Source organism: Myotis lucifugus, unplaced genomic scaffold, assembly GCF_000147115.1.
Source record: "Myotis lucifugus unplaced genomic scaffold, Myoluc2.0 scaffold_0, whole genome shotgun sequence".
In the NCBI taxonomy this organism is placed as follows: Eukaryota; Metazoa; Chordata; class Mammalia; order Chiroptera; family Vespertilionidae; genus Myotis; species Myotis lucifugus.
The window spans coordinates 26,044,163-26,188,341 of record NW_005871048.1 but is presented as its reverse complement, the minus strand read 5'-3'; positions in this window follow the sequence as shown (position 1 = coordinate 26,188,341).

Sequence of the window (144,179 nt, the reverse complement as noted above, 5' to 3'; positions counted from 1 at the left end):
ATTGCTTTAGGGACTTTATAAGAAAATATATGTACTGGCTAAATAACCTTCTTAACCTTTATATTTGTTTTGTATTTGGGGTCTACTGGAGTAAAATTCATCTGAAGAAAGCATTAGTCTGTGGAAGTTTGAAAGCTATTATCAGTACCCTCTGCAGATAGCATAGGCTCACCACTGGGCAACTATAAGAGCAGATTTGGCCTCTTCCCTCTGCAGTTCTAGGCTGTCTGTGGTCTCCAGGAAGCAATTCAACTGAAATGAGCCATCTACTCCATCCCTGTTGTTATGCTTACCAGTCCAGGGACAGCACCAGATACCTACACGAAGGAAAAGCTTCTTAGGCCTTCCTTTTTTATTTGGCTTCAAGATAACCAATTCAGCTTGTAGATTTTATTGTATAAAATGAAGTGTCTTGAGCCTGTGTACCTCTTACTCATGCCAGTGCTTACCGGGTTAGATTCAAATACAATGTACAGCACAGTGCTATTTAGATTTGCAGTAATTTTATTTTCTATAACTGATCTCCTGTTCTATAGCTCTCATTTCTGCTAAGGTAGATTTTTGTTTTAATCCTTAATTTTACCAGTTAAGACCAACTTTCTTTTACAGTGTAAAATGGTTTCCTGCTAAATGTTTACTCATCCCAATAACTAAACTTTCCATTAGGAATACATCCTGTCAGACAATTGGCCCCATTTCTAACTTTTTCTTCTCAAGAGAGTATTGTGTATAGGGGAAACTCAAGTATCTTCATGGAGGTGGTGCAGGAGGCCTCTCTGTTCCTCTGGATTCCTGTTGGACTCCTTTGCAGTGAAATTTCTCCTAATTACTGGGAATCCTATTATAGGGTACATGGAGGTATGGACTGCTCTTTCTTTTGGTCACTGTCCTAGTATTCATCACTATTGTTCAACAACACTTGCCTGTAGTTTTGCAGTTCCTTCAAACTGATCTTTATGCCAATACCGTAATGTTTTGATTACAGTAGCTCTGTAAGTAATCTGAAATCAGGGAGTGTAATGCCTCCAGCTTTGTTCTTCTTTCTTATTATTGTTTTTGGCTATGCAGAATCTTTTGTGGTTACATATAAATTTTAGGTTTGCTTTTTCTATTTCTGTGAAAAAGTCATTGGAATTTTGATAGGGATTTTGTTGAATCTTTAGATTGCATTGGGAAGAAAAGACATTTTAATAATATTAATTTTTCTAATCCATGAGCACAGAATATCTTTTCTTTGTGTCTTCTTTAATTTGTTTCATTAATGTCATAGTTTTTAGTGTGCAGGTCTTTCACCTTCTTGGTTAAATTATTTTCCTAGGTATTTTATTCTTTTGTTACAATTGCAAATGGAATTGTTTTCTTAGTATCTCTTTTTGATAGTTCATTATTAGTGTATACAAACACAACAGATTTTTATATATTGATTTTTGTATACTGCAACTTTATTGAATTGATTAATGGTGACATTTTTTTGGTAGCATCTTTTAGAGTTTTCCCATACATAGTATCATGTCATCTGCAAATAGTGACAGTTTTACTTCTTCCTTTCCAATTTGGATGCTTTTTTTTCCTTGCAATTACTCTGGCTAGGACTTCCAATATTCTGTTGAATAAAAGTGGCAGGAGTATGCATGCTTGTCTTGTTCCTGATCTAGAGGGAAAGCTTTCAGCTCTTCACCATTGAGTCTGATGTTAGCTGTGGGCTCATCACATATGGCTTTTATTATGTCAATCTATGTTTACTCTGTACCTTTTGTTGAATTTTTACCATAAGTGGATGTTGAATTTCATCAAGTGTTTTTCTGCATCTATTGAGATGATGTTATTTTTATCCTTCATTTTGTTAAGGTGGTGTGTCTGCAGTTGTTGAACCATCCATACATTCCTGGAATAAATCCCACTTGTTCGTGGTATGTGAGTCTTTAAATGCATTGTTGAATTGGGTTTGTTAAGATTTTGTTGAGGATTTTTGCATAAATGTTCATCAGGGATATTAGCCTGTAATATTCTTTTGGCATCCTTATCTGGTTTTGATATCAGGGTAATACTGACCCCATAAACTGAATTTGGAAGTATTCCTCCTCTTCTACTCTTGGAAGAGATGGAGAAGGATTGACATTAATTCTTTGAATGTTTGGTAGAATTAACCAGTGAAGCCATCTGGTCCTGGACTTTTGTTTGTTGGGAAGTTTTTTTTATTATTAATTCAATCTCCTTACTAGTAATCAGTCTGTTCAGATTTTCTATTTCTTCCTGAGTCAGTCTTGGCAATTTCTATGTTTCTAGGAATTTATCCATTTCTTATAGGTTGTCCAATTTGTTGTCATGTAATTGTTTATAGTAATTGTTCAAAGAAAGAAGATGGCACCCGTCAGCCTTTGTCCCTGAGAGTACTCAAGCATGCCCCTAGATTTGCAGTAAGTTAGATGCCTTCCCATCAGGCTAGTACTTTAAGATTAACATTGAGCCTCTCATAGAAAGTATGGGTGATATTGACTGCTTCTGCGCCTGACCCTGAGGAGAATGAGTTTGGAACTCTGAGCCCTTTAGGAGTCATCTTTCAGATCACTAGGCTCCTTGGACATGAGCGCTGTTCGTTTTCAAAGCTACATATTTTGGGGGCTCATCACTCCGGTGCAGATCTTAAAAGTTGGGATGCCCAATGTAGGATTCAAACACTTTGCTCCTCAAAGAGAATCTGGAGTTTTGAGTTCCATTCTCATTGCAGGTCATAGCATAAGGGGTAGCGTTTTTTGGCAAGATGGGTTTCAGCCCATCAGCTTCATTGTTTTTTTTTCTCATTTGCATGACCACTCATTTGCATGTAGTGATCACTCAGGTAGTTTTTACATTTTTTTTTCCCCCTCAAAGGAAATTGCTCTACTGTAGCTATAGTTTCAACGTGTTTGTGGGAGGAGGTTAAGTAGATCTCCCTATATCATATCTTGGAACAGAACCACCCTGTGTCTTTATTTAAAATTTGGGCCAGTTTTTTTCTACAACTCATTTATGTATTATCTCAACTAGGGCTCTCAATACAGACCTCAGTGAGACCTTAATTCCCTTGAGAGAGAATTCAATTATCTACTTATGGAGAGCCTGGCATAGAGCCTGGCTTATCATAGCTGCTTAATAAATTGCACCAAATACTAACTCCCAACTGTTCTTATTTCTAGTCTACTCTATTTCCACTTCCCTACATGGTTCCCCCCATATAGGATATTTCAGGGCCCAAATTCCAACTTGTGGTGATCAGACTCCAGGGTGGCTCCCATCATCTTTACCTCTTGATTCACACTATTGTGTGATTAATCCCTCCCTCCTAAGCCCTGGTGGGATGAGTGACTTGCTTTTACTAGTAACCACTAGAATTTGGAAAAGGTGATTAAATATGCATGGTTACATGCATTTGATTATGTTACATACTAGAGGCCTGGTGCATGAATTCATGCACGGGTGGGGTCCCTCAGCCTGGCTGGCAATCAGGGCCGATTGGGGGGACCAGCCAGCCAGGGGGAGGGGCTGCAGGAGGTTGGCCGGCCGGGGGGAGGGACCATGGAAGGTTGGCCCACTGGGGCGGGGGGGAAGGGACCGTGGGAGGGTGACCGGCCACAGGATGTTGGCTGGGCGAGGGAGGTTGCCTGTGGGAGCGCACTGACCACCAGGGGGCAGCTCCTGCATTGAGTGTCTGCCCCCTGGTGGTCAGTGCGCTTCATAGCAACCAGTCGTTCGGTTGCTTAGGCTTTTATACATATAGATGGTTGTAATATTGATTGTGCAAGGAGACTCTCCCTCCCTTGCTGACCTTAAGAAAGCCAGAAGCCATATTGGGGAAACTCAGATGAAAGGAAACTGAGGCCCCAAGTCTTAAAACCTGCTAAGTAAGGAATGTTATCAATAACTATGTGAGCTTAAAAGGGGATCCTCCCCGAATTGAGCCTTAGATGAGACCACTACTAGCTGACATTTCCATTGTAATCTTGTGAGATCCCAAGCAGAGATCCATGCTTAACGATGTCCAGACACTTGACACACAGAGACTATGAGATAATAAATGTATGTTGTTTTAAGCTGCCAAATGTGGTACTATTGTTATGCAGCAATAAGTAATTAGCACAGATTTTTACTCATGCAAGTAATTATTACAATATTTTGAGAGGGAAAAGGTTTTACAATGTTTTGGATTCTTTAAATTCTGGAGAAACAAGAGTGTACTGCTTTACTGATGGTGCTGTTGAAAATATATCTCAAAGGCAAGGCAGATAGTTTTTGTTTTGTTTTTTATCATTATGTGGACTATGCTGGTCTCAGTTCCTATTAAAACCTAAGAGCTTTCAGGCATCATGTTAGGAATGTTTATTTGTGGAGATTCCACCTACAGCAGTGTTTCTTGTTCAGTTGGGTAAAACATAACATAAAATCTTAATCTTAAGTGTATAGTTCAGTAGTGTTGTTTATTCACATTGTTGTGAAACAGATTTCCAGAACTTTTTCATCTTGTAAAAATGAGAAAGTCTACCTATACCCATTATACTACTCTTTTTCCATCACCATAGCCCCAAGTAACCACCATTTTACTTTGTTTCTATAAATTTGATTACATTAGATATGTCATAGAAGTGGAATCGTATACTATTTGTGTTTTTTGTGACCGTCTTATTTCACTTAGATAATGTCTTCAAAATTCACTCGTGTAACATATGACAGGATTTTGTTCTTTTTAAAGGGTGAATATAGCTTTTTAACATTTTTATTATGAAACATTTCAAGTATAACAAAAAGCATAAAAGATCTTAAAGATTTTTTTGTAGTAAGATATACTAATTACAAATGATCTGAAGTTCTCTATGACTCACAATTTTATCTGAAGTGGAATTAATAGGACATTTTGAGTAAGCTTGTATTGGTAGACAAAATAGTTTTTCCTATTTCTTGTTTGGTAGTTCTATAACAGTGTTAAATCTGAAACATACATTTCCATCTACATTTTATTAAAAATTAATTCATACTGTTTACACATAGTAATTGCTAAACCAATAATAAAATAGATACCTCTTTATAATTACAAAAATACAGTTAAGAAGAATAGTGAGGAAGATAATATTTTACAGGGAGATAATATTTTTGTAGTAAGCATATGGTGAGTTATGAAGTATTTATTTCTGTTGTTAACACATACAAATGCAAAATTATTGTGAGAAAGGAAACTGTTTTTGAAATACCACTTCTTATCATACTTTAAGAAACGTATCAAGTATGGAGTCAAAATGATCTGATAAATTAGTAACTTGTCATTTAACATTTCCAGTTATAAAGTTTATTGCACTTATGACTACAGTAATTTCACTGAGCAAGTATAGAAGAGAATTCAACTGCCAGCTCTTCTCTCTTTTCTATTTTCCTCTCCTTCCAACTCATCCCATTCTCCTCTTGCTATACTTCTTTGAAAAGGGAGTCATAGAGAAATGTCTACATATATTTTGTAAAAATTACAGAAATGTAAGAACATCAGAAAACATGATATTCAATGTCATATGGTCTAAAATAGTTTGTGATATAAAGCTTCTCCCAGATGGCCTGTAGATTGCTCAATAGTCTAAATGTCTTCATTCAATAGCCGTCTTTAAAACAACTGTGTTTATTAACTGTCAACTAGATGAATGACTTTGTAGTAGGTATTTGGGGAGACTATTGTATAAAAGGAGACTTCATGTTATACTGTAAGGCCTTTAAAGTTTTTAGAATCTAATATCAGGCACTGATAGGAAGGTTATGGTGCGTATAACTTGACTTGGCATATAGGGTGCTAGAACACATTGTTTCCTTAGTGTGTGTAATGTAATGGGAACAAAAAGTAACAGAAACCATAGATAAGGAACTGTTGAGTGAAGATGGCTGGAGTCAGTGTTGAACATAATTTTATGAGAACAATGGTTTCTGGTTGGGAAAAAAGGCAAGCATGTGGCTTGAGCCAAGAAGATGGCTGGCAGTTGCCTGAACATGGAGCCATTGGGTATAGGATCTGAAAGCACGTGATTGGAACTGATATTTAAAAAGTCACTATATGCAGAGATGTGAATAAAGCTATACTTCAGGAGAGTGCTTTTTGTGGCTATGATTAAGATAAACTGGATGAGGAAGAGGCTATTGGAAAGAAGTCTGGTAAGACCTGGATTTGGAATACAACTACAAAATTAGATTGAAATTTTCAGATGACTCTCAGGGGCCCATGTGACTCCATACAACTTAACATCCAAATGTTGTATTTAAAAATCTTTAGGGGAAGGATTTTCAAACATTTTGTCTGTTGTCATAGATACTTCAAGACTGAAAGAAGAAAAATAATTCAAAGGGAACACGAGATGGCAGCAGTTATTATCATCTAAAGAGAAAGATTGAGGAAAGAAAAACATTTGAAATTATTTTTAAAATAAAAAATGTGGAGCAATTTATTCTTTATGTGCTATATTCCTTTTCACTTCTGAGATTACTCAGTCATTGGTTTCATGCTTCACAGCACATCTGAGGTTCATCCTGACTGTAGTAAAAATCCTACTCCATTATATGTGATTATTTCCTAAAATAAAGCTGTTGCTGTTTTCTGCAGATTATTCTTCCTCCTTGGTATCTGAGGCAGAAGAGTTCTGGATGTTGCAAATTCGTTTTAAATGTTCCAACATTACTTTTTCTTCCTCTTCTAGTTTTTCATCCTTTCTCATTTCCCACCTAAAAGAAAAATCACATCTTAGTATTTTTGTAATGTCCAAACTACAATCAACACTCAATTATTCAAGACTTAAAAATGTTCATTCACTGGTTTATTGAGGCGCCTGTTTCTCCTTGTTTATTCTTTTACCGACTGTCTCTTGGGCAACACAATTAATTCATTGGCACTGATTAGCAGAGTGGGCCAGGAGAATGGGAGAGGAAACTAGTCAAACCAGCTCTACTCCAGGGTATAGTTTTAAAGCATTGTTTTAAATGAGGTTTCTGTATTTCTAGAATGTATACGGCTTACCAGGATATACATGCCTATAAATAAAATCTAGAATTAGACATTAAGAAGCAAATACTTTTCCCACACTGATCAACCTATCAATAGATTTAAATCGCAGAGGTTTATCAGGAAGACTTTAGCAGCAAGAAGAATATGAAACTAAACTGAATATGCCTTAAAGGGAGGTCAGTCTACTCCTAGAAATAAGATCAAATTTGAAGTAATCAAGACAAATCACCCAACAAAAGAAGCAAATGGTTAGCAAGGTTCCACAGATTATTTGTTAAAGGGAAAAAAAGAAAGAAATTAAAGACTTTCTAATTTTGTATGGTTGGGAAATATAGGACAAAATGTTAAGAATATGGAACTAAGTATGTATATAATCTTGCAAAGTAAATGTTATCACAATAACCCAAATACAGTTAACCCTTCCTTCCCCTTCTTCTTCTCTCATATATGAAGGCCCAGGACTGGTCAGGGCGTACTTATCTGTATATATTTCCTTTCTCTTTTCCTCCTATTTCTACCTAAGCCATCCACCATGATATGCTATCACAAAAGGATTTTAAAAGCAATGTTGATACATCCTAAAAGACCCTCTGCTGTAAGGTCTTCAAGGGCATAGGATTTCTTGTTCTAATTAAATCTACTGGGGTGATGTTAGCTAATAACATTATATAATTTTCAATTGTACAATTCTATAATACATCATCTGTATATTGATTGCATTGTATACTCACCATCCATAGTCTAGTCTCCCTCTGTCACCATATATTTGACCCCTTTACCCTCCTTATCCTCCCTGCAGCCCCCTTTTTCCTACAGTTTTCTGAGTCTAAGAGTTTGTTGCTTTCTTTTTATAACCTACATATGATTGAAATCATATGATTCTTGTCATTTTCCAACTGTCTTATTTCACTTAGCATGATATTTTCATGGTCCATCCATGTTGTCACAAATGGCCATTTTTCATCCTTTCTTATGGCTGAGTAGTATTTCATTGTATATATGTACTACATCTTCTTTATCTAGTCATTCATCGAAAGACACTTTGGTTGTTTCTATGTCTTGGCTACTGTAAATATTGCTGCAGTGAACACAGGGTACACATATCTTTACAAATAAATGTTTTTTAAATTTTCATGTAGATACCCAGAAGAGGGACTGCTGGGTCATATAGTAGCTATATTCTTAAATTTTTAGGAGCTTCCATACTGTTTTCCATAGTGGCTGTACAGGTTTACATTCCTACCAGCAATGTAAGAGGGTTCCCTTTTCTCCACATCCTCTCCAACACTCATTTCTTGTCTTATTGATAATAGACATTCTAACAGGTGTGGTTTTGATCTACATTTCCTGTAAAACTAGCAAAGTTGAGAATCTTTTCATATATCTGATGGCCATTTGTATGTCTGTTGAGGTCCCCTGCCCATTTTTTAATAGAATAGTTTGTTTTTGTTGAGTTATATGAATTGTTTATATATTTTGGATTTCAATATGTCCCTTATCAGAGGTATTGTTTGCAAATATATTCTCCCACTTGGTTGATTGCCTTTTGTGTTGTTGATGGTTTGTTTTGCTGTGCAGAAGTTTTTTAGTTTGATGTAGTCCTATTCATTTATTTTTGCTTTTATTTCCCTTGCCTTTGAGGTCCACTTCACAAAAGCCTCTCTGAGACCAAGTCCCATACATTTAGTATCTTTGTTTTTGTCTGTATATTTTATCATTTTAGGTCTTATATTTAAGTCTTTAATCTACTCTGAGTTAATTTTTGTATATGGTGTCAAATAGCAGTCTAGTTTCATTCTTTTGCGTGTGGCTTTTCAGTTTTCCCAACACAATTTATTGAAGAGGCTTTCCTTTCTCCATTGTACGTTTTTGGCTCCTTTGTCTAAAATGAGTTGCCCATATTCATGTGAGTTTATTTCCAGCTCTCAATTCTGTTCCATTGGTCTCTGTGTCTGTTTTTCTGCCATCACCATACTGTTTTCATTACTGTAGCTTTGTGGGATAATTTGAAGTCAGGGTGAGTGATACCTTTGTTCTTTTTTCTCGAGGGTCTTTTTTGGTTCCATATAAACTTGAGGATTTTTATTCTATTTCTTTGAAAAATGCCATTGAAATTTTGATGGGGATTGCATTAAATCTGTATATTGCTTTAAGTAATATGACCATTTTAACTATGTTGATTCTTCTAATCAATGAGTACAGAGTATCTTTCCATTTCCTTTTGTCTTCTTCAATTTCTTTCAACAATGTCTTGTAGTTTTCAGTATATAGATCCTTAATTTTCTTTAAGTTTATTTCTAGGTGTTTTATTCTTTATGTTACACTTACAAATGGAATTGTTTTCTTCATTTCTTTGTCTGACAATTCATTGTTAATATATAGGAATGCAATGGATTTTTATACACTAATTTTGTATCCTGCAACTTTACTGTATTTGTTTCTAATAGTTTTTTGGCAGAGTCCCTCTATTTTATTATAGTAGAACTTTTGAGTAACAAACAGCCTGTCATGCACGAGGAAAGCATATCAAGTTGTTTTTGTGGTTTGGTTTGAGTGGTGAAAAGAAAGCATGGGCATTGTATTTTCATAGAAAACTCCTGTAGGATCCTGTTCCCACACAGGTTTCCTTGTTGAAGGGCTAGGTTCAATATGCCCTTGGCCAACCCTGGGAGGTGGGATACATAAGGGAGAAGGAAAAAGGAAAGAGTGGAGAGAAAGGGGGGATTTTTCTGAGAGACCAGACCTGGGTTTAATTTACATTTCTTCTTTATCCTCTGCCTGGGATTCTCCTCATCTCCTAGCACCAACTTTGGCTGAATCTAAAAACTGCTATTTCTGGCCGTCTTCCTTTCTCCATATGTTCCCATGTAATCAGAGTTAAGTTATTGATCATATTGGTTTTAACAACTTAAAGGGTAGAGACTTTTCACCACTACACTGTTCAAAGCCATGTTACAAGGGGGAGTACTCCCCAAATCTGTATTTTGGGATTTAATATTTAACCCACAAGGTTACCTAATATTGCTTTCATGGAATTTTAAAGAATTGTTCCTACCCATTTTATATTGGTGAACCTGAGCATCATTAATTTGCATGTTAAATTGAACTCCTTTCAAGAAGGAAAATAAATAATAAAAATACTTACCTAGTACTAACTTTGTGTTAAGCATTGTGTTAAACACTTGACTGTCAATCCTTAAATCCTTACTACAAAATGTTATCCCTCTTCTACAGAGGAGTGAACTGAAGCACAGAATGTTAATGTCACGTCCCCAGGTATCTTTGATTTGAAATAAGGGAGTCAACTCTGGAGTCTGGTCTTGTAAATGCCACACTAACCATGGTTTTAAAACCATTTTACAGGTATCATTAATTACTGTTAACAATAGTTTAAATATTTCATTTCCTGAAAAGAACTTTCTAAAATTCATATACTCTAAAGAAATCCAAATGTGGTAAATTGGGTATGCTTTTTTCTCTCATGTAAAGGTACTAATATTGTACTGAGTAAATGAATTATTTTCTGAATGTCAACAAAATATGTAATATGCACATAAATATTTTGATCATTGTCTCTATGTGTGAAAACTGAAAACACAGTTTTTCTGCTTCATTAAAAATCTGTATAATTAATGTAAAATAAATGAATATATAATAGAATCAAAGCTTCATGACAATTACAGGCACTTCACAGTATAATTGAGCTGTTAGTGATTAATGATGTTAGGCAAAGTTACTTACCTACCACAAATTTCTTACATATCCTTTGTGCTTATTCATAAAAAATCATTTTATAAGACAATAAGAAATTATAACAAAGATAGGAGAAACTAAGTATTAAACTACATTTCCCCTAATATTTTACTTTTAGTGATTAGAAGCATTAGGGGTTTGAAATGTATGTTTATCACAAGCATTGCTATTTTTCACATCTCTAAGTTCTTAAGAAAAATTTATCTCTAATTCCATTGTAGTTTTAGATTTTGTTAACACAATTAAAGAACAATTATATAAAAAAAAACTATTGGAAGAGAAAATAATCTAACAATTGTTAAACACGATGGACTGGGCAATCTATTTAAAATTTCTATCCCTAGTTTCCTCTATATATTTAAAATCTATAGTGGAAGCATGTCCCTACAGAAACCAGGAAATGTCAGAACCAGCACATTCAAGTTCTGCCTAAATCAGCTTTATGAAGTAATTATATTTTTGTTTTTTCCTGACTTAGATAACCTGTTCCCTTTCACTATTGCTAAATTCCCCACCTGCCTACTGTTGAAAAAGAACTGTACCCTGACCCCTACTCCTACTGGTGGCAGTGAATATGTTGTGTCTCAGTGATGAGCAGCAAAATCTCACAAGACCCCCCAACTCATCTGTACCTTAATCTTAACTATCTCTGGAATGTGTTCCAACTGTATGGCTCCTGCATGGGTAGATGTGGGAGCTTGGACCACCCTTGATTAGGGTGTCTCTTTTCCTATCCTAACACAACAGGGGACCCTAAAGCCTTGGCTGAGCTACTCTAACAGAAGTAGCAGGCACAGCTTTGCTCACCAGCACTCCTCAGATTGGCGTGTGTGTTCTCAGCCTTGGTGGGTCTTCCTGGATTTACATACACATACAGCCTGATCTTCTGTATGTCTGTGAATAGTAGGTGATCTTATGGGGCTCTTACATGTAGCAGACCATGGCTAAGAGCTTTCTATTTCTGCTCATGTCAATGTGCAGTGGTGGATTTAGGATCTTTAAAATGAGACCTGGTGGGGTACAAAATAAAAACAGTCACTGATCAATGAGTAACTGTTCTCACGATCAGTTTGACAGAATGTTTTATTTTGAGGGGCTTTGTGGCTACTGTGTGTCAGAGCCAACTAGGAGAGTCATGCCTGGGGAGTGGGTAAGCATAAGGTATGTTCTTGGTAGTATGGATACAGGCTGTCACAGAAGCAAGTCCTGGGGCTCCTTACTGTAAGAAAGAGCAGTCAACAGCGGACAGGAGGAGGAAGGCCAGAATCGGGAGTGTGAGGAGTTCTCTGAGGCATTTATTGTGCCTTCTACTAGGAAAAGTATCTAAAATTTCTGAACTCAACAGTATCCTGAATAAGAACATAGGCCCTGGAGTGACTCTATCTTTGGGTTGAATCACCTTCGGGCAAATTTCTTAACCTCTCTGTGCCTCAGGATTCTCATCTATAAAATGGCATCAGAATTGTTTGATAGGAACCCAGCCATGCTCATTGTTTATGTATTGCCTGTGACTGATCACACTCTGTAATGTAAGAGTTTAGTAGTTGTGGCTAAGACCCACTGAGACTGAGTGTCCCACACAGCCTAAAATATGTACTGTTTGGACTTTTACAGAGAATCTTTGCTGCATGCTCTTGTAGAATGGTTGTTCTTTTTTTTTTCTTTTTCTTTATTGATTAAGGTATTACATGTGTCCTTATCCCCCCATTGTCCTCCCCCTCCTCGTGCCCTCACACCCCTAGTGTCTGTGTCCATTGGTTATGCTTAAATGCATGCATACAAGTCCTTTGGTTGATCTCTTCCCCTTCCCTCCACCCTCCCCTGCCTGCCTTCTGAGGTTTGACCATCTGATGGATGCTTCTCTGTCTCTGGATCTGTTTTTGTTCATCAGTTTATGTTGTTCATTATATTCCATAAATGAGTGAGATCATGTGATATTTATCTTTCTCTGACTGGCTTATTTCGCTTAGCATAATGCTCTCCAGTTCCATCCATGTTGTTGCAAATGGTAGGAGTTCCTTCCTTTTTACAGCAGTGTAGTATTCCATTGTGTGGATGGTACCACAGTTTTCTAGTCCACTCATCTGTTGATGGGCACTTAGGCTGTTTCCAAATCTTAGCTGCTATGAACATAGGGGTGCATATATCCTTTCTAATTGGTGTTTCTAGTTTCTTGGGATATATTTCTAGAAGTTCTTTGCAGTGGCTGCACCAGTCTGCATTCCCACCAGCAGTGCACGAGGGTTCCTTTTTCTCTGCATCCTCGCCAGCACTTGTCAGAATGGCTGTTCTTAACCAAGGGTGACACCGCCTCCTTACAGGGAAATATGGAGGGTATTACTGCTTAACACCATCTTGAGAGTGCTTCTGGGACCCAAGACAGAGATGGCAAACATCTTTAATATGCAACAACGCCAAACAACAAAGAGTTGTCTCCCCAAATGTTAATAGCATCCCTGTTGAGAAGCATGTGCTCTAGAATCTCCAAAATAAAATTGAGTCATCCCTATCTAGTTTGTGATTTTAATTGAAATGGTTTTAGTATTTCGCTGCTTAGAATATGGTTTGCTAAAGAGCGGAGGTTAGAAGCCAGGTGCTGGATTTGAATCCCTTTTAAAAGGTGTGGCTGTGGAAAAGCCAGATACTGCACCTCGGTTTCCTTACCAATAAAATGTGAACAGTAAAGTGTCTGCTTTATAGACTTGCTAGCGGGATGAAATGACTGTGTATACATAAAACATAAAATAGTGCACGGTTTGCCCTAACCGGTTTGGCTCAGTGGATAGAGCGTCGGCCTTCGGACTGAAGGGTCCCAGGTTTGATTCCGATCAAGGGCATGTACCTTGGCTGCGGGCACATTCCCAGTGGGGAGTGTGCAGGAGGCACCTGATTGATGTTTCTCTCTCACCGATGTTTCTAACTCTCTATCCCTCTCTGTAAAAAAAAAATCAATAAAATAAAATAAAAATAGTGCATGGCTCACAGCAAACACTCAATGAGTGATAACTTATTGTCATGATTATTTGGCATATTGGTTAAAGTTACCAGTAGCAGAAATCCCGATTCTGGTGGAGTAAACCAATAGGGAGTTATTTTTCTCATATAACAAGAAATCCAGAGGTGCCAGCATGGGTTACATAGCAAGGCTGACGTCTCTGTGAATCTAATGGTTCCAAGATGGTTATTGGGACTTCGGCATCATGTCCTTGTTTTGAGGCAGGAAAATGGAGAAAGGGGCACACAGGCTGCACCTGTCCTACTTATTAGGGAAGTAAAACCGTTTGCAGAATCCGGACAGCCTTTAACTGTGTGATATTGGGCAAGTTTCTTAACCTCTCTGTACCTCAGTTTTCTCATATGTAGAATAGGGGGTGTTAACAGTATATGTCTAATGCATTATTGTAAAGACTAGGTAAGCTCTGAATTCATGAAATGTTGATAATTATGAGACTCAAGTTACTTGTATTAACTGGCTTCCCCAGAGCTCCTGCCTTGATTTTCCTTCTCCTGCTCTGTGCCCTTCACATCGTTTTATCTGACAAATTTTCTTATAAATTATGTGGGTAAAATGAAAATGCTAATTATTATGCATTTCTATGATCATGTTGTCATTCCCTCTTTTCTTTCTTTCATTTCACAACAGTTCATTCTGTTCAGCCTAGCATGGCCACGACTACTTTTATTTTCCCACAATCCCTTCATTGTAGTTTTCAAATACATTGTATAATGATGGCATTCAATCATATTATTGGCATTTCTCCTGATACACCAATAAACATATAAAATGTAACTTGAAATAAGTGTCCTGATTTAATGTTATTATTAAACATTTATGTAGTACTTTATATTTACAGAGTGCTTTACAATTATTTATTAGTTAATTGTACTGTTAAACAACATTAACCATCTGGCCAAATTAATGATTTCAAATTGTCCTACCAGTTGGTAGCTGAGAAGTGAAAAATGAAGTCATATTGGATTTTATTCTCTTCCAACAAACCTTTTTGTCCTTCTCTCCTCCTCTGCACAACAACACAGACTGGCTTCAAAGGAAAATTCAAATCAGAGGGGAAAAGGATGTCTCTGTTCTCTTTTCTCTGTTGTCCTATAAATGTGGGATTTCCTCAGAACTCAGTCCTAGACCATCTTTTCTTCTCCCTTGGTAAGCCTCACATGTACACACACAGTCAGCTGTTGTCTCTCCATCTGTAATTCATCTCTCTCCCAGGCTGTAATTCAGTATCTTTAAACTTCATTTTTGTCCCAGGTTTTCTAAATGCAACATTTTGATTGTCATTTTCACTTCCACTCCAATTATATTCATCATTTATATACCCCCCCCCACACACACACACACATACTCTAACACAGTGTCTTCCTTGTGAAGTAGTCTGAGGTAGTTTTAGGGAATAATTCTTGTTCTTAAGTCATTGGAAAGGTAGCAACATTAATGACAGAAAGAACCCTGATTTTTTGAGCAATAAAGCCATTATTAAATTCTATGGTACAATTGCAAACTATAGAATTTGATGTTCTTCTTTAAAAATTTCTATAGGAAGGTGATGCTGAATCACACTTAGTCCCAAAGGACAAACTTTAAGAAGGAGACAGGTACAAGGCTATCCTACATTCCTGGGTATTATGATTCATGAATAGTTATGAGAAATTGATTATAAACCGCAAAATCAGCTTTGAATGTAATCACCTTGAATATAAATGGCACTATTTTTTGTAGCTATTCCTTTTTTATCCACATAAACCACAGAATTAGAGAGTTGTGTCTTCCTCTGGAAGCAGGTCTTTACAATTCATACTTTCCCTCTTTCTGATATGTTCTCCAGATGATGCCAGTCCACAACCACTTTTGCCTAATGTTTTCAAAGCTAAGTTTTCAGAAATGTATATAGTCCAGTCCATCTCCTATAGCATACATTTAGTGGAGATGGAGAAATCAACATTATTCATTTCATGTAACCTAGATAATTTATTTATTGCTTAGCTTTATCTTCTCTAAAATAGAATAATTAAAAATTTCCTTGTACACTGCAATTTTTTTTATTGTTGATTGTATTACAGATGTCTCCCATTTTCCCCTCCTTTGCCCCCCTCCACTCAGCCCCTGCCCCACCCTAGGCCTTCTCCACACTTACTGTCTGTGTTCATGAGCTATGCATATATGTTCTTTGGTTAATCTCTTCCCCTCCTTCCACTCCTTTCCCCTCTAAGATCTGTCATTCTGTTCCACATATCCATGTCTCTGGACCTGTTTTGTTCATCAGTTTATTTTATTCATTAGATTCCACATATAAGTGAGAACATATGATATTTGCTTTTCTTTGACTGGTTTATTTCCCTTAGCACAATATTCTCCAGGTCCATATGTGCTGTCACAAAGGGTAAGAGCTCCTTCTTTTTAACAGTGCAATTTTTAACACTTTAAAAGTTTTGCTTTTCTTTGAACTTGGTATTGAATCTCAATAGTTAAATAAGAGGGGTCCTACATGAGAGTTACAAGGCTTTATACCATTTTCTGTAGGGGCATTTAGGAATGAATGGATTTGATAAGGAAGCAAAGAGAGCTTTATAAACTTATTTATGACTTAATTAAGTTATTCCCTCAAGCTAATTAAGGTATGCTAGTTTGGGGAGAATTCAGTAGAAAATAGAAAAGCATTAAGAAAATTTATCCACAAAGAAAGGTCAAGAACACTTAGTAATATCATTGATTTTTACTGCTTACTTTCATATTTAAAGACAGATTAAAAAAATGTTATTATAGAGGTTTCCATGAAATGTAAAGGACCTTCCATTTTTATTGAATACTATAAATGGTGGTCACATCTTTGTCTTGGGAAGTTATACAACATAGGTTTTTCTTAAAATAACCAAGTGAGTTATTCCAAGTCCTCACAAATTGTTTTCACCTAATTTAACACTTTAATATCCAGAAAATAAGGTTTATTTTACAAAAATATATCACTGTTAATATAGTATACAACTTAGAACCTCTGCCACCCAATATTATACCTACATTATATATATTCAATATATAACAAATAGAAATAAATAGAATAGATATAAGTATATAGAGAAACATATAGAAATAAATATAGTATGTCTATTAAAATCCATGCCTAGACTATTAAATATCAATACTCACCATAATGAATTAGCAGTTTGGTTCCTTGTTTCAACCAAGAATCTACACTAATAATAGACAAACATGGTAATTGACTGTACCTTCACTATGCCCATCATTGGCTGATCAGAGCGATATGCAAATTAACCACCAACAAAGATGGTGGCTAATTTGCATACTGCAGGCAGGGAGGGACAGCTCGAGCCGCCATCCAAGCCCCCATGTGCAACCTAGGGGCGGGGGCCCATTCCTGTGTGCGACCCGGGGGCGGGCAGGGGCTCAGGCGAGGCGATCGGCATTGCTTGCCTTTGCCTGAGCCTCGCCCACCTACCGGGGACACAGGACCCACTGAGAGAGAGAGAGAGAAAGAGAGAGAGAGAGAGAGAGAGAGGCGGAATTTGGCACCCCTCATCCCTCCCTGATCGACCACTGCGATTCCAAGTCAGTGAGGGCTGCCTTCAGGCCGCAGCTCCAGGTCCCTCACCCCCACCCCAGGCCTGAGAGCACAGTGCTGGGCAGGGAACCCAGGGGTTCGGGAATGCAGTGCGAGGGGCAGGCACGATGTGGGGGGGGGGCTGTGTTTACACCATCAAGTTACCCACTTCTGCCCTGGCCTGTGCATCCCTCATCCTTCCCCTCAGAGGCCCAGCTCCTGCCTACATGCTTGCTGGGCAGGCCCAACTGCACCGGGGAGTGAGCCATGGCAATCGGGATGGCCACTTCCTGGGATGGGACGGCCGGACCACGGCGATTCATGAGGGCGATGAAGCCCGTGGGGCATGCGCAGCCTTCGGGCTGCGGGGGTAGCCGGCCAAGCCGAGTCTGGCTTCAGTGGGGCCAGTGGGAGCCCGAGGCCACCCCAACCCCCACAGGTCCTGGGCGGACAGTGGCTCAGTGGAGAGCAGTGTCTCCATGCATGGTGCCCAGGGGTGGCTGTGAGCTGCTGCAACCCTGCCCCATGCTTCAGGGAGGGGGAGAAGGCTTGCAGCCACCAGCACCCTAGGCTGCACCGCCTGTGCCTCAGCCTGCCAGGTTGGCAGGGTCCAGAGCAGGTGAGCTGCTCCCTTCCCCCAGTGGTAGAACAGGGAGGAGAGCGCTGGGTGCAGGGAGGGGACCTCAGCTGGGATCCTCCTGGTGTGGGGAAGGGGCCCAGCCTGGGCCCGGTGGGGAGCTTAGGAAGTCTGGCTAAGCAGGCGCTGGTTCATACCAACTCTTACTCTGCCATCTTCCTCCAGCTCTTCAAGCCAGCCCCCCTGCCCCACCTGCCCGGGGGAACAGGCTCTGGGTGACCTCCCTGAGCTCAGACTGTGGACCCAGAGACCTCAAGGAAGAGTGCCCAGTCGGGCCCGGGCAGGGGCCGGTGCAGAACTACCAGGGCAGAGTTGCTTCGGTATCTCGGTGTAGTTTGCAACTGACCCAAGGAGGAAACCCGAGAGGGGAAAGGCCGGGAAGCACGAATTGCCAGCACTTTAGCCACTTGAAAACAGCTCCACTTGGAATGTGAGGCGGTTGTATGTTCAGCTGAGAAGTGAGGGGGCTGAACTCCACCGTCGCTGGGCTCCTGTCAATCTGAGGCCCAAGCGTCCACCACGACAAGGAAAGAACAGAGTGAGGGGCCCGGAGGAAGGGAGGACAATTGAAGAAAACCGTGTCTAGACTTTCCCCAGCCCTCTCCTTCTTTCTGCTGCCTACAAGAGCCCCAGGCCCGGCCACAGTTCTGTCTCCACTTTTTAGTCCCCTATTCTCCAGCCACAGAGGAAAGAAATAAGGAAGGAGTCTGTGCTGCCTTCAGAAAGTATCTATATACCTGATTGGCCAGTTGCCTTCCACAGAGGGTGGCCAGACTGCGGCTTAGGCCCGCTCCCCACGGGGACACCAGTAGGACATCCTGTGAGGGCTCCCAGACTGTTAGGGGGGCAGGCTGGACTGAGGGATGCCCCCAGAGTGCACAAATTTTTGTGCACCGGGCCTCTAGTTTGTTACATAATTATGATAACTAGCTATATTTTCAGTTTATACAGCTATTTCTGCAGGAATTTAAATGAATGTTCTTTTGTAAGGTAGTAGATTTCTTTTGCTACTGCTAATGGATTGTTTCCAAGCTCAGGAACAAGCAGCAAAACCCTTAATTTGAATTTATAGCCTTCAGAGACAATCTGTAATACAGCTTAACTGTCCTAACCAATTTATTTTAATTAATATGATTTGTTCTATATATTTAAGTAGGAGAATTATATACTGACAAATGGGACAACCAAGAATGCTAACAGTAACATTTTAAATAGTTATGGCTTAGGGAAAACATAAACGGAAGCATAGCCATCAGTAGTAATGGAAGCTGAACTTTTCTGTTACTAGTTAATCATCCATATCTCCATAGAGAATTCATTTCCACCAGTGGATTTTTAAAATTGTAAGAGTTTAGATATAACACCAAGGTCATGCTATTTGGCCAGCTTTTAGTGCTGATGTAGAAGAAATGCCCTTTGCTGAGAGAAGTGTTACGACTGCTAGAACCACATTGCTGATTTTTCTCAGAGTAATGTATAATTTAATGAATCAAAAGAAAAAAATGTCTTTTTTTTCTAGTTAAATCTGGTATACCTGGAAATGTTCATGGACTGTGCTTTGTAGAAATGTTCATGGACTATGCTCTGTCTATTCCATTTATTAAACTATTATGTTAAAAGGTATTTAAGCTGTGTCAAGCAACACTATTCTTGCACTAAAAATGAGAAAAGTTCTCTTTTCATAAAGAAGGAAAAGATTATGTATTTATAACTCTAAAATTTCCAAAAAATTGAGTGCTTTTTTATTAGACTGTGTAAGTTGATGCCAACACAAGCAACAGTCTTGTTTTGGCAACAGTGGTTGGCATAAGGCCCTAACCATTTATAGGGATAATAATCTGAATGAAAGCTCCATTTTTAAACACGTGGTCCAACGGCTAAAGAGCCTGTTTGCAACCTCTGTTACCAATAGCAACATTGTGTTTAGAAAAGGATTTGAAATACATACTTGGCTCATATTTTGTTTGAAATTAGCTAAGAATTTATAAAGATTAAAACTGTTCTAGAGTCCAGAGCTCTACATGGTTATGGGGCCATTACTCTTCATTAAGTCACTGCCTATATGTTCATATTCATATAGATTCCAAAGTTCTTTCATTCATTCAGTAATCAAAGTATTTACCGAATGCCTACTATACTATGAGGCTTTGGAGTGTATAATAATAGCTAATACTTATTTAATGATCTCCATGTTCCAGGCACTCGCTATTCTAAGTACTTTGCATACATTAGTTCATTTGGCCCACATAACACCTTTATGAGATGGGTTAACTATCATTACAGCTACAGACCAGGCGTTACCCCAGGTCACACAGCTGATTAGTGGTGGAGCCAGGATTCTAACACAAGCAGCTAGCTCCAGAGTTAAATGCACTTACCCATATAGTGCATCTACTGCAACATATGCCTCTCTCTGTCTGTCTTCTGTAACAATAAGTCAAATGTGAGCTGCTCTCCTGGAGCTCACAGTTTAATAACACTTTTTATCCACTCCGCATATGTCAGAAAATTAATTGATGGGGAAAAAAACCAGCCCATGTGCCAGGCCATAATTTCATATGGTTTGAGTATGTGTCAGACCCACTTGAGTTGCAATGCTTTGACAATGGTGGCAGATTAGAGCCTTTCAAAATAACTGGCATTGCCTCAGCTCCTGGGGATGAAAGGATTGCCTCCTCACTCCCTTTCTTCACTCCTGGGGAACTAGTAAGAAGTATAGCTTTCTCTAATGTCATGCTGGCATCAAGGGGGCTGAGTGGCATGATAAACAAGACCTTTACCCTCATAGAGCTTTCATTCAAATGGACATCAAAGTTATTTCCAGAAAAGCTTTTCATCTCATGGCCCTTTCAGGAAGTTCTGGTGCCCTCATCAATAGCTACACAAAATGTGGAGCACATCACATGCTCAGAGTTGGTCACTCCTTCCAAGATTCTTGTCTTGATCACTTTTTGCTATTTCAGCTTAGGATATTTAACACGAAATCTCCACTGCAATGTGGGGCTCCTATAGATGAATTTTAAGTTTTAATAATTTATCGTTTTAACTTTTGAGAGTAGTTCTCTATATATTAAAAAACAAACACTTTTCAACCGAAGTGAGTCCAGGTGTGGCAAAATGCATAAAAGTAACACCAAGTCCAAGATAAATTGAAACTCTAAGCACATTTTACTTGCATTCCTTCCTTGTTTCTAATTTAATGAATGTTTCCCAGAATGGAGTTTGCAAATCAAAGTTTATATATAAAATGCTTACTTATTCCCTTTTGAGTTCTGTGTCAATTGTGTACATTTCATAAATATAAACATAAGATGTATTTGCCAAGGAATTACATTTGTTGATGTGGCAGCCTCATGGCTTAAAGTATAAAAAATTCATACCTTGTCAATTATGAATTGCATTTCCCCATTTGTATAGAATATGGAATTTGTTTGAGTACTAGCTAAAAATGTACGTGATACTATTTCAGATATGAGTATTGCAAAAAAAAAAAATCCTCACCCTCTTCCTGCCTTAAGAGGTCAGACAACATCTAAAAACTATAATCCTTTTAAATAATAAAAAAACTTTGTCCTTTGCTCATTTATTCAGCTTTTTCTTACTCCATCCAATTACCAACCCTATCAGTCCATTTCCTTTGATATATCTTTTAAGCCGATGAGTGTCATAATAGGAACACAGCATGAATACTCTTTTAATGCTTATGGCTTTTTTTTTTTCCAAAATTGAAACATCTTCCTTGCTAAGCAGATTTTATACACTGATTAACTCCCACAGCTATCACCCTTGATGCCCTCTCCCTATTTCATTACCATTTGGGGGATGAACACATCATTTGAATGGTATTTATCTTGATAGACAGTGGGGGTGGGGGGAAGCCTTGCCCCCAAAGCTATGCCGTGTTTCTAGCCCTAGGTTAGGAGGCATCTTCTAAAAGCAGCACTTTCACTAAGTGGGACCCAACTCAGATCATTGGTATTTTCTCTGAGAAAATACCTATGTATGCTGTCAATTTAATTAATAACTTTCCCTTTGCTCTGGCTTCCCAATTATCTCACCCATTATCCCTCATACCCTAAAATCATATCATTCTCTGGCGAATAGATTATTTCTCCAAACATCCTTGTCTCTTTGCTTTCAGATAATTGTCTGTGACCCTTTTCCCCCCTTCAACTGTTTATAGTCATTTTAACATCTGTCATCACAGTTTAGGTGTGATTGTGTCTAATAATGTTTTCTTTTTGCAGAGGGTTCACTATAGCTATTGCTGTATACAGAAAATTCTGACTGACATTTCCAGAGCTTTTTGGAGCCAGAGTAAGTCAAATACAGTGGGGCCTTGACTTACGAGTTTAATTCGTTCCGAGACCGAGCTTGTTAAGGAGCTCGTTAACTCAAATTACTCTATCAACTCAATGCAAAAAATCGGCCGAGAGGCAGCTGGTATCTCAAAAAACTCGTTAGTCGGGACACTCGTAAGTCAAGGCCCCACTGTACTCTGTTACCTCTTTCAACGACTTCCAGGTGAATAATGCAGCACAGCTGCCTGATTTCTTGAGAGAAGGCGTCACTAACTTATGAGAGCCATCTTCCTTACCTTCATAGCCCTACAGCACTGTCTTTTATTCCTCTCTTCTGAGTTTATCTTTGTAATATAAAGTTTAATTTCAAATGTACTAGTACCAGTTGACTGACATTAACTTTAATTTCCAAAAGGAGTCCATTTATTGATCAATTTAAACAACTTCCTTCTGTATGTAGCTACTAGTATACAAATTAAAGGTTGAATGGTGTATTTTTAAAAAAATATATGTTTTTATTGATTTTGGAGAGAAGAAGGGAGAGGGAGAGAAACATCAATGATGAGAGAGAATCATTGATCAGCTGCCTTCTGCATGCCCCACACTGGGGACAGAGCCCACAACCCGGGCATGTGCCCTGGTTGGGAGTTGAACCACGACCTCCTGGTTCATGGGTCAACGCTTAATCACTGAGCTACACTGGCCAGGTGAATGTCCTATTATTTTTAGGGAAAAGCTGGGAAGCATTTAAAAACTAAACAGGTGACATTGAGATATTTAGTATACAAAATCATTCCAATTATTGCTATCCTGTTCAGCTATCTTATTTACCATAACCTATGAATTTGTCCAAAATGTAGCAAGTCAAATTCAGTTATAGGCAGTAAACTTTCACAAGTTATCCTCATCGTTGTCCAAATTTTTGTGATGAGCTCCTGCTATTGCATTATAATTCTGATTTCCACATCAAATTTATTAAATTTTCTTTACTGTTAAAATCTATCTTGGTCCAACAATATGCAGTAAAACCAATAATGTCTATTGATGTTTAATGTATCTAATTTTGTTGTAAATTCACTTACAAAAAATAAAAACAAACAAAAACACAAGATCTTTGCCAGCTCTTTCATTTACAAGCAGTATTGTATACTCAAGAGGATCTTACCTAACAATTCAGAATTATCATTAGAAAATATAAAAAGCCTGTCATAAGCCAGTTCTTCTTTACTATTAGCTAGAGGATGAACTCTGCCCAGAGAACACTTTGGGAATATAGTACATTAATGACCCAACGGAATACACACTTCACCATCAAAAAGCACTGAGTTTGAAAAATTGCTTTTTCTAACTCTAACCCTGCATATACAACATAAACAGATTCATTATTGCTGAGACATGCTGCATCTCTAATTTCATTTTCACAAAACTTCCACACATCTCCATAAAATCCAGATTAGTTCTCTAATAAATAACTATGGCATTACCATTACTAGTGTTCATAGGAAGTCCCTATTTAAAAGCACAACAGGGAAATTACTACGCAGTGGCCCCACCCCCAGCAAACACATAGAAACACAAACACACACCCATAGATAATAAAACATTGGGAAATGATAAGAATCATCAAGAAAATGCTTTATCTTCAGCTGTGGTTCAGCTATTCAGCCAACTTTAACCAATGTTATATCATCCCATTATTTTAAAAAAATGTAAAAAAAATAGGGCATAGAGGGGATAAATGGTGATGGAAAAAATAAAAAAAATGTAAGAAAATATTAGCAATCAAATAATACAAGGAAAAATGTCAAACTATGAAAGTAAACTATCAGTCAATGAAATATTGTGTGTTATTAACCTTAAATTCTGTATTACATAGAAAGCAGAAAAGAGTTCAGATAAAAGGTTCAGATTGCAGACTGGGAAATATTTTGAGTTAACCTGCTCCTACATTCTCTGGATCTCTTTTCTGTTTTATTTATTATTATTTTTTTTAATAACTAGAATTCCATTCCACATTCATTTGCTACTAACCTGGAATTGACTGTGGGATCTGAAAATTGAATTGATGAAGTATAACCAACCTCTTTATGGAGAAAAATCCTTTCTAAAATCCCCCAAACTTCCCTCAGCTTTAATAATCTTGTGTTGTGTTGTGGAATCCATTAATATTAGAGAGGGAAAGTGAAGAAAGATAGTAATGTAGGACTCTGGGCACTTACACTTTAAACCATGAGCCATAATGGGGTCAAATGGATGGTTATTATTATGTGCTAGGCAATAATTAACTAATCTAGACTCCTTTCAAAAATACTATGCTACTTAACAAATGAGTCTTAGAAGCTATACAAACTTCATAAAACAGATTGAATCAAATATTGGTATATCAAAATAAATATTTTTGGAATGTCTACTATGAGTCAGGCAATATATTAAGCATGGGGATAACACATTGAATATGACAATTATTGCTCCTTCTTTTATGAAACTTCTATCTGTGGCAAACACAAAGTAATCCAATTGAATGAATTAATGAATGGCAGTATTACAAAAGTCAATATTCAGGTCCTTTATACTTCAATAATTACAGCTTTCTATATATGGATCCTGCATATTTTGGTTATGGTTATTACTAGGAATTTTATGATGTGTATGTTGTTATTATTTAGAGAATTTTTTCTACTATCTCATCTATTTCTTATTGGGATATTGATATTTTTTCTTGTGTTTCATAGCCTTAATGATTTCTGCTTAAGAGGATTTTATGTGGCATTTTTGAGTTTTCTAAGAATACTCTGCAATTACTAAAATTTTACTCTTCAGCAGTCAGTCCATTACTTCTGACTTGTGTCTTACTACACTAGCCAGAAATTCTAAAATAATTTGAATAAGACGATCAGGAATTCCATCCCCTCTTGATTTTAGTAAGAGCTCTGTTTTTTGTTTTGTTTTTTAAATCTTTATTGTTCAGATTATTACAGATGTCCTTCTCCCCCCCCCCCCAGCTCCCCTCCACCTGGTTCCCACCCCACCTCAGGCCCTCGCCACCCCACTGTCCGCGTCCATAAGTACTGCATACATGCATATAAGTTCTTTGTCCAATCTTTCCACACACCCCCACGCCCCCTTCCTCCCGAGAATTGTCAGTCTGCTCCCTTTCCATGCCCCTGATTCTATTACATTCACCAGTTCATTCTGTTCATCAGATTTTTTATTCATTTGATTTTTAGATTCACTTGTTGATAGATATGTATTTGTTGTCACTTTGTTGTTCTTAATTTTTTATGTTTACCTTTTTCTTCTTCTTCCTCTTTTTAAAGAATACCCTTCAGCATTTCATATAATACTGGTTTGGTTGTGATGAACTCTTTTAGCTTTTTCTTGTCTGTGAAGCTCTTTATCTGACCTTCAATTCTAAATGATAGCTTTGCTGGGTAGAGTAATCTTGTTTGTAGGTTCTTGCTATTCATCACTTTGAATATTTCTTGCCACTCCCTTCTGGCCTGCATAGTTTCTGTTGAGAAATCAGCTGACAGTCGTATGGGTACTCCCTTGTAGGTAACTGTTTTTCTCTTGCTGCTTTTAAGATTCTCTCTTTGTCTTTTGCCCTTGGCATTTTAATTATGATGTGCCTTGATGTGGTCCTCTTTGGTTCCTCTTGTTTGAGGTTCTATGCGCTTCCTGGACTTGCAAGTCTATTTCTTTTACCAGGTAGGGGAAGTTTTCTGTCATTATTTCTTCAAATAGGTTTTCAATATCTTGCTCTCTCTCTTCTTCTGGTACCCCCATAATTTGGATGTTGGTACACTTGAAATTGTCCCAGAGGCTCCTTACACTATCTTCATATTTTTGGATTCATTTTTCCTTTTGCTTTTCCGGTTGGGTGTTTTTTGCTTCCTCATATTTCAAATCTTTGACTTGATGCTTGGTATCCTCTAGTCTACTGTTGAATCTCTGTATATTATTCTTTATTTAAGTCAGTGTTTAATTTCTGACTGGTCCTTTTCCATTTTCTTGGCATTCTCACTGCGATCCTTGAAGGTCTCACTAAATTTCTCAGAGGTTTCTAGAAGATTTTTGAGTAACCTTGTAACTGTGGTTTTGACCTCTATATCCAGTATTTTGCTTTCTTCCATTTCTTTCATTTGTGACATGTTTCTTTGTCTCCGTATTTTGGCTGCTTCCTTGTGTTTGTTTCTATGTATTAGGTAGCTGCTAAGTCTCCTTGAGTTGATAGAGTGGCCGTGTGTGGTAGGTGTCCTATAGGGCCCAGTGGCTTGGCCTCCCCAGTCACCTGAGGTGGACACTTCTTGGTGCACCCCTTTGTGGGCTGTGTGCACAGTCTTATTGTAGTTAAGGCTTGTTGCTGTTGGTATCACTGGGAGGAATTGACCTCCAGGCCAATTGGCTCTGAGGACCAGCTGTGTCTACAATGGGAGAGCTGCTGTGCAGGAGATACCCTTATGGGGCAGGACTTGCTTCAGTGGGGCTTTGGTGCTCACTGAGTCTGCCCCTTGAGTGTGTCACTTATGGATGTGAAGAGCTGTAATCTGGTATGGTCTCGCACTGACCACTGGGTACACTGGCTCTTGGAGCTCCAAGGAGGTGCAAAGTCAGCCACTGCCTGGGGCCACCCAGGAGGAGCTACAGAGAGATCTGCAGATTCATCCTCTTTGTATTGGGTTTGGAAGAGCCCAGACAAGGCCCAGCTGTGAAGCAAAACAGGCTGGTGAGGGCATTGGGCCTTTTATTGATAGCTTTGGGGCTCCCTGACCCAGCTAAAGTTTGTTTGACAGGTTTTAGGCTGAGAAAGGAGAAGGCCATTCATATGCAAAAGACGCTGTGCACAGCTTTGGTGGGGCTGTAAATTGGGTAGGGCGGGGTCTCAGGGAATCTCCAGGGCAGAGCAAACAGCAATGGCTGCCAGTCAGCCCTGCACCGGGATGGTCCCAGCACAGAAACAATGACCATTTCGAGTACCTCCATCTGGAAGAAAGCTACCCCCGCGTTCCTGCCCCGATGCCAGACAGTCCAGTTTCTCCCGGTATGTGTCTGAGTCTCACAGAGTCTCGGCTGGCACTGGAGCTCAGAGTAAGCGGTAGCTTGTATCTCCCTCCCGATTAAAAAGCAGCACACCCGTGTGCCGGACCAGCCCGTTCCATGCCTCCGCACCTCCTACCAGTCTCAATGTGCTTTCTTCTTTACCTTTCTAGTTGTAGTACTACCATTCGGCCAGCTTTCCCGTGGTTCTGGACTATAGTTATGTATTTTAGTTGTAATTTTGATGTGGATGTGGGAGGCAGCAAGTACAGGTGTTTACCTATGCTACCATCTTGGTTCTCTCTCAGAGCTCTGGTTTTATAATTAATATTATATGATGTGATCTGTCTTCTTAGATACATTTTTTTAAAGAGAAGCAGTATCCTTTCTTCATTTATTTTCCTTAAGATTTTGTTTATTAGGAATGGATTTTTTCATGTTCTTAATTACTATTTCTCTCTCAGTTGGCTAGAGTATGACTTTATGTAAGTTCTTTCAAGAAGGGCATTTGGTGCTATAATCTTTAAGTTTTTGAGTAATTAAGACTCTGTTGCCATCACACACAAACACCTAGGAGGGCATATACGTCTTAGATTGCAAGTTTTCTCCTTAACATGGAATAGACAGGTGGGAATGCAAAATTGCACAGCCACTTTGGAAAGTGTTTTTGCAGTTTATTAAAAAGTTAAATATATGTCTATCATATAACCTAGCCATCCCACTCCTAGGTGTCTTCCTAAGAGAAATGGAAATTTACATTCACACAAAATCCTGTAAATACAAATTTATGGCAGCTTTGTTCACAATAGCTCCAAACTGTAAACAACCCAGATGTCCTTAAACCATTTCATACTATGGAATAACACTCATCCATAATAAGGAACAAACTGTTGGTTCACACAACAACTTGAGTGCATTTTAAATGCATTTTCCTAAGTAAAAGAAGACAGAATCAAGTTGCTATATGTTGTGTGATTCCATTTTACGTGGCACTCTTAAAAAAGATCAGTGACATGCCCTAACCGGTTTGGCTCAGTGAATCGAGCATCAACCTGCGGACTCAAGGGTCCCAGGTTCGATTCCGATCAAGGGCATGTACCTTAGTTGCGGGCACATCCCCAGTAGGGGGTGTGCAGGAGGCAGCTGATTGATGTTTCTCTCTCATTGATGTTTCTAACTCTCTATCCCTCTCCCTTCCTCTTTGTAAAAAAAAAAAAAAAAAAAAAGATCAGTGACAGCCAGTGGTTGGAGTCGAAGGAGAGATTATTGATAAAGGGATAACTCTTGTTTTGGGGGATGATGAAATTGTTCTGTAGGAAACTATAGTGGTGGACACATGACTCTGTACATTTGTTAAAACACATTAAACTGTAAAGCACAGAAAATGAATTTTATTGTATGAAAACAACAATACAATCAACTAGGATGCGGGGGGAAAGAGGGTTGGAAAGCAGAATGTGACAAGGGAATCTAACTATATTACAAACGAATCACATAATGACACTGAAGGGGATGGGAGAGACAAGAGCTGAGCTATGAAACTCTGGAAAGCTATGTTTTGACTGAATACTTTAAGGCTAACAACAAAAAAACAAACAAACCAGCTGTTCACTGTCACTGTTCTCTAGTTGGTAATTTATTCCTCACAGAGAAAAGGATTAGGAAATCTAAAACTACTTTTTTAGATTTAAATTTTTTTAAAAAAGATTTTAAAGGTATTTTGGATGCTTTTAAAGATATTTTATGTATGTTTATATACTAGGGTTGACTTAACAAGTAAATTTAGAAAATGGAAGTCAGGCTTCTCACTGTCAGAGAAAGAAATTACAAATAAGAGAAAGTCTAGAATGAGCTCTGTTGTGTTGGATTAAAATTGGAGATATCAGTATGAAAGTAGCCCAGTAGCAATAAGCACAGCCAGCATCTAAATCTTGGTTTCTAAATTTCATTCCCAAATGAAAGAAGCATGACTCTGCAAAAATAGCTGGTTCTAGGGCTGGGGCAAGGAAAATACAAATGAGCCTAAAGCATCAGAAAATAAGGAGGTAAAAAAAAAAAAGGTGGGAGCATATCAAATGGGCATAAGGGACATCCTGGAAAAGTTGCCAGGTGCCAAAGTTGGAACATGCATGACAAAATATGTAACAATAGCACTGCTTTATAACAAAATAATAAATAAACATCCTAATCCATACTAATATAAATAAATAACTTAATAAATAAGGGAGAAGTGACTTTTCTTAAATAACAATTCCAATTTAATAAATATGAGGGAATGAGGGAAACAGGTTAATTAAAATACCATGACAATAATTTCCACACAAGGAATGCTAAAATTAGTGGGTGCAAGTTGATTAAAAAATAGGATATTTGCACAAGATCAAAGAACTCCTCCAAAATATTTGGTAATTATAAAGGGAAATAGTAACAACAGTAGAGAATCCTAGCAAACACCAGCTTAACCAAGTGACCAAGCATTGGCAGTAATAGACATGCTCACATTATTTAGCCCCTGATATGATGCACTGAGAAGGGCACATTGCCGCTAACATGCATGACCTTAGTCTAATCATGAGAAATCAGACAAACCAAATATGAGGCCCAGTCTACAAAACAACTGACCAGTACCCTTCAAAAGTATCAAGGTCATGAAAGACAAAGACTCAGGAACTACCACAGATTGGAGACTAAGGAGACGTGACAACTAAATGCAATCTGGGATCCTGAAATAACAAAGGAGAAACTGGTGAAATATGAGAAAATTCTGTACTTTAGTTAGTAGTAGTGTACCAAGGTTAATTTCATTTTGATTTGAGTTCTTGGTTTTGTAAGATGGTAAACATAAGGGGAATCTGGGTAAAGGGTACATGGGAAATCTGTGCGTTACTTTTTCTGCTTCTGTGACTCACAATAAAAAAAGATGGCGCTAAAAAATATTGTATATGTGCCACTATTTAAAGGCACTTAGTGCCTCAGAGAGGTTTAAGGCCAGGCTAATTTTTGTTGCTTTTTTAGGTAACCTGCTTTATTTTTTTCTGGTCTGAATGTTTTAAATCTATTTTCTACTGAAATTAACTAAGTCTTATATATTGTTAATTTGATTTTCTGTAGGGTTGTTTTAAACCTTTTCCCCCTCCAAGTCTGATCTACTTTCATTTTCATTGGCCTCTTGTTGTATCCCATTGTTTCTCTTTTTTGCCGTACAGTTTGTAAACCAAGGCTTTCTTCAGTTTGTTCACAGAGGCTATGCCTTATAGCAGGAACTGAGAATACCACAGTGTTCTAACATTTTTGTCTGATCCCATCTTAAGCATGTTTCTCTGTTATTGATTTTTTTCCAAAGTGGTTTTCACTGTCCCTTAAGCCACAGCATATTTTCACAAGTGCCATTTGGGTTCATTGGATCACTCATCTTCCAGATAGGAGAGCTTTATCTGGACCACTTCCATCATCCTGTTATTCACGGACAACCATTGGCAACAAATTTACTGATTGACTTAGGAGTTGTGGGTTGTTATCAGTTTTAGAGGTTTTATAGTTATTGTACTGTATTAGATAGTTGGAAGAGTTTTATTAGGGGCTGCTCGAGAGCATTTTAAGTCAGAAGCTACCTACCCAAAATGTGTACATTTTTGAAATATGAATTTTAGTATATCTCCCAAGATATTTCTGTTGAGGGAGAATATTTGCATTGTAAGCATTATATCTAGAATTCCTATACTCCACAATCAGAAAATAAGAATGTGAAGCAATAGTTTAGTTCACAGGAAAATTACAGCAAGAGCTTTGGTATTTCTCCACAATTTTGAAGTCAGTGGCCTGCAAACCAGTAAAGCTGATTGCAAAAATGAATATTTAAAAGCCCTTCGGATTTATGTGCTCTTGCTTCCATTCCCTTTATTCTCTACATGTGCTCTTGCTTCCATTCCCTTTATTCTCTACAAAAGCAAAGAGTCCTCTGTAAATATTGTTTTAAGGATTAGCAGGCTTCATTTTTCAAATTCATCCAAAGGCTATAATTTAAACCATAATATTGACTTTACAATTAGAGTCAATTAAATAATTGCTTTATTAATCTAATGTATTACTGCTGTGAGACATGCCTGGCACCTCTAGCCAGGAGGATAGCTAGGAGGGGACAAAACTACAGCCATGTAGGGAGGAGGATAGCTAGGAGGAGACAAAACTACAGCCATGTAGGGAGAATGGAAACCAGTATATTGTGAAAACTTGATCCAGCAAAGAATAAAACATTTATTAAAATTTGATGCATCAGTTTCATACTTTATAGTTTAACCACAGCTAAAGATGGACAAACCCTAAGAGATTTTAAAGGTTTTCATTTGATTTAGATAATACCTAGTGCGGGACAAATTTTGTCTCCAGGTTGGGTTTAACTAACTTCTGTCTTCCCTCTTCCTCCTGGACACCAGCTGTAGGGAACTGCTTTGTCTCTGCAGCCTCAAGTCTAGTTGCATCTATTGAATGGCTCTTCATTAGTGACTCACCACTGCTGACAGAATGATGCTAAATTCCTGATTACTATAAATAAATCCCTTTATGATTTGACTAGAGGCCCAGTGCACAAAATTCATGCACTGGTAGGGTCCCCTCTCTTCCCCCTGGCCAGCCCCACCCCCGCCCTCTGATTGAACTCTTAGAAGAACTCAGGTCGAGGGGACAATTTGCATACTATACTTTTATTATATAGGATTCCTACTCACAATGCAGCCTTATTTTCCACAGTGCTTCTTCCATCCTACCCTGGAGCAAGACCTTTAGCTAGCTCCCCCTGCACTCTGCTGGCTTGCATTCATCCTTTGTACATTCCAGAGAACATCAAATTATTCCCTGTGAATCATTGATCTTTCAGGTTATAGGTTAAAATATCCCCTTTTTGGCCAAGTTTTCTCTGTCCACCTCTGTCTTTAGTCTCCTCAGCTTCCACCAGGGAAATTATCCTATTTTTTTCCTTTATGAAAATACAGAGGTGTGTGATTTTACATCTAATATTACATACCTTGACAGATTATTTGCATTTATTTTTTTAAACTTCTGTTTCCTTTACCTTGTTATTCCTCACCTTTTTGAGGACAGGAATGAATATATTATCTCAATAATTCCATAAGATTGTGAAGTACCTAGTAATACTGCTCAGCAATTATTTGGGGAATGCATGATTAATAGGCCAAGTAGCACAGTGTTAATCTCTAGGAAGGTGTAGAACAGGTTCTCAGTAGTTACAGCCTTCCTTGTAGCTACTTCCCTCCTGCTCTGCCCTAATGTTTCTTGTGGATCTGAGCACAGAAGAGCAAGGCAGAGAATTTTTTGTTATTTTATTGTTTCTGACCCAGGCTCAGACTACATCAAGTATACAGCCAGAGCTGGCTCTTTTGAAAATCTGAAGGCTAAGGGAAGGGAAGGGAAGGGAAGGGAAGGGAAGAAAGAAGGGAGGGACAGAGGGAGGAATAAAGGGAGAAAGGAAGGAAGGGAGGAAGCCAGGAGGACAAAGGTAGGATTACCATGCATTGGGTTCTATGTTATCCTTTCCATATATATTATCTCATTTAATCATAGGACAATTAGAGCAGGTCCTTGAATAATATTGTTTCATTTTAACATTGATGGATGCCATAGGAACTTAACTCTTGTTTGTATACTAGAGGCCTAGTGCATGAATTTGTGCACAGGTAGGGTCCACCTGGCCCAGCACAATGGGAGCCCATCAAGCTAGGCTGGCAGGGGAAGGGGCCACGGGAGGTTGGCCGGCTGGCCCTGCCCCCGGTCAGGGTGTTGGGGGCCGATTGGGGGTGGGGCCAGCCAGGGGGAGGGGAGGCGGGCTGATAGGGGCCCAGATAAGGCTGGTTGGCTGCTGCAGTGTACGTCATAGCCACCAGTCATTCTGGTCATTCTGGTCATTATGCCATTCTGGTTGCTGGGCTTTTCTATATATAGATATACTAGAGGCCCAGTGCACAAAATTCATGCACTGGTAGGTCCCTAGTGGCTGCTGGCTGCCAGCCAGGGCCTCCCTCCCTTCCTCAGGCCAGCCCGCCCTCTGTTCAAACTCCCGGAAGAACTCCGCTCAAGGGGACAATTTGCATACTACACTTTTATTATATAGGATATATTAACCTATGGTAAAATTGGTTTTGTTGTATGTCATTTTGCTTAAAGTCACAGAACCTATCAATGACATTAAGTGAGGACTTACTGTATTCAGAGTAAATTTTTATAGTTAAGAAAACTGGGTTCTTTATATAATTTGTACCAAGGCCACACAGGTGACCAGTGGCCAAGTTAGAATTTAAATTTGAGATGGCTCATTCAAAATTCAGTGCTCTTAGAATATGGGAATTACAGAAATTTTAGTTCTACAAAATTATACTGACTCATTCTGTGAGTATCCTAAACTTGATGCTGTTTTATTTTTCAAGTTTAAACAATTAAATTCAGAAATGTTTGCCTATTATATTTACCACTAGAGGCCTGGTGCATGAATTTGTGCATGGGTGGGGTCCCTCAGCCTGGCCAGCGATCGGGGCCATCAGGGCCATCTCACCCAGTCCCGTTCGGGGCTGTTGGGGGCTGGCTGGGGGTAGGGACCATGGGAGGTTGGCCAGCTGTGGGGGAAGGACCATGGGAAGTTGGCTGTGGGAGTGCACTGACCACCAGGGGGCAGCTCCTGAATTGAGCGTCTGCCCCCTGGTGCTCAGTTTGCATCATAGCTGGTCATTTGGTTGACTGGTCGTAATGGTTGCTTAGGCTTTTATATATATAGATGCTTAGCTTCATTTAGTAGTCATTCATCTATTGGACATTTATTGAACATTCACTAATGGCCAAGCAGCAAGGTAAACACATGATATGCCAGGGAGCTTAAGCCGCAATCCCTGTACTAAAGTAGTTCTTTTGCCATTTTCTTAAAAGCATTCTCATTCTGGAAAGCCAACCTACTGGCCATCCCATTTATGGTTTCTCTACTTTTTTCTTTTGCCTTTAATCATATTAACAACTCATATAAACATATACCCCATACTCCTTGTATTAGAATGTCTTATCTGCTTTCTGTTCTTAGTCTAAAAGGAAGGGTCAGGCTGCATCTTTTCCATAGTCAATAACATCTCTAATTTTTAAAAAGTTCCCATCCCTGATCCTTTGGAAATCATCAACTTGTTCTTTATATCTATATATCACTTTCTGTTTTGTTTTGTTTATTCATTTATTTTGTGTTTTTAAGATTCTACATATAAGTGAGAGCATACAGTATTTGTCTTTGTCTTTGGCTTATTTCACTTAGCATAATATCGTCTAGATATTATGTTGACTTCCCCCTGGTGGTCAGTGCACATCATAGCGAGTGGGTGAATGGTCTTAACATATCATTAGCATATTATGCTTTGATTGGTTGAACGGCCAACTGGTCGACCGGACACTTAGCATATTGGGCTTTTATTATCTATACTAATAAAAGGGTAATATGCTAATTAGGGTGGATGTCCATCCGGACAAAGCCACAGCGGCTGTGAGGCCCGGGGCTCAGGCAGCCGAGAGCCCTGGCGACTGTGTGGCCTGAGGCAGCTGGCAGTGGCAGCAGCAGCGGGGTGATGGGGGTGGCACCTTCCCCTGATCAGCCCGGTCGCCTCCCGCAGAGGGAGGCCAGGGAGTGGCCTAAGCCATCAGTAGGACATCTCCTGAGGGTTCCCAAACTGTGAGAGGGGTAAGGCCAGGCTGAGGGACCCCCCCCTTGGTGCACGAATTTTCGTGCACCGGGCCTTTAGTATAGGATCACTTGGAGTGCGGGAAACGAGTTAAGTCGGCTCGCGTGAATTGCGCGTACTCCGCGGGAGCCGTCTTTAACTCTGTTCATATAGATTTGCGGTGGAGTGCGTGCGGGAAACGTGTAAACTCGGGCCGGCCTAAGCCATCAGTAGGACATCTCCTGAGGGTTCCCAAACTGTGAGAGGGGTAAGGCCAGGCTGAGGGACCCCCCGCTTGGTGCACGAATTTTCGTGCACCGGGCCTTTAGTATAGGATGATAGCTAAAACAACGCATATTCTGTTTATTAAGTAACATTCTCAACAGTCTAAGGCAGTTCCCTATAGCCAAGCATAATATATCTGCAGTAAAACTTATAAACATTCATTTTAGGTGGAATAAATTAAGACTATAAACATATAATAATTTCAGCTTAAGAGATTTTTGTGTTTTAGAATTTCAGATAAGTGATTGTGGATGTCTATTTTATTTTCATATAAGTATAGTTCATTTAAAAATTTTTAAAAATCTACATAATCTTAGTGGTTAGGATTGGCTTTATATAATATAGTATAGATAATTCTTTTTTTAATGTTTTCTTTACTGGTGCATCAATAGCAATATTTAATGACCTTCATAAAGTAGAGAATAACCTTTACATTTGGAAGAAAAGTGATAAAAGGAGATTCTTAGAACAAATGACAGTATTGTTGACATAGGCAAGGAATGCATGACAACAAATAAATAAATCTGTAGATGTTTAATTATGTTTATTTAATCTATGGAATATAAAGTAAGTGAAAAAACGCATGTGAAAAGTACATTATAAAGTTAGGAATACTGTATATCCTATGTGCCCTACATTGTACTTGGCACTATGGGGAAACAAATTCAGTCTAAGATCTGGTTTCTACCTTTGGGTACTACAGTCCAGCATAGAGACAGAGCTTATATGTGGAAAGGAAGGGGCTAGTGAGAGCAAAGTGTTCTCCATTCACTAGAAATTGAAAAAGAGTAAGATGTGTATGAACAGGAGTGCCAGAGAAGGTTTTGCAAAGAAAGTGGTACTTGAAGGATGCCTTCATTTTGGATAGAGAAAGGATGATTGAGCAACAATGTCATGTTAAGCAAAGATCTGAGAGTAGGAATATGTGTTCCAGAGGCAGAGAAAGCCTGTGTCCATAGAGCAACAAATGAATCTGAGGTCATGCAGCGGAGCCATATGTGGAGGGATTTAAAAACCTACTGGGAGTAGTTTGGACTGGGTCATGCAATAGGAAATCACTGCAAGTTCTTGAACTGAAGAATGAAATCTGGAGTATAAGGTTAGTTTAACAGTGAAATACAAAGGTGGATCAGAATTAGAAGAGACTGTAAACCAGGAGGCTGTTCAAATAATCCATGCAGACATGCAACAAGAGTATGACTGGGGGCAGGGAGGGTACAGAGTTGTTGAATAGGAAGAAGAAAAGATAAATCTGAAAAACCCTGTAAGAGGGCATGAAGACAAGAAGCAAAAGAAAACTGGCTTTTTTTTTTTCTTTCCATTTCAGATTCAGATCAGCAAACCTCTTGATGGAATTAGGGATGGACAGTGGAAAGAGGAGTCCACTAGGAGTGGGGGTGGGGGGAGGCGGTGGAGGAGAAAATGATGAAAAACAAGGAAAACTGAGAACAGGGGGTTTGTTTTTTGTTTTGTTTTATTTTTAAAGCAAATTACAGGACTTAAACTCCCTCACATTCTACACTGATAATTTTGTCAGTCACATTACTATTGAGAGATGATGGTGACTCCCAGGTCACTACAACATTCTCAGTCATCAAAGAAAACAAAGCTAGCACAAGGTACACCAGGATAACAAGATAGAACACTGAGGTAACACATTTTATAAAGACTTTTCACCAAGTGTTGAAACAAACGTGTGAAGAATTACTCAGAGTTAAGGTTATTCTAGAAACTTAATTAATTAGAACATTCATTCCAAAGCAGGAGAAGGAGTCTTAGAACCACTAGAATAGGAAGAGACTGAGGCACTGATTATAATTTGCAAGCATTCAGACCTCTGCAATTGATAAAAGTTCAGATCGAATTGTTAGAAAGTTCTTCCTTAGAAAATACTGGTATCTCTTTAACTCATATCCACTAGTAAATAACCCCTTGAAACAGCTTAAAATAAGACCAGGTAGTGACTGCCTCTACAGCCAGATTTGGGAAATGGTATTGAGAGCAAAGAGGCAAGAGAAAACTTTTTAGATAAGGAACTTCTTCTCTATCTTGATTGTGGAGATACAATCAATTTAATTGTATAAAATTACCAATTTCATTAATGTCTTTTCATTATTAATCCTATGTATATATTTGTATATTTAAAATGAAAATTCCTAATTCTATATGTGCTAGTTAATTTACTCAGCATAGAATAGCCAGGGGAATTATTTTTTCTTTAAAAAGAAAAAATATATGAAATATACTAAAAAACTTAAATATAATAAATATACTAAAACTTAAATATAATAAATAGGAAGCAAAATATAAAATAATCAGTCAATTCCATAGTTATTTAGATAACATCTTTAGATCATAGTTATTCATTTAAGATGATTATCTTCAATAGACTGACTCCGCTTAGGCCCAACGGCTTTGAAAAGCTGTTTTCTCTGTCGTCATTTAGTATTAGTTCAGAAAATAGTATTGAAGATAAGAGACACTTCATGAGAGAGTGAGTGAAAGTCAAAAAGAAGCAGTAAATTTGGCATTTGCATAACCATATTGGAAAGGTGCCATTTTGGCTAATACATAGGTTGTCATCCAAAATGCACACACACACTTTGAATAATTCTAAAGGCAGTGTTTATTAAAATACATTTCATTTTCAGAATTGAGCTATCAGCTCAATTTTTTTGGGACACCCTGGATTAACTTCTAGTTAGTAGATGGTTCATCTCTACAACATTTGACTTTCTATAAGTAATATTAGTAGTTTCATATCAGGGTGATTAAACTGAGCATCAAGGTAGGTGAGGTTAGGGTAAGGCATTTTAAAGATGTACACAGAAATGCAGATAAATAAGAATATACTTTTTAGATGCCCTAACCACAAAAGAACAAAATCACATTGCCCATGCAGCATGATTTGTAATCTCATTTAGTTGTATGTTTCCCATCAATCATCATCATTTCCATTATCAGGTTCTTAGGTGGAATTATTTACAGTCTAAAAAACAAAGAAAAGAAACTACAAAAATCACAGAATAACTTCTATATGATTACATTTTTTGGCACCAAAACCCAAGATCACTGAATATGTTCTTAAAAGAGCAGTATTGCATGTGCTGGGGGCTGGGGTGGCTGGGGAGAGGTCAATGGGGGAAAAAGGAGACTTATGTAATACTTTAAACAATAAAGAATTAAAAAAAAGGAAGCAAGAAAAAAAGCAGTATTTTCATAAGAAGCGGGCTTTTAGCCAGTTTTGAACCTTATTTGTCATATTCTATAAAAATAAAAGATTTAAATAGTTAAACAGGTAATAGGTTTATATTTCATATGTTTTGACTAAATATTATTTGTAATCCTGTAGTTAAAAATATAAAACTAGTACAGATCTTTAAAGATGAAAGGCTATAGTACAGATAAGAGACCTCAGATGAATTATACCATTTGAATTCACAGGAAATTGCAAATGTAAACCTTTTTAGAAATGCCTTTTATTGAAGTAGTATTATTTACATACAGTGAAATTAATGATTTTTACATGAACAGTTTAACACATTTTGCTAATTTCATATAGTTGAATTAAAATGATTTAATCTCCACAATCAAGATGCAAGAGTTCCCTCATCTTAAAAAGCTTTCTCATGACTCTTTGCTCTCAATAACATTTCCCAACTCTGGTTCTACAGTCATTTGATGTAGTTTATGTCATAGTTTTTCTTTTTCTAGAATTTTATATTATTGGAATCATATAGTACCTAGTGTTTTGTTTTCAATTCTTTCACTTAACACATTCTTGAGATTCATTCATGTTTTTAAATTACTAATATTTTGCTTCTTTTTATTGCTGGGAAGTATTTCATAGTAGGGCTATATTACAATTTGTTTATCTACTCAACAGTTGATGGATAATTGTGTTGCATTCTTTTTTGGCTGTTTTGAATAATGCTGTTATGAACATTTGCAACCACATCTTTGTGTGGACATGTGCTTTTACGTCACTTGGGTAAAATACCTGGGAGTGAAATTGCTGGGTTCTTTCATAAATATATGTTTAACTTTGTGAAGTACTGTCAGACTATTTTCCAAAGTGGCTATACCATTTTTTATTCCTACCAGCAATATATGAAGTTCTAGTTACTTCACATTCATATCAACACTTATTATTGCCAGTCCTATTTTTAGCCATTCAAGTATCTCACTGTGGTTGTAATTTACATTTTCCCTAATTATTAGTGATGTTGAATATCTTTACCTATTTTTGTTGGCCATTTGTATATCATCTCTTGTGAACTACTGTTAAAATCTGTCCTGTATTTTAAAAATGAAATTGTCTTTTTTTTATTGCATTGTAAGAGTTCTTTATATATTCTGGGTTCCAGACTTTTGTCAGAAATGTTATGTGAACATTTCCTTCCATGCTTGGCATGCATTTTTGTTTTCTAATTATTCTGGAAGGATCAAAGTTTTTCATCTTCATGAGAGTCCATTTTTATTTCATTTCTTCTTTTATTGTTTGTGCTTGTGTCCCATTTAAGAAAGTTTTGCCTAACCTAGTGTCACAAAGATTTCTCCCCTATATTTTCTTCATAATTGTGGTAGTTTACATTATTATATGTAAGCCTAAAATTCATTCTGAGTTCATCTTTGTGGAAGGTATAAGGTAAGGATCAAGGCTAATATTTCCCCCATAGAGACATCTAGTTATTCTAGCACCATTTGTTGAAGACTTTTTTATTCCTCCGTTAAGTTACTTTGGTATCTTTCTCAAATCATATAATTACCATGAAAGTGTGGATTAATTTCTGGACTCTCTATTATGATTTATTTTAATATATGCCTATTATTATGCAAATTTTACAGTCTTGATTTTTACCTTCATAGTAAGTATTCAAATCAGGTAATGTAATTCCTTCAATCTTGTCCTCCTTTTTCAAAATTGTCCTTTATTTTTTAGTATAAATTGTAAATGATGTTGTTAATTTATTCAAAGAATCATGCTTGGATTTTGATTAGGACTGCATGGAATTTATAGATCAATTTGGGGAAGATTGTCATCATAAAAATATTGAATCCTCAGTCCATGAACATAGTATCTGTCATTTATTTATTTCTTTACTTTCCGTAAATTACCCTTTGCAATCTGTTTTAATTTTAAGTCTTCAGGTCTTGCAGATCTTCTATTAAAATTTATTCCTGAGTAAATTTATGGTATTTTAAGTGGAGATTAAAACAATTTTTATTGTCAATTATTTGTTACTAATATATAGAAATGCGAGCCTTTATTTTGACTTTGTATCATGCAGTTTCTTAAATTTATTCATTAGATTTAATAGCTATTTTTTTGATTCCTTAGGGATTTCTACCTGTATAATCATGTCATCTGCAAATAAGGATACATTTACTTCTCCTTTTCCCATTTGCATGCCTTTTGTTTTCCCTGCTTGTCTTATTGAACTGGCCAGACCCTTCAATAAATGTTAATTAAAATATATCTTTGAGTATGACGTTAGGTGTAGGTTTTTCATAGGGGCCCTTAATCAAGTTGAGCAAGTTCACTTGTATTTCTAGTTTGCTGAGAGTTTTTATCAAGAAATTGTTTTGTCAAATGTTTTACTACATCTATTACAATGACCATATGGTTTTACTCCTATATTCTTTTGATATGGTAAACTGTATTGATTGATTTCCAAACACATGTAAATAATTTGACCTAAACTAAAAAAGTGAAGGCTAGAACACAATATCATTAAAAATGGAAAATAAAAACATGTGTTCTATTATTACTTACTTTCTAGACTATTTTTTTTTCCTAATCAGCAGAAAAATTTCAAATGGTAGTTATCTGATTTAGTATAGGTAGGAAGGGGACCTACTTCAAGGAAAGTATCTAATGTTTTTCTTTCTTTTCTAATTTACAAATGTTTCATGTTTATTTATTTCATGTTAAGTACTCATTTGTTTTGACAGCACATTAAAAGTATTCATTTGTGTTGACAACTCAATACTTACTGCATTTCATTTTTTAAAGATTTCAAGTCATTTCCCTGAAATCACAGTTTTTTTTCTAAAGGAAAAGAGCTGTCTTCAGGTAACTTGTTTGTATGTGATTATGTAAGAAAATTGAATGCCCACCTGAAAGTTTTAGTAGTAATTCAGTCTCTTTTAAATAAAAACAAAATTATTTCTGTGACTAAATTTAACTGTAGTGTCGGGCTATGGCCTGATGCTTTTGATTCTGTGAAAGTTTAATTTCATTCTAAAGAGGAAACATTTGGGTGATTAGAGGCAGGACTAAGCACCCATCCCCACAAAAACTGAACATGAAATGAAACAATTCATCATGCAAAAAAATAGCCTCCATAAAAATACAGTTTCCTGAAAGGTAAATTATAAAAGTATGCATTTACTCAATCATTTTAAATACCATAATTATACAAGCTGCTCATCAAAAGACTTTTAAGACTCATTAAAATCATAAAACAATTCTAATTAAATCCATATTTAAATAAGTTTCTATAACTAACCTACATGGTACTTTAAATCAAACAAAAAAAGTTGTATAAAAGGTCCAATTAATTGTAAGTTTTTGTAAGAATTAAAGTCTAATTACTCTCTGATTAAATTTCTCCCAAATGTAATCATCAATGGCTCTATTCAGAAGAATTAGCCTTCTGTACCCCAGATGCCAGTGGAAGGCCACAGCCTGTCTTTGACACCAGCAAACCTATTCATCTGAAATCAGCATGACTGTGGAAACTTTACCTCCACCCCCACTGGGGATCCAAGTGGCCAGACTAAACAAAGCCACATATTTTATACAGATAAATGTCTCCCTATCTGAAGAGGTCCCTATCTGATTGAATGGATTCATGTTCATCAGCAAATTAGAAAAAATCCATTGTCAGAATAGGTTTTGGAAACAATAGTCATTTCAAAGTTTCCCAAGTTGATGGGAAAAGATGCACAAGAAAAGAATAAGATTTGCAGCTTACAGAGAAAGAGAACTAGGCCTTCTAAGGGGACAGCACTAAAGCATTTCCTTCTAACTCTGTGCAACTCTTCTTTCTTTCTCAGCTACTTGAAATGTTTTTCATTTTTATTAGCCCAACTTCCCACGGGAAAGAAAATAAAAAAGCTCTATGACATCGCTGCCTCTTGTGTGTTCTCCGAAACTAATTAACCCTATGAAGTTATTAGGGCAGCATCATTTTTTCTATGACATCACCCAAGGTGAAGGTCACTTCTATAATATTCTTGGCTTCATTCATGTGGTGCATACCCCACGAAATATAATTTATTGTAATTTCCCCAGTGCCCTGATAGCCAAGTGATTAGTTATTATGGTACATAAAAAGTTCAGACATCACATATGATTTATAGCCTCTGTTACTGATAATCTAATTTTTTTTTATGGTAAAAAGAAATTTACTATTTATGTTTTATAGATTGTTATTTTGAGAAAATGACTATTTGAAGTATCTTATGTGGACACTTGCTGATTGCAGAACATCTGGAAGTTGAGGCATCCAAATGATTGGGACACAAAGGCAGTTCTTTATCCAGTTGACAAGAACTTTTTCTCAACTACCCTTGTGTGTGCTGGTGGCAGAATGTTTGTCTGATGATAGGTTAAATTAGGCTGGAGCTACCTGCCATAAGTACAAGAGAACTAAGTGCAAGGAATGGTGGTTTGGGGCAATGGAGCTGAGTGCAGGATTAAGCTACAGCAAGATTTCCTTCCCCTCAGGTACACTGTCCCTGCCTTGAAAAGCCCTAACTCTGCCGTAACAACCTATTTCCAGACTTTTTAGATGTGGAATTGGCTTACCTGCATGTTTCTGCTTTTAGAGACAGGATCTTTTAGAACTATGATCCTTAAATTCCTATAACAAAGTTCCCTTTTTCCTCTCCTCCACTCATGACTACATTATCTTCATTTTTATTGTGCTTAAATTATGTTATATGAATGGTAAGTTCAGGTGGTTATATATGGTTTCTATTCTAAGAGAAATCTCACCCCCCAGTTGATTTGAGGGGTACATCTGAAGAGTGAGGTCAGTACACACAATCACCAAAGACAAGGGTATGTCTTAGAGAAGAAATCTGAGCAGACTTAGGTAGGTGAGAGAAAGGGCTCCATCATCCTGCTCCTGACTGTGAAGAGGTAAGGACATGAAAGAAGCTTCTAGGACCCAGGAGAGGCCTCTCCTTGCCTGTGTAAGCTGTAAAATGGGATGATACATTTGATCCCTAGCAATCCAAATGCCGTATTGGTAACCCACAGAGTTAATAATAATGGCTGTTAATTATTAAGTACATACTAAGAACTTGATATGTATTGACTCTTTCAATCTTCAAAATTAAGGAATAGTTAGTAGTATATCCACATTGTATAGCTGAAGAACTGAGGCCTAGAGAGGTTAAGTAATTTGTTCAGAGTCACACAACTAGCAAATGGCAGAGCTGGGATTTAAATTCAGGCAGTCTGGCTCTATTGACGCTCTGAACCATTACGCACACTACTCTTTCAGTTTTTTGTATTCTGTATTTATTTAGTAGAAAATGCTTATATCAGACTTAAAATGTGCCAGGGACTCATCTTAGAGTTTGATATACAGTCAGGCACCACATAATGACATGTCAGTCAACCGTGGCCCACATATAGGACAGTGGTCCAAAAGATTAAAATGGAGCTGAAAAATCATCTAGTGACTTCATAGCCATCATGATGTCCCAGTGCAAAGCATTGCTCATGTGTTTGTAGTGATGCTGCTATAAATAAACCTACTGCACTGCTGCTTGTGTAAAGGTATAACACAAACCTTTGCCAAGATGGCTAAGGAGGTAAACTGTGCTCACCTCCTCCCAGGAACACATCCAAATTACAAGTAAATTATACAACAACCATCATTGAGAACCACCCGAAGACTAGCTGAAAGAAGACCTATAACTAAGGATATAAAGAAGAAGCCTTTCTGAGACTGGTAGAAGGGGCAGAGATGTGGAACGGGCAGGTCACAAACCAACAGTGTGGTGGTGAAGAATTGGGAGGGGTATCTCAGCTGCAGAGGCTCCTCCCGAGGGGGTCCCAGGCCCACACTGGGCTCGCCAGCCCGGAGCACCAGTGTGGGAAAAGTAGTCCTCATAACATCTGGCTGTGAAAACTAGGGGGATTACATCCGAGAAACACAAGGACTGAAGGAGACCAAAACATGCTGCTCTTAAAGTCCAGTTTCTTTAAACTAATTTTTTAATTTCCTGAGTTTGATTTATTTTCCCTATGAAAGAATCTGGGTTATAATCTGGAGAATATATATAACTATTATCTTAAATCCTATTCTAAACAAGATAGGGCATAAACAATGGAATACATAAATATAGCATCAGTGATTTCTATTAAAAATCCAACAAGTTCTAATATATATTTTAAATTAATGATTTAATATTATCAATATAGAACACAAAAGCTATTACCAAATATTTAAAAAATAATAATTTTATTCAATTTGAAATATTTTAGAATCAACAATAAAGACATGTATATGCTATAGTCACATGTAATACAAAGTTGTATAAAATTAATATTTAAATGTCAGGCTATTATTTTTAACTAGAGGCCCGGTGCATGAAATTCGTGCATGGAGGGGGGGGTGTCCCCTCAACCCCGCCTGCACCCTCTCCAATCGGGGACCCCTTGGGGGATGTCCGACTGCTGGTTTAGGCCCGATTGCAGGGATCAGGCCTAAACCAGCAGTCAGACATCCCTCTCACAAACCTGGACCGCTGGCTCCTAATTGCTCACCTGCCTGCCTGCCTGGTCACCACTAACTGCCCCCCCTACCGGCCTGATTGCCCCTCACTGCCTCCCTCTTCCAGCCTGGACTCCCTTAACTGCCCACCCCTGCTGGCCTGGTCACCCCCAACTGTCCCCCCTGCTGGCCTGGTCGCCCCCAACTGCTCCCCCCCCCGCCAGCATGGTCACCCCTCATGGTCCCCCTGCTGGCCTGGTCGCCCCACACAGCCTGCTATTCAGTCGTTTGGTCATCCCTCACTAACCCCCCTGCCGGCCTGGTGGTAGGCAGCCATCTTGTAAGGGTGTGAGGGTTAATTTGCATATTACCTCTTTATTATATAGGATACCCTCAAGCAAATTTAGTTACCAGCCATAGTCATCAATTCACAGCTCTCTTCTTTAAGTCTTTTCTTCTCCAACAGGATGTGGCTACATTAGTATCTAGTGGTTGTACTGATAGATAAATTAAATGACAACTGTGTCAGATGCTGTTGGAAAACTTCCCATATGCCCTATACCCTGACCACCAATGGCCAGCACCTGCCTCTTTGTGGGAGGGTTGCTTTCAGGCTGCTGGAACCTCTTTGCCAGTGTGCAACAGTTCATAAGACAGAACTAGCACTGAACTCATGACCACTGCCTGCAAACTAAATCAAGTTATACCTCTCATTTTACTAATTACCAAACTAAACCAACCCACAAGGAAAAAAATTCCCACACCAGCACAACTATCATTTCCACTCCTGTTCCTGTGTTCCCTTTTATAGAAACTCCTCTTCTTGATTTTTCCCCCCTGTTATATTCCCCACATACAGATCACACTTCCATTGCTCCTCAGAACTGCTACTTCCCCAGAAATGTTGAATTTAAACATATTTAAAAAGACCTTAAGTGATTGAGTTCTTTGAATTTTAGAAAGAGTTCTTTCTATTAAACTAGCAACATCTGCATAACAAGTATTCTGTGGAAACATGCTATGAAAACCATGAGCAGTGGCGCTGTTTTGGTTAAAGTGGAGAGGGCAAGTGCTTGAGGCTCTGAGGTGACCCAGAGAATCCTGGGCTGTGTGGACAAGGACAGGAGCAGCCGCCATTGAGGAAGGTACCTTTCTCTGATTGAAATGCAGTAGGACCTCATGCCCAAAGCCTTGTTCTCAGCATTGCAGGAGTGGGCTAAGCACCTACATAGCTGCTAAACACTGGAAAGCTACTGTTTGTTGCAGTTCTTGCAACTAAAATGTGAATGTAAGGATTGCATAAATGGGCAGAGATGGAGGACAGATGTCCTGCCTGTTGGGCTATAGGAACACAGGCAGAGGGAAGGCACGTCTCTGTGTGCTATTTTCACGTGCTGGGCTTACAAAATAAACTTTACTGTGTTTAAGAGATAAATTGTGCCATCAATGTGGCTCGGGTGGTGACCTCTGCCAATGTCAGGGACCTACTAGACACAGGAGAAACAGGCTGTTAAGATCTGCAATGCTTTCTGCTTCTGGCTGCAGATGATTCTGCACCAGGAAACAAACACCAAAGCAGATGCCAAGAACTGGAGGGAGAACAGACTTGTAAACATGGCAAGACTTGTTGCCATTTTATCTATCCCTGTTGCACCCAGAGACCCAGGCCAATCGTGTCAATTAAGTTATGGTTTCACCTGAAGTACTGCTGCAAATGTTATTGCAGTTTTTGTTTGTAAACTTAGTAGAATGAACCAAGTGGAACAGTGCTCCAGCTGACTTGATGAGCCACAAATGGTGCTGGGCATGGTGCCTCCTGACTAGCAGCGTCTGCTGCTCTCAATCGCTGTCTCAGAGCCTTTTGTTCTGAGGCGGTGGTCTTGAATTTAGGGCACACTGGGTGGCATTTTAGAATCATTCCTAAGATACTGGTTCCACTGTTGTTTCTTTAGAACTGTCCAGATCTGTCCTCAGGTGAACAAAGGCCCTAGTTTTAAGAATGGTGTTCATGTCTACAGGCAGAGAAACATGTAAAAGATTCCTGATTCCTAATGGAAGTAAAGAAACTTTGAGAAGAAAAGCATTACCTGCCATTTTTGTGCTCGGCACTTGGAAGAAGGTGCATAAATGCTTCAGTTTACAGAAATAGCGAGCACTTCCTGAACCCTCCTAGTGATTAATTAGAAAGCCTGTCTTACAGATTTTTCTCTCAGGTGTAGTAACCTTGTAGCCCTTACCATTAAGAACTAATAAATAAATGCTTGGTTAAGCATAAACTGATTGATAGACAGTGAAAGAGTGATGATCTTGGTTTTTATGCAATATGCTCACTCTGTCATTTTACCTTGGAGGACAAAATAATATACAAAACTAAAAGATGTAAAAGCAACCTCAGTAAGCAATTTGTAATTATCCACTTAAAGAGTGTTAATAGTCCTCACTGTGAATGAAGATCTTTTTGATTTCATCAATCATGATTAATTTTAATAAATAAACATTCATGATTTTAAGAAAGCCTTTTGAATTCTGCAATTGAACTGAAGACATATACTGGGTAAAGGCATACAGAAAGTAATCAGATGTTTAAATTTACTCTAAAAAAAATAAGTAAACTAGATCACAAATCAAATGGAAGCCTGCCCATTTAGCAGATCCTCCAGTATCTGATTTGTGCAAATATTAAGTTACCCATCACATTAAATACAGCTCATCTTTTCCCATATATTTTATGCTAATAAGCCTAGGTAACTGCTGATTCCTTCCATCATCCTGTCTTGTTAAATACATTTTAAGAAATAATATATCAAGCTGGGAGCTTTGACAATCATGAAATATAATCTTCAAAATTTTTTAGTTTCTCTCATGAAAATGATAAAAAATAAAGTTAACTCCATTGTAACTATACAATTAGAATGCCACAAACATGACAGTTTATTCGGAGGGGGCGGGGGTGGGAATCAAACTGGCTAATTATAAACAAAACATTTGGATAACTAGCTAATCTGTGAAAAACTTAACTGATTCATCTTAAAAGGATTTATAGAATAGTAACAAATTATTTTACAAAATCTAGGATACAGTATGTGAGTCAAATTTCACTTATTTTATTGGGGTGATGTGGGTAATGCAAATATGACAAACTTTTATTTCTTTGAAAATTGCCAATTCAATCAAGGATTCCTTTAAACCAAAATAGTGACTTGAGACATATACTAAAATATATTCTTAAGGTATAATAGACATTTTTCCTTTGAAGCCCACATTAATGTAGCTTCCAAAAATGATGCCTTAGACTTTGAATAATTTTCAAATAAAAAATTACGAATTTACATGGAGAAGGGAGCCATGCATTATGTGTGAAGAGGGAATAAGAGAGCTTTCCTAAGATATCAGTTTAATTTTGTGAAAATCCTTTTCTGTTACACAAAGTTAGCATCACAGTCAAACGAATGCAAAAAATTAAAGACTATCAAGTTAAATTGTAAGCTTTTCATGGAAAAAATAACTTTCTTTAGCTTCCTTTGTAAATTCCTAAAACGATTAACATTGTGCTCCTCTGACTGAATGGTTTTTACCTTTCCTTTTTTTCTTTCTTTCTTTGTTTTAAAGGAAGAATATACAAAAGACAACAACAGAAAGATGCTCCAGTTTTCTCAGTAATTAATTCATATCTATTTTTCTGGCTATTTACAACTGTTCATAAAATTATTTATGTGCTCATGTCTCCAGAGGGCAGATAATAATCACTCAGAATCTTACCATCTAGAAATAACTTCAGTATTTGGTGAATGTCTTTCCAGGCATCTACGTCCATACAAAGAAAAGATATGGAAATATTTTTTAATGGAATAATTCTATTAATGTTTACTTTAATAGTAAATAACAAATCAAATTATTTTATTTACTATTAAAATAAAAGAAAATTGTTGGACTTCCAAGAAACCTTTCTCGACTAAATTATTAGATTCCTTAAAAATTTATTTAGCCTGACCAGTGTGGCTCAGTGGTTGAGTGTCAACCTGTGAACCAGGAGGTCACATTTCCATTCTGGTCAGGGCACATGCCTGGGTTGTGGGCTCAATCCCCAGTGGGGGTGGTGCAGGAGGCAGCCGATCAAGGATTCTCTCTCATCATTGATATTTCCATCTCTCGTTTTCTCTCTAAAATCAATAAAAATATATTTTTAAAAAATCATTTAAATATAGGAACAAAATCCCATGAAAGAACTATAAGTGGCTGAAGTCAGCACTTCAAACAGCTAATTGTAACATATTAACGTTTTCTCGCACCCCTTCCCTGCTTCCTTCATCCCTCAATAGTTCATATATGTGTGTATGCACATATGTGCATATAATTATTTTTTCTACTCTCAAGATTTATAACATTTAACCATATAACAAGATTTTCATGATTGTTTAATCTTAGATATTTTTTACATAGTGTTTTATTTTGATTCATCTCTTTCTAATAATCATCATCATGGGCTTTATAATCACTAAATTCTTACCTACTTGAAAATGCTGTCTTTATATTTGAAAAATAACTTGTCTTTGAATGAAATTCTTAGATCATATTTTCATGCCCTGCAAACCTGATAGCATGGCCCCATTGTTCTCTGACATTGTGTTGTTTTTTAAGCATAAACTGATTGATTCCAGTCAAGGGCATCAATTAGAATGTATTCTTCATCTGTCTTTTGATTATGTTCCATTTTTTTCTAGTTTCATGCATTAGTCACAGCAGGCAGGAAACCTGAAGGATGGACTGTCTTTTGTTTGTTTGTGTTCTGTGGTTTCTTCAAAGAAAGCAATAGTTTTACTTTTATTATCTTCTTTAAGAGTTCTAATTCTTGTACCATGAATACCATGAAGTCAATGTTAAGAACTTTTTTGTTCAATGCCCCAATATTTCTCACACATAAAGGTTTCCTGAAACTCGATTTCCCCACTTTTACATAACTTACTTTCTCAGCCAGTATGTCCATATAATTTTATCCTTAAAGACTGGAAATTGCATTACCATATGTTTTGGTATTCATTGTTTTGTATTCAATTGTTGCCAAATATAAAGGGACCTTACAATATATAGATTAAATCTTTCCTCAGGAAAGTATTCCTGTATATTATTTTTTCTTGTTCCATTTGCTTTGCTGTTGTTGTTTTTTTAAATAGTAACTTTGGGATTGTTGGATCTCCTTTGCCTTTCTGCCTTGTCTATCATCGCTATAATATTTTTTACATTGTTCTTTTTTCCTAATTTAATTTTTTATTTCTCAATTCTGACCTCCATGACTTTGTTTTCAGGAGTATATTTCCTAATTTTTATTGCCTTTAATGGGGCTTTCATATCTATAATGATTTCTAGTTTCTCCTTCATTTCTTTCCTGAGTTTTCAGCTCAATATCAATCTTCTATTATTTCACTGTATCATTGAACTCTCTGTTGATTTTTTAATATATATTTTTATGGATTTCTGAGAGGGAGGGAGGGAGAGAGAGAGAGAAACATTAATGACAAGAGAGAATCACTGATTGGCTGCCTCTCGCATATCCCCAATGGGGTTTGAGCCCGCGACCAAGGTATGTGCCCTTGACCGGAATCAAACCCGGGACACTTTAACCCACAGGCCATTGCTCTATCCACTGAGCCAGATTGGCTAGGGCTGATTATTTTTAAGAGGCCATGTTATCTGCAATTTCATTAGGACTCTGTGCCATTCTTCTTTAGAATGTATTCTTCATCTGTCTTTTGATTATGTTCCATTTTTTCCTAGTTTCATGCATTAGTCACAGCAGGCAGAAAACCTGAAGGATGGACTGTCTTTTGTTTGTTTGTGTTCTGTAGTTTCTTCAAAGAAAGTAATAGTTTTACTTTTATTATCTTCTTTAAGAGTTCTTCTAATTCTTGTACCATGAATACCATGAAGTCAATGTTAAGAACTTTTTTGTTCAATGCCCCAATATTTCTCACACATAAAGGTTTCCTGAAACTCAGACCAAGGGGCTGGCTGATTCTCATCTCTTTCCCTCTGTCAGTGCTTATCTATCATACTCCTTTAGGCCTCTTGTAAAGTCTCATCAACCATTTTTGTCTAGGACTATTTGTGAAAATAGTTTTAAAGGAATGAAATGGAGGAATTAGCAGAGGATCAAACTGGCTCATTTTAGAAAATACCACGTTAGTGTTCTGTTTTGCTTGGAGAAGTAGCAGGTATATTTCAAAGGTAGTATCTTTTTTAGTTATTTATTTTGAAATGATTTCATGTTTTTATTTCAGCAATTATTATGTTTCTTTTACTCTCCAATTCAGAAATTGAATCAGCAATGTTCTTTTCTCCTAATTCGGTTTTAGTTATATCTAGGGGCTCCCTAGGTGCCCATGGGCAAGAACTCTAATATAAATAAAAATGCAGTACCATTCTCTGTTCTATTGTAATTATCAACTGAGTTGAAGCAAAATCCACCGAGATGACTACTAAGCTGCCAAAGAAACTTTATGAAATGTGTGGTCCCAGAAAGCACTTTTTATATCAGTCCTAAACAACCCAAGGTGTCAGAAAGAGATAAGCTTACAATATCTTCTTTTTAAAAGCATACTTTCCCAGACCTTCAGAACTTTTCCAACAGCCCCACCCTGGCTCTAGTCTGCCCTAATTATCTTTGGCACTGAAGGAAAGTGAGGGGTATCTCCTCAGCTCATGCTCCTCATATAGAGTGTCTGTAACTGAAGACTGAGGTAGATAACGGGTTATTATGACTAGAACAGGTTTGGCTCACACTGGATTGAATTATTTTATTTTTTCAAGTATAGTAGTCTGAAGTATCCTGTACACATTCTTTCCCTGTGGTTCTGTGGTGCCTAAATACATAGCAATATCAAAGTGAAAAGGGGTTTTAAAAACAATTACAACATGGATTGAACTGACATACTGCTTTCAAGAATATCTCTTTTATACTTCCAGGATATAGGGAGGCTCAAAGTAAAACACATCTTTGGCTTACAATCAGGCTGAACTTATTCCTTAGTTCATGGAAATCTAAACAGTGTTTTCTGCTATATTATGGTCTATGATATCAGCCTTAAATCAAATTAGACACAGTTAAAAATTGTAGCCATCAACTGCTAGTTAATCATTGTACACAATTATAAGTATTTAAGGCTATACAGTTCCTGTTTTTTTTTTACTGAATATCTGAAATACAAAACAAATGGTTTAAAGTAGCATACTATAATGTAATTTATTTTCAAGCATAATTAATACACTTTATATATCTGTTTCAACCAAGGGCTTAAAATATTAACAAATATTCTTTCAGAGAAAATATCATTAAATCTAATTTAGAAAATCTAAATCAGCATAACATTTCATAGACAAAGTGCAGTTAAGTAAAACCAACCAACTAACAAAATAACAGACCTCATGTATTTTTGCTTACAGGGAGACCCACTCCAAAATTCAAATGAGAATTCTGAGTACACAGTAAGAGAAAACACTTATCTCTGTGAATGACTTAAAGGTATAAAGCATGGATTTGAATGAACTAACATCTATTATTCAACACTGCAATTCTACAGACATCTACTATACATATGGCACAAGGCAATGAGTTCGTTGGTATGAGGTATAAACAGATATACAAGGTATTTCCGCAAGGATTGGACAAGCTACTAAGTGGGAAATGACGTATGTGTACAGGCAACTGCAATAGAAGGCAGAGTTGGTAATGCTATGAAAGGTACAAACAACTAGGATAGCAGGGAGGCCAAAATATTCACATCTAGCTGGGAATGTAGAGAAGGCTTTATGTAGGAGGAAGCATTTGAGTTGATTCTCAGAGGATGGGAAAGATGGGACTTGGGCATATGAAGGACATAACATGGTCAAAGACATGGAAATGTGAAAATATTAGAGTTTATGAAAATATTAGTTTATCAACAAAGGCAGTACAGGTTGTGCAAGGGGGAGATGTGTTAGCAGTGGAAAGAAGTGTTTGTACTTAAAAATGGACTGGGGCTTATTCATATAAGAAAAAGTGGTTTTCCAGTTTCACTGTACATTCAGAATCATGCTGGGTATCCTGATGAAAGCCATTTCCCAGGACCATCTCAGAGATTTGTCTGCAGTAGGTCTGAAGTCAGTCTGTGCATTTTTAATGAACACTCTAGATCATTCTGATGTGTGTGGGCAATGGGCCACACTTTGAGAAACACCTATGTGGGGTGGGGAGAGCAATTCTTCAAGACTTAGACTCTATTTTTATGTAGTAGAACCTCTGCACATTTTTTTAAGCACTAAAAATTAGGTTAGTTTCAGAAAGTCTGGTTGTTTGGATTTGTTTATGACATTAAATACTTTTCCTAATATGAAAACAGATAATGAGCTCCTAAAAGAATACTGATAAAGTTTAATCTTTCTATCTCTCTCTCTCTCTCTCTCTCTCTCTCTCTCTCTCTCCTCCCTCTCTCTTTTACACACACACACACACACACACACACACACACACACACCATGAACAGTTCACACCTCCAGATGCAAGGAATCTCTCTTCTACCAAAAAGAGTGTTCAGAAAATAAGCTGTGCTCGCCCAAGAAGTCTGCCGAGTTTGAAGTGTCTATATTCTGAAGCAGCGTGAGACATCAAATGCTCTGCACATCAGTAGGTTGGGTTAGAAAAGAAATTTAAATAAGAGATGAACTATGCTGTGGGGAGGTAAGGAGGACTCATATGCAACCTGACCTGTCAGTATTAAGTTGAAAGGGGGTATGCTCATGCTTACAGAAATCTACATGCTGCTTTACTAATTAACATTTGTAAAAACCTTAGGACAATTTTCCACAGGGGTAATGCCTCTCTTTATCCCTTTATAATGCTTTTTCTACTAAGCTTTTTTAATGGTGGTTAGAATCCTGCAGTTGGAATCACGTTCTTGATTTTTTTGACAGCATTGCCACATTTTTATCCTTTTGGTGTTTTTTAATTTCAGACTCTGCATTTTGACAGCTCAACCCTGTTGATTAATGCCTTGTAGGAACCCCTATATGGCCTGCCTGTTAGCGATCTAATTTTGTGCTGGAATGCCTGGGCTGGTATGTTGAACCGATTCACCACCCAGGTGGCTACATTTGGACTAAATGAGCTGTGAAGGGTTTCATCTTTGCCCATCACAGTCTTCCTTAGCAGAGCCCCACAGTATGCAGCCACTGCTTTGACATGATTTGTCACAACCCATCAATAGAAAATAAATTATTGCCATTCTCACTTGTCAATGGGCTTGCCTTCGCTTCAGCTGGCCTAATGATTGGAAGCTCAAAGGGAACATTTCCCATCTTTGTGGAGCATGATTATGACCGAACGCACTGCTCCCCTATGCATCTTGGCCAGTAAAAACACGTAGGGAAAGCCAATTAATTGGCTGTTTTGCGCCAGTGATTAGAACATTACACTTGAAGTCTGCAGAAACTGATATTAGGCAAGCAAGATTAGGTCGGTTCTGACTTTTATTTGCTTAGTGCAACACGATTAGCAACTGCTTCATTCAAGGTTAGTGCACTTGCTGCTGAAGAAAATCTTCATAACATAATGATGCTGCATACCTTTAAGCTGATAAGAATATTCCAGGCAGAAATCAAAAATCTCCTTAGGAAGGAAGCAAATGAGGAGATGTAACAGAGAACTCAAAATGGCTTTAGAGTCATTCTTATGTCTGGCACTTTTGAAAATTATATTCCTAGGAAACCCACTCTACAAGCTATATTTGCAGAATGTAGAGATGGTAATTGTGTCAGTTCAGGAGACAAAGAATAAAAGAACCAAGGAGCAACATGAAGTAGAAGGTGACACCTTTCAATGAACTAATGAAAAATGAGCTTACTTTAAAAGACACAGAAAACACTCCTTTTTTTTTAAACAAACTACAGAAAGAGCAAGAAGAGCAAAAGATACAATGGCAAGGCATTAAGTTACACCTCATAATTACATTCAGAGATGCAGTAGATCAAAGAGGAAACTGTATTAAAAAAAATTAAGTCTAGGGTGTGGATTTGAGATTCCCTGTTAATAGCTTTGCCTGCAGTATAATGACAAGAGGCTTTATCTAACAGAATACTAAACAAAGATGTAGTGTACAAGTAAAAGAATGTCTGACATTTTAATTATTTTAAATATGATAGTGACTTAGATTTTGGTCATTTCTCCAAAATGAAGCAGTTTTTATTATTGCCCTATCTTGTCTACCACCACCTAGGGATTAAAGAGGGAAAAATACTGTCAATAAAGATCATTACCTGAGCTCCTAACTTCCATTTTCTCCAGCTTTCTTAGTGGACTGTTTTTTCATCTCCTTGTCGAGTCTTTAGCCAAATTAGATTTTCAAATAATGTCCATTTTAGAAAAACTATTGGTGTAGTTTCACAGTCATTTAATTTAGCTTCGGTTTCACCTCTGCCACAGAAAGTGGCACCTGTGGTTAAGAACACTGGCCAGGGCACATACTCAGGTTGCGGGTTCTATCCCTGGACAGGAGGCAACTGATAGACACTTTTCTCTCTCACTTTTCTTTCCACTCTCTCTAACAACAACAACAACAACAACAACAGAACACTAAAATGCCTCTCTTTGGTACCAGTGATTCAAATGCATAAATGTCTTTCCCCATATCATAGACATTTTGGTTTACAAAATTCCTGGTTGTTTCTTCTTTTTTTACTAGCATGAGTCACTACTATCCTCCAGTGTTTGGAGACATAATGTTCTTGTGCTCCCAAATTACCTTTTGTCATCTGGATTAAACTCACATATCATCATGGTGAACTCCTTTCACATGGTGAGTGGTCCTTGTAATAGGAAGTCTTGCCTGCTCAAGGCCTTATTTCTTTCCACCCTGTGCAGTATTTCCAGAGTCCTCTATTAAAGCACAGTGGATGTTTTCTCCTATCTTATATTTGTCTAGGACTATTCAAGTAAGATTTATCTTTTTTTGTTTGTTTGCAACCACTTCCCTACTGCATCTCATTTGTTCACAGTTGATCCAAATGAACCTTCTTCATCTTTCTTAACTCCTGCATCATTATATTTCCTATAGAGCTAATCCCTAACTATTTTGAGATATAGTTGAGACACACACACTTGCACACACATACCCAAATAAAAATTGCTGTCTTTTTAGCAATTATGTGCCCATTCCTGAATGAATACTGGGAACTTAGAGAAGAGATCACCTGATATATAAATAAATAAACAGATGGCCTGTACTCTACATAACACATAGGTGACATTTGCTAGCCAATGACTGTCTTGATCTAGGCTATCTTGTCAATGATTGCTGTCAATACTATGGATATGCTTGTGTGATTTGAATGTATACTTGTGAAATTTAAAATATATTAGATAGCAAGGATTTGTGCTACACACATATGTCCCCCATAGATTTGTGGCTGAAATAATAATTTTTAAACACAAAGTAGTCTTGTGTTTCTCAAACTTTGCCCAATCATATAAGCAAAAAGATTGAAATCTCTACTATTGTCCTTTCTTTAGTGACAGTTTAGGGGGAACTGAAAAGTACAGAAACAGATTAAAATCTATATTTTAATTCTCAGTTGCCAAATTTCTATAAATCTATGTTAATTAAATAACTTGAATCAGGCCCTCATTTACACATTTACTCCTTAATTATTGTGATTATCTTCACTTTAAAAATTCTGTATCAACTGGAAATGAGTCCCATAAAACAAAAAATACTATGACATGTTAATGTTGATACAGGAAAATATGAATACTTCAAAGGCTTTTCCCTCCTCTTTTAATGTACATACATGTAGGAGTTGAATATGAAAGATTTATTCAAACATGTCAGAGTTCAAATATCTAGATAACTGAAGGAAATATTTCAAACGTAAATTATTCACATTTTTAAAATTTTCCATTAAAATACTTTTTCTTGTTAATCTTTACCTGAGGATATTTTTTCCATTGATTTTTTACAGAGAGTGGAAGGGAAAGGGAGAGACAAAGAGAGAGAAACATCAATGTGAGAGAGACGAATCGATCAGTTGCCTCTTATAAGTGTTCCGACCAGGGTAGGGGATCAAGCCTGCAACTGAGGTATGTGCCCTTCACCAGGAATCAAACTGAGACCCTTTAGTCTGTGGGAGATGCTCTAACCCTTGACTCAAACCAGCTAGGGCTAAGTTTCCGTTTTATTTGGTGAGCATAGACAGTTTCAAATGACTCCTGTGTCATCTTTTATTGATTTAAAATTAAACTAAATAGCATAATCAAAGAACTTAGCAAGACAATAAGGACTTCACTCTTACGAATGTGCAGATGTACATTGCCAGTGGTATCTGATTTCACTTCTTTTGCACACAGTCGCTTCCATTCTAGGTTAGCAGAGCTCCACCAATGAGGAGTTATAAATACCGAGCTTCAGTTGCCACAAAACCAAGTAGTGAATGAAACCCTGGTGTCCCAGATGATATTTACAAACTCAGGATCATCTAGGGCTGAACTAGTGGCCCTCAGAACAGCATGGTATAAATTTAGTTACATTATAGTATATATTTAGTTATAAATACCATATTGTAGATAAGCCTATATTTTAAAATAACAAACTTGGCTTAAATTTACTTTCTTAAAACATTTCAAGGATAGAGAATTATTAGATCAGGGTAGAAAAGAGAACTACAGTCTAGGAAGAACTCTTCTGCTCTTCATATTTTCAGATATCAGTGTTTTTTGTTCTATTATGGAGATTGTAGGTGTCAGTATTGAGAAAATTAGAACATAATGGGACTGGAAGCACATGATATTTAGGATTGGTACGAATTGTAATTAAAGTCACTTATAGAGCAATAGATTTTCTTATCAAAACAAGAAGGTGGGAATTCTTCAAACATTGCATTGTTGTGTTCTCTTATAACTCTTGGGTATACTGCCCAATAATATATACTCATGGGGCTCACTGAGTCAAAGTAATGACATTTAGAGAACATTGAATAGAGTGTGTTTGGTTAGAAAATCATCACACATTATACTAACAATATAATGCTTAACATAAATATGTATGTATTCAGGGAATGGAACACCATTAGTAACTCTGAAGTTTTTAGATTAAGGATGTGGGCCTACAATAGAAACCACAGAATTATATTCTTGTCTCAGTCCATATCAAACAAACAAACAAACATAGAAAAATAAAAGGATTAGAGCAGTAATGACACTAGAAACTACTGGAATGCTCTGGAATCCTGAACTATCAGTTTCCAAATGCAAGTGCTGTTTGACACCTTTTGCTTTTTTTTATATGCCTTTCCCCCTGTGCCTTGAACACCTTTACTTTTGTTTTTTACATAACTCCTACTCATCCACCTAAAGTGAGTTTCAACCATCCTGCTTTGGAAAGCCTTGTGTGACTCCATAGGCTGGGTTAGGGGCTCTTGTCTATCCAACAGCATTCCACACATATCTGTAGAAACTATAATACTTGAAAGTATTTGCCCCACTGTAAGTGATCTGAGGGCAAAGAATGTGCATACCTTTTCATCTTTTATTTCCTTGCTTTGGCACAGTGCTTGTTACTTCATGAGCATTCAAAGAATGGCTATTGAACTAAACCAAAGAGCAGAATAAAACATTCCAGAAGAAGTCTGAGGAAAAGGCTAACATACCATAGAGTTGATCCTGTGCTATGATAAAATTGGAGTGATTTTTCCAAGAATTAACCCCATGTATCTCACCTCTGGGCTCTAATTTATGTTCCTTCCCACTGCATACTTCTTCCCCACATCACCTGCTAAAATCCTATCCATACATCAAGGTTTCCATTAAATTCCTGTTCGCAATGAATTTATTTCTTATTTTTTAACAGGATATTATTCCTGTGACCTTAACCTATAGATTTTATTGTTGTTGTTATGACATACACTTTACTCAACTTTGGGTTCTTACTGTTTATATAGTATTTATCTCCTATCCATTTTTTTTTCTTTTGCACTGGTGATCACTAAGCTTTATACATAGTAAGCAATTAACCTTAGGCAAAAACAGTTTTAATAATGACATATCAGAAACAGATTATAAATATTACCGTGCTATAATCATGAGTCATAAAGGAAACCAGTGTTTTCTTTTAAAATATTACAAGCTATATGAGATTACAAAAATATATTCATATTGTTAAAAGTAGTAAATTTATACAAGAAGAGACAACTAAACCAAATCCTATGGATCTTGACTCAGTTTCTATTAAGAATTTGTATTTTCACATGAATGTTCATAGTGACTTTATTTGTAATAGTAAAAAACTGGAAACAACCCCAATTTCCATAAACAGATGAATGCATAAACAATAAATAAAGCAATAAAAATGAATATTGCAAACTAATCTGTAGTGACTAAAGGCTGACTTGTGGTTGCTTGGGAAAGGGGCAGAGGTGGGTAGGAGATATTACTAAGGGACATGTGGAAACTTGGAGGGACACTGGTAATGCTCACTGTCTTGATTCTGGAAGTGGTTTAAGGGTATGACTATCCTATCTAATAAAGAGAGAATATGCTAATTACACTCATGCTGTCACAAAGATGGTGGCACCCACAGCCAATAAGGAGGGAATATACTAATTGACTGCCACACCCTCAAAGATGGCAGTGCCCACAGCCACAAGATGGCAGCACCCAGTCCCCTCAGCCCCATAGGGGCGGCAGGCGTTCAGCAAGGCCAGGCCTGCCCCAGGTGGGCCCAGCCACTCAGCATGCCTGCCTCCGGAGACCTGGGGTCCCCTCAGCCCCCCAGCCAGCCAGGGCCGGCCCGAGGTGTAGGCAAGCCTCAGATGGCAGCTGCCCAACTGATGCCTGAGGCACAGGCAAGCCTCGGATAGTGGCTGCCCAGCCGCCCAGGGCTGGCTGAAGCTCAGTTCACCAGGGCTGGCCGAGGCTTGTGCTGCCGGCAGTGGCAGCAGCAGAGGTGTGATGATGCATTGCCTTCCCCTGATTGCCGGGTCGCTTCCCGCCCCTGAGGGCTCCCAGACTGTGAGAGGGGGCAGGCCGGACTGAGGATCCCCCTCTCCAGTGCATGAATTTTCATGCACCGGGCCTCTAGTTAATAATAAACAAGTAAAGAAGCACTATGAGTCTAATTCAAGTTATCTGTGAGGCCCTATCTGGGCACATGTCTCCTGAGGCCCACATCTGGGCTCTCCGTAGCTAAGAAATGTGCTTCCAGTGGACTACACCCTTTTGTGAGCTCTCATTTAGGTCCCGCTGGTGGTCTCCAGAGAAACTAACTGCAAGTGGAATAAGTCTGTTATGTTCCCCATCAGTTTGCCACCAGTTCTGTCCCTACAAGCTCTTCTCAGAGGACAGGAGCCACATGTGCAACTCTGTCATGTCAATCACTCTATAAACATTTTCCAAGTGAAATGAATGTTAAACTCCACAAGCAGTTTTGTAAGCATTCCTGTGCAGATTTTTTCTGACCCAGAAAGTGTTATGAAAAGATTAAGGAAAGTATATTTTTCTTTTTAGGAAGTATTACATATGTCTTCTTTAATTGTTACACTGAAGATTCTCTAACCAACATTTGCTTGCTAACAATTGTTGTCTTGCAGAAATATGAATGTTTTCTAATGGGAGGCATTTAAAATGCCTTAGTTGAAGATTGATTCATAGAAAAGGCCTTTTTTGGATTCATCTTAATACCTATCAGATGGTATTATTTTTCCAAGAGTCTTTTACTTTGTCCTTCCCATTCATAAGAGCTTATGTCCAACCTATTATTATTTTCTGCTTATTAGAATGATGCATGGTTAATTATTCAAAATGATTATCTTCAAAATCAAACCTATTTTTTGTCAAGACATTTAAAAAGATACAAATAAAATATTATCAGAATATAAATTTGTCAGAAGGAAATACTTTTAAATTTTTCTTTAAATAGCATTAAAATCTTTATCAGCAAAGGCCCATGGTTCCCTACTTCAGTTAATGTGAACTAGAAAAGGGCAACTGAGCCATGAAGCGATGACTATCAATGTTTCTGCTAATTACTGGATTTAAAGAAGAGTTGCAAAGCAATACGATCTAACAGTGGACAGGGGCAAACAAAAAACAGGTTAGCTTGGGACCCTGGGTGTCCAAAGATGTACTTTGAAGATGTATGCCTCTCTGTGAACTCTCATTTGGGTCCTGCTGATGATGAACTCTCCCTTTCCTGGGCTGTCCCAGTCTCACTCCCTTCAAGGGGCAGCTGCTTTCCCTGTTATCTCTAGGGAGGCCCTGGACCTTCCTCTGTCTCCACGCCAGGATTGTGCTTTGCCTGCATCCTGCCCTATTAGCCCACTCTGAACTCACTGTCCATTTTGTTCTAATTATTGTATGAGACCCAACTATATTTCTGAGTTCTCCTCTGCCTACATTTTTCTTAGTCAATAGCCTTAATCTACATGTGCTATGTACATAATCAAATTGTCTACATACATTTACTGAGTACCCTCAGTGTGCAAGGCACTAAAGTTGTATAACCTCCTAAACGAAAAAAACTGAACATACCAATTGTGTGTGAAATAGACAGTTCTACCAGATTCAGACAAGGAGAATCAAGTTACATATGTATAAATATAAGTGTAGGAGAAAAAGATCTTTAGAAATGGCAGCTACTTCTGGGATTCAGGAGATAAAAGAGAAAATTATAAACCTGGAAACGCTGAAGTTATTGCTAGAGGAAAGCAGACTGCTTCCACTTTGGCCAGGACTGATTACTGTCTTGTTCATCTTCACTGAGACTTTTCAACTTAGTTTGCCCACCGCTCCCCTCTCTCAGCCACCACTAGTGAAAATAGAGATCAGCTTTTGTAATAAAAATTAATTTAAAAAATGTTTTTCTCAAACATCCACATTTTTGGAATAGCCATGACAAAAACTAGGAGGAAAAAAACAACAACTAGATAAGTGGCATTATAAAGTCTGTGACAGTGACAGTCATGCTTGCTAAGTAGTCCATGTGTCCCTTTTTGTTATGATGGAGCCGTGTGACTGGTACTGGCCTATGGACTCAGAGCAGACTCACCACGTGTCAAAGCATTTGACTGCCTGTGGAAAGCGACCCTCCAGTGGACTCTTCCATGGCCATGGCAACAAAAGAGGCTGCGGGCTGAGCCGGCAGATTCAAAAGTGGAGGTGGCCTTGGTTACTCAGTCACCACATAGAGAATACTGTTCCCAAGAGTTGTCCGGGCTCACAGTTACTTTGCTTTCTTCACCATAAATAAGTCATAGCATTACTCTGAGCTGTATGTGGCAGGCTAGGGCCTGACGGTATACCCCTGTGCTGAATGAAATTGCTCCTGATAGGCCCACTTCTCATTTAAATGCCAGAATAAGTTTACCCAGGCAGCATAGTGGGGTGTCCTTAAACACCTGTCACCATAAATGCAGAACTCCCTTTTTGTGTTTGCAGAAGCAATTCCATGTCTTTCATATGTGGGAGGCAGTGTGAAAGACTTCATACTATTTATTAGAGGAGTTGTTTCTTTTTAAAGCTAATCAAATAATTTTTTAAAACCATATGTATAACTTTGTTTTGTGTAGTTCACTGGGTATACAAGAAAACAGAAAGGCTGATGGTAATAGAATTTTAAAAAATCTAACTATCTGGAAAATTGCTTTGCTATACAACTCTTTGAAAATGGTTGTTGATTTTGGGGTTGTATTTTATATATATACTAGAGGCCCAGTGCACAAAATTTGTGCACTCGGGGTGGGGGGTGTCCCTCAGGCTGGCCTGTGCCCCTGTGCTTGCCAGCTGTGAGCCCGGCTTTTGGCTGAGCGGTGCTCCCCCTGTGGGAGTGCACTGACCACCAGGGGGCAGCTCCTGCATTGAGCGTCTTCCCCCTGTTGGTCAGTGCACGTCATAGTGACTGGTCATTCTGCCGTTCAGTTGATTTGCATATTAGCCTTTTATTATCTAGGAAATATGTATATATTTAATATTTTAATCATTACCTATCTAGATGATCAAAGATCTTAAGGGCTTTAATCATGGTGTTATTTAAATAAATTATTAGAGACCAAGTAAATGTTTAATTATAGATTATTCACATATGTGAGACATCCATTTCATGAAATATTTTATAGTCAGTGTGATAATGCAGAACATTAATTTTGAGATGTGATATGATAACACTCATTTTACATGGTTGGAACATAACAAATGGTTGAAAATGGAAAGAGTTACAGTTAACATGCTGGGAACTGTATCTGGAAAACTATCTTAACTATAGCACAGCCTGCTTTTCAAAATTTGAGCACATCTTTTGAATTTTGTACAGGTGAATGTTCAAGTTGCTTCAGGGGAAAAAATAGAGACCTAACTATTTAATAATATCTCTCTATATAAAAGCCTAAGCAACCAAACGACCAGAACAACCAGTTGACTGGTTGCTATGATGTGCACTGACCACCAGGGGCTTTCCCCCTGGTGGTCAGTGTGCTCCCACAGCGGGAGCGCCGCTCAGCTGACCAACCGTCCCGGTGGCCCACCAGCTCAGCAGCAGCCACTCACTCCCTCAGTAGTCCTGCAGGTCCAATTGCCAGAGAATGGGCCAGGCACCGACGAACTGGCCTGCCATTATGATCCTGACAGCACTGCTGGCCTCCTAGAAGTCAGCCTCGGGCACCACGGCCACTTCCCCTTCCTAGATGCTCCACAAGGAAGAAAGGATATAAAAGCGGCTGCCAGGTGGCTCCTGACAATTGGCACAAATGTCAGCAGGACGGATCCAGATCCTGGGGCGGCAAGGGCATCCCACCGCCCGCCCGGAGGGCCCATCGCATCCCGGCGCCCCCCCACCCCCCTCAAGACCCCACCTGTGCACGAATTCATGCACTGGGCCTCTAGTAAATAATAAAGAAAACCTATAAGACAAGAAAATGAGCTGGGCCGCCAACTAATGGCAGCTACATAAAATTGCAGGGGTTGACCTAAGAAGTGCATTCATATTAGACAGATGGTCCAAGAAACTCAGCACAAGGACAAATATTAGAGAGCATGAATGTCTGTTTTGAAAGCAGAGACTTGTCCTACTTGATTAGGTTGTGGTTATATTTCACTTATACCTTTATGAGGCCATATTTTCTTTCTCAAGTGTAATTCCAGTCATTGGTCATGGAATTTGTTTTCTTTTCTTTCTTTGTTACTTTAAGGAAATTAAGGTCAGCTGATATACTTTTACTCTCCACATCTGAATCTAAAGCAGAACAATTTCCAATGAGGGTTCTTGTGGAGCTTCATTTTGGTTATGTTTTAATAAAGTCTTATATTGACTTCTGGGTGGCATGACATTCCCTAACTGATAAACTACTTGGGTTTACTTTTTTATGGGGAGATTTTAATTTAATATGATAGATCCAGCACTGTTTTTCAGGTTATATATGCATGCCTGGAAGCCTTTTAATAACTTGCAATAACAAACAAAATGAATGTGACTTTTACAGTAGACACTTTTGTAATTGATATTTTTACCAACTCAGGGTGTTTATTTATTTTGCCAAAAAATAAAGTGCATTCTTTCTATCCCTGGGGAATAAAGAGTAATGGAATTGCAATTTAATAAAAAGTTGTGAGATATTCCATAGATGCAATGAAAAAAATTCATACAGATATATTTCTTGCTGTAGACCTGATCCTTGCATAACTCACAGAAAAAAAAAACATTTTTCCCCTTTCTTAATAAATTGAATTGCCTATGTATAAAGTAGTTAGGGATCAAGGTGTGATAGAATATTTTAAATATATTAATAAGTAATAGGTAAGGTTTGTACGGATCAAAATCCTATATAGGATAATTCTATTATTTTACATAAAATTATTCATATGCATTTATGTATATATAACATACATTAAATATATAAATATTTATATAAAATTCTATTATTTGAACTTTCAAAATTGTACATATTTAGTACTGAATAATAGGATTTTGGACACAGAAGTGATTTTGATAAATGACAGAATTCTGCCTAAGACCACAGTAGAGCCAAGAACAAGAAACAAGAATAGGGAATCTACAAATTAGCATTTTATGATTTTTCTCTTTCATAGCATTTAGGAGCAGCTTTTAAAAGATCAAATGTCCTAAGCAAATTAAACTTATTTCTTCTACACTTAAGTAGCATGTACTATAACTCATATTGACATGGTTCCTTGAGAAATACTGGAACTCTTGTATAGTTTTGAGGCATTAGTGAACAATGTTTTTGGATGATAAACAGTAATAGAAATTTGAGATTAAAATGGCCTTTTCACGGGAGTAGGTCACACCTATGAAAACCCAGGTAGGTATTTAAGTTTGTCTTCCATTTCTTGATATTGAGCTTCTTCGGGTGTTTGTGCATTAGTCAATTTGACACCTCAAGGATCCCTAATTTTTATGAAGATGTCAGCATGCTAGTAACATTTTTTAAACGACCTATTTTTTTAAAGAGTCTCTGCTTGCCCATGATTGAATATAACTTTCCAGGAAAGTTATAGGGCTGATGAAATACTGAATGGGTTATGGGAGGAGGGGTTGCAGCAGAGGAAGGGCAGTGAAGAGGAAGTAGAAGAACATGAGGATTTTAATAATTTGCTGCCGAGATGCTTTGTCTCAGTTCTCCAGGCACAGAAATAATAGCTACTAATTATTAAGCTGTGCCAACAACTTGAAGAAATAAAAATCACCGAGTCTCAGTTTTTTTCCTCTGGATTTAAGGGCAATTTTATCTCACAGATTAATGTGATGACAAAATTATGTAATATATACAAAAGCCATTCTGAGTTGCATATACAAAAGTATTCAAGGTTTCAAATCCATAGGGGCACTTTCATAAACTGGGGAACACCGAAAAGTCTTGCAGGGGTTTTTTCAGCTGTACATGTATTTCTGATGTGATGGACACACTAAAGAAATAAGTGTTGTATCATAAAAAAGGTTGAAAGAGACACTGCCTAATATAGATGTCACCTACGTCATTGAAGACTCTGAAGGTCCCAAACACTGCAAACCTTAAGGACATCTGAATATATAATCTCAAATGCCTTTGACCCATCATCACCAGCTGTCACCACACTCATGAACATTTTCTTATTGCAAATCTTATTTTTATGCATTTCTAAATTCAGGTTTAAATAGTCAAAAAACAGCATCAGACTTACAAATAATAGCCAAAGTTAGATACTAATATAATCACTCATGGGAAAGAATAATTTGAGGTTTTTCTTATGATCTCATTTATGTTAACTTTCACTGTAGCAAAAAGTTTTAGATAGGCTTATAAACTTACCCTGCTTATTTACAATACTAAAATAAATTTCCTGAGCCCTTCAGTTCTCTCTTGTGCCCTTATACAAATGTTGCATGATAAATAATCCAAGTAGAGTCTGATATCAATATTGGTTACTTCTGCTAGAGTTTCTATTCCTTCTAGTTTTCAAGCTTGAATATCTTGCCTTTCTATTCACATATTTATACTCCTCAAGTCCTATCTACATTTCCTTTTAATTTTGTGACTTTGATTTTTTAGTTTATTGCTAATTTCATTCAGATGCTCCTCCAATAATCTTGTGCACAAACTATCTAAACTAATTTCCCATGATACTGCAACAGCCAAGCAGGTCTACTCCTGCATCAAACATGCTTTGACTTGGGGCAGGGTGGTTGGGTGGTTTTCCTTCTGCTGAGAAGACCTTTCAGTGGGAGCATTTGGTGTGAGACCTGAATGATGAGAAAGGACCAGCTGTTCCAAGAGTTGGGGGAGGAGTGTTCCAGGGAAAGAGCGGAGCAAGAGAAAGGCTGTAGTGGGGGTGCGAGCGGGGTATGCTTGAGGAGAAGAAGGCTAGCAAGGAGGATGTGGGAAGTGAGAAGAGATAGGTGGGAGGGAAGCCACATCCCACAGGGCCTCACAGCAGTTTTTCCAAGTTTGATGGAAAGTCATTGAGGGGTTTTAAGCAAGGAGAGTTGACAGGACCTGGTTTACTTTTTAAATGGTCACTCTGCTCGCTGATGGATAGATGATGTGGGAGCTAGAGAATCCTCCACAACACTCCAGGACATTCTTACTCCTTCGTTTGAATTCCCTGGAACTTCCTTGCTCACTGACTTGGCTTTTAAATATATGCAATCTTGTACTATTCCACTTCAGCTGTGTAGCACACAACTTGACTGAATGCTCTTTGATGGACTTTATAGCTTGGCTTCTGTCTTAAGACCCCGCTGTGCTCTGTACAGCACTTAGCCAAATGCTTTGCACATAATAGGTAAACAACAGATAGTATAGTAATTTTTGTGGAGCCCTATTATATAAACTAGCAAAACAGAATGAACTTGAGACTTCCAGCAGTGAATGTCCCAAGTAGGAAGTGGCCCTGTAGCTTAGCTCACCCTAGCAATGGTGAACAGTCTGGACACTGGGCCTTTGAGTTTTCTACATTCAATGAACCTCATTCCATGTTGGCACCTAATAGAGTTCATCAATATGGCTGGAGCATACTAAAAGTTCATTGAAAATCATCAAATGCTACACTTATGATTAGTGCATGTTATTATATGTAGATTTACCATCAAAAGAAAAGAACAGTAAAAATGATGTGCACTCTAGTTAATGATCTATACTAATAAAAGGGTAATATGCTAATTAGACTGGGTTAACTGGACATCTTCCGGACATCCAACTTCCTTCCGGACAGTTAGGGGGCAACCAGGCCGGCAGGGGACCAGTTAGGGGGCGATCAGGCCGGCAAGCAGAGGCAGTTAGGAGCAATCAGGCAGGCAGGCGAGTAGTTAGGGGCGATCAGGCAGGCAGGTAGAGTGGTTAGGAGCCAGCAGTCCTGGATTGCGAGAGGGCTTTCCGACTGCTGGTCCGACAACTGGCAGTCGGATATCCCCCGAGGGGTCCCAGATTGGAGAGGGTGCAGGCCAGGCTGAGGGACCACCCCCCCATGTATGAATTTTGTGCACCGGGCCTCTAGTATACTAATGATAATGTAGTATTTAGGGAGAAGTATACTGAAGGCTGCAACTGACTTTGAAATGCATCAAAAAATAACATGGATTGACCAATGGGTAGAAAGAGGATAGATCCGTGAGAGGGTAAATATAGTAAAATAGCAGAATCAAAGTAATGGATATCTGGGTATTTTCTGTAAAATTATTTAAACTTTTCTATATGTTTGAAATTTAGTAATAAAATATGGTGAAAAGTTAGTTGAAAATGATAACTAAAAAAGTCAAGAACCATGATTTCACTCATATGTGAGATATAAAACTGAAAACAACACATGATTAAATAAGACAAACAAATAAAACTCACAGACACATCAACAATATTGTGGTTATCAGAGGGAAAAAGGGGTGAGGGGAGGTAGTTAAAGGTAAAGGGAGTCATATGTGGATGTAAGGAGATTTGACTTTGGGTGGTGAACACACAATGCAATATACAGATGATGTATTATAGAACTGTACACTTGAAACCTATGTAATTTTATTAAGCAACTAGAGGCCCGACACACAAAATTCGTGTGTGGGTATGGTCCCTAGGCCTGGCCTGCGATCAGGACCATCTTCCCCAGCTGCCAGCAGCCGGCCTCACCCCTCCACCGCCAACCACCCCTGGTTCCCCGTTCGCCATCGGGCAATCGGAGCCTGTCGGCCGGGGGGGAGGAACCAAGAGGTGGTCAGTGCGTCTGATAGGGACTGGTCAAGCAGTCATTCTGGTCGTTCTGCCATTAGAGTCAATTTGCATATTACCCTTTTATTATATAGGATATCACCCCAATACATTTAATCAAACAGCTTAAAAATGATAACTGAAAATAATCATATTGATAAAATTATTAAGTTTATAGTGATTGTACTTTCAGTTTTATGTATCTGAGCTTTCAGAAAATCTAATCCTTCCATAGAATACAGAGTGAGTCTTAATTAATGCCTTTGAAAAGTAGCCCAGGAAGAAGTATAATCAATTCAACTTCCTATTAGCTTCATAAGTTAAGAATTTGGATTATATTTACCTATATTTCCTAAGTATTGGTTATCTTTCTGATATTTTCTTATCTATAAAATTCAGAATATAAAATTATAACATTAAATCATTATCAAAGTTTAGTGTTTTGTGATGCTTAATGAAAATTGATCAAAATAATTATATATTACTTATAGGTCAGTATATTATTGCCTTAGCAATCATGAGTGATAGCAAAACAATACAATCAACAGAATAAAGCAAAAATCTCTCCCGCTTTCCATCTTTCCAATCACCCTCTTCCCCATTTCTCCCTCTCCCTCTCTCCTCTTCATCTTTCTCCCTCGTTCCTCTTCTCCTCTACCCCTCTCTCCCATCTCCCACTTCCCCATTTCTTTTTTTTTCTGGTACAGAGAAGCTGCAAAGCTTAGGTAAGCATGGCATTGAAATGGGAGGGGGAATGATCCACATTAGTGCAATATTAAAATCCTGTAACTAGATTTCTCTTTCTTTTAGTATGAAGTCTCTTAATAACCTGAAGCATCACTGTGCTACATCATTGTATACCATCAATAAAGATTAACAATTTTTCTCAATTTGCACAACTTTTGATCTCCACTTTTCTCATCGTTTAAGTTCTAGACAGTTTATTTTAATGTATTGTTTTTTAAAAAATATATATTTTATTGATTTTTTACAGAGAGGAAGGGAGAGGGATAGAGAGTTAGAAACATCGATGAAAGAGAAACATCGATCAGCTGCCTCCTGCACACCCCCTACTGGGGATGTGCCTGCAACCCAGGTACATGCCCTTGACCGGAATCAAACCTGGGACCCTTGAGTCCGCAGGCCGGCGCTCTATCCACTGAACCAAACCGGTTAGGGCAATGTATTGTTTTTTGAATGATTCTTTAGTTTTTCTTTTAAAACAACAGAATGCACATTCTCACATAATAATTTTCTTCCTCTAGGAAAAATGAATGGAATGTCTATCTGAAGTATACTTTTAACTTTCTGTTTGTATTGCCGACAATCGATATCTTGGAAGGAGATTTGGCAGCACAAAAATGTTCCTGCTTCAGCTGGGCCAACCTATGTAAAATGTTTGAAGCCAGTGAAAGCTTGACGTTTATAAAAGGTCTGCCCAGGTGTCAATAAATATGAGAAATGGGCTCAGAGTTGCGTGTGAATGAATAGGTTGCTTACATTTTAAGGCAGTCTCACAGGAACACATTGAGATATCTGGCATTCTTAAAATCGAGCATATGTCATATCAACATTCCTATACAGAGTATTTTGTTTCTGCTTCTGTGCTATAAATAGCCCCATGCAAAGGCACATCATTGAACCAAAACACATGGAGGCGACTATTCCATTATGCTGAGCTATGCTGCAATATCAATTTGCTACTGTCTTACTCACCTTTTTTCTGCACATTTGCCAATGAAAATTTCTGCTCTACAAATTATACTGTAGCAAAGAAAGAAGTAAATACTGAGGTGGATTCCATTTCTCAAGACATATCAATATGAACCAGTGCTACTGTCTGTTTCCTGAGACTATTGAATCAATGCAACATATGCCCCTATGCCTAAGGAAGCAGTAACTCTTTAAACTGCCCTTTATATTTACAATTACTTAATTACTTTATTTTGCCAAAAATAAAGGTCATTTAAATCATCTTGAAGCTTGACTTAAATTTCAGAAGTAGCCTGCAAGTTGTACAGTCTTTAACTATGTTCCATTTAACACATTTAATAGATGTAAAAGCTCACAAGTGATGATATATATAAAGGATAATTTACGCTTGCAATGCATTTTTGTCCAATTAATAGATTGCCTGTGTGTTGCATATTTTGCATGACAAAAGAGCAGAATATTAAACTGCCATTCATAATGAAAATGCACTTTGCAAATTAAAAGTGCCGAAACAGAAATTTTTCACCCTGTTTAGGAAATAAACAGTCCTTAACCAATTAAACTGCATTGTAATAATTCTATGATTTATTGCAAGTTGTTTAACTTTCAAAACTCGGCTAACCCATATTAAGGTCACAATCCATCATGTCTTGCTTGGAAAGCCAGCAAATAATGGCTGTTGTATTAGCTGCTTTTGATGATAGTATGAAAGAAGTATTAGCACTTGTCAACAAAACTGCTTACAACATAACATTAGCATGCATGGGCTGCTGTACCTATTTATTATTCTGGCAGCTTCACACATATTGTTACAAGCTTATAAAACATTTTGTCGGGTGGAAACCGAATGTACACTGTTTGGTTTTCTGATAGACTGGCAGCATAAATGTCTGGGCTGACTTAGTTTAGTTTAAGTGTAAATAGAGACACAAATTCTTCAACCTGTTCTCTTATTGATACTGAAAAGTGCTGAATTATTCAGCATCCAACTCTTCTGTTTGTGTCTATCACAGTTATCAATTACCCATCAGTCTTCTTGTCAAAACAGAATGGATTAATCTGGCTGAAAATAAGACAAATAAATGGATACTATAACAGGGGTGTGGGGTTGCCAGACTGTCAAAGGGAAATCCAGGCAGTGACATTTGCCGTCAAAAATGGGATCTCTGGCTTAAGTGAGCAAATGATGCCCCTTTGTGAGCCAAGAATGCACTTAGCTCACCGTAAGTAAATTAATCTGCCTTCACTGACTGCTAATGCATTAGCACTGAGGTAATAGTTCGGTTGATGAAATTCCTTCATGTTTAAATAATTTTGGTCATCATTATTGTTTCTCACAGGAAATGCAGGTACATTCAGATACTTTATCTTGGTAAAGAGAGGTCTGCCTGGTAAATAAATGGACCCATTTAACAATGAAGTTATCCCTGAAAGTTTTGTGCTACTTCATAACTCTCCGCTGATGTGATACCAAGTAACTCTTTGCACAGATGGGTGGTGGAACCCATCCAACATCTGCAAAGTCCATCCCTGTTTTCTGTCCCAAACATTTTATTTGGAAATCTTGTTTGGCAAACTTCCTGAGATTCTGCCTAGCTGTTCAAAGTACATATTTCCAATCTATCTCATTTTGGCCCTTCTATTAAAAAGAGCCAGCAAAGTGCTTTCTTATTTGGCACAGCAGCCACAGACTGAAACAAGTTTTAGATTCCTGGCCAAAAAATTACAAGAATTTTATCTAAGATGTTTCCATGCGGGACTGTTTTACAACCATCATTAACATCTGAAGCCTTCACTTCATGACAGAATCAAAGCCCCCCAATTCGTGTCTACTGATAGCTTAACTTTGCCAAAAGTTCCCTCTTGTTCATATTTTCCTAGACACGTGTCCTAACTATTGTGAACACGGTTTTTATTTAGACTATGAGATGCTGAGTTATTTAAGGAGAGCTACCTGCTAGAGCATAGCTCTTTCTACTTGATGAATGAACAGATTACTTTTGAATGAATCATCATCGTTTCTTTTTCCAGTAGTTCATGTAAAGGATTTTAAGCATGTCAACACCCAAACCCAAAACCTTCCTATATTTGGGGAGTTCAAAAGAGGTGACACTAATGATTAAATTCCAGATAAAACTTTTACAATTCTCATAAAGACTTTTGACAGACTGGACATTTCAGTCTCACATTCCCAGAACATTACCTCAAATTTCTCCTCAATGTAAATCAGTTTCCCAGAACTTCAACATTAAAAGGAAATGCTCTAATTGGCCTGGCCACAAATCCTCTTTGCTAAATCTCATTCGCTTGGTATATAATCCTAAAACTATGGAAGGCAGCTATTTAAAATGTGCAAATACAACCTTCTTGCCGGAGACCAATTCCAGCATGTCATAATTTCAAGAGTTTCATCAAAAGGTTGATGAGACTTGGGGACTCAACAGGGTTGAGTCACACACATGTAGTCACTATTGGAAATGGCTGAAGGCATTTCCCCAAACCTGAATAGGAAACTGATTGTGGCTGCCAGACAGTTAAAGGGCATCTTAATCTACATGTTATTGCCTCCTACTGGCCAAACACCTGAACAGCCGTAGGCTAATTCCCCCATTCTGACAATGGACTCTGTACCAAACCCTGACCCTTTGAAGTGTATACCTCTGCCTTGCCTCAGGACAAATTGTGTTACTAAAAAGCATGGGGTCCTGGGGACAAAGAGAACCTAAGACCTTAGACATAAGACCGTAGAACTTAACTCCTTTAGCTAAGCTCCTCTGACCTCCAAAATGCCTTTCAAAATTATATCTCGTCTCCGGACTCTTTATTAGTCTGGATTCCTATTAAATCTACGCACAGCTTTCTCCAGATTCCTGAACCCTTCTTGATGCTGGGACAAGAACCCTGGCACTTGTCTTGAAACGAAGAGCTATTTTTGTGATCACTTTGTTTTACTTTGTCTCTCTCAACCTTCTCTTTTAATATAAATAACTCATTTATATGCAAAGGTAACATTGTACAAAATTAGCAATGGCCTACATTGGGGGCTTGTCCTGGGGGGTGGGAATAGCCAGGGAGGGGTCAATCAGGGGAAAAAGGAGACGTATGTAATACTTTAAACAATAAAAAAAATTAGCAATGGCCTAAAAGTGTTTTCAAATTTCAATTATTTTTCTAAAATTCATTAGTTGCAATACTAGCAACCAAGTTAATTGACAAGTTTGTCTGATGACCTTATTTCCAAAATCCAGATGCCACTTTCCATTCTTTGAGGAACATTTCAAAATATATGTCTTCCATTTCAAATCCAACTTGTTTAAGTGCAGACATTCTCTTTCACTGGTTCCCTTTAACCCAAATCTCAATAAGTTGCTAAGTCCTGTGAGTCTGCATTTGCAGTGTCACTTGTTATTCTCTCTTCACTTATGATTGTCACCATGTTTTTGCAGCTCCTGCCAATTCATTCACACTTTCTTGCAGGTACCAATTCATTCATTTAACAATTCTTTGAGTGACTAACATGAGTGGTCACTCTACCTTTAGTTTTGCCAGCACTCTCCCATTCTGATCCTCTGCCATCCTGTGCATCCCTGAAATACCAATTCCAACGCAACCCGTTTGTACATTGTTCTTATTCCCTCACTCACATGGGATTTCTTACTTCAGCATTTTTCTATTTCCCTTATCACACTGTGATAGAAACCCTGTCTCTGCCACCTATTAGCTAGGTGATGGTGGGCAAGTCATACAACCAACTGAAGCCTCAGTTTCTCCTTAAAAATTGGGAATATTATTACTGAAATAATGCACATAAAATACGTAGAACAATGCCCATGAATATTTGAATTCTTACTTGTTATATTAGTGGATGCAGCAGGGACTTATACATGTCTGCTGTAACATTCGCATGTGGAGAAATAACAATTGTTTGACATTTCTTAGGGACTTTAAACTAAGATTTACCTACGATCCCAGGTGGTGGGCCAGGGCATGGATTTCTGGATAATCAATCGGGAGCCATACTGCCTGTCTTGGTATCCTGGCCATTGCCACTTACTAACTCAGTTTTTGTTTTTGATGGAAAATCAAGCAATTAGAAGTTTCTATATCTCAAAGATAGTTGTTAAGATTAGCTGAGAGTGAAATGCTTAGCAGTTTGTCATTCCCATAGCAAAATCTCTATAAATGTAGCTTGTCGTTACAATGCTTCATGATCTAAATTCTAGGTGGTATATTAAAAATAAGGACCATCAAAATGAATGCATAATTCCCTGAATTATTACATCCTTCTAAAAGGGCTTTCTGAATAACCCTTAACACAATCCCAGTCTCTCTTAAATCTTCCCAACTGACTAAAAACTGCTGATTAATGCTTCCTACTGCATCACTCCCCAAACAGAGGGGGTGTCCACACGCTCCATCCAGTGGGTCATAAACCCCTCTCTTCAGCTTTCACAGTGCTTCCGGTCCTCTCCTCCCGCCCCATCCCACATCCATAAACTCCGAGGGTGTGTGTGTGTGTGTGTGTGTGTGTGTGTGTGTGTGTTACGAGGCCACACTTTTTCTGGCCTTCGCTTTCCTGCCCCACACCTCTAGAAACATCCTCCTTATCTGCAACCGTCTTTCTAAGATTAAGAGACTGGCCTCTTCTCAGACTTTCTGACTAACCTAGCCCTCAAATCTCTCTACCATTTAAGTATCTGAAGCATTTAGAGATCTGACTACACAATTTAAGCATTAACTACAAATTGTCTTGTAACGTTTGCGATGGGTGTGTTTGGTTCTCTAGAGATATTTTACGATCTTTCCTGCTTCTCAGCTCTTTCCTTAGTGAACTAATCCACACAGCCCTCTGGATAATCTCCCCGGTGTGTTATGGTGCCAGTCATCCTCCAGTCATCCTCCAACTGCCCTTGCTATTGCCCAAGTGCTTTTATGAACCAGGGAACACTGTCATTCCTTCCAACTGTATTTCTGCATTCTTAGAATGAACAGCATCTTTATTCTATGGTAGCCTTACCTAACTGAGGCAGCACTGTGTTGGGAGGAAGGAGTTGGGGGTTTGAATCTTGGCTTTGTCACTTACTAACTGTATGACTTTGGTCAAGTCACTTTTCTGGGCCTCAGTTTTGGTCAATATAAAAACACTAATACCCAGCTATCAGAACAGATATGAGGTCTCTAAGTGATAAGTAACATAAAGTGCCTGACAAAAAATAGAGAGTAAACTTTAGATACTTCACCCCTTCAATTATTATTGTGAAAGTAAATAAAAGAAACCTTGTTTGAAATGGAGTTAGGAAGCCCCGAAGACATACTTATCTCCGGTAGGGACCACTCCTTGCAGCCTGCATAACCAGCAGGAAGAAGGAAGAACACGAATCACATGGGAAGCTCATCTGCTTTTTTAAAAAGGAGGAGGATCCCTCCCTGCCCCAGCAGCAATGCACTAACCGCTGCCTGCAGCCAATGAGAACTCCTGTTCTTCTCCAATGAACTTTTGTTCAAACAGCCCTCCCCAATTTCCTCCTAAAACCTAATACAAGCAAGCCCCTATCCTTTGTTCTTTGGATTTGCATGTGGTTTTGCCATAGCTTGCTTGTCCCGAATTGCAATTCTCTACTATTCCCCAATAAACCCATTTTGCTGTTATTGCTGTAAAATAACTGGCTCTTTTATTTTAAAGGTTGATAATATGAAACCATAGTAATATCAATATTCTAGCCTTAGTTCATATATACACTGACACAATCATAACTTTATAGATTTATGGTTATGTTGGGTACTTATGCACCCATTTAACATCCCTCATCAAATAATTAATTAGTATGTAAGACTAACATACATACTAATCTCACTATTTGTAAATTTAACCAAGTGGTTTGTCATGAAACCTGTAGAATCCAAAGCACACCAGTTGTTCAAAGCTGATTAACATTGAAAATTACATTTCAAAGGAAACAATCCCTCATATTTAAGGAAATTGAAGGCTTGGTCCCTTGGTAAGGATACAATGCAGAGGCATGTAACTACCACGCACAGGGTTAGCCTTCTAATTTTTTGAATTCTAGAAATATATTCTGAGATAATGAAGCAGGGTTTGGCAAGCTATCTAATGAAAATTTCCTGTACAGCAATCACAATTATATGTCAAAAGGAGTCTCAACTGAAAGTACCTCCAAATTTTTAGAAATCCCTTGGCAAACGCTTGTTCTGGTTGAGTGTACCCAGACTTTGGTTGAGAAATGAGTGGTCTAAAACTGAAGCTTGCTGTAAGCAGTTTCTAAGCAGAGAAATCACAATAAAATATGGAATTCCTAGGTTTGAAAGGGAAGCCAATTTGAACCTGGGCAAGTCAGTCTGTTTCTAGCTACAAATATTTTCATCTTCCCAGGGGGACAATCTAATCTTCTTTGTCAGAGTTAGCATGCAGGGGTTAAACTACCTCTGCAGGCAGGATACAGAGACAGAGGGAATTCAAAACTTTATGTGGCTGAAATGCCAGTCTATCACACACAGTGGTGAAGACAATCTCTATGCTCACAGATCCATCCCTAAGTATAAAAGAGGTCTTAAGAACCCACAATCCTTACTGTTGACTTTTGCGAGATGGAGAGTCAGGGAATAGTTTACCCCTTTCTCTTTAAACTCTTATTAGAAGGCTATTGAGAAGTTCTGACTCAGCAGCTTCCCAAGTTAACTAGTCCTTTACAAAGGTTTCAATGTGACCTCAACTCCGCACGACACAGATTCATAATCTGTCTGGGAAGCCAAGCTTTACAGAAACTCAATGAGCAATGTTATAATAATGGTATTTCAGTTCAACAATGAGATTTCCTCCCATCTATATAAAAACAGAGCCTGGGAACAATTTTCAGGAGCATTTTATTGTTTTGATGGGACAATAAAATGTGAGGTTATCATAATAAACGTGAGCTACCTTTTCTCCTTCTGGCAGGAGGAAGTACAGCAAAACCTTTCCCTAAGTAGCGCTGTGGACAAGAGCGTCTCTCCTGTGTAGAAAGTGTCTTGTCCTCAGAAGTAGGATTCCCAGAGCAATAGTTTTTACCACATGTTGTGAGAGAAGTCAACAGTATATCTCTGGTCACAGAGCATTAGCACTGACAAGCTTGTTACATAGCAGACCAAGTTTCTTCCTGTACCGGGCTCTAATTTAACACACCTGAACTGGGTTTGAGGGGGGATTGGGGCAGGTGGGATGCATATATTAAATAAGCAAATAAAACTCCACAGGAATTCTCTTAAAAATTAAAATTGCCCAGTACTTATTACTTTGTTTACTTTTACGGTAATTGTCCCCTTTGTTCATAAACTATTCCAGTAGAACTTTGCCATTATAACGACCACTCTGCTATAACACATATGTATAGCAGATGTTAGTTATCTCATATAATCCCCATACCTGTTCTGTGAGTGAGGTATTAATGTTTTTATATCTGAGCAAAACTGAGGTGCAGAGAGATTGAGTGACTTGCCCAAGGCCATACTGTTAGCAAGTAGCCAAACCAAGATTCAAACCCAAAATTCTATGGCACCACAGCCCATGCTCCTGCCACACCATGTCATGCTGCCTCAGCTGGGTAAGGTGGCTGTAGAATGAAGATGTCACTTACTCTAAGAAGTAGCAGAAATACAGTTGGAAATGAAGGGGGAAGAAATTTGATCATTTCCTTGTTTACATTTCCACTTCTTTCATAAACCTCTTAAATTTTCCTCCCTTCTTCATTTTCCCATCTTTATTTTCCCATTGAATAAATGAGAAGGTTGGTTCTTTAGGTACAAAATGGTGGCAAATGTGTGCAGTTTGCTACTTAGTGGAATATGGGGGAAGCTCCTGATGCAAAAAATACCTTCCATTCACCTGCCACAGCCACTGAAACTCCCAACATTAGAGTCACTCTTTTGGATTAGGGGAACTTTGTCTCTAAAAGCTGTCTTTTAGCATAGCTGTTTATCACATTATTTACATCTTTTCTCACAATTTATGTGTCCAATGTAATCAATCACAGAGCACACAACTTTTGGTCGGAAATAAAGCAGCATGAAAGGTTTAAACAAGCCCTATGTAGACAGAGAGGAGAACAAGTGCTTTGGCGCTCTGTGGAAAGTAATCTTGAAGTACATCAGCCGTTTATTTAGGGTTGCATGAATATAGGGAAAAATGAGACATGTGCAGACTTTTAAATAGGCTTAATTTCAGCTTAGATGTCAGGAAGCCTTCCTGACTCCCAAAACCAGATTACAAGTGCCTGCTCTAAACATTTGCAAATACCTGCACTTCCCTTTATAATGGCTCATCTTATTTTGCTACCATTGTCTGTCTGATTCCATCACTAGACCATAAGTTCCTTGAGAGCATTCATTCATTCATCCATCCATTCATTTGAGGAATATTTCTGGTGCCAGTGTAAAGTTCAGGAGGAAAACTATATAGATTACAATATCCAAATGGTTAGACATGTTTTCATTTTTATAATGTGAAGGTCCTGTGTAGCTTGAACATAGAAAAAGAATCAAACACAAGCTTGTACTTCAAGGTTCTGGAATATGTAATCACCTGTCAGCAGAAGGCTATAGACAGTTATTAGGAAAATAAAAAGGGAAATAAAGAATATATTTAAGAAATATTTTTGAGGTAAGACTAAGTCTTCTTAGGAGTTTTTCATTTTTGTTAGGTTACTAAGAAGTAATTTATAATCCCATTACTGACTCAAAAATGTGTGGTTAGGTTTAAATGTTCAAAATGTACGAGATTTTGGGAAATCAAAGAAAGCAATAAAATGTAGAAACAGAGCATGCAAGTGGAAGAACTACAAACTAATGAATTTTAGTGTATTGCTAAAATGCAAAAGAACACCCAGTAGGCAACTTGACAATGATTATTTAGAACCAATAACCAAAAGAGACAATAATTATTTAGAACCAATAACCAAAAGAAGAGTTAAGAAGCAAACAGCAAAAGCACCTCACACAGATTTTTTTGAGAATTTATCAGCTTGAATTATAAAATCACCTTTGTGCTGATCAGAGAAATCCTCATGACATAAAACCCTGCTGGCCAGATTCTGTCACATGACTCCATAAAGTCATTGCACTTAGTACTCATTGGGTAAATCCTCATAACCATCAACAAATGCAAATAGATTTGCTCAGAGGAAAGGTTATCAGTAAATAACAACGTGTCAACCAAAGCCCTGTAACTTGTTTTTGTTTTGTTTTGTTTTTTTTAAAATATATTTTATTGATTTTTTACAGAGAGGAAGGGAGAGAGATAGAGTCAGAAACATCGATGAGAGAGAAACATCAATCAGCTGCCTCCTGCACATCTCCTAGTGAGGATGTGCCCGCAACCCAGGTACATGCCCTTGACCGGAATCGAACCTCGGACCTTTCAGTCCGCAGGCCGATGCTCTATCCACTGAACCAAACCGGTTTCGGCAGGCCCTGTAACTTGTTGAAACTCTGAACTATGCCGTGGACTTAGGCTACTCCAGTAGCAACTCCTGGCGACTCACCACTTGCTATAATGCAGAATGTAGTAGAAAGTGGGTGTCAAGTCACAGACTCCATTGTTGGGGGAGGGCAGCTGCTGACTGGCAGCAAGGCCTTGCTGCAGTGTGGATTCACCTCTAAGGAGGCCCATGGGTGCGGACCTGACAGCACTGCTCAGCGTGGTGCGTTAATGAACAGCCCTGCACTAATTGTTTATTCCTCTTTTAAATAAATCCTGCAGGGGTTACAAAGATGCCTGTCAGGTTTCTATTTACCTCCTTAAATAACCTGCAATTTCAATCTGCTATTGAAAATGCCATTTTCTAGGTCCAAAATATGGTTGGGGATCAGCAGTTTGATATGATTTGGCCTGACTGTCAAAAGGTCATACAGATTTGGTACTACAATTTAACTACAGGAGGAAAACCAGAATTCAAATGTAAACACTAAATGCTTTATTCACCAACCCCCCTCCACCCCCTCAAAAGCCCTATTGGGTTAAAAGAGAAGGCAAATTCCTGTTAGCTGCAATTAGTATTTGTGGAATAGCTAATCACACAGTGCTATGAAGTGTATACAATACACAGAAGAGACCAATATTACCCTTGAGGAGTTTATCATCCGTATGTGAAGATTTGGCTAAATATAGAACAAAATAGTGTTTCCACTTTCTACACAGCAGACAAAAATGGCTGCATTGTAAAGTGCAACTAATCCTTCATAAACTATATTAATGCTTAGTGATATCACTTACCTTATTTTTTAATGCACACCTGCCCCATTCCAACACACACATGCAGGTGCATCCCTGCCCCCCACTTTAACTATATTAGATTTCTTTCCAAGACTGGCTGCGTAATTTATAGGAACATGAGAATTCCAAGATGGTGATAGGAGAGCATTAAACTGGGCCCTTCTCAGCATGGAACCCTGTGTAACCACCCAGGCTGCATGCCCAGGAAGCCAACTTTGCTTCTTTCTGTTTCTCATGCATGCCAGACTCATTCCCTCAGCAGGGCTTTGGCACTTGCTAGTCTCTTTGATTGGAATGCTCTTCTCATGTCTACGGTCTCAGCAAAAATGCTTCCTCCTCAGAGAGGCCTTCCTTGACAATCCTAAAAAGCTTTCTTTTTTTGGTTACTCTCTGAATACTATTTTGCTTCTGTACTAATACACTGCTCTGTTATTTACTTGCTAATTTATTTATTGACTTATTTATTGTTCCATTTATTTCCACTGTAAACTCCACAACAGAAGTGACTTTATCTCATTCACTTCCACTGGTTTGCATGGCTCTTCAAATATACTGGGTACATAGTAGATGTCCAGTAAGTATGCTTTGATGAATAAATGAGCAAACTAGATTATTATAATAGGATATCATTATTAAGACATTGTTAACACTTTATTAGAAAACTGAATGCAGCTATCATTTTTTTCTCAAAGATAATACTCATTTTAGAGTAAGGTAACAAAAAAATCAAAATAATTATAAATGATCACAAAATCTAGGACTCCGATCCCTTGCAGGAAGTGTTGCCATGAAAATAACTGGTTGAATTATCTCGAAGCTCATGTTAGATTACAAAGCCTCCTATAACACACTTATTTAATTATATCTTTTGAATTTAAGAGTCAAAGATAATGGCCCCCTAAGTCTCTGGACTTTGCTTTTCATGGCTCAATTAGCTCTGGCTAGAGAGTTGGAACTGCATGCAAATCACCTTTTTTGGTCGTTTCATAGTTTCCAACTACAACTAGAAATTAACAAAACAACTTATAAGCAGTGATTGTCGGAGACATTTCTACATATCCAATGAGATACGCAATGTAAGCTAAATAGGAGAGCATTTGCAATTTAAAATATAATTTTCCATAATGAAAATGTAAAGCGGTCGTTCTGTTTTATTCAGCATGGCAGGTTGGGAATCCCCATGAAGCTACACTGAAGCAGAGTAGATTAATAATTTAATTTGGTTCAGAACGATGCAGTGGGGGCACCACAACCTTTAATTCTGTAACCAGCTGCTGACCCTAATACGGAGGAACCAATTAGACATCTCTCTTTAATTGTTGAGTGACCCATCTAAAACACACTAGGAATTTTCTTTTTAAACAACACTCAAGTCTAAAAGAATCCTAGTTATCCCCCTGGTGGAGGTGGTTGATTTGATAGAAGCACACAAAGGAGTTCAGCAAACAGGGGTGGGAGGAGTGGGGTCTGCAAGACCATTTTAGACTGTTCGTAAAATAACATCTTAATATAATGAGCCTTTTTTCAGTCTCCCTTGGCAGGGCATCAGCCCTCTCAGATAACCCCACACAAAGCAAATACCATTCGTCTGAAGTTACATTTGCTCCTTGTTATCACAACTTATGCCACTTAATTCATTATTCAACGAATTCACTTTCTTGTTTATTAGATGCAAGGTAGCCGCTTATCCCTAAAGGCCATGTATGCAAAAGACTGCTTGTAATCCTGTCACTTCAAACCTCTCTAGGCTTTTACATTGCTTCAGGAATTAGGAGGAAAGAAGCAAACAATTTAGATTTATTCCTGATGATATTAAATCTGTACATGATGAAAGAAATAAGAAACAAATGCTAACCTGAAATTTGCTGATTTGGAGAGTGGCTTTAGATGCTATCTTTACATGTAAAAGTTAGTATATTCACTCGCTTCCCATAATAAAAACCTTGAATTATTCTTCCTACATTAAAGAGAAATAAATTAAATGCATCTGGGTTTTTTTTGTATAGGTTGCCTATAAAAACAGGTAATAGAACTTATCAACTTCATTTCAAAGATGCAGGCCAGCTCGACAATTCCCATCTGAAAGCAGGTATGAAGCACACTTCAACATCTGATATCTGTTGTGTCAGGGCTTTGGGGCACCACTCTTTAAGTATATTTAATGTTGGATCAAAAATTGAAAGTAGTTTACATACTATAATAATTGTCAGATCTTTCAATTTGATTTGGTAATCTTATGCCACTAAAATAATTGAAATGTAAATGAATTACTGAATTAACTTTCATTGCACTTTTAGCACAATTAATATTGTATAAAATTATCTGCATAATTATACACAGTATGTTTACATAAAACATGCAGGCAAAAGCTACAAATCAGGGTAAAATGAATGAGGGTAAAATATTTTAAGCTATGTGCTGAAGGCTTCTAAATAGGGAATCTAAGTGGCTGTTTTAGTATCGGTGCTTTCTGTAACTGTAGACAGTTCTAAATTTCATGCTTTACTTATTTAAATGCTAAATAACTCTATACTTATTTCCTAAATTCTCATAAATACATACATATATACTCTATCTAGACAATGTATCCTAAACCTGTGTGAATTATTCACAAACTAAGAGGTACTCATTTTCTTCAATTAATTGACATTATGAGGTAACTATTTGAGATTCAACGTTAGTGCATCAATAAAAGCCACAGAGAACATTTGAATGCAACATAGCATACACACATATGCCTAGGACAAAAGACTCGACATCTCTCGAAAAACAGAAACCACTTACAGGGAACCTCATTTTGTGAACAGAGTTGTGACTAATAAAATAATGTGTCCAGAATTACCTGCAAATGTTCAAAGAAAGGAGATACACTTGAAAACTCACACACCCAGTAACTGTGGATATTACTGTAATTATTGCCATTCTTCCAAAGCATCACTCATATTAATATAGTGATGAACAAATTGATTCACCTGAATAATTAACCTTTACTACAGCATAATTACCTTAGGTACAGATTTATGTTTTCTATTCGGGTTACGATATAAACCTACCAGAGAAATCACACTCACTAAATATACTACAAAAATCAATTGTTTCCTGCAACTCTGAGGAATTAATATCAATGATGAAGTTGTGCAGTATTTCTAAAAGCTTATATTCATCAGTCTATGCCTTTAAACAAAAACAGCGAAATAGAGCAAAATGAAATTAACAAAGCGCTAATAAAATACAAGTTTTCTGTTGATATCTTAGATATGTAACTTTATTCATTATTGTACAACTCTTGGTTTTTTTGCATGTAGAAGATTTAAAAAGTCACCCAGTGATTTTTATAGTGCAACCGTATGCTAGATAAAGATATTTAAGCTGTCAGTATAAACTGCTTCTGTTTTCATTTTGCATTTAATTTCAATGCCAGACTCAAGGCATAAATTTTTCATCACCTGCAATGCTATGAATAAAAGATTAAAAAAAGAACTGAGAAGAAATTCTAACACATGCGGCGCATGCGGCACATTGTGCAGACACAGTATTCATAACTAGATGTTTAATTTTCATCTTTTTTAACGTCAGGAACATTATTATTTGAGTTAATACATCATGGAGCTAATTTCCAGTATTTAGCTTTGCAGAATTCAAGTTTACCTAGTTTGGGCCAAATAGGCCATTCATTACCCTTGAAACCTGAAGTATATACCCCAAGGTTTACATGCTACTCTGTTAGCACTGCAGAATTCTATTGCTCTCGTATTTCTCTAAAGGAAATATTTCAACATCATGTATTTTTTGTTTCATTCCATGACATAGTATGTATATTAACCTTGCCTGAAAGTTCAAAGAACTAAGAATTATAGAAATGGTCCCACCTAATCTCAGTTCCTCATTACGGCTCGCTTCATGTTCTCAGCCGAAAGATATAATCAATCCCAAGAGAGACTTCACGAGCTCAGGGTTGAGGCATTAATTACTTAGTACTTAGGACTGTTTTTTGTAGCACAATGCATCTTCATTGTTACTTTATTAGCAGCCAAAGGATACAGAGACCAGAACAATTTCTAATTCTGCCAATAGAGTCCTAGTGAGCAAGAGATGCACAAGAGCCCTTACTAATGGGAGAAACTTGGGTTTATTAGCCTTGTTATTCTCCAACTTCACTTTCTTAGCGTGGTCAAGAGCCTACTGATGACTCCAGGACTGTCGGAGCTAGTCCCTTGGATGTTAGTGACATCTAATAATGTCTAGCTTATTGCCTTTGGCTCTAATTGCTCAAACTAATATTTTTAGAGTTATTGAAATTAAATCTAGGGAAAGCTTTGGGAACAAACAAACCAAACCATGTCCAAATATATTATTATCAATGAGGTATCCAATTAGCTCAGTTAGCTGATAGTGTTAATGAGACCTAGGTCATTGTTTCAATTCCAGGGGGACCAGTTAGATTAACTTTGCTTTATGGTCACAGACGAATGGCCAATCTTATCCAGCTTGTGTTAAGTGCTGTTCGTCACCAAAATAACCAAATGAAAGTGTGAATGGATCAGTGCAAATTCATCCCTCCAACGAGGCTCTAGGGGGCATCCATTTTAGCAAACATCATACAAAAATTAGTATTTTCATATAAAACCTTTTTTTTTGCTTATTGTTTAAGGCTGCAAAGTAAGCACTTTATATCTTCAAAACATTTAATGGGCTTTAATTAGCTAGACTTCATAACATCTCAATGATATTGGCAAATTTAATTAAGCTTACTTTACAGATGACAAAGCTCAAAACTGTCTAAGGTCAGAATCCCTGACTTCTGTATCTCATTCCACCACAGTACCAATGAGGCTGCTCTGCCTCTATGGAAACAGCCTGAAGTCACAGCTATATGTCATCAGATCGTCACATTATTGTTCATCATGCTAGAAGACACAAGCTTAGTGAAAAGTTGTGGTGAGTCAAGGAGTACAGATGTACCTTCCTTTAAGCAATATAAATATATGTAAATTTTGATTTGTTAACAGATAAATTAGAGGGTATCATATCTCACAAAATCTATGCTACTTCATTTATTAATCACTTTTGTTTTCATGCTCTAACTTCCCAACTACATAGTAAGCACAGGGACCAAACCATGTTTTAAATCTCTTTGAATCCATGTTAATATGTATTAATAAATATTTATTCATTACTATGGCATTTAATTGAAAGGGAATAGGAGAATATAAGACTTCATACCCTATGGGAATGGCAAAATAGGGTATGAGATAAGCTTCATGATGGTGGGCAAAAGTGGATTCTTCCTATTGAGCCTCTATAATTATAGCAATTCTAGTCTGACATATTACATGCAGAAGCTTTGTAAGAATATCCAACACATATCCTGGATACCAAGCATTAAAAGGATTGACAGAGATGACACACTTAAGGAAAATGCTTGCAAAGAGGCAGCTTGGTGCAGCTATGGAAGGTAGAGACCTCCCTGTGCAACCCAGTAACATGTTGTCCATGGGGAAGTGATGCTGTGAGAAAATCAGTGGCTCAGTATTATAGAGGAGAAAAACACGTGACGGTGGGGAGGCGGAGGATAAGTACACATATTTATATTGTGTAAAATATTATTCATAAGATGTTTTTGAGTTGTACTTTTCTCATGCCTGAATTGATCTTTAGGATAAAATCAATTTACCTACAACATTTCAAAAATTCCATTTCCCTCATTAATAATTGACTTGGTTTGATTTTCTTAGTAAAGGATCAAGTCAAGGACTATTGGGATCTATAGTATATAAAAGGCTAATATGCTAAGTGTGCTATGACGTGCACTGACCATCAGGGGGCAGGCGCTCAACACAGGAGCTGCTGTGATGCACACTGGCCATTTACAGAGAAGTGGCACCATGGACCTGGTGCCCACAAAACAACACTCGGCTTCCCCCCAAGTGGGACACAGGCCCCACTACCACCCTGGAGCAACAGCCCACCAAATTGCAGCCAATGCTGCTGAGATCTCATGGCACAAAATGCAGCCCACAGCCCAGCCCAGCCTGGAAATGGTGGCTGTGGGCACTGGGTAATGATGTCACATAGCAACACCCGGCCTCCTCTCCCTAGTGACTAGCCTCCTTGCAGTTTCTTCAGCCCAGGAACACGGCTTGCTTAATAGACAGGTAGAAACATTTTACACTTCAACCAAATGTCCGTGAAGCATTTTCCCATGCCTCATCTATTTGAACCTCACAGAAGTCCTGGAGTAGGTAGATAGGAGACTCAGTGGAATCCTATTTTCTTTTCATTAGCCGGAAAATGGAGATTTAGAAAGCTTAGAAACTTGACCCGACTGAAAAGAAGTAAGAAATGGTGGACCTTGAAAATGACTTCAGGTTTTCTCACTGTGCAGAATATAGTCAAACTGCTGCAGTTAAATATTTTACCTTTGTTCTCCCTGAGTGATCTACAATAATAATCTCCTTCATGTTGATATTTATTGCTGTATTGCTGACAATTACCTGAAAGAGAAGTTGGGGTGCCTCACTGGGCTGGAAAATGTTTAGTTAAATCAGAAAGCAGGTCTAATGAAGCAAGTTCATCTCTATCTATCTATCTATCTATCTATCTATAAAGCTCTTGCTGGTGCCAATTGCACACGTGTGTTTCAATCTGTCATTATCGATCATGAATTTGGTTGACACTTCTATTATAGAGAAAGGATGAATAGCGATATTAAAATATTTCTTCTAATTAATTTCCTTTCAATGTGCATGAATTCGTGCACCAGGCCTCTAGTTGTTTTATGAAATGAGTTGCTATTTTGGAAATAGGTTTTAACACCTCTATGATCCATGAGAGAAATGGCAGATTCAGCAGCAAACTCAAGATACAATGTGCATGTTCACCAGACATGGGCCAATCCAAGTTTTTCATTTCAATACAGTCATCTCCTTCCTGTTCATGTCTACCATTAAAACTCTTGGTATTGGAATCCCCAAAAGAACAACCTTCTGAAATTTAAGAGCTGGTCTTATTACTGACTTCTATAGTGGTTAGGGATAATCATTCTGTTTTTTCTTATATATGAACTAGAGGCCCGGTGCACAAAAATTTGTGCACTCGGGGGGGAGGGAGGGTCCCTAAGCCCATCCTGTGCCCTCTAGCAGTCTGGGACCCCTCAGGAGATAATGACCTGCTGCTCCGCTGATCCCGGTGCCGGGAGGCATATTACCCTTTTACTATATAGAATAGAGGCCTGGTGCACGGGTAGGGGCCGGCTGGTTTGCCCTGAAGGGTGTCCTGGATCAGGGTGGGGGTCCCCACTGGGGTGCCTGGCCAGCCTGGATGAGGGGCTGAGGGCCGTTTTCAGGCTGGCGGGTGACAGAAGGTCCCAACTGCTCCTTTCTTTCTTTTTTTTTTTTATTCTGGGCCAGCTTTAGCTCTGAGGCCTCGGCTGCTGAAAGCAGGTTTCTGGCCTTTGTTTACCTTCTGTATTTGATACAATGTTGCGGTCCGGCTGGCTGAAGCCCGGCTGACTAAAGCAGGTTTCTGGGGTTTTGTTTAGCCTCTATATTTGCAACATAGTTGCTTAGAGTTGCAGCTGAGAGGCCGGCAAGTCAGGCAAGGAACGTTGGAGTCCGCAGTCACTGGAGCAAGCAAGCCTCCCTGTTCGCTTCAGTGCATGGCTGCCGGCCACCATCTTGGCTGGCAGTTAATTTGCATATCGCCCTGATTAGCCAATGGGAAGGGTAGCGGATGTACGGCTAATTACCATGTTTCTCTTTTATTAGATAGGATATTCTGTACAAATCATTAGAAAGCATACATTTCTTGCTCAACTTTGTTAAACACTGGAAAAAATTAAAATCACTTAATGCTTATTCTCAGGTGAAATATAGCACTCACTTTCATGCTACACGAATTTATAGTGTGGTCAATACAGCTCAATTTTCACCTTTTGATTTTTAAAATATTAATGAATTAGTGCTTTATACCATATGAGCTTTGATGATAATTTGCCTCTTTAATGAATGAGAAACTGTATTGGGCACCAATATCTTGGGGATGGTCTCTTTCCACCAGATTAGTGTTTATTAACATAGAAGGCATTTAGGACCCATGTACCTCCTGAAAGGATATGCAAATTTTGGAGGTATATAGACTTATATTGCATGTTTCTGAGCAGAGAGCTTTTCTTAAAACTTAAAGGAGTTCCTGTTTCCAATAAATAAATAAATGGGTATGAATCACTCCTCTAGATCTGTAGCGTGTGTTCACTTCTAAGAATACTCATCTCTGTAATAAGTATACTTATACACATACTAGAGGTCTGGTGCACAAGATTCATGCACTGGGGGTGGGGGCCCTCAGCCAGACCTGTGCCCTCTCGCAGTCCAGGACCCCTTGGGGATGTCAGCCGGCTTAGGCCCGATCCCCCAGGGATCGGGCCTAAGCTGGCAGGCGGACATCCCTCTCATAGTCCGGGGCTCTCACAGTCCAGGACCCCTCACTCCTTACCGCCCACCTGCAATGGAGAGAGGCTCCCACCACCACTGCTGCACTTGCCAGCCATGAGCCTAGCTTCTGGCTGAGTGGAGCTCTCCCTGTGGGAGCACAGTGACCACCAGGGGGCAGCTCCTGCATTGAGCGTATGCCCCCTGGTGGTCAGTGAGCATTATAGCAACCAGTTGTTCTGCCATTCGGTCTATTTGCATATTACGCTTTTATTAATTAGGATAGTTCAATGCCTTATAAATTAGTGGGATACTCAAATTAATGAAAAGTGCTATATTTTGTTTCTAAAAAGGCACAAGAAAGGAAAGGGTCATATATGACAACTAAGAAATTTTTGCTTATTATAATATTTCTATACTGAGCTTTGGAAGAGATTAACCGGGCAGTTAAGAAAACGTCTTTCTGTGAGATACATGAAATGAAATAAAATCCTCCTTCTAGGAGACATTAGGGATAGTTCTTCCTAGGAGGGAGTATGCTAAACTAGAAATCTTGGGGTCCTTTACAGGTTTATGATCTTTTGCTATGTGCTTCTGGGATATGTAAATTAACTATTTTTATTCATTGTCAATCAAACACATCATGTCAAGACACATGCTATGCTTAACTAAGCTTCTTTTTAAAAAGGGAAATTTATTTTGAACCAAAATATCCCAATCACATACACAAATACAGACGCAGAGGATGAAATGATAGAAAATTGGGTTCTGTTTAGATTTGTGTCATCAGCTCACTTAGTTCTCAAAATCAAGTTAATATTGCCCAAACCCTTGAATGTTTTTTTTCTTTCCTTCCAATTGCCTTAAATACAAAAAGTTGGATTTGAGATAAATCAAAAGCTTCTCAGTGCATCTAAGCTGATTGAAAAAAACAAAACAAAACAAAACAAAACAAAACTCCACACAGATTCTTAATCCCTAGCCCAGGTCTATGCAAACAGAATACTCAGGAAGAGCCCTTGTTTTTTGTAGTGTAGCAAGTGATCCAGGTGACTCAGGATCGTGAAGTTCAGGAACTTCAGAAAGATCTGATATTCTTCATCCTTTAAGATTTTTGGATTTTGGCTAAGTTTCTAAGTGGTTCTTTCCTTCTGAAAATCTTCAATATAGCATATAATCCCCTAAAATCAATTTCATCTGGAGGCTGGGGGAATACATTTCCAATTATAAAATTAATTGTTGGTGAATATTCAACACAGCATTCAAAGAATTAACTCAAAATTCTATTGTCAAGACATGTAAAGGAATGGGAACATGCATATGATATTAAAAATAATAGCTTTCTATATCTGCCTTTAAAATTCAGTAATGATTTCAAAAGGCCTGATAAGCACAGGGTCAGAATATTTTTTCAGTCATGCTCTTGGGAAATACTCATTTGATATGCTATTCTGAGCTATTCTAAACACTTGATTCTATATGAATCTTACAAAAAAAAGCTTATAATTCAAAAGGAAGGGCACAGTATTGGTAGAAAATTGTAAACAGTTTATGAGGGGTTTTTTTATTAACAAAATTGAGAGCCAAGACACCTTCTGTTTCTAATCATGTTTCTATTAACTTGGATTTTTCCCCCAACCTGAAAGTGTGGTATGTAATCTTATACTTAGTTCTAGGGAAGCATTTGTCCACATAATAATGCATTACATTTTATCACTTCAAGAACAGATCTATGACCAAAAACACTGTTGACAATGAACATTTTTACCTTAGATTCTGTTTTATTCCAGTAATATATAGTATATTTAAGAAAATGCATGCTTATATATATAAAGGAGTGAAAGCAAGTGTAATGACACACGTATGGACAAATACCAATGTTTCCTAATCAACAGTATGTGGTTTCAGGTTTAGATCACTGAAAAGTTTTTGTAATTAAGCTTCCAAATAGTATCAATAATTTGAGAAGTGACCTAATAGTGAGAAGATAATCTTCTTAGGTTTCTACAAGGTAATGTCCAGACATACAAATATATTTCTAGATGTTTCTTTATACTGGAAACACTACAGAATGGTTGCTATTGCATAACAGTGGACCACTTTATTATAAAAAGAAGGTCATGCAGCATTTTGGTGTAATCTCTCACTACTCAATTGGTAGCTCCATGCTGGCTGGTGTGTAATATAGTTCATTCTCTTATAATTTAAGGTAAAATGCTAAATTGTTCATGTAAATTCAACTGCCCCTTCTATAAAGTATGCAGATTTATTTTTCCCATTTGGTTGACTTCAGGGAGTAACTATAAATTTTGTTAGGCAGCTAAGTGATTTTCATTTGGGGTGTATGTGAACATTTTAAAAAGAGAATTCCTGCAGATACAGAATTGATACTTGGAGTTTCTTCTAAATTTTATGTTCCAACTTATTTAAATTACTAATTGAACTAGCTTTTGAGCCCTGACCATTATTTTATCTATCACAGATAAGATTGGCTCTACTATTTCTTCACAATAATTGTTATGCCTTAAATTGAAGATTCATGCGTTTAGTAAATCTAAGGTGATCATCTTCTCAATGAATTATTTGTAGGTCTGTAGGCAACTTATTAGTAAGGTGCAGCTTAGAATGCTCTCAGTAAAGATGTAAAATTATGCACGAGACACATAGTATATTTCAGAATACTACTGTTAAAAAATCACTGAAGTTTCCAGGTGACTTCAAATGTCTGCCAGCGCTTTCCATGTTGATCTCTAGTAGCATTCCCACCTATGACATATTAACAAACTAATGACTTAATGTTTTAGACTGCTGAATATGATTTTTTGAAGTTTCTATTGTACCATAAATTACTTTGAAATAATTTTTTGGGGGTAGTTTATTTAAATGACCCTAAAAACTTGGGAAAGATGAAGTTAAAAGTAAAGTTTATGTCAGCTTCATTTTTAATAGTTAACTGGTGCCTTTCTTCTATGGTAATCTAATTTATATTATCATTAAAATATATTATATAAACATATAATTACTATGCATAACTATTCTACACATTACTATTATTTTATATTTATAATTATTTATTCATTTCAAGTCACTCAGCATAATATTAATGGGGCATGTAGTTAGATATCCTAATTTGTTCTTGTGACTTATAATTAGTTTAAGTAGAAGTGTAATATAAAGCATTTAGAAATTTATAAAAATTGTTTTTGTGTTACATGCATGTCCATAGATATAAAACTCAGAGATTTTCTTTCTTTCATAATATACTATAATATGGTTACAAGTGCATTGAAATTCATCTTGTTAGAATGGTAGTAATATATCCCACCAGGACTACTGTTCCTAGTAGCAATTTAAAATAATTATTGTGAGACTTGATGCTAGACATCAGGTTTGCAATAGAATTACAATGAGGGAAGTGTATTAGAGACAAAACATTGCTGGAAGAAAACTTCATAATGGCGCAATTTGGAACTAAGCCTCAATTTTACAGTAATAGATTCTCTTTATGATGGCACAAAGGAGTGAATGCACTTAGCAAATTTAAATCTATTATTAGTCACACTTTGTGGATTGCAGTGCAAAAAGGAGAAAAGAAATTAGCTTTTTAAGAATGTTCATATATAAAACAGGTTCTAGTAAGAACCGTCTTATAAAATCTTGTTACGGTTCAGAAGCACTGTCAGTCTTTATAACAGCAGGGAGTTGTCCAGGTTTAAAAGTCTTGCCAAAATAGTGCTGGAGGTCTCTAATTTCAAATTACAAGTTTCTGAAGTCAGAATATATTCAACATGAGTACATTTCTTATTTACAGAAATATAGGACAGCACAAGATAGACAGAGTTAATTTGGTCTCTGCTGCTTACTGTGATCTCTCCCCTTGAATGAAGAGGTGTTTGTAGTTCATGCTGGTGCTATACCTGCCTTTAATGTGATTTCAATTACAGTGAGAGAACTCAACAGCATTAAGCTGGTATGATTTGTCACTCATCTATGTAAAAGGACTTTCGATGGGCAATTTTGCAAAGGAAATCAACAGTAAGAATTAGGTAGGTGCTTTTACTATAAAATAAAAATACTAAAAATCCAAGCTTCCATTTTCAAGTTAAGTAAAATATTGTATTTTTGTTTTAATTATGATACAGTTTCCTATCTCATCTTATAATAATACTCAGAATATTTGATAATAGCACAATTCAGTTTAAAAATAGTGTATAACACTTTTTTAATATTACTGAATACATAGCGATGCAGCTTTAATCCTTAAGCATTATTAAATTAAATTATTACCTGAGATGATTAACATGGAGTGGAATCACCCAGAGAAAATGGGAAAGGTTAACCATATATACAAATTAATACTGGTAGATTGACAGGTTAAGAAAGCAAAGACCAACATGGTCACCTGTAAAATAATGTTCTATGCAGCCTAAACAGGGCAGGTTTTAAACAAAAATTGTACAAGGGAATTACTAAAAAAAAAGTATTTTACCATAACTTTCCACTTTTACTGCTCATATTAACACTTAATATTGCTTTCATATGGTTTTGTTTTGCTTTTGTAGCTGTCTGCTGCTTCCATTTGTTGAATGATTTGAGTACACTTTTATCCTGCCGGGATCCAGTTAGTAATTTATATATAGGCTCAACTCTGCCAACATTAAACTAAACTCTAAAATATATACTCTCTTACTTCCGGTCAAGATGGCGGCCTAGGTTAACACAGTTCTCAGAACCTTCCACAACCACATCAAAATTACAACTAAACTGTAGAACAGCCATCATTCAGAACCACCTGAAATCTGACTGAAAGGTAGTCCTACAACCAGGGAATGAAAGAAGTCACATCAAGACTAGTAGGAGGGGTGGAGACACGGAAAGGGCTGGTCCCACACTCACATGTGAGGGATAAAAATTGGGTGGTATATCTTGGCTGCAGAGGTCTTCTTCTGAGGAGCAAGGGGTCCCTCCCAGCTCTGCACTAGGCCTCCCAGCCCAGGGTTATAGTGCAAGGAAGAAAAATCCCCATAACTGTGGAATATGGGAATTAACAGAATGGGAAGAGAAAAATAAGGGTAGATTTCATGGTGAATATTAGGTTTTCACTTGATCTTTAATGAGATAATAAATGGGAAATAGATGTGAAGGGCTTTCTAAGTGAGGGTCAGAATGTAAGCATGAGAACCAGGGGGTTGGGGGATGATTTCCCCAACAAAAGTGCTTTAATTCTGTCCAAAGGGAGACTCAACCTCCTTTCTCTGCGGTGTTATAAGGACTCCATCCCAGACCTAGTTTAGAGTTACTATGGTCTGCATAAATGAACGCTGGGAAACATATTAGAGGTTCCCCTTGGCCCTTGGGATAGAAACATTATTGCTGAGTTATACATAGGGCTCACACATGTTCAGTTTTCAGGAAAATTTTGGTGACTTCTAGGCCACTAGGTACTTTAGAAACCTTGAAATAGAAAAAGCAAGATAATCCAATCAGAGAAAATAGCATAGGAAGACCTGCTTGTCTTTCTCATCCGGCTGCAGTAATACTAATAGCCGCTGGCTCATTTTCCCCCCTTCAATTCCAGAACGCAAGTCTTCACACATAGTTTTCTACCAATGGTCTGTCCTATCGGCTCCTTTCCCTGCATCTCCACTGCTGCCACTTGAATGTAGGCCCCCATCACTTCTTTTCCAGAGAACTTGGCTTTTTACTTCATTCTTTCCCACGTAAGATCCATTTTTTTCCTTACGTATGCCAGAATGTGATTCCCGTGCTGGGCACTCTATTCCCACTCCGTATGTTTTCTACATGGGTGATTGTTTGCTCCCATTTCTTCAACAATGACCCGCACACTAACAACTCCCAAATTTATGTTTTAGTCCTGACCTTTCTCCTGAGTTCCCAACAGGAACCTCAATGCATCCCCAACTTGTTCTCTTTCCCCAAGAACTTTTTCTCCAATATGTCTCCTCTTGTAATGCCATTACCTAGTTCTTAGTAGATCAAGCTACAAGCATTTAATATCTTTTTGTTTTCCACAATTGCTTACAGTATTTTACTAATTCTTCTTCCAGTGCTTTCCCACATTGCTCTTTTCATGCTGCTGCACTGCAGGGATCCCAGTCCTTAGTAATTTCTAGTTCAGTCTTCTGTTTTCTAGGCCTGTAGTACCTCCACTCTGGATAATCCTCTGATTGCCAGGTTAGCATATGAAGAAGTCTCCAGTGCCTTTCCAAAGCATAGGTTATAGGGATTTTTGCTCTCTGAATCCACTTGACATTTGCAGTCTTACTTCCAACCACACTGCCTATGTTTCCTACTTTCTCACCATGATGAACCACACTCTCTATTTTTAAACAGTGCCAAGTTTATCCACATCTCTGTGCCTTTCTTTGAGAATGCAATTTCCTCAGTCCAGCATATGCCTTCCCTTGTTTCTAACAGGACAACTCCTAGAACTCCTTTCATTCAATCTCACAAGTCATCTCTCCTACGCAATTTTTTCTCTTTCCACCCAAACTGAATTAATTGATTGCTCATCTGCATTCTGATAACACATTAAGGACACATAGCAATGTGTCCTGACCAGCTTTCTAGGACCATCACTATTGTGTGATCAAAGCACAAAGCTGGTTCAATGGGTAGACGAGGAGTTCCACTGTTAAAATATGAGTTTTGACTCCTCCAGTGCCTAGCACAGTCTTTGGCACCCGATAGTCACTTAATACTAGTACACATGTTTGGAATGAACAAATGGATCAATATGTGTGGAATAAGCATTGTCTACTATGGCGTTTTTCTACATCAAAGTGAACTTTGTAGGGATGGCAATTGAAGAACTCTTTCAAATTGTCTATTCCTTTCCCAATGACATTTCTTCTTTGTTTTTCAAGCCTCAGAGACGGGGCTCTGTGCCTCACATAGGTCATAAATAACCTTTATTTGCATTTATATCCACTTCTGAAGCTTCACTATTTCCCCTAATTCTGCCTCTCCTACCTGTATGAAGTTTCTAAGTACATCTCTCTTCAACTTAGAAACTCAAATGCTCTGCATTTCAGGCAGATTATGTACTAGTTTCCATTCTCCTAGATCCACACCATTGTATGACATGATTCATTACACATGCATTCTCTCTCATGCACCCACACAGACTAGTATATTTTTTCTAAAGATGAAGCCATACGATATTGACAATAGTCAAAGTTTTGGACCTACAAAAATGGCAATTTCATTTGGTTCAGCTTAATTATAAACCTTTTGAAAGCAAGCTATTATATCATAAAAGTTTCTGGTTTTTCTCTTGGGTACAATTCTATGCAGACAGTATGCCAGAGGTTTTCAAAGTGAGGTCTGTGGACCTGTATGAGCTCTGAAGAGCCTTTTCAGGGTCCATAAAAATCAAAACAATTTTCATAATCATACTAAAGTGTGATTTGCCTTTTCACAGTGTTGAAATTTGCACTCATGGTGCAAAAGCAATGGTGAGTAAAATGACTGTGCCTTCCTACAAACCAAAGCAGAAGCACCACTCTCCACTGGTGCCTGTTGTACTCTTCACTGCCATTAGGTTGTATTAAAAAACAAAACAGAACAAAACAAATGCCAGTCTGATTTAGGGACACCTGTGAGGAGGCAGTTAAAATAATCAATTTTATTAAATCAAGACCCTTGAATACACACTGTTTAATATACTGTGTGATGAAAGAGAGCGCACACACAAAGCACTTCCACTGCACACCAGAGTACCATGACTGTCTAGAGGAGGCACTCCTGTGATTGAGTTGCAGGCTGACCTAGCCACCTTTGTCATGCAATACCACTTTTACTTGAAAGAACAATTGATAGGTATATGGTAGTTATTTTCTAAAAAATGGACAAAGTGAGACAGCCAGTTCAAGAAAAGCAACTGACAATATTTGTTGCCAATGATAAAACTCAAACATTCAAGCACAATCATAATTTTGGAAAATTGTATCTACCACCACAAACTTGACAGCTTCCTAATATTTAATTATTTTTCTTATGAGATCACAGCTGATATTAACAATTATAAATTTTTACATTACATAATGGAATTCATCAACATTTGAAAATCTGTATAACTCAGTGAACCGATATTTTCCAAATGAACAATACATGAGGTTACTACGTGTTACATGGTAAAAGATCCATTCGAAGTCCAACACATGGTTTCAGATTCCCCACTACAACTAACCTTTTTAAAAAAATACATATTTTATTGATTTTTTACAGAGATGAAGGGAGAGGGATAGAGAGTTAGAAACATCGATAGGAGAGAAACATCAATCAGCTGCCTCCTGCACAACCCCTACTGGGGATATGCCCACAACCAAGGTACATGCCCTTGACCGGAATCGAACCTGGGACCCTTGAGTCCGCAGGCCAACGCTCAATCCACTGAGCCAAACCAGTCAGGGCTGCAGTTAACCTTTAAGAAGCCACCACTTGGTGAGTTTTGGGGCACTATTAAAAAGAATAGCTTCAATTATCTGAAGTAGAAATAAAAGTATTCTTACAAATCTGTGTAAGACCAGATTTCCCCCCATTTACTTCAAAGCAAAGCCACATATCAAAACAGATTCAATGCAGAAGCAGATATAAGAATCCGGCTGTATTAATCCAGACATTAATGAAATTTGAAAAAAAATATAAAGCAATGGTATTTCTATAATTTTTTGTTGTTTCGGAAAATATATTTTCATAAATCATTCTTTATGTCAATATGTAAATAATTTGTTATTTTCAAGTGAACTAACAAATACTTTAAGCACATCTCAGTTTTAATTTCTAACATGGTAAATATTAATAGATATAATCTACATAAACAAAAGTTCTTTGACATCCTCAGTAATATTTAAGAACAGAAAAGGGTCCAGAGACCAAAAAATTTGGGAGCCACTGCAATAGATGCTTAACATATGACTGGTGAGTTAGTGCATCAATGGAATAATACAAAAGAAACAAGGAAAGTTGTGATTGTGTAAGCCTCATTATATGAATAGGGAGGGGTTCACTTTTGTGGGCTGCCTCAAATAGTTGGCTGTTACCAAAGTGAATGAGGACTAAATCCTACTCAATTTCAGAAGGCAATGAGGTGTTCCATCAGAGACATGTCAACTGAAGCTGTTGTAAATGGAAGCAGGATTAATTATTCTTAAAATTTCCAAATAAAAGAGGACTCGCAGAGAAAATGCCTCCCTCACTGGTTCCAAATACCAGGGAAGATTTTTAAGAATTACTGTTGGGCTTCCCTTAGATCGCTGTAGAAAACGTGACTTATGAATACTACCACACAGCATGTTCCTGGGAGGCTGGATCACAACCGCACAATACTGGAAAGTGGCCAGTCGACCAGCACTGGGGCTGTGCTGTCCAACACAGCTCCTCTGGGCAGGCGGGGGTGGGAAATGTATGGCAGAGGAACACTCCAGCAGCTGCCGCACCGGGAAGTGAAGTGGGGCAACCACGAGGGGAGGGGGCACGAGCAACACTTCAAAGGAGCACTGAATTACAATGTCAAGAACATGTGGCAAAGTTGTTGACTGCCGAGAACCCGCAGCAGTGACAGACTGGTCTGCGCTGCCACAAATAGAAACAGAGTGGCTCTTTTTGAGCGAAGGCATTGGGCCAAAAGAGACGAAGAGGCAAATAGCAGCTGCAGCCCCCTATCAAAGGAGAATCTTTATAACATATTCTGTGAGAAAAGGGTTGGTGGTCATGTTCTGCTTATCTATTCAGCCACACCTGCACAGATAGACACCAGAAGCCCAATTTCGAAAAATGAAGCACTCTGATGAATAAATGGCACATAATTTCTCAGTAAGCATCTTTTTTTTTTCCCTGAGAGTTCCCTTCACACTTTATTTATGCCTCTTATGTCATAAATTGCTTTTAGCCTGGCAGTCTAGTTATATTTGTGCAAACCTGCTTCTTCCAGCTCTAATGTAAACTTATTAGAGACCACTTATTTACCCCATAGCACAGTGCCATGTACATAGTGGGTGCTCAATAAATACTTGTTGAATAAATTAAGTCTAAAATTAGAATGTGAAACTGTCAAAAAACCTGCTGTCATATCCTTATTCTTCTATTGGTCCATCCAACAAATATTTATCAAGCCCCTATCACATGCAAGGTTAACATACTAGATCAGGGGTCCTCAAACTTTTTAAACAGGGGGCCAGTTCACTGTCCCTCAGACCGTTGGAGGGCCGGACTATAGTTTAAAAAAAAACTATGAACAAATTCCTATGCACACTGCACATATCTTATTTTGAAGTAAAAAAACAAAACAGGAACAAATACAATATTTGTATTTGCATGTGGCCCGCGGGCTGTAGTTTGAGGACCCCTGTACTAGATGATAATGATGTTAAGATGAAATCGTCATGGAAAATGAAGAGAGTTAGGAAAAAGCAGGATCAAATTCATAAACAATATGTGCAAGGAGAAAAAAATATCAGACTTACTTTACCAAAACTCCAAGGATGAATAGGATGTTGTGCATATAAAATAGGTGTAGTTGGTACAGAATAGAGAAAAATGTGCCAGAGAACATGGTGTGCTCATTTATTGAGCCTATTCAAGTCCACAGCTAGACGCAACATAACTCAACTGAGAAAAAGTTACTTTGGAATTCTTAAGAACTTAGAAGCTTCATGTCTCATATAGGGAATATAAAGAACAATTTCCAGGTGGTAAGATTAGTTAATACTGGCATATGTAGCAGAATAGGGTTGCAAACTTCTCTTTTCGAGTTTTTTTTTTCTAGTATCTAATGTAAAAACTCAGAAATGCCAGAATTACAAGAAGGAATGGAACGGAGCATGGAATACCACTTAAAAGTGGTCTGATTTCACTCGTTTGATTTTGGGAAAGTTGCACCCCTCTGGGCCACATTTTCAGGTCTTCACCTTTAAGGGGTTAAAATCAAGTAATATTCAGATGTTGTCATCCATGCCATGCAATTTTCTATAATTTCCTGTTATACCTCCTGACAGACCCTGTGGTTCACTTGGGCCTCCATGTAGGCAGCCTTCACAATGGCTCTCAATGGTCCCTGTTGTCTGGTATTCACATCTTTGTATCACCACGAAGTAGTTAGGAACTGACTTCTGTACAGCCATATATACAACCAATACAAGGTTGATTATTAATATGACGTGACTGAACTAGCTCTCTCACCCTCAGAAACTGTTGAACAATCATTTAGGACCCTTTCAGTCATGAATGTCAGTGAAAGAGAATGTAACAGGGTTTGTCAGCAATATGTCAATTGAATTAGTTTTATTACAAAGCCAAAGATTATTTATTGGCATTGTCACATAATCACATAAATTCTTTTATTTCAACAAAATAATTCTTGAGTATATATTGTTTTAGGGCACTGGCTGGTTGATACATCACTAAATGAAGAGGCAAAGTTCCTGTCCTTAAAGCTCACAGACTAGGAAGTGTCATTAGTGATTCCAACATTACAGGACAGTTATAATGAGGCTGGTCAGGTATGGTTCTTTTGCATGTTAAGAGCCAGAAAGCCCATCTCAAATCAACTTTAAAAAACTCATTAGCTAAGATAACAGAGCAGCAATAGAACTTTGAAGCATAACAGGGGATCATTCTCTTGATTTCAGTTTAGCTTTCTTTGGGTTGGCTCCATCTTCAGACAATTCCCCCCTTGCAGAAAAAGAGAGCTCATGAGTTGCATCCTTTCCGTACAACAGAAGGGAAATCGAAGCCTTAGAATGCAGTGTTATTGGCCCCGATTAGGCTGGTGTGGATCACGTGCTCATTTCCGAACCAATTTCAGAGGCTAAGGGGATCAAATGCCCGATTGGCTCGGTCTTCAGCACACTCCCCTTTACCTGAGGCACATAGGTGTGGGAGGAGAGATTTCCCAAAGCAGACACAGGATACGCTTGCCTCATAAAGAAGAAAGTGATGCTAGACTGCTAAAACAGCACATGTCCACTAACTAGGGATACACATGCTTGACAACATCAAGAAAGTGTCTTTGAGCACATTGTAGAGATTGATGATGCACTAGCATTTCTGAAGATCAAAAGCATGTTGACAAGAAGCTTCTAATTTAGAAAGGGGGATAGGAAGATATGTAGATAAAACCCAAAGTCCTCCTTTGTCCTTTGGAGAGTTGTTGGAATAGAGTTCCTTTCCTATTGTGGCTTTGCAGAGGATCCCAAAGGAAGGGTGGGATGGACCTATCTGCTCTGATACAATCTCATCAGAACCTAAAGTAATAAGAGTTTTTCCTTACTTTGGAATGACCTTTAAACATCTATATTATCTTATTCTAAAAAATATGTGAAGAAATATGGTGCTTACCTTAAATTCAGGGCCTCAAGAAATCTTGGTTGAATTAGTTGATGAATACATGTCTGAATGGACAAATACTATGGCAACATGTTAATGGGTAATAGACGAGATTCCTGTGGTCCTGTAATGTCAATTTAAAAGCCATAGCTAAACCTTGTCTACGACAAGTTGTTCCTCTACAGGTTCATACGGAGCCACCTTGCTCCCTCAGGTAGCCCTCCGGGGCCCATCAGTAGCATCATTTGCACAGCCCGCATTGTGTGTAATGAATTCCAATCTGGCATCCACCACACCTTCAGCCTTTCAGCATAAAACAAAGTGCAGCTTCCCCCACAGAGCATCCTGATTAAACAAATTAACTATGGCGCTGCCTGCATATACGCACACTAGAGTGCAGGAAATGAACAGATACAATGGCCAAGTCTGTATTTAATTTTAATTAAATTTCATTCTGTAGCTCAATTAATCCACATCTCCAAATGTCAGCAGGACTGAGGCAAATGGAATGACATCTGCTGCACCGCACAGGACCATAAAACCTTCACTGCATGCAAGGTCTCTGGAAGCGCACCAGGAAAAATGAAATATCTTTATTAAGTGTGTAGTAATGTATAGAAGTCTAACTCAGAGTCTAATGAAATAACATAAACTGGGAAGGAAAATTAGACTAAGAATGTGAGTGGTTACGGGCATGGCAAATATTATTGTTCAATATCCTGTCTTGTGCTATTCATTGTTTTAGTTACTTTTGGCTTTATAGCTGTTTCCTTTAATATTTACCTAGTGGGCTTCCCAAATGCCCAGGTTGTTGTTGTTGTGGTTTTTTTTTGTTGTTGTTGTTTTTTTAACTGACAGAGATTTCTTTCCTGAGAAAAGGGGATTGATGGAGTAAAGGTGCTCTTTCTACACAGAATATGGAAAAGACTACATTTGCTATGCAAGGCCATTTGTCATGGGAAGCCAGAGGGGTAGCAGAAAGAGTGTGAGCTTTGACAAGCCTAGATGACAATTTTTGTTCTGCCACTTATATATCAGATTAAAAGGTTCAAGAAAACTCCAGCCATTATTAATTAGTGAAGTTGTTCTCTGCTTGACAATGACTAGTTTGGGGAAATGCCTGTGTAGTATTTTTAGAAAATATCAATGTGAACATTATTTCAGATGAGAAAAAAATAGATGAACCTTATTACAATAAATTTGTTCAGCATTATGTGCCAGATACTGTGCTAGACCTGGAAATGCAATAATTAATAAGACATGGCCCCTTCTCTGGAGAAGTGAGAGAAACAAGTAAAAATAACTATAATAAAATGTGACTAATTTCTATCAAAGAGATGAGCCCAGATAATTAGGCCAGCCAGCCCTTGAGGAATGTAGAAAGCCTGGGGATGGTGCTTGCCTCCTTTAAAATGGCTCTAAAGGAAGACTGACACTTGAGCAAATAAATAGCAGGAAATAAATAGATGGAAAAGATGTACAAAAAAAGTGTGGGGGAAAATAGTATGTTTTCTTGTTGTTATTTCAGACTTTCTTTTCTACTTCTCATAAATCTGTCTTTATTATTCTAGCTCTTTTTTATATGCCTATATAAAATTTTAATTCTCTTCTAATTTTACATATTGATTTAAATTATGTTCTTACTCAAAAGAACATAATGCATTAGGAAAGATCAAATTTGTCTATCAAAATAGAAGGTTGAATGAACTGGAGGACTAAACTTCAATATATTAATTAAAAACTTACAGATAACAGAATTAAGCATTTTGACTGACAAATTCATCAAGAAAATTTTTCTAGTTCTGCTATGCTATGCTATTGAATTTTAAAATCAGTATAAAAATATAGTATTGACAAATGCGATAAAAATGTACAGGATGTAACAATTAGCTTTGAACTATCTTATGATCCTATCTAGTGAGACACTGAATTGCTTAGTGGTTCCTAGCTTATTAATGAATTTGAAACAGAAATAAATAATTTGCCACTAAGTCAGCCAGGTTTAAAGTTGACTTTATTTCTGCCAGAAAGACAATGAGACATATTGATTTTATAACAGTCCAAATATATAAAAGCAAAGAATTGAAGTTGTAAAAACACTTTCCTTGAGTTGATGAATTAAACTGCACCTAATAATTAATCTTAATGTAATATGGGAATAAGTACATTAAAGTATTTCTGGTTGCAACATTTCACAATTTGTTGGCATTGATTTCTAAGTATTTTATATACAAATTAGGTATAAAAAGTTGAAGTTTAGAAACACTAATCTATACTATTGAATGTTTGCTATATTTTTCAAGGACCCAGAAAAGATAAAGTCTAACCATGAAGTTATATAATTCTATCAAGCACTTACAAAATTATTGACACTAATTTCAGTTGTTTAGTTGAGCTTTTTCTTGTAGTCAGGGACCCTGAGTTTAGAGTTCCATCCAAGTTTCTTGTAGCACTGAGGGTCCAGGAATTTAGGCAACTCATATTTATGATAGTATCTTGTAGGTGAAAATAAGTTTTATGTTAAGTGATCTTGAATGATCACTACTTCTTAAGTCAGATTTTTGATAGTAAATAATGTTAAAATATATCTTTTTAGATAGTGAAAGTTAGATATGCATAAATGACAAATCTGCATTTTCTTAAATTATCTGAATAATTTCCTCAATTTTCAATTTTGTTCCCACACATGTGGGCCTCTGATTGGGAAGTCACTCCATAAATTATAGATTTCCCTATCTTTTACCCTTAGTTTTTCTCTAAGATGGGAATCAAATGGTCACATAATATAAATTAGCTATTTCAATACTATTCCTTTATTTTTATCAAAATGAAATATAACATGCTGCCCTGTCAGAACTATACACATTAGCCTAAGCCACTTAAAGGGTAGGTTTAATGAGTCACCTATATTTTAGGTAATTAATGATCATAAGTATTAACAATAAGCTCTAAAAAATTTACCAAATTTTCTACTTACATATTCTTAAATAAGTACTATTTACATATTAAATGGCATAATATCTAAGTAAGCTGCTCAGGAGATACCAAGAGACTCACACAAACTATAAAAATCTCAAAAAGAGATCAGCGAAGTTTAGTGCGAAAAAGCAAATTTTAGAGAGGTTTGAACATCTACTTCCTGGTCTTGATTTTGCCCTCTATCAGACTCATTGCTAGACAACCCATTCAAACTCAAAGGACAGTGCAGGGATGAGCGTGGCACAATATGTACAACAGCATGGAAAGAGTAGGGTTTACATGGAATATTGTAATGTATAGAGTCACAAATATTAAAAATGGGCTAGACCTTAGAAATCACCACAGACCAACTATATCACCCATCATTTGTCCTCCCTTTCCTTTTTATATTTCCTATCCTATTTTATTGATCTTATTCCATCATATCCCTTCCCTCTGCTTTCTGTCCTCACCTTTCTTTCCTCTTTTTCCCACCTTCCTTTGCATACCATTCCCCACTGAATGCCCATTCTTTGCTAGGCATCATGCTGGATACCAAGGGAAGCTCGTTAAATCAGTTATCTGTCTTCAAAGAGCATACCACCATCTTTATAAGAGGGCCAGCACCTAAACAGGTAATTATCATGCAGTGTGATATTTATAAGGGAAGTGATATTTATAATGGAAGTGAAGGGAATCTGAGGAAGGGCACCTAAATTAGCTGGCTTTCTGGAAGAGTGATTTCTGAGATGCATTTTTTCTTTTAGATACAAAACTCATGCTCCCAACTTTATTTATAAAAGTGTGGTTAAAGTAACATAGTCTGTGTATCTATTTCACACTGTCTGTGAAGTGATAGATAACTAATAAAAACTTTAACTGGAGTACCACAAAATTTTAAAAACCTACTGGCAGATTATTCACTAGCTCTTTTTATATACAGAATCGGTAAGTACATATATCTTTAAATATAAGTATGTACACACACACACACACACACACACACATCTTTAATTGTTACCTTAAGTAAAAAGCTTGAAATCCTATCATAAGTGCTCAAGAATAAGGAAGTTGCATAGTTCCCTCCCTTGGTTAATTTGAGGAGAAGTTTAATATTGCAGGAGATTCAGGTTCACCTTGATTTATGTGTTAACTGCGGTGAAAGGAAACACAATCACAGACTTTTAGAATTAATACAAGAAATTAATATCATTGCAAGAATCAGCAACCAAGTCTGCTCATTCACATCCCAAGGACATGAGAAAAGTGCAGAGTGGCAGCATACCCACATTAGCCCTTTGGGAATGATAGAATGCAGTGGCCTACTGGTGGCTGAAACAAGGTCAGGGACAACCTGGAGACACCCCAAACCTCAGGCTCCTGTGTTTCTGTGGCCGATGGGAGGGGAGCCTGAGATGCATCTTAAAGCATGAGGAAGACTATCTAGGAAAAATAGACAAATATGTACCAGGCAGAGAGGAAATCATGAATGGAGACCCAGGGAACAGAAAGCATCAGACAATATCTGTATGAGAAACTCAGACTGCACAGCCCCAGTTGGTGGTCTGGGGAGTGACAGGATTAATTTTATATTTTAGAATGTCATGCTGGCAGCAGAGTGGAAGGTGGATTTAAGAAGAATAAAACGAGTTCTGAAAAACAGTTGGGGACATTTTTTTACCAGATTCCAGGTGAGGGACGAGTAATGCCTAGTGATCATAAAATAAAGAGCATTAAACAACATGCTTGGTAGATTCAGAGTCAAACCCCAGGTTTCTCCACTCCCAGTCCAGAACTCTCTCCACTATACCAGAAATACAGTTTCTTATCCTGTGGTGAAACGAAAACATTTTTGTTGTAGCCTCTGTTAACTACATGTAAATCCATAAAGGATAACGATTTGGGGATGACCAGATTAGCGAGCTCTGGGAGCTCAGCTGCAATTTTTTTATGAGGAGCAATTCACTATTCATTTACCATGAGTATTTGGCACAGCATGCTCATCTTTTGCCCATATAGATGTGCCATTTGAGGGGGAAGGAGAATGCCAACCAGAGCCTTTGATGTTATATTCACTGTTATCAGATATTTGGAATCCATGTGAATATAAGTCTCTTATTTCCACCATAAAGGGTGAGGGCCTTCTCCTGGTATAATTTCTTTATGCATAACATCTCAATGCTGCCACTTCTGATGCCCAAAGAGCTGCTCCATCACCTGCCTACCCCCCACTGGTGGTACCACTGCAACATTTCAGGTAATGAGGTAAGAGCACACTTGAGTTCTTTATGTGCCAAGATGAGAAAAATTAATTTTCAGTGCTAAAAAGATGAGACTGCTGGTGCAGTCAGTCACTAACCACTACCAGCTGCTCCATAGATTTGGAGTTTGGAAATGGGAGCCCATTTCAAAATCAATAACATAACTCCAGGACATGAGAAAACAAGCTACACCCGTGTTTTAAGCAAGATGATGTCCAAACCATACTAAATAGTTGTATCATTTGACAAAAATATTGACAATTCAGTTTGTGCAACACTATCCTTCTAAATATCTCAATGTAGAGAGAAAGCCACAAATAACAAAAATATTGTTTACTTTAATAGATGAATAAATAGAGTTAAAGTAGGCATCTATGGGATTCATTTACAAGACATCATGGGGTCATTACTTGAGCATGGGGTCATTTTTTGGAGGTGGGGGAGAATGTGAAATCTTAACTACATACAATCGTCCTGAATTCCAATAGAAAGTCAAGTGATTTCACACACACACACACACACACACACACACACACACATACGCCATACCCAAAAGCTTTACCTTGTACTTTGTGTCATTTAGAGTACAGAAATATGAATTTTCTAAAATGGCATGAGTGAAGAGTATGAAAATATAATTCATTAAATCAAATTGCCTCTCCCTCTCAACTACATGGATCCAGAACAATGGTTCTCAACTTAGGCTGCACATGAGAGTTGCCTGGGAGGCTAATGCCCAAGGCCCCATCCTGGACCCAGGAAGTCAGAATCTCAACCTCAGCACTATTGACAATCTAGGACGGATAATTCTCTGTTGTGAGGGCTGCCCTGTGCGTTGTAGGATGTTTATCAGTATTCCTGGCTTCTACCAATTACATGCCAGTAGCAATCCCTTCTGACCCAGTTGTGATGACCAAAACTGTCTGCAAACATTGACAATTGTCCCTGATTTGGGGGGGGGGGGGGTAGTGGCGGCAAAATTAACCCTTATCCAGAACCACGGTTTTATTTATCTATCTATCTATTTATTTATTTATTTATTTATTTATTTATTTTTAATTTCTTTATTGATTAAGGTATTACATATGTATCCTTATCCCCCCACACCTCCCCCCAACTCATGCCCTTGTTGTCTGTGTCCATTGGTTAGGCTTATATGCATGCATACAAGTCCTTTGGTTGATCTCTCCCCTTTACCCCCACCCTCCCCTACCTTCCCTCTGAGGTTTGATGTTCTGATCGATGATTCTTTGTCTCTGTATCTGTTTTTGTTCATCAGTTTATGTTGTTCATTATTTTCCATATATGAGTGAGATCATGTGATATTTATCTTTCTCTGACTGGCTTATTTCGCTTAGCATAATGCTCTCCAGTTCCATCCATGTTGTTGCAAATGGTAAGAACTCCTTTTTTACTGCAGCAGAGTATTCCATTGTATAGATGTACCACAGTTTTTTAATCTACTCATCTGCAGAACCACTGTTTTAAGGGGGAAATCCCCCTTGCCCTCTCCTGGGTGACTCTCAGCAGCTGCTATGTGGACACCTCCCTGTGGTCTCCATGGTTTCCTATATTGCTCTCTTTAAAACTGCCTGTCCTCACCTTGCTCCACCTCCCTACCTTCCACATAGAATTCTATCAAGAAGTCTTCCCCAGTGATCCCACCCACCCTGACTTCCTCTTCCTTCCGTCATCTCAGCACGTCTGCCAACAGAATGTGAGCGATCGGCATCCCAAATATTTTTGTCTCTTCTGGTGGAGGACATTCTAAATTAGACTGTAATCCACTGAAGGAATGGAGGCACTGTCTGCTTAATTTAGAATCATAGACTTTGTTTTAACCAGTTAACTGCCACGTGACCATATGCCACAATATTTTGAATTTAATTTAAAAAATCAATTTGCAACGAATATTATAAAAATAAATATATTACAATTCGGGTGTTATTGAATATTTTCAGTTGAAAATTCTCACCAAAATGATTTTAGAGTTGGTCTATAGACACTTATGGCAGGCAAATGGTAAAAATGAAAGGTTTTAAAATGTCATCTTATTGCACTTCTTGACTTTACCAGGCAATATATAAGACAGAGTCAGATACAACTTAATACAATATTGTATCTCCCAATTAAAATTCCAGTTGAATATTTTTTAAGGAATTCAAACTTACTTTAAAATTTATATGGAGGAATAGCCACACACAGATAAGTACACCTTAGAAAAGAAGGACTTGCCCTAGCCGGTTTGGCTCACTGGATAGAGCATCGCCCTGGGGACTGAAGGGCCCCAGGTTCGATTCCAGCCAAGGGCATATACCTTGGTTGCAGGCACATCCCCAGTAGAGGGTGTGCAGGAGGCAGCTGACCGATGTTTCTCTCTCATCGATGTTTCTGACTTTCTATCCCTCTCCCTTTCTCTCTGTAAAAAAATCAATAAAATATATTTTAAAAAAAGAAAAAAAAAAGAAAAGAAGGACTTGCCCTGCCAGATATTAAGCCACACAATAAAGCCATAATAATAAAAGTCATACCGAACGTACACAGAAATAGCCCAACTGAAGAATGGAACAGAATACAGACCTCAGAGACAGACTCATGCATAGATATGAATTTAATATATGAATAAAGTTGAACCACAAATCAATTTTAGCACAGGAGAGGAAATTACCAACTAGGAAATTTTATTCAGTTAATTCTTTTGATATGAAATATTTAAATTCGGTTACCGTTTGATTTTCTCAAATAATTTCAACTCTTAATTTTTGTTTTGTCAGTTTCATCCTCAAAACCAAGTTGCTTTTCAGCTGGTTGCTTTTTCATAAAATGCAACCTGCCACTTTATTGTAAGAAATGTTTGTAGGAATGTCCAGTGACAAGCAAATAACTTTGACTTAATTTTCAAATGTGTAGCCAGTTTCAAGGTAAACAATTGTCAAGTTAAAAGAAAAGGAAATAATAAGGAATATTTTCAGATGAAAATATAAAAAGTACAGAGTACAAAAGTGACACAAGGTGTTAAAATTCTGAGGGTGGAGAGAGGGCGTGTAAAATGCAGAAGAAAGCACCTGAAATAGAAGCTAAGGAAAGCCATAAAATAAAATGATTCTCAAGAAAGCAGAAGAATGCAATAATTACCCCCAGAGAATCGAAGCTTCAAGGAAATAGTGTAAACATTCAAGACTAAAAGGCAGGAGTAGGAAGAAATTCTAAAATCAGAGACTATCTTTAAATCTGAGCTGAATGGTTACTACATTAAAAAAGTCTTTTATTACATTTTGGATGAGTAATAATACTGCTTTTGATTTATTGAATAGCTTTATACTAGTGATTCCAAAGTGCCCTGAAAATATCTTGTGACAGATATTATTTCCTCTTAACAGGTGGAGAAATTGAGGTTATGTAGAACTTATGTGACTTGTTCATTGGCACAATTAATCAATAATAATGCTGAAAATGGAATTTCAATTTCTCTGCTATCCATTGTAGAGATTGTTTTTTATCTCATGTTAAATGATCCATAATTAACTCACTATAGGAATAAAGTAGATTCTTAAAGAATAATTATGAAAGTCATGCCTTGGTTAAGATATATGCTTACGTTATATAACTAATAAAAGCATTATAATACCCAAATCCTTAAATACTTTTTAAGAAAAACTTAATTTGTTATTTAAATAAGACCAATTAGAGACATGGCAAAATTTCAACAGCAATTAGCAAATTCAAATATATTTTAACTTAAACATTTAAAATCTATTTTTTATTCCCTAATAATTTATTTAATTGTCTTCTTAATGAGTTCCTGGAAAGTCCAATTAGTATTTTAAAAACAATTGCTTCCAAACTAGGAAATAACTTCATGCATAGCTTATGACTTTTTAAGCTTAACACATCTTTTTGATGTAATAAACATTCACAAGAAGAGAGTGGTTACCAATTAAACACAAACACGATTACTGAACGCCTAAATTGGCACCACAGAAATACTCTTCTCATGTTCTAAGTGTTTATGGAATCTAGTGATGATATATTTTTAAGTGAGGAATCCATCCAGTTATTCAATTATATACTGACTACAAATAATTGATCCTTTGCTGATTGAACAGTTTACTGATGCATAATTATTCATCTGGATCTGACATAAACAGAAAACAGTGACATTTAAAACTACCCTCCCAAGTAAACTTATATCATACAATTTATATGAAAATTACACATTTGAGCTGAATTCCCTATGATAAATTAATGAGACATGAATCACCAGTCACTTTCCCATTTGATATTTTTCTCCTCTAAGACCTTTCATGTTCTCAAATTTTTATAGTTTCCCAATATCTAATTATAACTGATTTGTCTTTAATAAAGGTGTCACCTTGAAAGAATTATGTTCTGAAATTATAGAAAGATACTGGCATGCTTGAAAAGTCCACTGACATCTTTGCCTTTGTCATTCCACTGTGACTTGTTCCAAATAATAATTATACCTTAACACACGATGTTAGATGCCACCACACAGAATCCTCTCTGTTCTAATGACCACAGTGTGCTTAGCCTGGAACAGTCGTCCTGCAGACAACGTATTAGCTTCTTTTAGACATGATATATGTAGTGTCATTTCTATAGCAAAAATTCATCAGTGCCCTCCCCTCCCTTCATTTCTACTGAATGTTTATTAAGTAAGTACAAACTTGTAGCTTGTCATTCGATTCTATCCACAATCTGGATTCAATACAACTTTCCAGTGCTAATATGCACCAGTCAATTTTGTGTTGCTATTCTTTAAATACATCTTGCCTTTTTTTTTTGAACCTTTGCTTGCAAAGCTATGTCCCAATAATAGCTCCTCAAATGTCCACCTTAAATGTTACCTTCTCTGTGCAGTATTCCTTGATCAACCCACTCATGTCTCATCTCTCCTATTTTCCCTGCCCCAGCTCCCCCCTAACTCTGTAGAAACATTTCAGGACTTTTACTAAATGTATCATGTATTAATTCCTGTATGGCTGATTGTGTACAAGTTTTGGTTTATCTTGCTGGACTGTGACAGTCCTGAGGCAGGTCTCCATCCTGGCATGCTGGTGTTTCACACTCACTGGGTGCTCAGTACATATTTGTTAAATGAATGAATACAGGAGAAGAAAAAAAATTAGAGGTATTATGCAAGATAGTCAAATTGGTAAAGTAAATAAAATCAAAAGCTGTACATGTTATTTACATGAACTTATAGATCAGTCTGGGTATTAAAATAATTATTTACTTCTCCAAAGAAAAGAAGATAATTTTAGAAGATAATAAACATAAAAGGCAGGAATTTTTGTCTATTTTGTCCACTGATATAGTCCAAGTACTTAAAGCAATGTCAGGCATACAGTAGGCCTTTAATAAATATTCAATGAATGAACAAATAAATACTAAAAATTGTTATTTTAAAATACATCTGGCTTTTATATGTTCTTTACATTTATACTCACCATCAATTTCCTAACATTCCAGTTTAAAAAAATCTAGTCCAATTTCATTTTCTTAAATGTATCTGCTAATGTCTCTATCCAAGATATTAAGAAAAATACAAAACTATGTGCATTGAGCGTGAGGTTTGCATACTGAAATACTTTATTGGAAAGAGAGAGAGGCCATTGAAATTTTTGAGCAGATAATTTGGTTTCAGGTTGTCAATGATGAAGAGAACTATTGTCTATGTGTTGACCTTATGAAAGGATTGAACTCAAGTTTGTCAGCATGTTAAACTTCTCTAGCTCTTGTCCAAGTAGAACTGAGCTGAGAGGGTTATGAAGACTGAAGAGTCCATTAGGTAATGACTAGTCATGCCTGAGCTGATCCACTTTTGATCCATTTCTCATAGCTTCCAGATAAAGCAGCCCTGTAATCATAGGCTTAGCCTTCCTAAACACACCACAGAGCCATGATCAGAAAGAGTAAAGAAAACCTGAAGCCGGGGCTGAGGTGGGGGGGTTAGTCTATCCTGCAAGTTCTGAAGGAAACTTTTCAAATAAAACACTGCAGAGGTCACATGTCAGTCAACACCAGAGCAAACCCACAGCAATTCAGAAAGCAAAGATGAAAACTATAATCAAATTCTGCTACCTGAGCAGCACATTGTCTAATGAACTGATAGCAAAACAGAAACCCCTAATCAAGAAGTCAGCATGCTATTAAGGACAAGGGTATATCAAGTGCAGTGTCAACATGGCTACAAAGTTGAATGCTGACAACATTAATTTGTTTCTTTTCTTTCTTTCTGATTAATAGACTTGGACAAAGTGGCATATCAAGGCTCATGAACACCATACGTGTGTGTGTGTGTGTGTGTGTGTGTGTGTGCATATACATGTATGTGTCCATGGTGTATATCAGTGGTTCCCAAACTTATTTGGCCTACCGCCCCCTTTCCAGAAAAAATATTACTCAGCGCCCCCTGGAAATTAATTTTTTTTAATTTTAATAGCAATTAAACAAAGATATATGTATCAATGTTTCTACCTTTTTCGTAAAATATAGTAAAGAAAGGTGTAAATTAGAAACATTGAAGTTTGAAATTATGAAACTATTTATTGAACTCAGAATAGAAAGGTAATACAAAAAAAGTTAAAACAAATGCACCTGTGGCCATCACCGCCCCCCTGGATCGCTGCAGCGCCCACCAGGGGGCGGTAGCGCCCACTTTGGGAATCACTGGTGTATATTAACTACTGCTTGTTATTCAGAATTCTGTTCAGATAAATTTTTCAATAAGCCTTCAATAATTGCCACCCCCACCTCCTATAGATCCTTGCTCCTTGATATGTGATATATACATACAGTGACCAAACACCATGAATGAGTAATATCTTTGTATGTGTCAGTCTCCCACTTGGGACTGTAGGCTCTCTGAGGCCAGGGACAGCCTTTGCATCCCATAGTACTGGCACCTAGTGGTGCTTCATAAATCTCAGAGAGAATAACACAAAATTGACTTAGATAGTGCTTGGTTGAAAGGCCAGTGGCCTAATGCTATGGTCAGTATAGATATAGCAGGGGAATTGACAACTCTTTGTCCTGCTTCACCCATGACTCTGACCCCTACAGCCTGGCGGCCAGTCCCACATGTCCCTGTGCTCACCTCACACCTGAAGTTCCAGGATTTCATTTGTCCAGAATAGGAGTGGCACGGGCCCCAATTGTATTAGCCTTGTGTGCTCTAGAAAATAACTTATTTTCTCTGAGCCTCAGTTTCCTCATTTGTTAAATGAGAATAATAATGCTTATACTTTGAATGGTAATCAGGAAGATGAAATGAGATCATGTATATAAACCCTCTGCCACCAGCTCCTGGCATATAGAAGACCCTGAATAAATGGTAACTATTACAAAACCATTTCTACCAACATCACCTCTAGCTACAGGTCAGTCTTCAGATGACCTCCGGCTAGAATGCTAACACACACCAGTCTTTGCAGACACATCCAAACCAAGGTCTGCAATGGTTCAATCTGGCTTCAAGTGCGGTTGGTGTCTCCAACTCCTGTGCTATGACATATCGCTGTGTTTAAACAGTGGATTCAAAATAACTTACAACAGTGCAACAAGATAGCACAGTGAGCTAGAGATGAAAAAACAGAACTTGTTTTACCACTTCAATCTCTTCATCTCTATGACTACTTGGAGTTTTATATTTTGTCTTGAAATATAAAAGGCAACTAGCACATAACTAGATGCTTAAATGCAAACAAACATTCTTTCCTGAATCCTGGCATGCCAGATTTTATACCTTCACTAATTATCACTTTATGAATAAAAATGGGGAAAAATTCAGCTGCTGGATCTTCCTTCTGTTTGGAAAATAAGTATAATTATTCTGAGGTCCCGAGATAATATGTTCAACAGCTTATTTGTCCAATCAGGACTTTAAAAAAATTACTATATGTTCATACAAGACTATATTACTCATGTTAAAATTTCAAGTGCTGAGAAAGGATGAACTAAAATAAAGCATTTTTTTCCTCTCTCCAAAATATATTTAGAAGCCAAAGAAAATTATTATATTAAGTACAGCTTCAGTCTGAACATCTTAATGAAAAACTTTGTGAAATATCTGCTTTCCACTCACCAAATCTCTAGAAAGGTATGCTAAATTTAAACATTTCATAGTCATCACTAAGTTATAAATTTTAGAAATTATCTTACTATGGTGCCAGGCCAAATGGCAACTTTGCCTGTCACTGTGCTCCTGGAGTTACGACTCCAGGAACCCCTCAGACATCTATGTCCTTGGGGGCACTACAACCACATGGAGCCTCCTGAGAATGGTTCTACTCACTCACAAGTTCAGTTTTATCAACTTTAACCAAGATCACAAAGAGGAAGGTTTAAAGGACACAACAACCTTCACCTTCCTTGTGAAGGTTGTTTCTGGAGAAAAATGGCTAAAGGCAATTGAGTTAGCCCAACTCTATTTTCACCCAATGATTTTTAGAAGGGGGGACTTAAAATGATGGAAATCGGGAGAGTTCTAGCTGGAAGCAGGAAATGCAGCAGTGAGCCCAGGGATGGGTAGCTTAGAGCATTTCTCTAAGTCCTTAATTGTCAACCATCCCCAGCTCAGATTTTTTTCTCTCATCTCTGATTTACATTAATTTCCTAATAAAAAATATTTAAAATAGAATTGGGGCTTCTCTCAAGGGAAAAAATCATAAAATAAAAATTAAAACATCAATTCCAAATAGAGTTTCAGGTATATTTACAGGATGGTTATAAGAAAAGGATTATGGCTAAAGAATATAGACACTGTAAGAAAATTCGAGTTGGAGAAATCCAGTGTCTATTTAGCTAATCTGAATAGAGATATTTATTCATCTGTAGAGCTCTAACTGCAAGTCTTTTTAAAACAATACATTTTATTGATTTTTTACAGAGAGGAAGGGAGAGGGATATAGAGAGTTAGAAACATCCATCAGCTGCCTCCTGCACACCCCCTACTGGAGACGTGCCTACAACCAGGATACATGCCCTTGACCGGAATTGAACCTGGGACCCTTCAGTCTGCAGGCTGACGCTCTATCCACTGAGCCAAACCTGTTAGGGCTAGCTACAAGTCTTTCTGATGCACACCTATTTGGGTAGAAATTTAGCTCAAAACCTGGGATGCTTTCCTATTTTCTCTTTGGTTTTATCTGTCCACAAACAAATACACATATGTTTGAAATGTGAAAATAGCTTAAATTCTGTAGCAGCTTTTATAAAAATAATGGAAACTTTTGTAAAAACAGCTTTAAACACTCTGTTTGCCAAGTGAAACAATATGCCAATTCTGTCAAGAGTTGTGGAACCTGGACTGTTCTGACAGTCACCAGAGATTATTTAAATATAAGAATGATTACAGTCCTATCAACTACTTCTTAAAATTGTGTTAAGGCTTCTGAATTAAAGGCCTACTCTAAACATGAGCTGCATTGGCAGTGAGTCATATTTCCCGTGATGGCCCTCAACGTATGGGTGTAATGCTTATCAACCTCCTTAATTGACTGACTGATATTAGGGACCTTCTGTTGCTACAGATGAAATTTAAGGCCTATGTCCTTGTTCCTCTATCTTTTTCTGTACCGTTTGGGGGTAACAGTGCATTTGAAAAGGTCATTGGCTAAGAACAGGAATACTCCTAGCAGAGATATTTTCTATAACTTTTCTTTCCGTCGCTTGCTAAAAACAGTACTGCAGAAGACAGAGAGTTTTCATTATTTCTTACACAACTCTAATAATGTGAACCGTTTTAGGAAAAGATAAGAGAAATGACCATTATACCAAAAGAAAGGAAGAGTGACTGTCATTTGAAATTTAGTGGAAGTACAGATTGGTAGTTACAAAATTGTCATGGGTATGTAAACTACAGCACAGGGAATGTAGTCAATAATATTCAAATAACTATGTATGGTACCAGGTAGATACTAGAAATAGTGAGAGGAACACTTTCTAAAGTATATGATTGTCTAGCCACTATGTTGTACACCTGAAATGAAAACTAATATTGAATGTAAATTGTAATTGAAAAATAAAATTTAAAGAATAGACAACCTAAAAACTTGAAAAGAAAAAAATGGGAACCTCTAAAAAATTAGTACATTTTTATTACTTAGCCCTTTAAAAACCATTTTATTCAACATGGAAATAAGTCAGAGAACTTAAATGTTATGCATTCAGCTCAGACATATGGAAGCCCAGCTGCATGTGGTCATCGCAACACTAAGTTCAAGAGTAGGATTATAACCACTCCAAATTGTTCAATCTGGCTTCAAGTGCGGTTGGTGTCTCCAACTCCTGTGCTATGACATATCGCTGTGTTTAAACAGTGGATTGAAAATAACTTACAACAGCTCAACAAGATAGCTCAGCGAGATAGAGATGAAAAAACAGAACTTGTTTTACTACTTCAATCTCTTCATCTCCATGATCACTTGGAGTTTTTATTGGTGTTGAAAAATTCTTTTAAATGTAAAGATGCTTTTCCTTTTTTCCAAAAATATGTCAATGCACTTAAAAGGCATTTATTACTCTTTTTCCTTATATGGTGCTGAAATATTTATAATTCATATTTTTATTGACATGACTATATGCCCAAGGTTTAATCATTTGAAATTTTGAAAAAAAAGTTCACTATATATGTTCCCCTCCAGACATCACCATCCTCACTGTTATTTATTTCACTTTATGGTTGTTGCTAGAAGTAATTGTGTTGTATAGAATGTGGGTGTGAAGAATGATCCCCTCCCGCTGTCAAATGTGCTCAGTATGCCACTGACTTCAATAGGAACTTCATGCCACTGACTGACGTCATTAGTTTCTTCTTTCTTTCATGCTGCAGTTATGATAAAAATGCACAATTTAGAAGACTAGTGGAAATTGCTGATCTCTTCAAGTTCCTGTCAGCTCAGAGGAAGCCGCAATTAAGACTGCCTAGAATTTAGAAGGCAGTGCTTATTTGTGTGGAATTTAAGCACTCTTCATTTTGGAACTGAAAGAACTCATTTGAGCTACCCCAGGGAATTTGTGCATTTTATTTTTGAGGTTCCAGGTTATTTGTTGGATTACTTTATCTTTCTTTTTCTCCCCACCTCCTGTCTCAGATCTCATTTATGTAGATGTATGTCACTTTTGCATTAGAAGGGTTTTGGTGCCAAAGTCAGATGCCTTTGAGTATTTTAGTTTTTGAACTCATGATATGCCTCCTTCCAGAAAATATCAGCAGTGAGATTCCTTTGAATATGTTCATATTATATGTGAGAAGCTAGAAATCAGCTGGCAAGGTAGTTAGTTGTGAAGATATAAAAAATGTGTCACTATAGAGAAATATCTGGTATGACCCAACCTTTCCTTTTTTATTGGTTATGAGGGCATGGAAGAGGTAAGGGAACCGCCATATTACACTGTGTAGGTGAACAATAAGCAGGTAACTCAGTTGTATAAACTCACTACTTTCTCTTCAGCATATTGCACAATTACCTATAAGGCAAAAGGCTTTATTTCTGTTTGTTTCCATTCAGTTTTAAGAGCACCTCTTTTCCCCCACCCCCATTTAACTGAACAAATTTCTACAAGATAACCTACACAACTTCCTAATGACTGGGCACAGGCTGGATAACTATGGACTCATTCTTAATTTAATATGCATAAACCCTTCCTGTTTCACATTTATATATAATTTTACTCAAATTCACATCTATTAAATTGTTAAGGTGAATTCTACTCGCCCTCATGATTTGGAATTTCTAATGTGAATTTTATTTCAACACTTAAAAGTTTAATACTAAAGACAAAAGATATGGGACTAATAATAATTATGAACTTTTAAATGGTTTCAAGGAGCCTTAGTAAAAGGAGAGAATTTATTTTTGAAATGTATCAGAATAAGGAACAGGGTATCAGCACTCATGAATTTCTTAACTAGAGTCATTAACTATTTCAGCTTGTCTGGTAAAAGTTACTAAATATTTGTACCTTTTTCTCATTTGAAACATGAAGGCACATACCTAAAACAAAACTAACTTTAATTTTTTAAGGACAATTGACCTAGACAAAATAATAATAATAATATTATATGTTAATAAAGATATGTTTTTATTGATTTGAGAGAGAGAGAAAGGGAGAGAGAAAAACATCAATGTGAGAGAGAAGCATTGACCAGAGAATCGAACCCCAAACTGGGTATGTGTCTTGACCAGGAATTGAACCTGCCAGCTTTTAGTGCACAGGACAATATTCCAACCAACTGAGCCACACTGGCGATGGCTAGACAAAATTATTATAAAACAAGCAATTGGGGTCAAATTCTTATCTAATAAAAGAGAAACATGCAAATTGACCTTACCTCCACTACACCCACCAGCCACACCCACCAGCCAATCAGGAGCAAGTATGCAAATAAACCCAACCAAGATGGCGGTGGCCACAGAGCTGGAGCCAACAGGAGGCTTGGGTTGACCCTGGCGATGGAGGAAGCCAAGCTTCCCGCCTGCCCTGGCCAGCTGTGGGCTCCGCTCAAGGCTACAAAGTTTCAATTATAGAAGATAAATAAATCCCAGATACCTGCTTCCAGCCGCTGTGGCCACTGCTCAAGGAGGATCTGGGAGCCTGGGTTGCCTGGGGCCGTGGCCAGCCAGCAAACAGCCATCAGCCACTCACCCAGGCTGGCCAGGCACCCCAGCGGGACCCCCCATCCTGAAGGGGGTGTGGCCAGCCTGAACACGGCCCTCAGCCCCTCATTCGGGCTGGCCACGCCCCCGCAGTGGGGCCCCCACCCTGAAGGGGGCATGGCCAGCCTGCAAACCACCACAGGCCCCTCGTCCAGGCCACCCTATGCCCCAAGGGAACCCCCACCCTGATCCGGGACACCCTTCAGGGCAAACCAGCCATCCCCCATCCATGCACCAGGCCTCTACCTATACTAATAAAAGGGTAATATGCTAATTAGACTGGGAGACCTTCCAGGAGACTTTCTGGACGTTCTTCTGGACAAAGCCATGGTGGTGGGGCCGAGCTAGAGGCGGTTAGAGGCCAAGAGGGGAGGGCAGTTGTGGGTGATCAGGCTGGTGGGGGGCGGGGCCACTGGGGGCGAGCAGGCCAGCAGGGGGGCAGGTGGGGGAAAGCAGGCCATCAGTGGGGGTCAGTTGGAGGTTACCAGGGCTGGTGGCGGGGGGCAGTTGGGGGCGAGCAGGCCAGCAGGCAGAGTGGTTAGGAGCAATCAGGCAGGTAGGCAGGCAGGTGAGTGGTTAGGAGCCAGCAGTCCCAGATTACGAGAGGGATGTCCAACTGCCGGTTAAGGTCCGATCCCTGTAAACCAGCAGTAGGACATCCTTCGAGGGGTCCCAGATTGGAGAGGGTGCAGGCAGGCTGAGGAACACCCCCTCCCCCGTGCACAAATTTCGTGCACCGGGCCACTAGTATATATATAATTTCCCTGAAACTTCTTGTTATATTTTGCATATGAATAACAGTATTATTAAAAACTTAAGGGACAATATTGGTATTATGATATGGCACATATTACCAAATAAAATATTTTAACCGGTCATATATTAGAAGATCATAATAATATTTTGTCTATACTTCAAAATAATTTAAGTGTTAAGATAAAAAATGTCATACACTAAAGTCAGATAATCCCTGTCTTTCTCCCTAAAGATTAAAATTTAATTCCTTTGTAAAAATGTACATATATAACATTGGTTTAAATCATATTAAAATGATAAAATCTAGTTATTCATTTTCATATGATAAGGCATTTCCTAAGAAGTGAGAAATAGCTCCCAATTATACATATTTTTAATTTGTAATTTGATCTGAATCAATTGCCCCAATTATGATATAGTATACATTAATTTATTTGAATTAAATTTATTTATTACCAAAGTTTTAAGAAAATTAATTATTTGGGGGTTTGTAGAATTGTTAAAATGAGATGGTAACATATATTTCAATTATATTTTAAAGACAATGAACACAAACATATGCTCTCGCTAGACATATACTATACTACAACAGGAAACAGCGATAATTTATTATTTAAAGTTTATAGAAAACTTTCCAAAGTCTGAAAAAAATAGCAAGATCTATTTGCATTTGCCTTAATAAAGGTGAGGCTCAGAGGCCATGGCTAAACAGAATGATGACTATGGTTTCAGATCTTGCTAATTGTTCTTTCAGTACTTTCCTGTTATAGGTGAGCAAGAAAACAATAGACAGGTAGCCCCATCTAGGGGGAGGGAGAAAGAAGACAGAGGAGGGCAGGGGATTAAAGAGGGGGAGACAGCAATGCTCCCTACTTTGATGGTTTGGGTCTGTGAAGTCAGGTGTCTTGAAATGAGCAGAAATGCACTTGGCTTTGGTATGGATAGGTTTTTACTTTTCCTAGAACATTAATAGTGGGTAATAGGAAATGCATAGGAAACATGGCTTGTCTAGACCTACTATAGAATTACATAGTTTTTCTGACCCTCTTTATTAATAACAATTTTGCATAGCCCATGCCACTTCTGAAACTTTCCATTAGGAATCTAAGATTGAGTTCATTCTACTTCCTGCTAAATTTCCAATAACGAGGGAAGATAATTTATGGATAGAAAAATAATCTAAATTCTATGTAGATACTAGAGGTAACCGTTCACAGTTTTATCCCTAGCCTCCAACTTAGCATCAGATAGATAACAGTTTTTCCAAACCAAACAATGCAATGTTGATTGATTAGTTGGAAAGGGATGAATGTGAGAATGCTGAACTATTCCCAAATCTAATAGATAGAATGTATTTATCACATAGGTATACCCACAAAACAAAATTGTTTACTCATCTAACTGAATACTTAGAACTACGGTAGATACACAGTGTGAACTTAGGGCTTGTGCCCTTGAGGAGGTAACTGGTACAGTCTCCTTGATGAGATGAGGCTTGTACATCCTAGTAGAAGAGGAAGCATTATGAAGTAGGGACTCTAGCTGTGAAGCTAAGTGCTTACAGGAATCAGAGAATGGAGTGATTTCTCTGGCAGAAGTTATCAAGATAAATTTCAAGAAAGAAGAGGGCATTTGAGTGGGTGTTAAGAGTGTTTAGCTTAATATGTGCGAAAAGGACAAAGATTTTAGGAAAACAGCCAAATAGAATCAAATATAATGAAAGCACATTATGACCAAATCATGCTGATTACATCTAATTGCTTTTCACAAGGAAAGCCTAATATAAACCAGGTTTTGATTCCATCTCCTCTAAAATGAGCATTAAGATGAGCTAGTTTTCTTTAGGTCCTAATTATTAGAACACTTCCCAAACTTTGTTCATGTGAATGGCATTTGGAAGCCATAACTTTGAACACTGTGTTTCACAGAATGCATTTGTAACTGTAAGGGATAAAAGGTGATTGTTCATTTTATCTGATTAGCAGCTTCCCTGGCCTCCACAGCGGTGCTCATCTGGCCCCCACTTCATGCATGAGTCATGCAGATTGAAGTTGACTCTCAATTACACCAAGTCTTTCTCTAAAGATGACAGTCCAAATACAGTAGAGATAAAATACATCAAGGTTTAAAATAGGCCCGTTCAGCCCCAGTGCCGCTTCATCATGAAATGATATAATTCACTGATGCCTCTGCCTAGCCTAACATATGTTCTATTCACAGCCCGCGTCACTCTTCATTTGTAATTATTTCCCTTTTTTTTCTTACCCTATCTTGTAATACTTTGCTTGGTTGAAGACAAATACTGAGAGGCAAAGAGTATTATCGTATGATGACCTGTTCCAGGGTGTTAAACCCCTGTCAAGGTTTGATTTTAACATGGGGTATTGATGACAGTACATCAATTCAGGCATCATGTCCTGAATTAGACTATATTAATTATCACTTGAGTGCAATATGCATGAAAATGCTGTTTCATTGACTAAAAGGATCTGACTGGATAAAAATCCATTTCTCATCTGATTGCTTATGGATAAAGACATTTTTTTCTCTTTGCCTTGGATTGTTCTTTATTAAATATGATTTTTATATGATTGTATGAATAAATTGTCTTACCCAACAACAGAACTGGATAGTTTTAAACAAAAAAAAAAATTTAATGGGTTGTCTACTCTTGGCAAGTCTCTAACAACATATTTACAGCTAATAATTTAGGCAGATTATTTATAATAATACTGCCAAAAAAGTTCTTATTTTTAGCATTTATGAGAAAAAGATATTTTAAAATTGTTGCCTCCTTCACTTAATGAGAATGAAACTTGTAATTATTTTCAGATGATGGAAGAGCAACAAGCTCTGTCAGGTAACAACTACATTTTAAAATAAAAACTAATATTATCAACTTCTCAAAAGAAGACATTGACAGACAAGTTAAAATTACTAAACTCAACTAACACACAATTGCATATATCCATATTTGCTAAGGAGACAATTTGTTAACAAAAAAGAAAAATAATTGAGGCCTAACTATTACCACACAAAAGCTCTAGGTACTTTCAGTTTTAAAAGAAATATCATGTTGCACTTATAAGAATTTTCTAAATCTTCTCAAGTTAGAATATATCTCACAATTTTCCTAACTATATCTCAAATCTATCATAAACCTAAATTTAAAATATGAAATTAGGAATCCTAACCCCAAATTTCAGCAAAAAATGGAAAAAGAATATATTTACTAAAACACATATTATTATATTTAGTCAATGAAGTCAGGTCATATATTTGAAATAATTTTCAATTGCAATAAAAACAAACCATCTCCTCCTTTAAAAATAAACTGAAATGTTTCTGGCATTAATGTCAGTATTTATTAGTAAATGTGATTCTATAATTTCTCCCAAAAATTGCCTTTTAAGTAAAAATTTCAAAAGGTCAAGTTTAAATTTTTGAGTGGAAAATTTTTTAAATTGGAAATATATATTTGTTTTATTATAAAGAAGAGCTGGAATCCAATAAAGTATAATGCTCAAATTTGGCAAGTTAACAGAGTCATCACAACTAAGACAAATCATTCCCATTGTCCTTTCCACTAAAGCTCACAAATCCAATGCAGTTATTAAAAGCATTAACTGGATGATTGTCCTAGTCGGTTTGGCTCAGTGATCAGAGCGTCGGCCCTAGGACTGAAGGGTCTGATTTTGATTCCTGGTCAAGGGTATGTACCTCTGTTGCAGGCTCGATCTCCAGCCCCTGGTTGGGTCGCGTGTGGGAGGCAACAAATTGATGTGTCTTTCTGACATCGGTATTTCTTTCTGTCTCTTCCTCTCCCTTCCACTCCAAAAAAATCAATGGAAAAAATATCCTTGGGTGAGGATTAACAACAGCAACAAAAAAAAGCATTCAGTGGACGGTAGAAGAGAACGCTGTGGTGATCTATCCATAGCGAGACTCCTCTCCACCCCTACCTAACTTGTCCATGATAAAGCAGGGCAGGAGCTCCCAAGGTGTGCCAAACACTCACGTCAGCAGGTTCAAACCTGGTTACAACAAGATTCATTAAGAAGGGTATATTCTAATATCATGATTTTAGAAAGCAATTGATTTTTTTCACCATATTCTTTGAAAGATAAGCATTGAATACTGCAATCAGAATTAGATCAGACCCAGAAAACAGGGCCCACGTGATACACATTTATTTGGCCTAGGAGATATTTAATAAACCTCACCTTTGCTTCAAGTTATGAATTGTTAAGTTTACATAAAAATCTATTGTATTGGAAGAAACCTGGATATATTAATGGGGCAAATACTTGGTGTGGTAGAAAGAGTACTGGGGTAGAAATTATAAAAGTCATAGTACACTCCTGTCACTGCCACCTACGAATTTTATGAAACCAGGACAAGTCATTTCTCTGAAACTGGAAAAAATAATGCCTACTTCCCTGTGGCATCATTCCCTGATGATGACAAGACATTGCGCACGTGCAGGGTAGTACTGCTCCTTTTAGTCTGGGAAGGGAGGGGATAATATGAAGGGAGACCCATGCCAACTAGAAAGAGGTAACACTGGAAGATGCTGACCTGGTCAACAATGTTGCTGATAAAACTGTTTGTAGATCTGAAGACTTGCTGGATCTCTTTTAACTGTGTTATCGTTATTCCCCCTCTCAGCCACAATTTCACACATTCCCTTTTTGCTTGGTCTATGTGTTCAATTGGTCAGATAATGACCAAAGCGAGCCATTCAAGGATTTCTTTGACAACTGTACATACATACACACACACACACGTACACACACACACGTACACACACACACACACAACTGGCCTTGAAGGAAAGACATTTTCCAATTTTAAAATAATTATATTTGAGCCCGGTCGGAGTGGCTCAGGTGGTTGAGCATCATCCTGTGCACTGAAAGGTTGCCGATTCCAGGTCAGAACACATACCTGGGATTCAGGTTCTATTGCTGGTCCGGCATGAATGATTCCCTCTCACATTCTCTCTCTCTCTATGTCTCTTCCGCCCCTCCCTCCCGCTTCCTCTTTCTAAGCATGCCCTTGGGTGAGGATTAAAATAAATAAATAAATAAATAAGTTAATTAATTAGAATTTTAAATTAATCAGTTTAAAAATAAAGGCATTTCAAAACTGAAAACATTCCACTTACCCTTTGCTATTATATTCTGAATTCATAATTCTATATTTACCACAAGACTATAAAATCTTAAAAGCAATAAAAATACAATTCTGCAATTAGTAATATATTTCCCTTTATTCTCAAAATCCAAACCCTCATGCACCAAGGAATAACCAATTAAATTACATCTCATCTTATGCCATAAACAAGTTTTAAACACATACATTAAAATAAAGGCTACCCAGACACTGGGGTGGTGGTTACTTGCTCTCAGGGGTGGGAGTGGCTGGGGGCGGGGGGAAAAAAGAAGACATATAATACTTTAAACAAAAATAAATAAATAAATAAATAAATAAATAAATAAATAAAGGCTATGTTTAAATAATATGCTCTGACTACTTACTCCTCCAATACAAATTTCAATTTCAATTTATAAAACTAGAAAATATCACAATTTCTGTGGTTTTAAGATCAAAATACTGTATAGTAGAAAATAAAATTTTAATTTTTCATGTTACTTTTTTACTTTATTCAAAATTTTGTCTCTACTTATGTATATTAATAAAATGACCAATATTTCCTGATTCATGTACACAGGCCCAAAGGCTTACAGTTAACTTATAAAACAGAAACCTCCCTCCCGCCCTCCCTTCCCAACCCCCTCACAGGTACACACCCCTACCTTTCTTTGGGGCTATAATAAAAAAACACCTCATTGCCCGCTAGTGAAAATGGCCCATCATATGACTATGATACCATCGAATGCAGTGCTTCATAACCACCACAATGTAGGATTGACATATGACATTTATAAAATGTCAGCACCCCTCCCCCAATTTTTACAGCCTATTCCCCAGTAGGATTTCACAATGTAAAATGAACTAAAGGCAACCTGTGTGCTCATTAGCTCTGCCACTTCTGATCCGTTATGTCTATTGACAATGAACCACTGTAATATCAAAGTGCAGGTGTAAAAAATAATAAGGCAACTGCTTGTGTAACGAAATCTCACTAACTGAGAATTCGTAATAAATATGCAAGGAGGCAGTTTTTTACTCATTGAAACTGTGGCATGGTATATCAAACATAAAACCCAAGAAAGTGTTTTGACATGCTAAACTCAATTAAATTTTTTTTCATGACTATCAACACAGAGAGAGGCTCAGTAACTTATTTGTGAATGTAAAAGATGATTATGCAAGTACCAATGGAAAGATCCAAAGATATCAAGAGATTCAGACAGTGCCAGAAGCAAAGATAATGTCTAACTCTGCAATCACTTTTAATTTTAATAAGTGATAGCATGTCACACTGAAAATTATTCTGGTAAACTTAAAAGCTGCTTTAGACACGTTCTGCCTATTGGAAGCCTATACGCCCTAGTACCTCTCCATGAACCATGAATGCCCCACCTCTCTAATAGCCCCAGGATCTTAATGCTTAAAACATCCATAAAGGGGAAATCTTAAATTGTTAATAAAGCAAAATAGTGATAACAATTTGAATAATGTATATAATATATATATATGACCATATGACAGGTTTTATTTAGAGATAAAAAATAGGAATATGAGATTCAATTGACAGTTTATTTCCTAGAAAAGTTAATTACATCACTAATTCCCCAAATCAAGAATATGTTTATATTTTATTGCCTTTCAGAGTCATCCAAACCAAAAGTATACAACTATAACTACAAAATCCTGAACTCAGAAGATGATAAATACATTGGAAAAGAATCTGTTTGGTTTTTATATGCCCTCATCATTTAAGAATTAACAAAATGATTTAGTATAATGAATTGTCTAGGAAATTCCAGAACCATATAAAAATGCCATGGAAGTAACAGCCATATTTTTTTCACATGAGTGAAATGTCCCATTAGATAGAACTTTCACAGCATGTTAAGAATCCTGACCAGGTTGGTAGGTTTACTATTAAATTCTATCCTTGTAGTCACCCAGCCTTCAGTTAAACTTGGAGATAAAGCTACTTAAACTCTTTCCTTCTCAGTGATCTTTAATGGATCACTGAGAAAATACAGAGATATTAAAGAGAACTTATCAAGATGTCATTAACAATACTGATATTAATTAATCTTTAAGTATGGATATTGCAGCCATCACTCCTCTCCATAAGAATGGTAATTGCCTTAATAATAAGAGAAGAAAGCATGATAGAAAGAACACACAGTCCTGGTTTTCAAACTTTAGTATGCATCCAAATCATCTTCAGAGCGTTATTATATAGACACCAAGGCATTCTGATTAGGTACCTCCTGGGCTGGGCTTGGGTTTATGTATCTGTAACCATCTCTACAGGTCACTCTGATCAATACCAACACTTGCTACCCTTTCCCTCAAGATGCTGATAAAGAATTTAATATGATCTTCTCAGATCAATTTTCTAAAAACTTGTAGTCTGCGTTCCCTTGTTCATCCCTTATAATATTTAAGTGTAATCTTCCTTTTTTGCATAAATAAAGGTAAGTGTAGAGGGCTATGGTTTATGAAAATGAAGAAAAGCATAAAAAGTACTCCATTTAGAATACAGTATATTTTTAACGGCCTTCGCTCTTCCTTGTGCCTGACGGTGCCTCTTCGCACTTTCATCTTGGCTCCTGATTACGGTCCCTTCACTAACTCATCCTTGTTAGTCTGATGCATGACGGTCCTTCAACTGCTATGGTTAACAACTAAAGTTCAAATATTGTGTTTACCCTCACTGTGCCCCAAAGCCCAAGGAATCAAAGGGATGTTCCTTCCTGCAGAACATGAGACCCATTGTGATCTGGTTCCAATCCACCTCTCCAGCCTACTTTGCTTGTACTACAGGTCATCTTGTGATCTCCCCATATGCCAAAAATGGTTCTGCCTTGGGATTTTTGCTCACATCATTTGCTTTATGCTAACGACCATCCTTGTAAATTTTTGCCCGTTCTGAACTAGAGTCCATCCTCCAAATTCCAGCTCAAGTTCCACTTCATTCTGGATTAGACTCTTTCCCCTACCGAAAAGAGAGACTTTCTTCTTCTGGATCCTCGTACAATCTCCATTTGGGACTTAATACATGATATATTATATTTTCATTAAATTAAATTTTTTTTCTGCCAAATATGGTGACATTGAAAGCAGGATCTCCCCACTTCCATTTTTTAAATTTCCTTTAGTATTTTTTGGAAATCGTACTTTCAGGAAATCCTTATTGATTGGGATTATAGAGTTACTTCTTTAGGAGGTATACTAAGAATCAAACTGCTGTTGGTAGACTAAAAAAGCTACAGGATCAAAGAGCATGTGCCTCTTTCACTACAGATAAGCAAGGGTTTAATCATTTCGTGGTAGAGTGATTGGAGATTTTAAAGATTTTTTCAATATTAAATCTTTCAGAATCACTACAACACAGAAAAATTCAGGTATTACTCATCCTATATAATAAAGAGCTAATATGCAAATGGTCATCACACCATCACGCTATAACAGCTCAGACACTCAACACTGGGGAGAGAGGAATGGGGACCAGCCAGGCTGTGGCCTGGGAGGGGGACAAGCCGCCCGCCCCATGGTCCTGGGCACCAGTGCTTGTGTCTGTGGCCTGAGTGAGGGACAAGCCACCCGCCCCATGGTCCTGGGAGCCTGCAGCTGCAGTCTGGGTGAAGCTGGCCCAGGTACTGGGTGCCTGTGGCCAGCCAGAGGGAGGGAAGCCCGGGTCCAGGGTGCCTGTGACCAGCCAGAGGAGGGAATCTTGGATCCCGGGTGCGGGCCGAGGCAGAGGCAGTTAGAGGTGATCAGGCAGGTGGGGGGGTTAGGGGTGATCAGGCAGGCAGGCAGGTGAGCGGTTAGGAGCCAGTGGTCCCGGATTGCGAGAGGCAGTCGGACATCCCCCGAGGGGTCCTGGATTGGAGAGGATGCAGGCTGGGCTGAAGGACCCCCCTCCTAATTTCGTGCACTGGACCTCTAGTAGTAAAATGAAATTAAATCTGACAAACATTCATGGAGTTTTTCTGCAAACGGCAAGATACTCTGACCTCAGGTACTGGAGGGATAGTCACTCCTTCAGAACCTAACAGAGTGCTTTATATCTCTCACACTGGGAATTTCTTTTCTACTTTAAAACTAATTTAAGTAAGAATTTAAGCACCTGTGTGAGAGAGAATGATTAGCTGCAGCCTCTTCGTTTAAGTAGCTTTGAATCTAGTAGTATTGGTTTCAAAGATCAAGCAGCCACCCAGTTTACTGGATGAAGTAAAGGGAAGTTAGTAAAATTCCAGAAGGAAAATGAAATTTATTATGATAATATATAAAGCATAAACTTCCCTGATGAATACAAAGAATGCTTATGTTTCAAGATGGGATTATTTATTCTTTATTTGTTCAGCCAGTAAATATCAGAGCGAATACCCGTATTTATTCACTCATTCAACAAACATGTGAGTGCTTGGCTTTGTGCAGTGTTTCCTTCAATCTGGCCTGTGATAGATCTGGGTTCTCAAGCTTAAGCAGCCTTTTGGCCATCCCTCTTTTTGGTGGGATGGTGTTGCATGAAAATCTTTTCCATTGAGGCTCTTCTCTGATTCCCACAGAGAGAAGTCTTTACCATGGACCATGCCACTGACATTGGACTTAAAGGCAACATACACCATACCAGCAAATATCCAACTGAAAGCTTAAAACTGGCCACTTCCATTCTCAACCACAACTTGGGCTCTCTCCATTCACTCTGCTCTGGTCATGTTCTTGTATTCTTTCCATTCATTACTCTCACCACTGTATTTAGGCTCCTTTTTGGTATAAACAATAATGCTTTATGTTGTATCACCCTCAGCAGTTAGCATAGTGCTCTGTACAAAGCTATTCACTAAATTCTAGTTAAGATGGTGAAAAAATTTAACTGAAAACATGGTTCTACATGTGGTTGTTTTAGAGATTATAGTGTGGGATATAAAGATGCATAAGACATAGTTCTGCTCCCCAGGAATTCCCATTGTAGCTGAGGAGATAAAACACATTCTTAAATAACTGTAATACAACATATGAAGTGATGAGGGTCAGAGAAGTGGTGCCGAGGAAGGGCTAGGAGCATCAGAGGAGGAAGAGATTGCTTCCAGCTGCTCAGCGTCCTGTGTTCTGCGTAGGGCAGTGAGGACTGTGGGATAAGAGACATAGTGCTGCAACTGGATATACAAACTCACTGATGGGGTGAAATGAACGCACAGTTTCTGGTTAAATAACAACTGAATGATGCACATATCAAATTCAAAATGAGTGGGGTACTCTGCTATGCTGTCTGTGTGTGAGAGATTTTCCTGGTGCAGGGGTGTCTGGGAAAGGCTTCACGGAGACACTCAGTGTCCAAAGCTCCACAATGGACAGAATGACTAGATTAAAAAGGGGGATTTGAGACATAGGATGTCTCAGAAAGGAAGTTGAAAAAAAGAAGATGCTATGCAGTTGTTTCTTTGTAAAAATCAACCAGCTGGAGCCTGAGTTATGGCTCATCAGTTCCTTCCAGTGAACCCTAAATAAGAAGAGGCAAGGAGAGTGGGTGAAGCCCCTTGTGGTATAAACAGCAGAGAAGGCTCGAGTTGCTGTTAGTGGACAAATACCCTTGGATGTCATTAGGCTTTGACTAGGGCGCGTGATGGTGTGCCCTCTGCTCCCTTGATCCTGCCACCTCATACGAATCTGTTAAAGGCATCTTCCTATATTTAACTCACTTCTGACCTCTGACTCTTGTACCAGATAATTGACATAGTATTGTGTTAAACATTTATGAAACTGGATAGAAGAGTCCTTTCTCATGAAGGATTAAAAAGTGCAATAAAAGAACTCGAACAAAACTAGCTATGCATACCGAGGTAATATGTATCAGGAAAAATTCAAGGCATTCCTATTTTATCTTAAGAAAAAAATAGATAAAATGTATTTTCCCCTGTAAACGTTACACTTTGCTCATTACAGCTTCCAGATGATGAACCCTTCCATTTTCAGAATATTCTTCTCACTGAAATGGAATCAGACACTTCTTAATCTGTCTTAGGCTCCAATTTTGAACGACTTTAAGATGAAGGCAAAATGTTTTTTTTCCTCCTCAGTTTTATGTTTTGTTATTGAGATATTTGCAAATACCAGAGTTCTGAGTTTAATAAATTTGTTTTTATATATGCCCTTGCTTCTAAGTAGATTTTTAAGCAATAAATTTTTGTTTATACTCAAATCATGTCATTATTTTTATTTTGAATGGACATAAAAATGTAAAAGTAACATGGTGGGAAAACAGTAGAACATAGTCAACTATTTAGCACATCAAAATAAATTATGTGAAAATAAAATTACTAAAGAAGTAATTTTTCTTATCAACAAGCTGTAAGTATTACTAAGCTAAAGTTACCCCCAGAAATGAATGTAGTAAAAATAATCTGACAAATTATTGAATAAGAAATGCTTACAAACTCTATTCTAGAGTTCTAACAATTAGGAAAGATTTTCAAAATCCATTACATATAATATATAATGAAAGCTTCTAGTTTTGTTTTGAAAAGCTTCTTGTCATTTGCTTATTTCATCAGAAAAATCAGACAACCATAAGATTTTTATAATGGGTTCCTTAATTGCACTTAATATGACTAACTATAGATGGAATACACATAACATCCATGTATTTATACCAAAATATGCAAACTGTGGTGCATATTAAAATAATGCAGCACCTACTTTTGTTTTGTAAAATTGTAGAACATTTGTAAATAGCAAGGGTGACCTCCAGTGTGCAATAGGTTTATGCCATTGCATTTTTTCAGTAACAGAAAATGTGCATTGGCCTACTCCAATTCTCTTAGAGTGCTGAAGATAAAGGAAAGGGAATTTTCTGAGTCAAAATGAGTTTGTAAGTTCAAAGCAATTGCTTTGTTTCTTTCTTTGTTTGCTTTTTTTTTTAAGCTTATGATGTTGCTTAGTATCCGAAAAAAGCAAAAACCATGGAAAAAGAATGTATGGCCAATAAAAGTAAGAAAACTATTTTTTACATATATGTGCTCTGATTAGGACTTATATTCATTAAAGCTTTAAAGAATAAGCTGATTTTACATCTTAGTGAAAATACCAAAAGGGCATTCTTTAACTGCGACATACTGACATGCAAATAGTGAACCCACCTGATAAAATTTCCATACACTGTTACTAACACTTACATCAAATAACAAACTACCACCACCAAAAATCAAACTTAAAAAGCTTTTTAGAAAGTCTTCAAGATCAAAAGCTCTTCACTGTAGATAAAATTTCTTTTTTATGGAAAGCTAATGGCTTGCTACATTGTATAATATAATTTCTATTTGCCTCTAATCTCAACACAATAAAAACTATTCACATGAAAAGAGAAAGCATGATGTTTTCCTTGCAAGCCAATCCAGCATCACTCGCTGCATCTTTTACACTGCAGATAATACAAATCATCCAGAACTATCAGGGAATTTTTCTCTGCAGATTTTATTTTCATTTCTTTACTTGGCAAACAACCTAAACTTTGGGGAAATGAGGTTTCTTTTCAAAGGATTTTGTTAGTAAAACATAAGTTCTGCCTTAGCAAACCAGACCACACAAAAGATCTAATTATATGGGTGCCCACCAGAGCTCCTGCCTGTCAGAGTCAGTGTCACTCAAGCTCTGTCACTCTTTCCATTAGGCCTCTCTGCTTTCAAAGGTCTAGGCCAGGATGGTAAAATTTGCTCGAGGCTGACTCTTGGCATAAAAGGTATAAGGCTGAAAATGAATGGCTTTTTATGAATATTCATAATAATCAGTGTGAACTTATTAAGTTCCTAGACAGGGAAAAGTGTACATAACTGCATGTGATCAGGTTTGTTTATGTAATGTATAATATACATGGTGTATGTGTATGTGTGTCCCATGTTTATTACTAATGGAATATAATTAATGAATTATTTAAAATTCACATTGGTGATAATATCCTGTAATTTTAATAAACTTTGAAATTCCCAAGTATAACCTAAGGAACGATAATTATTCCTTTGGCCTTGTTATGATCTATCATGTCATGAGTCTGTGTGCTACCTGCTACGAAATGTTGGAGGCGGCCCTGACATGATGGACCCTAATGGTTCCAAAGGAGCCATTATCGTCTATTGTGTCAATATTTTGTGTGCTAAAGAGGATCCACAGAAGAGTTCTAAACCAGACCTTTGCATATCAGTCAGTAATGATGACTTAATCTATTATGTCAATAATATGTTATAAAAAAGTCCTTCTCTTGAATGTATACAGTCACAGTCTGTCTAGGCCTATTTTGTCAATGACCCATTTAGATTATTCTTTGAGTACTCTGAGAAGACAGCATCTTTGAAATCTTGCTTGAATAATTTTTTTTTCATTTTAAAACTTTGTTTTTAAATATCATTTTAAATGTGGCAAATTAATAGCATAAAAAAGATTGGATCAAAAATTAAATTCACATAAGCAAATTATTTTCACCCTCCACTCAAGTCAAAGTATATTCTCTAGGGTCCTCCAAAACATTTTAGATAATTTTGTAAATAAAGAAGATACCTTTTACTTTTCTTAATGAAGGAAATAAATCAAAATTATCAATGCAGCTTTGACCTTAATTCATGCCAATACAAGGGGCTCAGTACTGAAAATATATAAGTATTACATTCTGTAATCAAAGAAAAATTAAGGTCACATATGAGTCTATTTTTATTTTTGAAGATATCATAAATAATTTTACTTTTGAAAAAACGATTTTAAAAAAATGTCTTAGGATTCTACTTTTAGACATCAATTTTGGAATGTTGATTATATCCTTAAATACTAACAATTATTAAGTGATACTTAAGAAAGCAGAGGTTATCTGTAAAATAATAGGTAAGCAAGAAAAAGCATGATAAAGTATTGTGTTATAGTCCAACTAACTTCTTTTAAAGCTACATTTTAAGACCAGGAAGAAGAGAGTAACTTTTATGGCTTAATAAATTGACTTCTCATCCTAATTATTTGTTAAAAACCTGCACTGGCAAAATGCCAGCTATATTCATGCACCAAGTTTAAGATCAAGAATTTAAAAAATAAGTATCAAATACCTTACATTTAAAATAGGAGTTTTAACAAAATGTCTCCTTTTGTAATTATATACAAATAGATTAAGTATCATAAAAGGTGGATATAGTGCTTTTTTGTGTGTATTGACTTTTAAGAAATAGTTTCTCAGATGTGTCAGACATGCCTAGATTTTTGAGTAAGAGAATTTTTTTTTTTAAATCTTGGCGCTGTTCTTATAAAGCAATGTTTTGGCAAAGTCGGCAAGTTCCTTAAATGAAGATCTTTTTTTTCCTCCCTTCTGAGTATCAGGAGACCGTTTTAATTCACTCACCAGCTAAATTCTCAAAGGGACTGGTGTATATGGTAACATAGGAGCCAATATCCTAGCTATCAGTTTTCATACCGCCTAGCTGGACCTTTACATTACGGCTGCCCCACATTTATTGTTCTTTCATTGCATCTGTCAGCATTTCCTGACAGCGCATTATGGAGCACATGGCTACAAAGTCAGTATCAATCAGCCCACGATCATGCAGATATAAGTAGCAGACTATTGATAATAGACCTTAAATCAGATCATCATGGTTTAAGCATAAAATTCTTAAAAGGCAGCAATCTCCCAGGAACTCCTACTTGCCTGTACCTATTACAAACCCTACAAACCAGTTTCTACACCCACCACCTACAACTTCTTTGAAAGAAAAAAGGGAGTATTAAACACACACACCATACCACATAGCACCACGTAAAATGAAGCATAAAAGCAGAGATGGCAATTAATATAACTTTTGCTCTATCTCTTTAAAAATGTGCAGAAGTAATGCAGACTATCTCCCTTTACACTAATGAACACAGATACCCCTTCCCCCAAGCCCCACAACACACCTCTCATTGATAATAGCAGTTTTGTTGTGCTTTGGAAATGTCTTACTTCAAAAGCATTTCAACTTGATATGGCCATTTAACAAGAAAAGTGATAGAATTCACAGAGTATAGAGGTATGCTACACAAAACTCAAGGCACCATGTTAAAAACAAAGGCATCTAGTTTTTCCCAGACATAAATAATAAAACAAGACAGGAGTTGCATGCAAATTTAGTAACATAAAATTTAAGGTGATAAACAGAATGGAGGCTGGCCTCTGGTTTAGTATTCCTTAGTTATCACCATAATTGCCGCATGTCTGTCATCACTAGCAAGAGAAAAAAGTGTCTTTCTCAGCTGCTCCCCTGCTTGTTTTGTTCGCTGTATTCTTGTAAAGTGGGAGAAAATAAGTGTCATTTAATGAATAGTGCTATTCTTTGTCTGACAGCTTCATATCTGTTAGGTGTAGGAGGCCTAGTACTTTCTTTTTCTGATAATGTTTTTGACAGTGTGCTAAATTCCTCCCCCAAAAGGCCGGCGTGTATATTCTGCTAAAAGGGGCTTCATCTATCCTGAATGGGTGCCCTCTTTTAACCCCCTTCAGCTTCTGTTCTTACATTAATTGAGCTGATCAGATTGAGCATATGAATTTGTCTTTGATGTATTCGTATGTTTAGTTGATGTTGCTCTCTCATTGGCAGCGGACAGAGCTCACAGACAAATAGGACTGTTGCCATGGTAACAGGCAATAGCTAGGGATCTCTTGAAAAATATTTTTTTTTTCAAAATTCAAACTAGAAAATTCTCACTGGATATGGTTCTCAGTCCTAAACGTGTCATATCTAATGATGAATGCAATTAGGAATCCCACCAGTGTTTTAAATAATAAATTAGCCTAATTTTCTAGGCCTGGCATGATGACATACAAATACTAAAAAGGCGTCTTCTTTTTTAAAATCCATGACAAAGGACTTATTAATGACTTTTGTTCTTAGGATTTCAAATTAAAACGGATGGTAGGCTAATGATAGTGCTTTCTATCTGCTGAAAACCAGAGGCCTAGAGGTAAACTTATTATTATTTCTTTTAAAGAAAATACTTCAAGCTGCTCTGATATTTGGTTATTTCATAAAAAAAGCAGGTGTAGAAATCTTTCTATAAATGTTGAAAGCTATAGCAGTTGGTAAATCTCAGTGGATAAAAAATGCCCATAGCCATTTTTAATTACTGAGCATGAAAAAAAGGATGGATGGTAAACATAAGTTTTATAGATCACTATCATCTAACAATGGCAGTCTTCAAATTCTTATTATTTTACTTGAAACAGAAGGCAAAAATAGAAATACTTGAATATATGATATAAATTGTAATTATTTTTTAAACTTAATTTATTCACGATTATACAACCCAAGTTATATTAATTATTGTTTCCCCAATGCGGAGCTTAGGGAACAATGAAATTCAATGTACAGTGGACAGTTTCAAGGATCTGACCTAATGTGCAATCGCATTATAAGAGGATTATTAAAAGCAAGACGGATATTTCTATTCTGTAAACTATTTTTTAGCATATTTCAATTATTTGGTACCTGTTACTAGGTTATATGTCAAAATGCAGAATTTAGCCTTTTGATATTAACTGACAATGGTACTACTTTCTTTAATTTTGAGTTAAAACAATCAATTTAATAAGATCAAACAAATCCATGTATATTGTGGGTTTGTCTGAGAAAATCAATCTTACTCAAACTTTAAAATGTCAGCACACAAATTAAATCCAAATGGAAATGAGTGTCTATAATACATGAGTATTCCCTTGTTAAATATGGCTTTATATCTGTACATATTAAATAAAAAGTTTGTGTTTAGAGCAAAAGATAAAAAAAAGCTAAGCCTATATTAGCAATTACTAATTTCTACTCTTCTATTATAACTGCCTATATAATACTTTTGTTACTATGATCTAAATAATATATGACAAATTATAAGTTTTATTCTAGGTTATGTTACTAAACCAGTTGCAATATTACTTTTTTTTCTCAAAATTGAAGTGTAGTATTTTCTAAAATACCAAAAGAAAAGAAAAAAAAAGGCTTCCTTGTTACATGGAAAACTGCAGGGGACTAGCAAAGAACATCTATGCTTCTATTGATAAGTGAACATTTCTTCCCTGTTCGATTTCATAAAAAAAAAACCCACAGTGAAGACAGTAAATCCAAATCAACATCTAGTTCATGAGAAGCTGTGGCCTCCTGAAGCTCTCCTGGAAGGTGAGCACATACCTGGGAGGTCCAGGCATGCACGTCACCTCACCTGGCTATCTTAAGGGTCATATAGAAACAGTCCACTCTGAGGAAGGGGGATGTATTCTTCTTCCAAAATAAGGCTTTAGCTGTTTTTCTAAGTTGGTGAAGTATATCTTCCTTGCATTCTTTCAAAGAGGATAACAATTTTTAAAAGTTTCCTTGATTTTTTTTAAATTCAAGGTAATTAAGTCTTATCACAGGAAAGCCAAAAAAATATCTTGAAAGCTTCCCTTTATCCCCAAAGCTAACCACTCTAAAAAAAAAAAGTGCCACCTTAAAGTTAATAATTGGTTATGCCTCTGTTCAGACCTCTTTATATTAAAACCATTTTGAAAGCACCTCATTTCATTTCTCCTCTACCTTAGGACCATGATAAAAAGTCATATGAGAAAGGAAAAAGAGAACAGAAAAGTTTTTCTATTTCTTTTTCCTATTCCTAAATTAGACAGTAAGACAGGTAAAGTAATTGTTTCACCTCTCTATCATCAACAGCCACAACCCCGAAGCAGGGAGGAAGTAGATTCAGGTGGTTCCTTCCCCAACAGTCTAAGAGCGTGGAAGGCACAACCCTCCATGTGCTCCCAGTCTCACATGGGTGGGAGAAACTTCCTTGATGTGACTAAGGATACAGAAGCGGTAGTGCATACTCCTCACCGGAGCACCATATTGTCATGCTGGGTTGTAAAAGGAAAGCGTTGCCCATAAGTGTTTAAAATATTTTGAAAATACAAAGCATGATGAAGTCAGTTTCTTCTCTTGCTCAGCACTGCACAGATCTACTCCAAATGCAGAGTGGCTCGCTGACTGGTGCTCAAGGCTTAAATCAGCTCCAGAGGCATCCGGTAAGCCAAAATGAAAGCTAAACATGTTGCCACTGAAACCTATGCCGCATTCCACAACGCAGGGATGTAACTTAAAGACAATTTACCTCGGAAAATGTAAGGCAGCACAGAGCAGTGAAAAGAGACCTAGAGTTGGAGTTGAAATGACAAGGTCAGACATTTCTCACTAGCACCCAGACCTTAAGTGACCTTCCTGAGCCATTACGTCTTCATTTATAAAATAGGGATTTTTAAATATCAGCCCTCCTACTAGGATATTGTGCAGTGAAAGTGAGATAACAGATGCGAATGTGCTTTAAAATATATATACATTGTATTTGAATCCTATTTTCTCTATATTCTAAAAATGTGAACCAAGCAGATTAATTTTGCCATGTAAGCTACATTTTTCCGTAAAATCTTCAAATGTACACTCAATCATAACTAACTTAGTTTTATAATATATTACATTAAATTATAAAAAATTAATTTTTAAGATTATGTTAGTATGGAAAGTGTTTTCTTTAGAAAGTATTTAACTTAAAAAATGTCTAATTCCTATATGCTATTTTTGTTTCTGTGTTGGAATATTCTTTTGAATTCATAAATTTATAAAGTAAGAGAAATTAGAGATAGTCCAAGGCAAAAAAGAAATGTTCTATGATTCAATAAATTCTAATTAAATAAAACTAATAGTAATCTAAAATAATTTATTTTGATATAAAATTTTAGTTTTCACATTTCTGAAAATGATTACCTGAATTATCTATTAGATTTATCATTACTAATTATGTATATTATAGATTATACATAAAACATGTGTGCTATATCTATGTACATATAACAAATATAAAATATGGCAAGATGGCTATAAATACAGAAAGCAGTCCCTCAAATGTAAATTATATTTTGAAACTTTATTAGTAAGTAAATTGCTTATTAAAACAATATATTTTATCAAAGAAACAACATTAATATGATATGGTGGTCCCCAACTACCTCAGAAAAAAATCCATTTGACCCATAATTTACCACAAGATTAATAACCAAGCATGGAGACTTTGCTGTAGAAAATACACATCTGCCCTTGCTGGTGACTCCAGGCTCTTCCACCAACTATTGTGGAGTTGCAAAGAGTGGGTGCTACAACGGCCTGGGCTCTGACAGCAGGGAGAGCAGATGCCAGTTTAGAGGAAGAACCAAACTCAAATGACCAGGACAGGAATAAAAATGAAGGCAGAGAGTAGATATCCCATTTTCTGGCATAGAAGGAAGGGTTAGTAAATATTGGCCAAAATATATTAAACAGAAGAACTAAGCAGGCTGGGACCTGTGGGAGGTGCAGTAGGTGGAAGAATCAGGACAGGCCTTGCAATGGCGGCGCTGCAGCAGCCTTGGTAGGGGGAGCAAGAGGAAAGGCTGAAGAGGAATGTTTCCTTCCTGACAGTGCCCATTTTTTGCCCCCACAAAGTTTGTCTGGGGTTAATCCTACATCCACCCAAGAGAAAAATGAGGAGCATCATGAGGAAACTGGGTATAAGAAAGGTGCATTTCTGTGGATGGCAGTACTTGAGTTGGTACTGAGGGAGAAAAGAAAGGGAACAAGTCAAAGTGCGGTGACTGAAAAGGAGAGACAGGGATCCCCAAAGCCATGGGCTGTCTGTGAACATTTGTGATCTAAGTGACAAAGGTAAGGGCTCAAGGGAGATGGATGGTGGCCCTTGACCACTCCCTCTGCTCTCTGAGAGCCTCACTTGACTCTCAGGACATGACATTCTCCTGTTTTTCTCTCCTCCACTGACCATTTCTTCACCACTGACCTAACTGGATCTTCCTCCTCCCAACTTCTCAATGTTAAAGTGCCCTGGGCCTCAGATCTCAATCAAAAATGATGTTAATCAGTTCCATCATGTCTTATTAATAACATCTGAACTATGATCATGGCCACAATAACTTCAACTCCAATCTCTCCTTTGAGTTCCATATTACTATATCCTATATCCATCTCCTACTCTTCCTAGATGTCTTAAAGGCAACTCAAATGCACTATGTAAATTCTTGATCACCCCCCAACCCCAAAACACAATCCTCTTCCATGTTTCCTCATCTAATAAACCACACCCTTATTCACACAGTTGTTTGTGCCAATAGCCTTGGAAATATCCTTGATTTGTTCCTCTCACAACTCATACTTAATCCAACAGCAATCCTCAATTTCTATTTTTATACGGTTTAACTCGGTATCTTCAAAATAGAGGAAAAGGCCAACCACTTCCTACACTCTCCATCAATCTAATTCCATGTAAACTATTGTTGCAGCATTCTAATTTTTCTTTTACACCCCATTTCATCCTTACATTCTCTTCTTCTCATAGCAATCAGAACAATGTTTTAAAAGTATAGGTCACACTACTACTCTTCAAGCTCAATACTCTCCAGTGACTTCTTATCACACAAAATGAAAGCATTCCTATGTGATCTGGTCTCTGGTTGCTTCTTCGCCCTCCTCTCCTTTCTCTCTCCCCTCACTCATTTAGCTCCAGTCATAACGATCTTCTTGCTCTTCCTACACCATTTGGAGCTTGTTTCTGTCTCTGAACAGAATGGAATGTGCTGTCTCATGTGCTCTTCCCCAGAAATATTCATAGCTTCTCCCTGAGGTCAAATACACTTCCTCATAGATTCCTTCCCTGGCAACCCTTCCTGTCCATCTAAAAGAGTCACCTACCGTCCATACCCATCTATGCTTTAATTTATATCATAGCTTTTATTACTACCTGACATTATTTTATATATTCATCAGTTTACTATCTACTCTATCATTTGAGTGTAAACTTGCTCTTTACTGCCCCACTCTGAGCCGAAAATAGTCCTGATCCAGAAGGTACTCAGTACATGTATGTTAATTGTTCATTTTGACACAATGGAAAAAATCGTAAACTCATATCAACACATAAAAATCATATTTTACAGAGGAAAAATGTTATGCTGCATAGCTTTTATTTTTTATTTATTTATTTATTTATTATTTATTTTTGCTACATAGCTTTTAATCTATCTTTCAAAATATGATTTGCATGATTTTTCTTATAGTCATTTTCAAAACCAGTTGAATTTTTCAAAAGCAGTTAAGACCTTTTTGCCCCCTCTCTTTATTGATTAAGGTATTGCATATGTGTCCTTATCTTCCCATTCCCCCCCCACACCCCCCAACTCATGCCCTCACCCCGCTGGTGTCTGTGTCCATTGGTTAGGCTTATATGCATGCATACAAGTCCTTTGGTTGATCTCTCCCTCTTACCCCCACCCTCCCCTACCTTCCCTTTGAGGTTTGATGGTCTGATAGATGCTTCTCTGTCTCTGGATCTGTTTTTGTTCATCAGTTCAAAGTAAGTACTTTCTAGTATTATATGCTAGGAGAAGAAAAAAATGAAAAGACTGACAAATTCTTTACTCTTATATTTTTAAAATGTGTTCTGAGATTTAACAAGTAATTATATAACTGTTCCTACAAAGATTTTGTTAAATAATTTACTCCTTGACAGTGTGTGTCACAGTGTTTCACACTATATCTGGATTTATGAATGAAAATGTAAGTGTACTAGAAATTCTAAGGGTAGGTAAAATAGAAATCCCAAGGGTAAAGAGTTTATTTATATTAATGAGTTAATTAACAAAGTTATTGACTATCTATGAGAAGTTTTTTGAATAAATACTAAAATCTTTCAAGAATTATAAAAGTGAGCATTGCATTTTATTTATTTATACCATGAACTTAAAATTAGTGGCATGAATACTACTAAAAAAAAAAAGCTAATAGAAAGCGCTTACTTTGTGTCAGGTACTATTTGTAATCTTTTATTTGATAAATTTTCCTACTCCTTCTAACAATTCCAAAATAGCTCCATTATACAGATGAAAACATTAAGGCATGGAAAGGTTGGCTATGCAAACCTAGAAGGTGGCAGAGCTAAGAATTGAACCTAAGTGATTTGGCTCCCGAGCAAGTAAAATTAGCTGCCATGGAATTATATTACAGGCTGTTTGCTCATGATTCTGCCAGCAAAGTGTATTTATGTTAGCAAAACAGAGGTTTTTTAAATGTAAACTGAAATGTGTATAATGCCTAGAAAAGATTTTATCATACAAATTAGGTTACAAATGATTGCAACTTATAAAAGTCCATTATTAAATTTGTTTCTTACTCTAAATTCCAAACAAACTATGGACATCTTACCAAAACACACATATTATTTAAAATTGGTTTCTACATAATTTGAACAGGTCAAAAGCCACAGAAAAAAAATTCAAGAAGCATGCTAATGATGAATCCTGTTCTTGGGTCTTAAAAGACTAGAATTTTGTTGCCTTTTCCCCTAATTTCTAGCAACTTTGAGTTTGTTCTTATTGAAAAGGAGAAATAACAGACCTAAAATATTTCAGGCTATAAAACCCCTTTCAGAACAGGATACTACATATACAAAAAGACATAAGAAGCACAGATTTCTTAACCATCTACCTTTCAAAATCTTAAATTTCTGTGTCATAAATATGTTCTCTGTACATAGCCAACATGCAAAGACTAAAAAATTTGCAATAATTTAGAGGGTGTTAAAACAACCAAAACTTAATCAAGGTTACCTATACAGGGTGTCCCCAAAAATGTATACACACTTTGAATAGTTATTAATTCCAATGGGTTAATCTGAAAGGAAATCTGAAAGGAAAGAAATATCAGTTGAGCTATTAGCTGTTAAAGTATGTATACATTTTTTTGGACACCTATATATAAACTAACTGCCAGATAAGGCCATCATCTAACTAACTACATAAGCTAATAATTTCAAAAATCACTATAAACTTCCTATATGCTATTGCCCAACACTGCATTCTACAGGCATGCTTTGCACTCCAGCTGTAGCTGTAAAATTACTGAAACTGTAATTCTCTTAATATTTAAATAATATATTAAAATTTAATTTTCAGCACCTGGAAGAATCTGTTTGTGTGCCAGCAAATGAGATAGCTGAGCCTGGAGCTCCTAATCATATGGGACTCAAAAACAACCTATCACAAATAATTACTAAGCTCGAGCAGCTGTAGTCACCACAGTAGTCATTTAAAAATCAGGTCAAAGTTGCTTGAGCTTGTCTCCATTTTCAAGATACTGTGTGCATAAATTCTATAATGTTTATCTTTTTATATTTTCTGCATTTTTTCAATTATTTATTTTTACTGGTAATGGTAGATTGGGGTGGAAGGAAGAGTAAGGGCATCTTGTGAATATATACATATATATGTATATATATTTAAATATATATATATATATATATATATATATATATATATATATATATATGGGCATGTTAAAAATAAAATTAAACTGATTTTCTCAGATTCTTTAGATGACCAATATAAGTTTCTGGTCCAAAACCATATGTATTTGTTAAATCTGTCTATAGGAAAGACTATACATTCTGTAAATATGCAAACAAAAAACAATAAAGTATTTTCATTGCTGTGTATATATGGCTTTCCACACACATTGTGTGTGGATAAAACAGGTCTAAGTATAATACACACATATGTCATTAATAAGATGTTCTTCAATGTATTCCCTCTCTATATTTTTCAAATCATGATGCCATATGGTCCATGTATAAAAGAAAATTTAAAGCTTTTCAATTATTAAATTGAACAAATTACTGGGGAAGGGACCAGTGAATTGAAGAGTCAAAACATTTTATATTTTATACATTTTTACTTACACCTAAGAAAACAGAACATTTTAAAGGATGTCTGACATAGACATTATTCCTAAGTTCACAATCCTATCTAGTATTGGCAGGCATTACATT